Below are 142,269 nucleotides of genomic sequence, written 5' to 3' on the forward strand. Positions count from 1 at the left end.
AATAAAAACAGACACAACCCTGGTTTCTGGCTCCTCTTGAAAAATCAGAACGTCTGGCATCGCTGGGCCCTCATTCTGTGGAACATTGGTTGCAGCCGAGAAGCTGCCAGCAAATCTGGGGGAGTGCTCTGGTCCAACACAGTCCCCACCACTCCCTAAGCTCTCACCTGGTCCTTCCTCTCAACTGCACCATCTGCCCAGCCCGAGGGCATTTCGGGAGGACCCGCAGCGGACGGGTAGAGCCCTGCTGCCACCTGGTGGCCAGAGCTCACCATTTCCTTCAGGGCACAGCAGTGAGGCTCCTGGATGTGCGACCCATGAGCCGTCACACTGTTCCATTTACTACTCCCACCCACCACCCTGTGAGACCAGGAGTTGCGCCCATGTTACAGATGAGAAGACAGAAAAGACAAGTTCAGAAGTTACGATAAGAACACACGAGGGGCTGGGGCGCCTGGGTGGCGCAGTCGGTTAAGCGTCCGACTTCAGCCAGGTCACGATCTCGCGGTCCGTGAGTTCGAGCCCCGCGTCGGGCTCTGGGCTGATGGCTCAGAGTCTGGAGCCTGTTTCCGATTCTGTGTCTCCCTCTCTCTCTGCCCCTCCCCCGTTCATGCTCTGTCTCTCTCTGTCCCAAAAATAAATAAACGTTGAAAAAAAAAAAAAAAAAAAAAAAAAAAAAAGAACACACGAGGGGCGTCTGGCCGGCTCAGTTGGTTGAGCGTCCAACTTCCGCTCAGGTCATGATCTCACGGTTTGTGGGTTCAAGTCCCATGTCAGGCTTTGTGTTGACAGTGTGGAGCCCGCTTCGGATTCTGTCTCCTCTGCGCCTCCCCCACTCTCTCTCTCTCTCTCAAAAATAAATGTTTAAAAACTAAAAAACAAACAAACAAACAAAACAGACAAGCAAGGTGAGATGAATGGACTGTTCGGGTTACCTGCTCTTCCTGATTGATGTTGCCAAAGTGGAATCCAATTTTTTCCGTAACCCCTGTCCAGGGTACTTTAGGCTCTGCCCTGTCGTAACAGGCCCTACAGTGACCTCCATGCTGGAAGCTAGGTCCCGGTGGAGGGAGCCAGGGACTCCTTGGGATAAACCAGGGCTCAACAATGAGTACTTCTGGGGCTGAGTGGAGAGGACAGGGCAGGCTGGGGGGCCTCACCAAATTTCTTCACATGCAGAAACCATGATAAGTGCACTTGCTACTTGCCTGTGGTCAAGGAGACCTTGAACTCAGGAGTCCTGAGGCCGAGCAAAAGGGAAAGAGAGGCCTTCTCAGGCCCAGGAGCTTTTCACACCACCACGCTAGCTCCCCAGGCCTGAGTGGGTCTCTCTTTCCCTTTCGCGTCCCCCAATCCCACTCATCCCACAGAACCCGGCCCCTGCCCTGCATCCTCCAGGAAGCCTCCCTGAGCACCTCAGCCCCCCACTCCCCCAGAACTCCCTCCTATCTGAACACCTGCAAGCCTGGTCCATAGGACCCGTCTGGGGCTGACGGCATCCTGCCCTGTCCTGCTTCTCCAGCTGGCCGGGAGATTGAGTCCCTGGAGGCAGGGCCTCCCAGCCCCTCTGGGATGTTTATGTAAGCAGTACGCATGGAAAATCTATTTCTTGAGCAGTGTGACAGGACCTTGGGGAAATTCCAGAATGCACTAGAGCTTGTATCCTTAAATACAACCCTGGGTATGTCACTCCTCTACTTCAATCCGGTCGGTGGCTCCCCATTGCCTTCAGAACACAACCCAGAGCTCCTTCTCACGCTGCCCTCTCTCAGCCGTCTCCCACGACACCTACCACGCCTCCACACACGCTGTATCCTAGCTCTACAGCCTTTCAGGTCCCTGATGAAACATGCTCATGCTTGCCCCTGGGCCTTGGCATGTGCCCTCCCTCCCACCTTCACCCAAGTTACCCATCAAGCCTCAGCTCGGACAGCGCTTCTTTCAGGAAGCCTTCCTGAGCTGCCAAGTCTCGGGGGTGACCCCTCCGCTGGCACTTGCTACTGCCCCACCCGAACGCTTACACTGCACGGTAACTGACTACTGATTTGTCTGTCTCCTTCCCCAGACCGTGGGCTTTGGGAGGACGGGTCCCCCATCCGTCTGACTTCTCGCCGGATCCCAGCAGCTGAGGCCAACTCCTGGAGGCACCAAGGGGTGGGTGTTAGACACTCATTAAACGAACCCAGGAGCAGATGAGGCGCCATTTTTATGAACAGCAGGTATCCAGTGAGCACAGGTCAAACTGTGGCATCCGACTATCCAATGGGTAGAGTCCCACAAACCCCAGAGACATTTTCATCGGTGAAGTCCTTTATTCTCAGCAGGTCACATCATTGATTATCACCAGGCTAGACCTCCATATCGTACGCGAGAATTCATTCATCTTCCCTTGACCTTGTAATCTTATCCTCATGCTCAAAACTGGGTTTGGGCCCAAAAGGTTAAGGAGGATCCACTCTGTCGCAGGGAGCGAGGGCTACCCTCGTGAATCAGTCTTGTTTGGTTCACAGGCAAGTAACCTTAGCCAGTTTAATAGGTGAGAGCCCACCATGAAATAAGTAAGACACAGTGTAATGGATCTAGGCATTTCGGGGGGAAAAGGCACATTACCCAGAGTCCCCTGGAGAAAGTTCAGGCCGTTCTCTCTCTCTCGACATGCAATTTCTTACCTGTCAGTGACTTTTAATCTCATCCTCTTATCTACAAGACACCACAACCCATGTGCTACTGAACACATTTTCGCGAGATAGATTTGGTTCCAAGTGTATTTCAGGTTTCTCCCTTACGCCTTCAAGAACACCCACTTTTGTTCAGGTCCCTGTTAATGGCACTTAATAAATATACATTCTGGGACCCGACAGAACAGGCTGTCCTATTTCAAGCCACCTCTACAGCCGCCCATTCCAAACATCTGAGCTAGGACAAAGCTCCGATGGGGTACATCCTAGCTTATAGCCTGTGGCCACTTCTGACTGCACACCCCTCTCGTCCACCCCTGAGTGTCTCGTCCAGCCCCGATGGCACACCAGAAGCACCTCGGGAGCTTTCTGAGTTCCTGAGGCCCTGGCCACACCCCAGAAGAATTCCATTAGAATCTCTGGGTGAGATCCTGGCATCAGTCACAGCTGAAAGTTGCCCAGGGACCACAGCAAGTAGCCAAGTTGAGAAGCCCTGAGCTAGGATTCCAGCCCACGGCAGATGCTCGGCAGTGACGAACACACAAATGCATTTTCTATTTTATTATCTGCTCCCCTAGGCTTCCTGTTGGTACTAGAAACCTGAGCAGGAAAGAGAAAGGAAAATGAGCCGAGAGCATCTTACAGAGTGAATTTCGTGCTGGGAAAGGGCCAGCGGGGACTGAGTTTCTCTTGCATTATGCATCTTCTGCTTTCACAAGCCGAGGAGTGAGGTGCAGACTCTCACACAGGCATGCATATTTCTCAAATGCCCTCCCCAAACCAGAGCTAACGGCGTTAGGCCCTACAGTTATAATAACATGGAGATGTTCTTGGAAATAGGCCAAAACTGCCACCAGTTTTTACACACACTCTAACTTGGGTTCGTTCCAAAATTGATCATTTTCATTAAAGATCACGCTGGACCATCCCCTTCTTTGGACCTTGAGATTTATCTTAGCCAAAGTGACAACCCAGAGATGATGATTCAACAGTGGCTGCACCCCAAATTGCCCCAGTGGGCCAGTCTTCCTTGAACAGGAACTGTTTTTCAATTTCCAGGTTCGAGAAAGGGTTGACAATGGGTTTGATCTCACCAAGTTCAAGAGACTGGCTGCCTAGAATGCAGTGTTGAGAAGGATCCTGAAGTAGACCCTAGGTTTATGGGAAAGGCCGCCACATTGATTGACAATGTCTGGCCTGGGGACTGGGGAATGGGGAGCGGAACGCTCCTGGCTGCAGCTGGGTCAGGTGATGCTGGGCACATCCTGCTACCAAAGGCAATTTACATTTATACCACACTTCGCGATTTACAAGCAGATTCCCAACCTTAGCCTCAGCTCATTCTCACCACAACCCTGTGAGTTGGATCTTTGTGGCGGGGAGGGAAAAACAGGTTGTGTCCTGTGTCTAAGGCTCCACGGCCAACTGACTTCACATTCACTGCTGCCTCCAGGCCCTGAAACCACCGGGGATTCCCCCTGGCTCCCAACTTCCAGAAACTGGAAACCAAGCCATGCCTAAGCTCCCCCACCCACCAGGCTTTTGACCACTTGCTGCATAGAGTTGCCTCTGCCATTTGCATAGCCTTTCGCTCCCTAATCCAGCGAACACAACGGCAGTGTGCAACAGCCTCACAGGCCCCACCTAACACGCATTCAAAGTCCCTCCCTTCCCAGAAACAGTCTCTCAATTTGCCTAAACACATTCCAGAACTGTGACGTGGCCATGCCCATTCCCAGGCCGGGCCAACGGTCTCCTGAGAACCTTTCCACGGGCCCCACACGGCCTGGCTTCCCTGCTCAAGAGGGCTCCCAGGGGTTCGATGCCCAGGATAGTTCAGCTCCCAGCGTGGAGAAATAAAAGACGACCAGTCGGCTGTGGTGTCTCCTGATGCCACATGAAGGAAGCGAACCATCAGGGCAGGTAGTCCTGGACCTCTCCAGTGTGTCCCCGTAACCCCATCGCACGCAGGTACCCTTCACCTGGGTGACCCACTCCCATGGGCAGGGCTGGATGAAAGCACAGGTAAGATTGGCCATAAGCTACAGCAAGTCCTTATCAATCTGACCTGCCATCCAGGCTGTTGTGACTTCAGATGGGAACCACCTTCTTTGCAGGCATACCAGTGGTTCTGCCTGGAGCCTTCCAAGCTCACTCAAGCCAAGCCGGGTACTCTGCAAGGTCCACCCACCTCTTCTGGCTGCCCTTCACCCAACCTTGGCCTGATCCCCCCCTTCCAGCCCCGCCTTCTCTTGGCTTCTGTTCCTTCGCAGGATCACGGCATCTAAGCCTCCCCATCCCTTGGCAACATGGGCTCCAAGGAGGGCACCCTAAGAGGGCAGACTCCAGCCCCACGGAGCTGGGCTTGGGGCCCTGGCCAGGAAGCTGGAAGGCACATATCCCCTCTGCCCGTTCACTTCCACGAGGCTCCATTCTGGGTTCCCCTTCTTGTCCTGGGCCTCCAGGACAGTCACCAGCTGGCCTGCCTGCAGACTCACTTCATGGCTGCTTCTGGCCACAAAGGGGTACACTGCCACCACCTGAAACACATGGAAAGTGACACAGAAATGGTCGGGGGGTGGGGGAAGGGGAGGAGACAGACAGACTCCACCCAGAGAGGCTGTCCGTCCTGCTCCCTCCCACCTGCCTCAGTCCCCACTGCTGGGCTGTCACCACCTCCCAAGGACATCCTGTATGCTACAGATGAAGGCTACCTCTGCTACTTCCGCCACCAATACCCACTATGTGGCAGGTTCCGTCCCAGCACTTTACCTCGTGTTGATGCTCACAATTATATAATCCCAGTTGGCCCATTTTTCAGATATGGAAGTTGAGACTCCGAGGGGTCAAACAACTTATTCAGAGATCACATGGCAATGAAGCCAGGCCTGTCTGGCCTCAGCCCACTGCTGCTATCTCACTGACTAGAAGGCATGGCCTTCTCTGCCTCATCACCTCCCCCCCACCCCGCCCTGTCTAAAGGTGTCATCTGCTCAGGCCCATTTCCCAGCTTGGAGTACAGAAAAGAGGTTGGGTGACTTGGTCATGTTTTCGGGAAAAGCACTGAGCTGGAGGAAAAATTGGAGGGAAGGGCATTTATCAGGCTCATATTTCACCTCCCTGGCCTCAGTTTCATCATCTGCAAAATGGACGTGATATTATCCTCCCCCCCAGGTGACTGTGGGAATTTAATGAATGATGAAGGCCTGTGCCTGGTACACAGTAAGGGCTCAGTAAATGCAGGCTGCTCTGATTATTTTTACCGTTCCTACTGTTATTGTGGCCAAGCCTCAGGAACAATCAGGAGCAAGGGAAGACTGGGAGGACCCCACATGTGTGGACCCAGGAACAGGGGAGGCAGCTGATGTGTCTGGGAAGATGGACCTAGAGACACTGCCCACCCTGGGTGGAGCAGGGGCTCAACTGGGGGGCCAGGCCCTCTCGTGAGATCCTCGTGGGTCCTTTGCTGATAGGTGGGAACGTCCTGCAGGAGGCAGGCTTGATGCACTAATTGTGGCTGGTACTCCAGGCACTGGCCCTTGGAGCCTTCCCAGGGACGCGCCACAAGCCACAAACGTCAGATTCCACAGGCTTCCATGCAGCCCCCACGCGGCCGACTTCAGGCTCGTCTCTGGCCTGAGACACCGCCTGGCTATTCACTGCAAGCCTCTGGGTTCCCACCCCTTGTCCCCCCGGGCCCTTTCTGCTGCTCAACTGTCACCTGTGAAGCTCCTCCTTTCTAACTGGGAGCGTGGCCTCCCTTTACTGAGGTTCACATATGCCCGCCCGGCTTTCCTATCCCATCCAGCCCTCACGGCGACCCCACTGAGCTGCTCTCCCTCCAGAACTCTGTCCCAGCAAAGTCAAACCCTTCCGTGGCTTCCCATCACTGCCTTGTGTTTTGAGATATAAGTCAAATACCGTGACAGTCATCTTTCTAAAGCGTACAATGCAATCGTTTTTAATACGTTCAGAGGCTGAGCAACCCTCACTACTGATTCCAGAACATTTTCATCACCTCAAAAACAAACCCCATGCCAGACAGCAGCACGTCCCATCCCCCAACCGCAGCCCCTGCCAGCCACTGATCCACTTTGTGTCTCTGCATTTGCCGGTTCTGGACTCTGGACTTTTCATATAAGCGGAATCACACAGCACGTGGCCTCTCGTATCACACTGAATGTGGAGGCAGGTATTGGCACCTCCTTTTTTATGGCTGAGTAATAATTAACTGGACGGATACGCCATATTGTGTTTACCCATTCATCTACTGGTGGACATTTCACTTGTTTCTAATTTTGGGCAGTTATGGATAGTGCTGCAGTGAACGTGCATGTACGTTTCCCATTGCTTTTAAGTAAGGGCTGACACCCTCACCGAGACCACCAGGCCCTGCTGGCCTGGCCCTGCCCACCTCGCTAGCAGCGCCTCACCCCTGCCCTCCTCTTCCCGGACCACACCTGCTTTAGTCAGTTCCTCACGAGCCCCTGTCTGGGCCTCTGCATTCCCAGAGCACGCTTTCTGGGGAGCTCTTCCCCTCCACATCCCAGCACACCCCCTTCAGCCAATCAGTCTCTGCTCACCCTTCAAATCTGAGAAAAAGCCATCATTTTTCTGAGAAAAGCCTTTCCTGAACCTCTCCCACACCTGGGGCCCTGGCATGTATCACTGCTCTAACTTTACAATTATCCACATGATTATTTTATTACTTGCTCAGATTATAAATCTGAGGAAGGCGAGGACCAGGATTTACTTGTGCTCATCATTAGGTCTGTCCTCTAGCACACTGCCTGGCAAATATTGAATGAATGAACGAACGAACGAATGAATGAATCCCACTTGTCCTGCTGATAGGGAGCAAGGGGTTGCTGATGTGGCAGGGATGGGGGTTTCCTTCTTCCAGGTCCACTCCTGACCAGGACACCGGTGTGGCCACTGACCAAGGCCCTGGCCTCATGGGACGGTAGCCTCTTGGAACAGGAGGAAAATGAAAGCCCCACTCCAGGTGGCCATGCAGAGACAGATCCCACCCCTCTCCCAGACTCACCTGGGTCACTGTTGGGACGGAGGGGACTGGGGCTGGGCTGGGCTCTGGTGTTAGATGATGGGAGTCCTTGGGAGGCTGCACCTGCTCTTTGACCTCCTCCTGACCGGGGATGACACGGTACAGCTCCAGCTTCCCAGCTGGCACGTAGCCTCGATGCCCTACAGGACATACAGAACGTTATCGGGCTGCGGACCGCCCTCCCCACCCTTCAGGGGTAGAGGAAGTTACCACCATTTCACGGAAGTGAATACCTCCGACACAGCTCTCCAGCCCAAAAGAGGACCTGAAAAGGTCATGGCAGGAACCTCACAAAGCCACCCCCAACCCACTCCCACTCACTGTTTCTAGCCTCTACTTGCACACCCTCACTGACAGGGAGCTCATTCCCTACTGAGGCAGCCTACTCTGTTTTGAACAGCTTTGACAGAGATTAAAAAGTTCTTCCTGGGGCTGGTATGAAAACTGCTTTTCTGGTGCTGGGCCCACGGGTCCCCTCCCCCTCTAGCAGAGGCCCAGAGCAGGGCTGCTTCCTCACCCCACGACGGCCTTTTCCAGGAGGCAGAAACTGCCTTTCCCTTCTCCAAGTGCCCCCAGTTCCTGCTCAGGAACAACTACTCCAGTGCCGTTCCGGCTGCTATGGCTGTGCACGGTCAGCACTTCCCAAGGGCCCACGGGGTGCCAGAACTGGCATTCGATTGTCTAGCTTTCACATCCACCCTCCGGGTCAGGACTCTTGTCTCCATCTGATGGCTGAGCCAACACAGCTTAAGAGGCTCCGTAACTTCTCTGGGGTCACGCAGTTAGTAGGGTGGCAGGCTGGGGATCCCGGCTCCGTCCTCTTGACCCCAGGGGCCAGCTTGAACACCCAGGCAGCTGGGTCACGAAGAGTGCCCTTTCACGATTTCCGCTCGATTGTATCGTTTTCTTAAGTTTTTGATAGACTCACTTTTTAAACCTTAGACCTGTTCTATCAATAATTTGAAGAAAATATCGGCTTCTGTACTGGTTCTAGTTTTTCTCAAACGCAGAAAAACATTTCAGTAACAATTACAATAAACAATCTGAAGGGGAAAAGCTGTCTGTGGATCCCCACCGGGTCCTGTGTCACCCTCACCTCGTGGGTCACGTGCCCCTTTTTGGAAGACATTGCAGGCCATCCTGTCCTGGGTTCCAAGTGCCCCTCGCCTCCTGCCCAGTTACACTGGGGCGCCCAGACCTGAGCAGCACACCCGAGGGTGGGACCAGTGCGCAGGAGACAGGACAACATCTCCCTCATTCTGGATGTCAGATGTCTCCCATGTGGCTGGGATCCAAGCGCCCCCTCTCTGCGAATCTACATCTTTCAGAGCGAGGCTGGAGTTCTCTCCATACATCTCTGTCTACCCCGGTGGTCTGTGAAGTCCCCAGGCAGGGTCCTTGTCTTCTCTGCACAGCGCTCAGCACACAGTAGGTGCTTGATAATGCACGCAGCAACATGAGACTGCCTGCCTCTTGTTGGCATACCATACCAGCTGGCTGTGCCCCAAGCCCTGCATTTTCCCCTGTGCCAATCCCCATCCTGGGTTTGCACAGCCAGGCTCTGGCCCACACTAGTGCCCGGATCTCCCCGCTGGTTCCTGTTGGGTGGTTTTCCCAGAGGAAGGGGAAGAGCCCACGAAGTCCCACGTACCCCCAGTGTCCACCAGCCAGCGGCTGCTGTTGCCTTTGGTGTCCTTGTTTTGAAGGAGAGCCACAATCTGGCCCCGCAGCAGCGTCAGGTCCAGAGTCCCAACCCCACTGATGTTGCTTGTCACCTGGTACAGCTTCTCCGGGCCATATCTGCTTAGCAGCGCCTGCACCTGGCGTTCAGCCCCTGGAAGGAGCGGCTGGGGGGCGGGAGGGAGGGACAGACAGAGACACGGGGGCCTGAGTTGGCGTGTCAAAGCCAGTGCAGTGTTTACCCACGTGCCGACGGCCAGGGGACCTGGGCTGATCCAACCTCTGCTGCCGACAGGCATCCCAGCCGGGCAACAGTCTCCTCGCCAACAGATGGCTGGACCACAGGAAGAACACACACTCTTAGCAGCCGAAGGGATCTCAGAAAAAACAACAACAACAACAAAAAAAACCCTCTAATTTAACCCCTAAAACCCCTCTAGGTCTACACTTCTGGGATTTTCTAAAATCCTAATTTGGGTCCTGAAATTTCTCAGTTCCAGCACTCTAGGACTGGGCCCTAAACTCTGGCCCCAGCCTCAAGCTGAATCATCCCACAGGAAAAAGCCCGGCAGGGCTCTTAGCGGGGCTGTGAGCTTCCCACGGCCACCTGGCCTTCCTCGTGTGGCTGCTGTGACAGCCAGCACAGGGTGACACGCACAGACCCTCCCTCACGTGCGAAGGAAGGGAGTGCTATCTTTTATTCCACAACTGTTCATTGAGCACCTACTGTTTCCAAGGCCCGGGAAGCCTTGTGAATGGGGTAGTGGAAACACAGAAGACAGCTTTGCCCTGATGCGAACTGCCACCCAGCTGGGAAGAATGACTCAGTGGCACTGTCCACCCATCCAACGACCTCCTGGCATTGCCTTTGTTTTCTTGCTCATGGTTTCCAGAAGTATCACCAAGAAGGGACTCGGGGACGACTGTCCCCTTTTTGTAAAACAAAGGAGAAATTTAAGATGTTCAATATAGATCTACCATACACTCTCTGACTATGCATCATATTCTATATGGTTATTTCTGGGAGAAGAGGTGTTGGTGTAGGGAAAACAGGCAGAGGTGCCGTTCAGGGGCATTTGGGCACAGACTCTGCCATTAGCCCTACTCCAGAGGGTTCGCTAGTCAGGATCGAGAACCAGGAGGACCTGGTGTTTCTAAATAGGCCCTTAAATGGAAGTGGAGACAGGGTGGCTTTCCCCGCCGTGCCCTCCCCCCCACCCCCCCGCCCCAGAATGCTGGTGTTAACCCGAGTATAAAAGCCAGTGGTGTAGAAACATTTGCCTCCTTTCTCAAGTCTGAGAGAGGCCCTAGGAAGAGAACAGCAGTATTCCCTGGAGGAGCCGAGGGGAGCCAGGGAAAAATATCACCAGGAGTGATGGGACGGAAGCACTCCTGGGTGACCACCTCGCTTCTGTGGGTTCTGCACCCTCAGGCAGAGAAGTCTGGAATGGATAGGGGGAGTGTGGGCGGTGGGGCAGAAACAAAGGTGGAAAAGAAGGTGCTTCCCTTCTCTTCTACTGACTTGCAACACATACTGGGGTTATGATGTTCCCATTTGTTTTCTCTTTTTTGTTTCTCTGTGTCTCCTTTCTACAATCAGCTTGGGATGCTTTTCCGATAAGAACGTTATTGTGTCTTAAGTAGAAAGAGAGAGGAGGCTCCCACGCCCCGGGACCCATACGAGTGCCTGCTCTGTGATTTTCTGCACCTTCCTCTCCCCGCATAGCAGGGCCCCTGCCACACCCCCCATGAGACCTCTGCTGGGGCAGTGTCAGCGTAGGGGAGGAGGTGGGGATGGCTGTGGCCCAAGCAGGAGTCAGCACCCCTCGGAACGGCCATGCATCTCTGATGGTCTTTGACCTTCTCTGCACTCCAGCCACGTGCCCAGGCCACTTGTATGGGCGCGCTCTGCTGGGCTCCTTTACTTGTCCCTCTGTGTCCCCTTCCCCCTTCTGGGGAATCCTGGTACTGTCTCCTGACCCTTAATTTCGCAATTCCACGTACGACTGAACACCCAGTTTCAATTTCCTCAAATCCAGGCCCGTCCTCCTCTGGGGACTCTTTCTCCTTTAGCTACTTCAGCTCTGTTTACAAAACAGACTACCTAGGGGCACCTGGATGGCTTAGTCGGTTAAGCATCTGACTTCGGCTCAGGTCATGATCTCATGGTTTGTGAGTTCGAGCCCCTTGTTGGGCTCTGTGCTGACAGCTCAGAGCCTGGAGCCTGCTTCCGATTCCGTCTCTGTCTCTCTGCCCCTCCCCTACTCGCTCTCTGTCTCTCTCTCTCTCAACTATAAAACATAAACAAAAAAAATTTTTTTTAAACAAAACAGATTATCTGTGTATCTCCTTCAAGTGGACTGGAAGGTACCCTTTCCTTATATTTTAGAGAAAAATATTTTACAAAAAAAAAAAAAAAGCTGCACCCCATTGGCAGGTGAAGGACCGAACGGTCTACGGGACAAGGAGGGACACTTACCTGTACGGTGGGAGGTGGCAGCACTTTCTCAAAGTTCTCTTGAAAGGAGCGAAGCTGGTGACCAGTCTGGCCCAGCACATCTTCCACCAGCTTCCTGAAGGCTGGCTCGGAGAGGTGGTGGTGAGGCAGCTGGGTGGGGCAGACACTGTCATCAGAACACGCTCTGGAGAAAGGGGACAGAAGGACTCTGGCAGCCTACGCTCCAGCCCCGATGTGTTACGATGGGTCTTTCTGTCTTTGTCGGCTGCCATTTTTGCCTGCCGACTGCCCCACTCTCTGTCCTTCAAGAAAGCATCCCTCTGGGAGGGTCTCGCGGGATTGCCCACTGTGGTGCTGTAGCCACACGGCTGGCAGGCACGGCCACCCTTCTCCCATCCACCGTGATCAGCCCACGGACTGGACAAGCAGCCCGCGCAAGGCTCAGAGTCGTCCTCCCGCAGATTTAGTATGTGAAGGCTGAGAACGACAGAATAACGTTTCCCCTAGCTTCTGAGATGTGAAGCTGTCTCTCCCACCGTGCAGAAAAAGGGTCTGCCTGAGAATGAAGCCAACCCGGAGAGGGACACAGAGCCAGGAGGGGGAGCGAGAGTCAGAGCCCCGACAACACTATCTGTACTGAATGCAGCCTGCCCGGGGCTCATCCCCTCCGGAGCCTCCCAGTTATGCAAGTCACGACGCTATTCTTTATGCCTAAACTGGGTTGGAGCCCAAGGAGTTCTGAGTAATGCTCCACGCTGAGCCCCTGGCCCTGCTAGCCATCTCCAGCATTCTTACCACACGACCTAGGAATGAGTTAGACCCCACAGCTAACAGAGACATGTCCTCTCTCTGCTTGTCACCAAACTCACTGCTCTTGGCTCTGACTCAGAGCCCTTCCCCCGCCCTCCAGGATGCGGACAGACTGAGGCTCCACCGTGCAGGCCTTTCTTGGGCTCCACAGGACCGGTCCAGGGGGAGGGGCCATGGGCCACAGACAGGAAGCGGGCACCAATCACTGACAGGCCCAACCAGGAAATGTCCCCTTTCAGCTTTTATAAAGCTGACCTTCCCGCTATTGGCACCCTGTAACACTCCCCAGCCCCGCACATCCCGGTCTGAACACCAGGGGCCTGGCAGCCTTGGAGGGAAAACTAGAGGGCGGGAAGAGAGTGACAAGATCATCTAATCAGATTTACCCTCTGCCTTCAGGAAAGAGAAATGCTCCTTTTTGCAGACGGTTCAGGCTTAATTGAATTCAAAAAGAGTGTCTGAGATAGAACTCTGTATTAAATGCTTGGAAGGCCAAAAAGAATAAAGCCTACAGTCCCAGCCCTCCTCAATAAGGGGAAACAGCTTCATCCAGCAGCCCAACAGAAGGCAGTCTCTGCTAAGTGCTTCACAGAGCACATCCGAAGGGCTGGTGGAGGACAGAGGGCGGTGAGATGGGCTCTCCCAGCCGGGAGAGGGGATCCGGAGGGCTTCATGGAGAGACTTGTTCATCTTTCACATGTTTGGGGAGTTCCCGCCATACGCCAGGCACTGTGGAAGGCATGGGGGACAATGGGGTAGGGGTGTTCCGGGCCAAGGAAGGAGTCGGTGCAAAGGGCCATGGTCACACTCAGAAGAGGTGTGCTGGAAGGGGCTGCGGGGGTGCAGTGAGGCACAGAGCCTCCACGGAGGTGGAGCATGTGTGATTTAGAGGAAATCTCATGCAACAAACTGCATGGGGGCAGCTGAGCTGGAGACCATGAGGCAGAGGAGACAGCATGTGGTATGGGGAGTGCTGGAAATGTCCGGGGGGCCAGACCCACAAGCCCCTCAGCTCGGATGCTGACATCAGAGAGAGACTGGAAAGCAGCAGAGTCTGCCTTCCTGTGTCAACCCCAGTTTTCAAGAATCAAAGTTTGCCCTTGGAAGTTTGTCCAAACCTCTTTGCAAGCTCTTTATGCTTTCAGCAGACAGCTCTTCTAACAGGCTGTCAAGCATTGTTCAGAGCCTGGGCTCCAGGGTTGAACTGCAAGGGTTCAAATCCTGCTATCAGCAGGGGGGTGGCCTTGGGCAAGCCGTTTAACCCCTCTGTGCCCGGGGCTTCCTTTTGGAATGATGACAATAACACCACCTACTCTACAGGGTCACTGTGAAGATTAGGTGAGACAATTCACGGAAGGTACTCACTAAGTGCTCACAAGGAGGCGGCTGCTAGAAGAATAGTAGCAGCAGAACGAGGCTTGGGACATTCACTCCTGATTGTGTAGAAGGGTCCTGGCCTCTGTCACCAATGTCCAATACACCCCAAGGCCTGGCCCCAAGGTCTGCTATTTTCCCAGCAGAGCCTCTTCCGCTTCTGAATCCCAGAGCCCAGGAATGGCCTGAAGTCCCAGTTCTACCCTTGCTTACATGATCTGATTCCATTAATGGAAGGAGAACCGGCATCAGAGAGATCCAGAAGGTCCCCGTGGGCTCCTCCCAAGCACCTGATGGCCTGTTTGGAAGGCCCCCCATCCCAGCCCCCGCAAACAGCTGACTGAAGGGGCCAAGAGGCCTTGCCTGGCTATCCTACAGAGGCCTTACCTGGGCCAAGCTGCCCTCTGCCCTCTGCAGCACTTGCTTTGCAAGGTCCCTCTGGAGGTCCACGAACGTGTGCAAGATCTGGCCCAGCCACCGCATGGCCAGCTGGTTAAGCTGGGGGAGTTCAGCCACCAACAGGGAGTTGAGGGCCTGGTACGTGTGCCGGGCCTCCTGCTCCTCGTACGTCACGCTGCCCACCTCCAACAGCTTCTCTTCCACCCTCTCGAAGTCCAGTAGTTTGTCCAGACGCTTCTTGACCAGGTTCTGAGGGCCGCTCAGGGCTTTAGCGAGGCTGCACAATGGCTGCCATACCAGGCCTTCCAGCCGCTGCTTCTGTGGGGAGAGGTGAGCTGGGGGCTGGGCAAGGAAGTGGCAGAGGACAGGCACCTGGGAGAAGGGGTTTTGGAGGCAGGTAGGACTGGGCTCTAGTCCCGCCCCCACAGACTAGCCGTGGCCTCTTGCGTGTTATGGAACCTTTCTGGGCCTCCACATGCCCATCTGAAAAACGGGGACGGTGCACATACGAGCTTAGCAGAGTGCCTGGCGCTTCCCAGCATCTGTGCACAGGTCTGAAAAGATCTTGTATAGAGTGGTGATCGCAAACACAATCTTTGGGGGCTCAGATCCCAACTTGCCATTGACCATCTGAGTCACTGGGGAAGTCACCCTCTCTGAGCCTCCAACTCTCATCTGCAGAATGGGGCTCTTGATAGCATCGACCCCGTGAGCCACGTTGTGAAGATTAAATGAGATGAAGACTGTAAAGGGTTCAGCAGCTTATGTGCCTGGCAGACAGCAAGGCACAACAAACATTAGTGGGGGCTATTTTTATCAGTAAAATGCATTAATAATAATCCCTGCCCTGCTGACAACTCTGGGCGGTTGCGGATGTGACAATCGTGTAAAGGTCCTGACTTCTAAATATTCTTCTTTTTCTCCTTCTTTTTTTTTTTTTTTTTTTTAAGTAATCTCTACACCCAATGTGGAGCTCGAACTCCCAACCGCGAGATCAAGAGCTGCATGTTCTACCGACGGAGCCTGCGAGGTGTCCCCTAAATATCGTTCCTAATAGGCTCTGCCGCCTGCCTGAAAAGCAAGGGGAAAGGAGAGGCTGCACTTACAAAGTCTGGGAAGGCCTGGAGCTGGAGGTCTCCCATCAGGCTGCAGTACTGCACCACCGGCCCCCCAGGGATGTCCAGCTCGGATTCCTGCGGCCTGAAGCGGAGGAAAGCCTGGACCCCGAGCAAAGGAGAGACAGTCAGTCATGGCCCATCACAGCCATCTCACGCCTGTATCCCCACCCCCCAACTCTACCCTCAAAGAGACTGTCCAGGCTCTCTGCACACCCACCGTGACAGGGAAGCACACAGCCTAGTCAATCCTTGCACAACTTGGGTGATTAGAAAGTTCTTCCTTGGACTGAACCAACATCTCTCTCCCTATTCCAGCGCTTTCCAAACTTCATGCCTTTGCCGATCACCTTTGTGGTTTTACTGCCACGTCCATGTTCCACACATTCTATTAACACTTGAAATCAACTAACCATGCCTATTTGTATCAAAGAATTAAAAAAAAAAAAAACAACAACAACCCACTGATGACACTACCATAAGAGGAAAACCAGCAATCACTGTCATAAATAGGCATGTAAGAGTAATTGCAATAAAAACGTCGTTAAGTTCTGTCTGGACATCATTGCCTACTGAAGGCTCCCAGCCCGAGACTCGCCCTGCCCGTCTTTGTTTGTTTTTTTTAATGTTTATTTTTGAGAGAGACAGAGACAGAGCTTGAGCGGGGAATGGGCAGAGAGAGAGGGAGACACAGAATCGGAAGCAGGCTCCAGGCTCCGAGCTTTCAGCACAGAGCCCGACGCAGGGCTCAAACTCACAGACTATAAGATCATGACCCGAGCCGAAGTCGGACGCCCAACCGACTGAGCCACCCAGGCGCCCCTCGCTCTGCCTGTGTTAAAGACACACAGGCAAAAGAAGGTTCTCCTGGACTGGGGATTACAAGAGGGAGTTGCGTGCTTGTTATGGGATTGCATGTCAATGCTGTGTCTGTCACATAAGCCTGAGTCTGGGGAAATGCGGCCAAATGCTTCCAAATATCTGTCCTACCTGCAGAGCCACATGTGTCTCTCATATGCCTCTGGTTTCTCTCTCATGGCCTCTCCATCCTTTTTCTTGAGAGCCTTCCCCGCCCAGCTCGTTGTCCTGTGACAGGATCCTGCTGCCGGATCCTTCCGCCGGGGGGCCCGGGATGGAGCAGGAATGAGCAGGGGGATCTGCCCCACACAGAGGGAACTGTGGCCTCCCTCATTTTACACGCTTCCCGTAAGGCCACCCCACACCCCACTGTACGAAGAGCCTGTGATCATCTGACCAGACTGCTTTGCACCAATGGACACGACTGAGAGCGAAACCACAGGAAAGGGACACAGTGGATGGAATGAGTCAGCATCCATCACAAAAGTGAAGGACGCTTTGGGCACGAGGCAAATGACGTGTCGGAAGGCATGCAAACTGGGGTTCCTGCAGGCTGAATTCAGCCTCTAGAAATATTTTTTCTTGGGCCTGTACAGCATTTAAATTTTCATTTGTCGTTCACATGGACACATCAGGGGATTTTGTCTAAAAGTCTGAATTTTCAGTTGTTGTCTTTTTTTCCCCCCTAAAATCAGAACTGGCTACTCTGGGTCCACACTCCCAAACAGCAACAGCTTCCCCGAGCCAAGTAACAGCTGCCCCTTTAGCTTGGAACCATCCGCCCATCCAGTCAGTCAAATTCTAAATATTGTTATGTATTTAACGCTCCTGGAAAGTCTTGTAAATAGCCTGTTAGATATTAAGCCTTGAACACCTGCACATTTCACTCGGTAATATTACCTGCCTGACTCCTTCAGGCACCTGAGTCTGTCACCTGCTCTAGGTGCCAGAATGGCAGGGTCCCTCTAGAGGGCTCGGACGCCAGTGAATTTTAACCAAGCTCATTCCCTACCAGCTCAATGGGCTTGGAAGCTAAGGGTTGGGGAGTGCTTGCCCAGGGCCTTCTTCTGACCTACAGCCAGTGACTAGGTGACCTCTTCCGTTTGGTTCCCGCAGCTGCTGCCTCTGCCAGCTTGTCAGATTAGCCCAGCGTGCCTCCTGCCTGGGGGGCCCAGCCCAGCCCACCCATCATTAACTGCAAGATCCTCACCTCCAGATTAGCCAGGTAAACAGCCACGTTGTTCTTCGTCTCGGTCACACACAGCGACACCCAGTGCAACCTCTCTTCTAAGTAATCGAATTCCTTGTCTTCTGTCTGAGAGGAGAGTTTGTGAGAGCTGAGAATATCCCTGGGGGAGGCAGTGAGGCAGTGTAGACCCACACCCGCATCCCAAATCCTCACGGGGGACCACCTCGCCCAGCCCTGCCCCTCAGAGCCACTTCCTACGGCCCCAAAGCGGAGTGGGACGGTTAGAGGCAGTGAGTGCGGCCTAATGGATTTGTACTCAGACCATGAACTCCGATACACGAGCGAGCGTATGAGTCCTGGTTCACTTGCTTCCTAGCTGTGGGACCTTGGGCAAGTGTTTTACCCTCTTTGAGCCTGTTCTGTCAACTGCAAATGGGGTAATCAAAACACCTACTTCACTGGGTGGATCAAACCATGCCTGGTTCAGAGGAGGTATTCGATCAGCCTGAGCTGCTGATAGTTATTCAGAGCTGGTTCCTTACCCAAACCCAGAGATCAGCTCTCCTGTCTGCATACAAAAAAATACTCAGAGAAAGAGAAGCACAGGAGGCAGAGGAGAAAGCCCTACCCTGGCTCTTCAGAATCACGTGAGGGGACCACCTCTGCCACCTCCTGGCTATGCCGTGTTGGGCACTCCCTTCACCCGCTTAGCCTCAGCTTCCTCATCTCCGAAAGGGGTCTAAGCCTGCCCCACCCACTGCATAGTCCTGCTCCTTGGGATGGCTGGGATGCAACCCTTCCTCCGTCGCCCCCGCCCTGGGAGCTCACCCTGGGCACAAGCCCAGCTTCCTGCTTCAGCAGCTGGCTCAGCCGGGTGGTCTTCTTGGAGAGGGTGTGCGTGTTGATCCGGGCCAGCCTCTCCCGGAGCGTCAGCTGCCCCACTTTGGTATACTTGGAGGCTGCACCAACAGAGGACAGAGAAGGCATGGGAACCAAAGCGGACCCAGGAAAGCAGGCATCCCTGACACACCTGGTCCGGCACCCACCCAGAGCCCTCTTCTCAGACATCAGCGTCACGTCCATTAGGATGGCAGGCTGCCAAGGAAGAGCACAGGGCTCGGCACCCCTCGCTCCAAGGTGTGAGCCCCGGCTCAGGAGCTGTGGGACTTTGGCAAGTCGCCACTTCTTGGGCCCATTTCTTCATTTGCACACGAGACCAGCCCCCTCGTGTGATTGCTGGGAGGGTCACATAAGATAGTGGGTCTGAAGGCACTTTCTAAAGAAGAGGGAGGTGATTTGCCTGGGGCCCCGTGGCCAGTGCTAGCCAGGCCAGGCTGGGGCGCACACATCCCCGGTCCTGGTGTAGGACCGGTCTGCCACCCAGCCCCGGGGCCTGAGTTTGACACCCAGCTCTGCCTCTTCCCAGCTCTGTCAGCTCTCATTTTACCTGGAGTGTAGATTGTAAGGCTCAGCCCAGATAAGGAATGAAAGACGTGTCACGGTCAGCCCCGGGAAACGTGAGCTGGCTAAACTAGCACCTCTGTACCATCTAGGTCGTGCGGTTGCGTTTTCTCCCTGCTTGGGACACGGCTTCCTTTTCCAAGTCCTTCCGTTCCAACAACCTGAGAGATAGAGTTCCCCACCCACTAGCTGCTCTTCCCAAGGTATATATACACGGCTCCTGGCCTCCCCCTATTCATGTCCCCTCCGCAGTAGAGCAGCCTCCTGGTTCGGATGGGACTGATCTCACTTTAGTTCAAGGGGTGGGGGCTCACGGGCATAAGCCAGTTCGTGTAATCCCAAACCCCTGGCCACAGTGATTGGTCTCAAGAATGAAACCTAAACCAGGCCCAAGCCAATCAGCTCATGGCATTCTCCAAAGCGTGGCGATTGGTTCAGGGGGAGCACATGACCCAAGTGGATCCTATCAGCATGAAGCTCCAATTTAATTTTATGACTAAGGGGAGAAAGGCCCCGTCTTCTCCTAGAGGCTTTGCTGTGCAGATGTGAGTCTTGGAACTACTATCATGAGGGAGGCCAGCCTGAAGATGACGCTGACACACAGTAAAGACCAGAGATAAGAGAATTATGGGAAATGGAGCCAGCCCCCTGATTAAATCCTACCGAAAGCCCATATTATCTCTGGACTTGTGGTTACATGAGCTGCTACATTCCCTTTATTAATGAAGACAGTCTGAGATTGAGTTTTGGATCCGGAAGCATTCTCACTGATAACAGCCCCTAAATCCCCCCAGTCCTTACCCACTTCCTTGCGCCTCTTGTACTCATTGATGTTGGCGTTCACGTCTTGGAGGGCAGAGGCAGCCCTCTGAAGTACAGGGTAGGCACTGGCATCAGGATCTGTGTTCTCCAGGATTTTCTGCAGCAGCAACGGGTACTTGGTAATCCTCTGCAGAGGGATTACCAGTAAGAAACTGAGGCCTGAGGGCCCAGCTTGTGGCCTGGGGGAGAAGGCTGGCGTTAGGTAGGTAAAGCCCACCCTTTCGGGCACCAGGAGGAGTGGGCTCTGGTCCCAGAGCTGCCGTTGAACTCGCCGTGGGCTCTCAGGTAAGTCACCCTCCTTCCATGGCCCTCGGTTTCCTCATCTGTAACGCGTGAGGTCTAGATGTTAGATAGGCAGTGCTACTTCTCACTGTACCTCTTTCTGGGCCCTGAGTCCCCATCTGTACTAAATGCTACGGTTAGTTCTTTGTCCTCGGCTTCCTTGGCCTCTCAGCAGCAGACACAGCTGACTGCTCCCTGCTCTTATTTTTTTTTTTTTTAATGTTTATTAATTTTTGAAGGAGAGAGAGACAGAGCGTGAGCGGGGGAGAGGCAGAGAGAGAGAGGGAGACACAGAATCAGAAATGGGCTCCAGGCTCCGAGCTGTCAGCACAGAGCCCGACGAGCGGCTCTAACTCACGAACCGTGAGATCATGACCTGAGCCGAAGTCGGTCGCTTAACCGACTGAGCCACCCAGGCGCCCCTGCTCCCTGCTCTTAAAACAGTTTCTTCTTTTGGCCCCATAGATGCCCATTGTCCTGCTTCTCCTTCTCCATGGGCCATTTTCTTGGCCTGTGGCTTTAAGCACATCCCAAACCCAGATCTCCATTTCCAGCTTCTGTCCAGAGCTCCAGACTCACACAGTCAACTGCCTGCTTGACACGTCCACTTGGCAATATCTCAAGCACAACTCCGTATGCGGGACATCCATTTTATATTTCATTCATTAAAATGGTTCTGTTGCTTTAAAAATCAAAAGTTTTAGGGGCGCCTGGGTGGCGCAGTCGGTTGAGCGTCCGACTTCAGCCAGGTCACGATCTCGCGGTCCGTGAGTTCGAGCCCCGCGTCGGGCTCTGGGCTGATGGCTCAGAGCCTGGAGCCTGTTTCCGATTCTGTGTCTCCCTCTCTCTCTGCCCCTCACCCGTTCATGCTCTGTCTCTCTCTGTCCCAAAAATAAATAAACGTTGAAAAAAAAAATTAAAAAAAAAAATCAAAAGTTTTCTGTGTCTCCCTCTCTTTCTGCCCCCCCCCACCAGTACTCTGTCTCTCTCTCTTTCTCTCTCAAAAATAAATAAAACATTTAAAACAATTTTTAAATCAAAAGTTTTAGGGGCGCCTGGGGGGCTCATTCGGTTAGGCATCTGACTCTTGATTTCGGCTCAACTCATGATCTCACAGTTTATGAATCTGAGCCCTCGTCGAGCTCCACGCTGACAGTGGGGAGCCTGCTTGGGACTCTCTCTCTTTCTGCCCCAACCCTGCTTGTGCACATGCACACACTCTCTCTCAAAATAAATAAATGAAAACTAAAAAAAAATAAAACTCGGGGGAAAATGGGTGATGGGCATTGAGGAGGGCAGTTCTTGGGATGAGCACCGGGTGTTGTATGTAAGCTATGAATCACGGGAATCGATCTCTGAAGTCAAGAGCACACTGTATACACCGTATGTTACCTAACTTGGCAATAAACTATATTTTAAAAAAATCAAATCAAATCAATCAATCAAGAAATAAATATTTTTTAAAAATGAACTGCTAAAAAGACTCGCTTGCCCAAACTCTAGACCTCAGCCTCAAGATCTCTTCCAAGGACAAATACAAATCTCAAAAACCCTCTTCACAAATACTAATAACAAGAAAATCTCCGGATCTGTCTGTATATTTATATACGTTGCATCTATTTTGAATATATGGCACTTTCTACCTCTAAGGTATTGCTAAAATTACTTAGCAAAACAATTCTCTTTAACCAGCTTAAAGAAAATGAAGCACTTACATAATCCTAGTATTCTTAAAAATTCTCAAAAATGGGGGTGCCTGGCTGGCTCAGTTGGTAAGCATGCAACTGTTGATCTTAGGGTTATGAGTTCCAGCTCCATGTTGGGTGTAGAGATTACTTAAGTAAAACTTCTTTAAAATTTCTCAAAAACAGAATAAAAACAACCAAAGTGAATTTCAGGTTTATGTGATCTGGGACAAGATTTGGTAATAAAGCTAGTTTATCAGTTTAGTTAAAACAGGCTTGTCTTGGGGCACCTGGGTGGCTCATTCAGTTAAGCATCCGACTTCAGCTCAGGTCATGATCTCACAGTTTGTGAGTTCAAGCCCCACATCGGGCTCTGTGCAGACACTTCAGAGCCTGGAGCCTGCTCTAGATTCTGTGTCTCCCTCTCTGTCTGCCCCTCCCTCCCTCTCTCTCTCAAAAATAAATAAACATTTTTTAAAAAGGCCTATCTCTACAGTCATCAACATTAAATATGAAATACTTATTCTACCCAGGTTTACTAAAATAAGCTCATGTTATCGCTGTTACAAAATTTGTCAATAAAAACTTGGTAGATAAAACTTAAAAAAATAAAAAATCAAAGTCAAAAGATTTTTAAAAAATCACAGGCACTTTATGTTTAGGATGCATTTAAAGTATTTAAGGGTAAAAAGTCATAATGTCTACATTTGTCTTTAAATAGTTTAGTATAAAGACAGATGAAACAAAATGTTAACACTGGTTAATTTTAGGAAGTGGCATACGTTTATTACATTCTTCCATTTTTCTACAGGTGTGAAAATTTTCACTAAAAAGCTAAAAAATAAAACAAAACACATGAACAACTAGCGTCAAGACCTCTTCCAGATGCACTATTTGATGAATGGATGACCATTTCTAGTCCCTTTCTTGATGATGTCTGGCATTTGCAGAAAGAATGCTCAAGTCAATGGCATCTGGGAAGAGGTTCCAACAGTCTTCCCTTGATCGTGACCAGCAGCCTTTAGACCTGCCTTTCAAGAAGCTCGCGAGGATTTCAAGCCTCAGTGTCTACACATGCCTCCTCCAAGAAGACTCACAGACGCTGCTCACAGCCATTCTCTGCCCCCCTCTCCATGGTACCCGTGCCTCTTGCTCTTCCTCCAAAGGAAATATTTCCAGACCAAATGTCCAGCAAAGATCAGTCATGAGGCTAAGAATAGGCAGAGCAGGTGGGTGCCCCTTCATTAGCTGCAGGGGGTTGGGGGGGTGGGTAGGGGTAGAATTACCTGTCAGGACATGCCTACGCTAACCATCTGCTCTCGCCACGGGTTTCCTAGCACTTGGCTGACCACGAGCAAGGGAGATGGAGAAAGTCACCAGATATTTGCAATACTCTATCCTCTGAGCTTACTTTCTATGGGAAAGGGCCAACTGCCTCCTGGGGACAGTTGTCACTCCACAAATAAGGGGATGGGGGGGGTCTTCAAAGAAATGATCACAGCTCTTCTCCAGAATTATCAAGCACTCATGACCGAATCACAGCAGCCTTTTATGTTTATGGCTTTTCTAAGGTAATCTGGAGAAAATGTTTAAGTAGCCTTTCAGACAGGCAACAAAAACTGAAAGATAATCCAAAGGGAGGGAGGGAGGGAAGGAGGGAGGGAGGGAGGGAGGGAGGGAGGGAGGGAGGAAGGAAGGAAGAAAAAGAAAGGAAGAAAAAGGGTGTGGGAAGGGGAAACAGGCCCGCTTACATTCTCTTGGTGGTAGCAGCAATTGGTAACATCATTTTGAAGAACAGTTTGGCAATTTGTGAAATGTACAAACCTTGTTCCATCGATCCTACTCCAGATATCTGCCCACAGAAATGTCAACTCAAGCGAGCAAAGATAAAGGTGGGAGCTACCAACAACTCTATTTATCGCAGTAAAAAATTGGAAACAAGCCAGATATCCATCAGTAGGGGCTTGGTTAAATAAACCACAGTCTGAGCTGCCCTGGAAAGGAACTCTGTGGGGCCATTAACAAGAACATGCTAGAAGTATTCCTAGTGTTGTGAAAAGATATTCATGACCGTGGTTAAGTGAAAAAGTAAGTTCTAGAAAAGCAGGTAAGTCAGAGCCCCTTTAAATTTCTCCTTCCTTCATTACTTTTCTTTCCATCCATCCATCCATCCATCCATCCATCCATCCAACACTTAGACTTCTGCGTGTAAAGTCTGTCTGCCTGTCTTTAAATGAACAGAAGAAAACCTGGATAGAAAAGGTTAACTATGAGGTGGAGAGATGGGGAAATGTGAGACCAATGGGGAATGGACTTTTACCTTTTACTTTATATATCTGTGTATTGTTTAAATATTCCTTTTTTTTTTTTAGTAAGCATACATTACTTTTATATTTATTTATTTGTTAAAGTTTATTTATTTACAGGGAGAAAGAGAGAGCATAAGTGCATGCACCTGTGCCTACAAGCAAGGGAGGGGCACAGAGAGAGGGAGAGAGAGAGAATGAGTAGGGGAGGGGCAGAGAGAGAGAGAGAGAAAATGAGTAGGGGAGGGACAGAGAGAGAAGGGGACAGAGAATCTGAAGTGGGCTCCCTGCTGTCAGCAGTGAGCCTGGGGCTTGAACTCACAAACTGTGGGATCATGACCTGAGTCGAAGTTGGGCACTTCACTGACTGAGCCATCTGTCAGCTCAGGTCATGATTTCACAGTCATGGGATTGAGCCCTGCATCAGGCTCTGCCCTGAGCGTGGAGCCTGCTTAAGATTCTCTCTTTCCCTCTGCCCCTCCCCAGCTCACGTGCTCTCTCTCTGTCTAAAATAAAAATTAAAATAGACAAATAAATAAAAATAAAACAAACCAAGATTGCCAATAAAGGAAAACAAAGAAGGTTTATCTGCCTTCTGCAAACTGCCTCCGCCATCATTCTGAGTGCTTCATGCCTCTGCAAGGCAGCCTCCCCGGCTGACAGCTGTACAATCAGAGGCAGAACTTCCTGCATACGGCAAGGGCGAGCCTTTGATCCCCTTGGCCCTCAAGGTGGGAGCTTCATTAAGAGACAGGATAGGGGCGCCTGGGTGGCGCAGTCGGTTAAGCGTCCGACTTCAGCCAGGTCACGATCTCGCGGTCCGTGAGTTCGAGCCCCGCGTCAGGCTCTGGGCTGATGGCTCAGAGCCTGGAGCCTGTTTCCGATTCTGTGTCTCCCTCTCTCTCTGCCCCTCCCCCGTTCATGCTCTGTCTCTCTCTGTCCCAAAAATAAATAAAAAAATGTTGAAAAAAAAATTAAAAAAAAAAAAAAAGAGACAGGATAAACTGAACACCTCACCCACTCACCCACCCAAATAAAGGGCGGGAGGCAGCATGCATTTTGGGATCACAAAGAATCTGATCAGATGGTCCATCCTATCCGGACAAGAAAGAACCACTTACGGTCGGTGTGGGGATTCTGGTTGGCTAAGCTCTGGAAAGAGTCCCATGATCATAAGCACAAGAAAGCCAAGAGCAGGTATAGCTCATTGGTAGAGCATTTGACTGCAGAAGCACAAGAAAGCCAGGATTATTGTTTCAAGAGAGAGGAGACAGCAATGCTGACAGGAAGAACGGCATCCCTGGTGCAACACTGGACCAGAGGCTCTCCCCGAGGGGCACTGTGGAAACCTTCGGGCACCAGGCAGGCAGCTACAGGCACTTAGTGGGCAGGGACCAGGAAAGCGGGACATCTGCAACGACAGTCCCACACTGTGCAGAATAGTGCTATGTCTCCTACGTCCCTCTGAACACTCAGAGACTGAATGAATGCCTCAAAATGTGCTGTGATTTCAAGAACTGAGATCTGAACTCCACGTAGTCACTTACCAGAACACTGGAAATTATTATGATGCTTCCCTTCATAAACAAGACCCAGATCATCTGCAAGAACATCATTACTTCCTCACTTCCACTGCCCCCCTACCCCCGCCCAGATGTGATGTTATCCCTACATCACCTATGTCGTTTCCTTCTTTTTCATATCATACACAGGGAAGTCCGATTTGCTATCATTGCTACTTGTCATTCTAGGGGACGCACATTCTCTGCTCTCTCCTTTTTCCCTACTTCTTTCTCATGCAGAATGGCTTCTGACTTTCCTTTCCTTGAATCCAAACTTATTTTATTGTAAGTAGGTGCCAGCATCTGATTGCTTCATTAGATTTTCTAGGGTAGTGGTGCCCAAGTATTTGCACACCGAAATACATATAACTTGATTAGACATTATTTTCCTTTTACTTCTCCTTTTTATTTTGAGCCATTATATTGATTTTTTTTTAAGTTCTGTATATAGGTAGTATATGTAGATTTCAAGAATATATTTCAGGATATTAATGGGGGGGAGGGGCAGAGGGAGAGGGAGAATCTTAAGCAGGCTCCACGCTCAGTGTGGAACCCAACATGGGGCTCGATCCCATGACCCTGGGATCATGACCTGACCTGACATCAAGAGTCAGATGCTCAACGGACTGAGCCACCCGGGCACCCCTCAGGATAATAATTTAATGTCTGTTATAAAAAAGGAGCATTGGAACCATTAGATCTGAGAGCCATGCTGTGGTTTCAAGGGACAAGGATAGCCAAGACAAGGATGAGAGCTGGGGTTCATAGAGTGTCACTTGGGTACAATGAGTCCGTGTCCCCATGAGGTGTAGTTATTACTCCCCCATTAAGTAAGGAAACTAGGTTCTGATTCATGAAATGGCTTCACCAAGGTGAGTTAGGGGCAGAGCCAGGTCCGCTACTGGGCAGTGTGGCACTGGAGCCCATGAGAAAAGTCTGGACTGGCCTGGCTGGGAAAGACCAGAGTGTGCAAGGCACGACAAACAGCAGCCTCTGTACCAACCACGGCCCCCCAACAGCGCTTCTAACATGTCAGAGCTAGATGCCAGCATTTGGCGCCTGGGAGACGTTATATCAAAGTTTCTGACTTCTCTGGAAAAATCAGAGGATCTCATTCCTACATGGCATTTGAGGCAGATGGTTTGTAAAATAGGGCTGTAATCATTCTACTCTCTGTGTTCGCACCCTTTGTTGTGGTGGTGGTGGTTGTATCCACACCCTCTGAATATGACCTTGAAGCTCCTCTATTCTATTTTTCCACCCCTTGGGTCTGTCGCAGCATGCCAATTCCCAGCCAAGACCTCTAAAGGCCTGCCCTGCCCTCTCACCGTCCTTCTCCCTCCCCCCTGCTCTCTCCCTCTCTCTATCCTGTGACCACCGTGTGAACGAGCCTGGGCCACCTGCCAGATGATGAGAGGCTGTACCGCCAGAGCTGAGTCAGCTCACGTGTCTCAGATGCACGACAGAGCCCCGCCAAGATCAGCAAAGCTGACCTTCGGTCGATCACAGGCACGTGAAGGCGCTCGGCCAGGGCTGGCAGAACGGTTTACTGAGCCCGGCCACATTGCTAACAGGCAACAACGTGAGCCAAACAAATGTTTGTCTTAAGCCATTCCATTCTGGGGTGGTCTGCTACATAGCAAAAGCTACTTGATAGAGCAACAATCAGTGGAAGGTGGGCTGCAACCACTCTCTCCACAGGGTCTGTTGGCTCCGGTTGGCCTCAGTCTCCACTGCTCCCTTTCGCCTCGCACCGGGCACCTTGCTTCCCTCATTTCTGTTATCTGCCTCTCTCCTACTGAAATGTATTTAGTGACTGTTGCAAAAGCCTAAATTTGTTAAGACCCGTGGAAGGATGAATCAAAGGAGGAAGTGAATGTAGGTTTTGAGGGGCAGGGAGGGGCTAGGACATGGGTACTTGAAAAGAAGGCTTCAGGGGGGTTGAGGGCATAAGGTAAGAGAGAGGAGGAGGGGAGGTAGCAGGAGGTTCCACATGAGATACCGTCATCTTCAAAGACCTAAATCGAGGCGCCTGGGTGGCTCAGTCGGATAAGCATCCGACTCCAGACTCTGGCTCGGGTCATGATCTCATAGTCCGTGAGTTCGAGGGCTGCGTTGGGCTCTGCGCTGACCAGGTGGAGACTGCTTGGGATTCTCTCTCTCCCTCTCTCTCTACCCATCCCTATTGCTTGCTCTCTATCTCTCAAAAAAAAAAAAAGAGAGAGAGAGAAAGATCTAAATCTATATACTGTGTTTCTCTTGGGTGTAAAGGGAATGTCTAAGTAAGATGAAATGGTAATAACCTTTGTTCTTCCTGCACTATTCTGATTTCCAGAAAATAACCTTCATCTCTCTCCATTTGGTGAGCTTGTCCTGGGGAAGACATAAGCCTTTATAAAACAGAAAAGAAGCAGGATAATCCCAGGCAAGGAAATATAAACAAGTCTTAAATATACAAAGGGATGACCAACTTTAATCACAAGAAACAAATGCAACATGAAACTACACTGAGACACCATTTGTCACCTGTCTCAGAGGCAAATATTCTAAAGTTTAATAACATAGTCTGGTGAGGCTATGAGGAAACAGACACCCCTACCTTGGTCATGGGAATGCAACTTGGTGTAGCCTCTACAGAAGGAAATTTTGCAATAGTATCAAAATTATCCATACATAATATCTTTGACCTAGCAACCCATGTCTGGAATTTACCTCACAGAAATACCTGTACCTGAGTAAAATGACATATGCTCATAAATAATTACTCAACACTACCTGTAACATCAAAAGAAAAGAAGTGAACCAATGTGCGTTAATAAGAGACCAGTTAGGGGTGCCTGGGTGGCTCAGTCAGTTAAATGTCTGAATCTTTATTTCAGCTCAGGTCATGATCTCACAGTTTGTGAGATCAAGCCCAGTGTCGGGCTCTGTGCTGACGGAGCAAAGCCTGCCTGGGATTCATTCTCTCTCTCTTTCTCTCTCTCTTTCTGCCTTTCCCCCTCTCAGAGCTCTCTCACTCCATCTCTCTCTCTCACTCAACATAGATAAACATAAAAAAAACAAAACAGAGACCAGTTAAATAAACTGGGAAACAGCCATGTGGTGAAGGATATGCCATTCACAGGATCACACGTGTATGTGTTGAAATGGAAAGATATTGGGGCGCCCGGGTGGCCCGGTTGGTTAAGCATCTGACTTTGGCTCAGGTCATGATCTCACAGTTCGTGAGTTCGAGGCCCGCGTCTGGCTCTGTGCTGACAGCTCAGAGCCTGGAGCCTGCTTCGGATTCTGTGTCTCCCTCTCGCTCTCTGCCGCTCTCCCACTTGCACTCTCTCTCTCTCTCTGTCTCTCAAAAATAAATAAACAAAAAGAAAAAAATTTAAACAAATAAATGGAAAGCTATCCAAGACACAGTGTAAGTGAAAAAAAATACAAACGTTCTTTAAAAAGGCAGTAAAATGATAGTATATATTTGTATTTGCTTGTATTCGCACATAAGAACTTTGCCAAGATCCATAAGCAATTTCAAAGTGGCTACCTTAACGCTGGGGCTGGGAGTAGGACTTGGGTAGAGGAAGGGACAGGGTTGGGAAGAATTTTTGGCTGCCTAAATGTGGATGCTTTTAAGTTTCTGAACCATAACTGCTATCCATTCAAAATTTTAATTAAAAAAAAAAAAATTTGTTCTCTACGTATTTCCTTCTAGAGCTTCCACCCGCTGGGGCCAGCTCTGGGCAGTGAAGCCACCCAGGGCAGTTCTGATCCTGTTTCGTGGGACAGTCTTCAGCTATCTGGAGAGAGGCCCTCCCGGGTGATACAAACCAGCTTTGTGCCACTGCCGTCCTGTCCCACAGCCCGTAATTCCAACCGCCTCACTGCCCTTCCTACGGTAGACATGAGTGCTGTTCACCACATGTTTCTGTTCTTCCACCTCTGGACACATGGCAGGGTAGAAGCCCTGGCCTCCTGGTGGTCGGATGAAGCCACGTGATTAGTTCTGGCCCACGGATCACGAGAGCTGATAGAGACCATTTCTGGTCGGGAGCATTTAATTACCAGCATTAGACCCTGCAGAGCTCTTTTCCCTTTGTCACAGTTACTGGCAATAATCCAGAGAGTGGCTCCCAATCCAGAGTCAAGCTTGGGCCCCAGTGTGAGCATGACACAGACAAGGGCCTCAAGTCAACCGCAGTGGCGCATAAGGAAGGCATAAACCTTTGCTGTTTGAAGCCGCCAAGAGCGGGGGGGGGGGGGGGGGGGGGATGTTTGTCTCTGCAGCCTCGCCTGACTGAGACACTCCTGAAGCAGCGTGAGCGGCACCAAGGAGGGGTGAGACCTTAACGGCTCCTGACCTCGGAGTCAAGGGCAGCGGAAACGAGTGCTCACTGGTCATACTACTTACACCACTGCCTCAATGATGCCCTGGATCTCTCGCTGAAGCTCTGGCTCCTTCCGGTAGGTCTCCACCAGCAGCAAGGCCTGGTCGTAGCTGGCACAGTAGACCTTATAGACTCGCTCCAGCTCCTCTTGGAATTCCAGGAATAAGTTGCCTGGTGATGAAAGAGCGACAAGAAACCCTCAGAGGCATGTCTGTCCGTACCCTTGCTTGGGACACGGAGGTGTTGAGAGAGACAGCTAAGCCCTCGGCTCGGGAGTGAGGCTGCCAGGCCTAACCCGCTTTGTCACTTTGGGCACGTTCACGCTTCTTCCTGAGCTTCCGTTTTTTCATCTCACGTTCAAAAGGCTGCTAGAAGGATTAAGTGACAGGGTGATACAGGGCTCAGGCTGGTGCACTGTGAGTCTTAATAAATGGTAGGTATAATTATGGCAACGATATTAATAATTCCCCTACCTGTACAGTGCTTTACAGTTCATAAAACACACTCGTGTTATAGCTTTTTCGTGTATCTTGACAATTACTGTGTGTGGCTGTAAGGGTTAAATTGTACTGTAGGGCTAACGCTTAGCTTGAAAGATAACAACTTTGTTCTGACACTGAAGGTCAAGAGATAACAACCTTGCTTTTACTCTTGTACATCATACTTCATACTCTTGTGAATCAGGCTTTACCAATGAAGGATACAAAAGCTCAAAAAAGAGCATCAGAGACAAGGTCAAGGAGATCCACTGGTTGCAACTTAGCGGCAGAAAGTCTAAAATAATCACCTCATTCGATAACTGTTTCTGACTCATCTGGCAACTGTTTCTAACTCATCTGGGAACCGTTTCTCTGTTCTGTTCCCAGTTAACGATAAAACGATGTGATCGGCTTTAAAAACTCTGTACCCCGGCTGTTCGGGGCCACACTCTTATCAAGAGTGTTGGTCCCGATCGGTCGGCCTTGCCTCTCATTGTAATAAACTTTGTTGCAACTGTCACTGGTGCCCGTAGCATTCTGTTTCAGGAGTCGCGTGGATGCAACATGGCAAGTACAAGTTCAAACCCCCAGTTTACAAAGACACACTATAGCAAGCAGAGCATACGCATGGACTCTGGAGTCAGAGAGAACGAGGGCCAGATCTCCGGTCAATCCTTCCCCAAGGGCATACCCTAGGGCAAGTACTTGACCTCCTGGACCCTCCATTTTTTCACCGATAGATTGGAATAAAAATAGTATTCACTTCCAATTGTCTTTTTATGAGGATTAAATCAAATAACACATGTAAAAACACCTGACACAAACTCCTCACCAAATATTTACCGACTGCTTATTTATGGACTATATGCCAGGCACTCTTCTAAGCTCTGTGAACAAAACAAAGCCCCTGCCTCATGGAGCTTATATTCTAGTGGGGAAGAGAGACAGTAAATAAATGTATTATATTGGTCAAATTGAATATATGACGTTATACTGATTCTTGTTACCAAAAATCAAAACAAAACATTAGAAAGTAGTAGGAGAGCTATTTAAGGAAGGCCTCCATGAAGATGTGCATGCTTATCAGAGACCAGAAGCACATGGCCCTGGGAGTGTGTGGTGGGAACAGCAATCCAGGTTTAGGGGGAAAAAATCCAAAGGGCTTAAGGCAGGAGAGCACTTGGCATAAGGGCAGGAGCAAGAGGGGGAAGAATAGCCAGAGCAGAGTGAACGAGAGCAGAAAGCAGAGAAAATAAACAGAAAACACAAGTCAGATCCCAAAGGGCCTCAAAGTAAGTAGGTAAGGTGGAATAAGGGGTTTGGATTTTATTCTAATTCTAATGGTGGTAAGAAGCAACCAGAGGGGTCTGAACAGGGGCGATCTGCTTTCTGTTTTAAATAGATTACTCTAGTGCTCAATTTCAGCAGCACATATACCAAAGTTGGAATAACATGGAGAAGGTTAATGCACAAAAATAAAAGGCAAGTCTGTGGAGCATTCCAAATTTTTAAATCAGAAATTTATGTGATTGGTTACTGCAGCAGGTGGATGGAATGGGGTGGAAAGAATGAGGGAATAGGATAGGATAGTAGGGATGAGAGGGAGCATGGACTGGATGGACTGGAATTGTAGGTATCAGTACGAACTCATGGTCTTAAATATATAAAGATAGATAGATAGATAGATAGATAGATAGATAAGATAGAGATAGAAAGAAATGTAGATAAGTGCATATGCACACATTAGTATACACACATATATTTCCCAGCTCTATTAGTTGAGAGGGTAATGACACCCCAGGGGCAATGAGCATACCTAGAGCCTAGAACTTGGTGTCTAAATACCATTCTGCCAAAATAGGAACCAGAGCTCCTAGGAGAAATGGCTGATTCCAAGGATGGGACAGGGAAGTACAAGATGAACTTGGAACGTCTTGTGGTGTCTGAAAGTAAGGGTGTGCTCAAAAATTGTGGGAGGCATACAGAAAGGACACAGGAGCCAATGTGAAGGAGCTCTCAATGGCCAGCACTGGCATAATCTGAGCAAGAATATATATATAATATATATAATATATATATATAATATATATAATATAAAACATATAGTCCATATATAAATAAATAAAATATATATAAAAAGCCCAAGAGTCCATACTGATATAAATAACTGAATAAATGAATGGGCAAGAAAGGACAGTTCGTGCTTATAGAAAAATTGCAATTAATAAATGTAGAAGGAATAAGGGAAATAGAAAATTACCACAAGAACACCAGGAATAATTAATGCAGGGCAGAATCACTGATGGATGCTAAAATTAATGCTTACTTAAAATTAAGTTTGAAATGAAATAGAACGTTTGTATAATCTAAAAGTTTTTCTCCATATTTACTAATTGTAAGGGAAAAATAGTAACTTTGTAGAGGAAAAACACAGAAGACACTATCTTCTATCAATCATGTGATCAAAATTAACAATATTTTAAGTAATAACATATAGAAACAACATGTGCCCCTGTTCTGAGCCACTAAAAAGGACAGGACGTTAACCATGATCTTATTGCCAAAAATGTCCAACCTCAATTTAAGAATGAAATATAAAGTGTTTATAAAATATTTATAATTTATAAAATATAAATGATACATATATAAAATTTTACAAAATCTATAAAATCTTTTTAGTTTTAACAACTGAAAACCTCAAACTGAGGGATATACTATAAATCTGGCTTGGACTTTCCGAAGTGTTATGGTCCCAAAAGACAGACAGACTAAAGAAGTCTAAGGGAACATCACAATAAAACGAAATGTGGTACCCTAGGTTAGATCCCAGGCCAGAAAAAGGACGTTTATAGGTATGCTGTCAAAATGTGAGTGAGGTCAGGAGAGTCAATAGTGTTACAATGCTGTTAATTTCCTGGTTTACTGTGACTGTCTGAGATGTTAAAATTAGGGGATGCTGTATCGAGGGTTATTTAGGACCTCTGCATTATTTTTGCCACTTTTCTATAAGTCTAAGCTGATTTTAAGATTCATTTTTTAAGATTTAAAAAGTTTAAAAAGAATTCTGAAGACATTATGCTGAAGGCCAAACACGACAGGACAAATTATTGTAGGATCCCCCTTTTGTGAGTTACCTAGAGTAGTCAAATTCACAGAGACAGAAAGTAAACTAGAAGTGACCAGGGGCTGGTTATTATTTGATGGGGACAGAGTTTCAGTTCAGGGTGAGGAAGTAGTTCCAGAGAAGGGCAGTACTTATGGTTGCACAACAATGTGAAGGTAGTTAACGCCATTGGACTCATACTTAAATATGCGTAAAATGGTACATTTCATGCTATGTGTATTTTACCACTATAGAAAAAAGTTTAAAAGTGAGTTTTAAAAAGGGGCACCTGGGTGGCTCAGTCGGTTCAGCGTCCGACTTCAGCTCAGGTCATGATCTCGCGGTCTGTGAGTTCGAGCCCCGCGTCGGGCTCTGTGCTGACAGCTCAGAGCCTGGAGCCTGTTTCAGATTCTGTGTCTCCCTCTCTCTCTGCCCCTTCCCTGTTTATGCTCTGTCTCTCTCTGTGTCTCTCAAAAATGAATAAACGTTAAAAAAACATTTTTTTAATACAAAATAAAAAAGTGATTTTTAAAAAACCCTGCACACAAAGGCTTATAACGGTTTTATTTATAACTGCCTAGACTTGGAAGTTACTAAAAATGTACTTCGGGAAGTAAATGCATAAACTGTGCTATGTCCATACAATGGAATATCATTCAGTGATTAAAAAAAGAAAAAGGAAAGAAATGAGCTATCTAAGCAGGAAAAGGAGAAAGCTTAAATGCACATTGCTAAGTGAAAAGAGCCACTCTGTGAAGGCTGTGTACTGCACGACTCCAGCCATAGGACACTCTGGAAAAGGCAAAACTATGGAGACAGCAAAAAGATCAGTGTTTTCCCCAGGGGGGAGGGGAGGGAGAGGGATGAATAGGAAGATTTTTAGAGCAGGGAAACTACAAAATTCTGGGGTTGGGGGAACGGGACTATATGAGAATTCTCTGTACGTTCCACTTAATTTTTCTGCAAACCTGAAGGTACTCCAAAAAGTAAAGTCTAGTCATTAAAAAAAAGATCTATACTAGCTGTAGTATGTTGAGACTAAACTAGGAGTTAAAAGCGGTAATAGGAGTGGCTGTGAGAACGCTAGCTACCTCAAGTACCCAGAAGAGTCTTTGGTTGTCCATCTAGGGGGAAGTGGCGAGGATGAAGACAAATATATTAGCCACGAAAGTGAGTGGGGAGCCGTGGACCACAGGAAGCCCAGCTGACCCCACTGTCTGCTGAAGGTACAGGTTGGGCCCCTGACCTCGACCAAGCCCCCCACGGGGTCACATGGGGACACACGGGCTGGTGCCCAGCCCAGCGTGGTCCAGCCCTCGGCAAAGACGCCCACGGTGAGACTGCCACCCAGGACCGGTCCTCCTCTCCAATGCTGGTCCAGCCAATCTCCAGAGAGAACTCCCTCAGGAGAACCCCCAGAAGGGGGGGGGAACAGGGAAAAGAGTACACAAAGCTGCAGCCAGGGAGAATCTGCATGCCGGGAGGTCAGCCAACTGCAGAGATCATCCCTGCTAAGAGACAGCCTGGGCGTAGCCTTAAAATCCAGGGCGGTTCCCACATTCTCCTGAACCTGGGTGCGTCGGCAGGCATGTGACTGAGAGCAAAGAAACTGTATCAGAGCCAGTGTGACCAGGACAGGGGCATTCCAGTAACTGAATGGCAGAGGAAGGCAAACTCCCAGAAAGCAGAGCTAGCCAAAGGAGCAGGAATGCCAGGAATAGGACAGTAAAGACTTAACTTCTTTCCCTCTTGTCCTGTGGTCACAGATTGCAAAGAAGTCACAGTAGTGAAAAAGTTCCTCCCAGTATCAAAAGACTACTCTGCCGAGACCTAGGATCAGTCAGAAAGGAAAAAAAAAAAAAAAAGGGAGGCAGGATGGTCAAGAGTTAGGACTCTTGTTCAGCCTTGACAAGCCCTGCCACTCGGGTCTCAGGTTCTTTAGTAAGATGGGGACAGTAAAAATAGTCATCAGCAAGTAACAGCATCGTGAAATGAAAGAGCTCGTATATGTTAGGTACTCAGAGTCGCGGCTGGCACATTTCAAAGAGGCAAAAACTGAGGCTCAGAGACATGAAGGGACTTGTGGGTGACACAGCCTTGCCAGTCAAGACTCCAAACTGTTAGACCTGCACTGCCCAGATACAGCAGTCACCATCCACATGTGGCTTTTGGGCACTTGAAATTTCAGGATCCCAATTGAGATGTGCTGTCATTGTAAAAGACACCGATTTCAAAGGCTTAGTACCAAAAAAAAAAAAAAAAAAAAAAAAAAAAAAGTAAAATATGTCATGAATAATTTTTATATTGATTGTATGTTGAAATGTTAGTCTACAGACATACTGGGATAAAATCAAATATATCGTTAAAAGTAACTGCACCTGCTTCTTCAAGTTTTTTCAAATGTAGCTTCTCAAAAGTTTTCAAATAAATGTGTGGCTGGAATGACATTTCTATGGGACTGCACTGAGCTACAGCATGGTGCCCTGTCGTGAGACCACCCTGGGAGGGCCCCCTGGGAACGTCGGAGTTGCGTTGGAATCGTTCGTAATGACAGGGGACCTAAGTCATCTGGGAGGAAAAAAGCCTGTTAAAGACAGTCATGCTTGAGGCCCAAACTCTCTTAAAATGCCGTGGCCCCAGGATTGCGAGAAAGGCGATCCTAGCATAGCAAGGCGTGGGGGCTGGACTGGGAATAAAGAGCTGGCAGGAGCCAGGGCAGTCTTGACCCAGCACAGAATGCACCAAAGAGAAGAAAAGCCACATGGATTCTTTGTGCCTCTTTTTTTGCTAACCACAATGGGCAGCGGACGAGGAGGCTATTCTGTGTAGACTCTACAGTCAGGAAATAGGACTGCCAAATTAGACGGGGAAAAATATAGGATTACATTTCAGTGGAATTTAAATTTCAGGTAAACAATGAATAAATTTTTGGTATAAGTATATCCCGAAGGTTGCATGGGACATCCTGATACTAAAAAAAATTACTCACTGGTTACCTGAAGTTCAAATGTAATTGGGCACCTGTAGGGGTGCCGGGTGAGTGCCCAACTCTTGATTTCGGCTCGGGTTGTCGTCTCACGGTTCATGGGTCCGAGCCCTGCGTCAGGCTCTGCACTGGCAGCATGGAGCCTGCGTGGGATTCTCTCTCTCTCTCCCTCTCTGCCCTTCCCCTTGCTTGAGTGTGCTCTCTTTCTCTCTCTCTTTCTCAAATATATAAATATGTAAGTATAAAAAAAAAGATATGTTAATTGGGCACATGTATTTCATCTGGCAACTCTACTAGGAAGGCAGGGAATGGAGTTGTCACCAGGTGTGGTCGGGAAACAAAGTGACATCCTGACTCTGACTCTTTGCTGCCAGTCAAGCAGGAAGGCAGAGACTGGCAGGCAAGGACCCTTAAACAAGGCACCACATGAAACCTCAAGCCCATAGCAATAGAAGAACCTAACCTCAGTGTCTGCAGCCCCTTAAGAGTGTCTTTGGCCTGAGGCTATACTGATTCCCACTCAAGCAGGTGGTGATTAGTAACAGAAACAAGGACAAAATGATAAAAGTTGAGAATAGCTTCCCAGGTACTTAAAAAAAAAAATCTTGTTCTTTAATTTTGTATTCATCCGTCTTTTTGAGGAAATAGTAACTCATTCACATTGCTGTTTTAATAAGGAACTCTATTTTTTTTAATTTTCTTTTTTTTTTAATTTTTTTTTTAATGTTTATTTATTTTTGAGACAGAGAGAGACAGAGCATGAATGGGGGAAGGTCAGAGAGAGAGAGAAACACAGAATCCAAAGCAGGCTCCAGGCTCCGAGCTGTCAGCACAGAGCCCGACGCGGGGCTCGAACTCACGGACCGTGAGATCATAACCTGAGCCGAAGTCGGACGCTTAACCGACTGAGCCACCCAGGCGCCCCAGGAACTCTATTTTCAAGGGAAGAATAAACACGCGACACACAGGCTTTAATCCCATATCTGCTACATTGAAGCTATTAAGGGCAGTAGTTGAGAGCACTGGCTCTGGAGACCAACTGCCCGAATTCAAATCGTGGCTCCATCATTAGCCAAATGACCTTGAGCAGGTTAGTTCCTCTCTCTGTGCCTCTGTTTCCTCAACTGCACAATGAGATAACAGCAGCTACCTTTCGGGTGGTTGTGAAGATTAAATGAGTTAATACATGTACATCAGGACAATGCTAAGCATTTAGTAAACACTCAGAAACTAGGATTTCTACAAAATTTGTATATTTGTGGGGTGCCTGGGTGGCTCAGTCAGTTAAGCATCTGACTCTTGGTTTCGGCTCAGGTCATGATCTCGCGGTTTGTGAGTTCGGGCCCCGTACTGGGCTCTCCGTGCTTCGGATCCTGAGTCCCCACCACCCTCTCTCTGCCCCTTCCCCCTCATACTCTCTCTCTAAAATAAACATTTACAAAAATAATTATAAACACATTTTTAAAAAATTGGATGTTTGTTATTTATTTTTTTTTTTTATTTTTTTTTTCAACGTTTATTTATTTTTGGGACAGAGAGAGACAGAGCATGAACGGGGGAGGGGCAGAGAGAGAGGGAGACACAGAATCGGAAACAGGCTCCAGGCTCTGAGCCATCAGCCCAGAGCCCGACGCGGGGCTCGAACCCACGAACTGCGAGATCGTGACCTGGCCGAAGTCGGACGCTTAACCGACTGCGCCACCCAGGCGCCCCTGGATGTTTGTTATTTTTAAGCCCCATCATGTCTAGGAAAGGGCAGAAGATTGGGGATGTAAAAGGCCACTAGGGTGGTCACGGTGCTGGGTGTCCCCCCCTCCTCCTCTCCTCTGCCTTCCCCCACCTCCACTCAAAAACCCCTGACCTACAAGTTTTGTCAAGTGACCCCAGGGCAGCAGATGAGAAGAGAATGAGGGACACGGGTGTGAGGTTTATACCCCCTTGTCCCTCCTTCTTCATGCCCTACAGTCATCCTAACCATTCCAGAATGAGTACACTCCCACCATCTCTCAGCTGGGCGACAGGAAGGCTCCCGCTGGTCTCATGGTTCTACTGTCACCACCCCCTCACAACCCACTGTCCACAAGGGCCAAAGAGGTCTTTGAAAAGCGTGAATCGGACCATATCACTTTCCCGCTCAAAACTGGCCAATGGTTTCTCATCACACTCGGAGTAAAATCCAAACTCCTTACCATGGCCTAGAAGGCCCTACGTGATTTGGTCCTTCTCTGCCTCTTCCACCTTATCCCCTAACACACTCTCCTCACTAATTCCCCTGGAGCCACGCCAGCCTTCCTTCCGTCCGTCCTCCCAACATTCTAGGCTCATCCCTGTCTCAGGGCCTTTGCACAGCCACTCTCTCTGCTCTCCCTCCAGATCTCAGAGCTGTCTCCTTCCCAATAGTCAGGTCTCAGCTCAAATGTCCCCTTCTCAGGAGGACTGCTCTCATGCCCCAAAGTTACTACAACTGTTTCTTTTCTTCAAATTACAAATTGTTACCTAAAATTCTCTTATTTATCTGTTTATCTTCCGTCACTCTAACTTGCCAGACCTTTCAGAGTGGGAACGTGGACTCGCTTGTTGATACTGTGATGCCAGCACACAGCACAGGGATCGGCAGGTGCTCAGTAAATAACTGCGTCTAGTAAATAATGAAAAGCTCAGCCAGGCCACTGACCCATTAGTTCCTCCCTGTCTCTGGGCCCCGGTCTTCTCTTCTGTAAAGTGATGGGACTGGGCTGGATATTATCTGAGAGTCCTACCAGCTCTGACATGCTGTGTTTCAGGAATCCCCAAAAGAAGCTCCCATTGATTTGCATTTCCCTGGAATTCTGGAGGCGGTTCAGCAATGCCCACATGCTGAGGACAATTCCGTGGGAATCTGAGGCTGACAGCTGCCTCGTCTTTTGCTTACCAATTGAGTGCACTTGTTCATCTTCCCTGGATGCTGTCTCTTGGAGATCGTGAAGAAATTTGCTGTTCACTTCAATGACATCATCGATGTTTGAGAACAGGACATCCAGGTCTCCCTGGGGCAGCTAGAAGAAACAAAGGAGCCATAGGAGTATCTGGGATTTGGGTTGAGTGGCTCTATTCACGGGCTTTGGAGAGCCATCCAGAACATTCACACCATCAGGGGCCTATGACTCTTGGGGAGACCGCCCCAGTGGAATGTCTGCAAGGCTTAGAAAAATTTTATAAATTAGGTATAAATTAGGTACTCTTATCACTCTGGGGAAACAGGAAGGGATGGAGTGCTCAGCATGGAATGAAAGCTGCACTGGGTTTTTTTTCCCCTAGATTTGCTGGAAGCTATCATTTTTCTCCTCTCAGTTTCCCCATCTGTCATATAAGGGTGGGAAGCTGGACTTCCTTCGAGCTCTGATATACTTGGCCCCCACCACCATTACCTTGAAATGTATTCTGAACTCCAGCCACTATTAACTGGTGGTACCACCGTGAGACAGAATGCAGGACATCTATATATGTGCACAGGCACATACAGGACATTGTGTGTGTGTGTGCGTGTGTGTGTCTATCCTGAAGGCAAAATCAAGTAGGAAAAGCTAACTGTAGAAAAATATCTAGAGTAGGTTCTTATTTTTTTTAGAGTAAGTAACAATCTATGTTTTTTGTTTAATGCCTACAGAGAAAAATCCTCATTTCTGGAGGGTAAAATACGAGAGGCCTTTCACCTTCCACATTTCCTACTTGAGTATTTCATTCATTCAAGAAAAAATGAACCGAAGCCTATTATTTATGTGTCCAGAACTGGGGGATATATTGAACTAAACAGGCATTGCCCTAACTGAGCTTACATGCTAAGGGATTCTTAAAATCTTATAAAGAGAGCCTGTATTATTTCTGAAATCAGGAGAAAAAAAGATGTAAAAACCCATCATAGTGAAAACTTCTCCAGGTTACCATCTCCTAAATGAGACAATTAGAATATAGGTCAGTTTTGGGAGCGCCTGGTGGGGCACGGTCAGATAACCATCCAACTCTCGATTTCAGCTCAGGTCATGATCTCACAGTTCATGAGTTCGAGCCCGTTGTCAGGCTCTGCACTGACAGCAAGGAGCCTGTTTGGGATTCTCTCTGCCACTCCACCTTCCCCCCCCACCCCCACCCCACCCCCTCTCTCTGCCCTCTCCCCTCTGCTCACATGCACACACACTCTCTCTCAAAAATAAACACATAAACATTTTTTTAAAAATAGTATAGGTCACTTTAAGCAATCTGTTCTAAATCTGATAAAGGGCTATTTTATCCATTAGCTCATTTAATTCTCTGAGGCGATTACTCCTCTCCATTCAGCAGATGAATACACGGAGGCTTCAATGTGTTAAAGGCTTTGCTGGAGGTGGCATGGCCAATAAAGGGAAGTACCCGGGCTTACATCCAGGTGACTTCACGCCCGCCACGCCTTCCCCTCCATCAAGCCTGCCCCGGGAACAGACGTGCGGTCTCAGAAGCCAGGACCCACGTTTGCCCCTGTAAAGGGAGGCTGTGCGCAGCCCCACCCAGGTACCTGCTGCAGGCGGCTCCTGATGTCTGAGGCACAGAGCTGGAGCATGTGCAGGTAGGAGGCCTCCGTGTCAATGAGCTCTCTGACAGCCAGCCTCTGATGCAGCAACAATCTGTCCCCAGAGTCCCGACCTTCTCCGTCGGGACTCCCTGTACTGGAGGACGGCTCATCAGTCCCATGTTCAGCCATGTCAGCAGGTTCTAGGAAAGGCAAACATATCCCAACTCACTTCCGGGAGCTCTGCTGGAACATGCTGTCTCTCATCCAAAGACGACTATTCATCAAGTGGCCTAAAAACATCTCTAGCTTACATACTGCAAGATGAACTATGTGTTAGCATTTGTGGGCAGTATCTGAATAATCTTAAAAGGCAGAACGCAGCTCAGATCATTGTTGACATTTTGCAGGATCCAGATAATGTGCTTGCCTAGCTTTTCTTCTATTCCACCCCCCACCACCCCCAGCTCTTGACCTAGATTTATTTATCTGGTTCAGCCAAGTCTATCGCACCCTCTATCCCAGGGATTGCCTCCTTTCTACCCCCACTACCTCATTCAGGCCTCACAACCCATCCCCTGGGCTATCTCCACAGCCTCCAGGAGTACCTTTCCAAGTCCAAACCCCTCTCCCTCCTGCTGCTCCCCACACCCATTCATCCTGGATGTGCTTCCAGTTTAAACTTCCTGAATCGAAGCTTGTGATCACGGCGTTCCATGCTGTGAGGCTTTAACAGCTCCCTGCTGCTCTGGGGTCCGGCTCCAACCTCATTTTTCCCTTCCACGGACATTCTCAGCAAAAGAGAGCTACGTGCTTTCCTCCATGCATGCACACTCACTTCCTGCCTCTGTGCTTTTGCACCTGCCGTGCCCCCCTCCCAGGACACTATCCTTGGACATTCATCTTCCCTAGATCCTCCCAGCCAGATGGAATTTCCCTCACTGAAACTCCCATGACCCCTTTATCTCTAGGTTTAAAAGTACAAATGGCAATACTATGGACCAACACGGCCTACTACAAAACACCCAGAAATGCTGGATCAGGTATAACCAACTTCCTTTTCACAGCCTGGTGGGGCTTGCAAGAGAATAAAGGGAATAGCAGGGCCCCCAAATAGAGGGAACTAGAAACCAGAGCAGGAGAAGCTGGGGCCCAAAGTGGAGAGGTGGGCAGGGAAGAGGACATAGCCAAACTCAGCGAACCAGGGACTTAGGTGCTGGTGTTCAGGCCAGAGCAGGAGACGAGCTTCTTCACAGAACTGGGACACCAAAAGACTCCAATGAAATGGTGCATCAAAAAAAAAAAAAAAAAAAAAAGTCTCCCACTCACACAGAAGATAAGGTCATCTTGGTCTGGGTCCAACAGAGGACCAAAAAAATCCCCTCTGAAAATTCATAAAAGTAGCCCTGCCTTCACTGGGCTTTAGGTTCAAAGTGATATTACACATGTGGTCCAAGTAACCCAAAGCTGTGAAATTAACAGAAACAGTTGTAGACCAATGCTATTCTGAGTGCCCATGGAAAGATAATGTCTCCATGGGAATGCAAACTGGTGCAGCCACTCTGGAAAACAGTATGGAGGTTCCTCAAAAAATTAAAAATAGAACTATCCTAGGACCTAGCAATTGCACTACTAGGTATTTATCCAAGGGATACAGGTGTGCTGTTTCAAAGGGGCACATGCACCCCCATGTTTATAGCAGCACTATCAACAATAGCCAAAGTATGGAAAGAGCCCAAATGTCCATCGATGGATGAATGGATAAAGAAGATATGGTATATCTACACAATGGAGTATTACTCGGCAATCAAAAAGAATGAAATCTTGCCATTTGCAACTACGTGGATGGGAACTAGAGGGTATTATGCTAGGCGAAATTAGTTGGTCCAAGAAAGACAAATATCATATGACTTCACTCATATGAGGACTTTAAGACACAGAACAGATGAACATAAGGAAAGGGAAACAAAAATAATATAAAAACAGGGAAGGGAACAAAACATAAGAGACTCTTAAATAGACAGAACAAACTGAGGGTTACTGGAGGGGTTGTGGGAGGGGGGATGGGCTAAATGGGTGAGGGGCATTAAGGAATCTATTCCTGAAATCAGTGTTGCACTATATGCTAACTAACTTGGATATAAATTTTTTTAATTAAAAAATTTAAATTTAATTAAAAAAAAAAAAGAAATATAATGTTTCCAGAAGAATATATCCTTAGCCTAGCCCATGTGGTACGCCAGTAGATAACCCTGTCCTGAAGATGAGTTGAGAATCCAAAATTATAAGAACTCCATGAAAATGAGCAGAATTAGACCCCAAGAACATCAGAGAGTCAAACTATCACATACAAAGTATAAAATAAGCAGGAAAAAAACCCCATATTATAAAAAAAAACAAAAGACCTGTATGATTTTTTAATTAATTTTTTTAAGTTTATTTATTATTCTTGAGAGATAGAGACAGAGCATGAGCAGGAGAGGGGCAGAGAGAGAGAGGAGGAGACACAGAATCTGAAGCAGGGTCCAGGCTCTGAGCTGTCAGCACAGAGCCCCCGACGCGGGGCTTGAACTCACGAACTGCGAGATCATGACCTGAGCTGAAGTCAGCCGCCTAACCGACTGAGCCACCCCGGCGCCCCGACCTGTATGATTTTTTAAAGCACCAAATAAAACTTACAGTAGTTAAAATTTTAGCCTTTGAAATTAAAAACTGAATGGGCAGATTTTTTTTTTAATTTTTTAATGTTTATTCATTTTTGAGAGAGACAGAGTGCAAGCAGGGGAGGGGCAGAGACAGAAAGAGAGAGGGAGACACAGAATCCAAAGCAGACTCTGGAAGCTAGCACAGAGCCAGATGCAGGGCTTGAACTTGTGAACCCTGAGATCATGACCTGAGCCACTTAACTGACTGAGCCACCCCGGCACCCCCTGAATGGGCAGATTTAACAGACATCTAGAAAAGAGAAATCGCAAAAGGGCATATAGATCTGAAGAAATTATCTAGACTGCTAAAGAGAGAGAAAAACATGGAAAATATAAAAGAATTTAAGGGATGTGGATATTGAAATAAGAAGGTTCATGCATCAAATCTGAGTTCCAGAAGGCAAGAATAAAGAGAATGAGAGCAGGCAATATTCAAAGAGATGAGAGTAAGAATTGTCCAGAATTTATTTAAAAAAATATAAATTCTTGGGGCGCCTGAGTGGCTCAGTCAGTTAAGCGTCTGACTTCAGCTCAGGTAATGATCTCTCAGTTCATGAGTTTGAGCTCCTCATCAGGTTCTCTGCTGTTAGCACAGAGCCCGGTTCAGATCCTCTGTCTCCCTCTCTCACCGCCCCTCCCCAGCTTGCACTCTTTCTCCCTCTCTCAAAAATAAATAAACATTTTTTTAAAAAATGAATTATTAGATCCAGGAAGTACAAGTCCCTCTCAGGAGAAGTTTTTTTTAAAATTCACATCCATGGGCGCCTGGGTGGCTCAGTTGGTTAAGTGACCGACTTCAGCTCAAGTCATGATCTCGCAGTTTGTAAGTTGGAGCCCTGCGCCGGGTTCTGTGCTGACAGCTCAGAGCCTGGACCCTGCTTCAGATTCTGTGTCTCCCCATCTCTCGGCCCCTCCCTTGCTCACGCTCTGTGTCTCTCTGTCTCTCAATAATAAATAAATGTTAAAAAAAAAAAACTTAAAATTCACATCTAAACACATTGAAGAGAAACTGCAGAAGCTCGAAGGCCTAGAGAATTTATCTTTTTATGTTCCTGTTCTCAGGAAACTATGGGAGAATGTGCTCCACCAAAATAAATAGAAAAAAAAAGACATGGGGTACAGGGGACTGGTGATCAAACGTTGAGAGCAGCCAAGGAAATCCCCAGACAGGTGAAGGAAAATCCTAAGATGGACCGTTGGCTACAGGCAGATGGCAAACAGTTCAAATTAGAGTATTTCAGAAAGTAATAGAGTATCTTGAGAATAGATGTATTGAATTGGTAGAGAGTATGGTGTTTCTTTAGGGGATAATCACATAGATCATACATACAAAACTAAGAGGCAAACCAAAGAACAAATACAACACAGTTGTTAAAGAAAAAAACTGTGCAGAAAAAATGAAAGTAATTGTATGTTACCGCCTGGTTCAGTTATAAATACAATTTACACACATTATAATACAAGTGATGTAATTAATATCATGTATAACTGTACTGGGAGAATACGATAATGGGAGGGGTATACATGCATAGTGGCAGGGGAGTAAAAACAAAACCCAAAAACCTAAATCCTCATCTTCCATAGCAGAAAGTCAAAGAACAATACCTAAATCAAAAGCTCAAGAATTAACAGTACATACATGCTATTTAAAAACAAGGAAGTACAAAGACAAAACAAAACAAAACAAAAAAACAAGGAAATAAAGTTTTAAATAATCAGTGAAAAATGATAGAAGGAATTGCCTGGTCAGGCCTGGGTCAGGAAGGAAATAGAATAAGCTGTTTTTCATAATAAACATTGGAGAATCATCTGTTTCTGTTTCTCATAACAAATATACAACCACCCATCTCTTTAGATTATATGCTTTCATCGCTTTAATATGAACTAAAAAGTAAATGTAAAAAAACGTGAGAGTTCCTCAATTTTGCTGGATATTAATATTCAAAAATAAAGCATATTACTGTATATACCAACAATATATTTTAAATGCAATTTAAAGATAAAAAGGTTTGATCATATAATAAAGACAAATATTATTTATTCCTTCTGAAATATCTTAATTTAACAAAAGATATATAAGATCTTTATAAAAAATTATAAAACTTTATTGAACTTACTGAATTGAAGAAACAATTACAGGTAGGGATACACTATGTTCATAGATAGGAAGACTCAATATCATAAAGAAAAAAAAAATTTTCCCCAACCAGATTCAATTCCAGTTCCAGTGAAACTCCCAACAGAGTTTTACTTTTTGCTTTTTTTTTTTGCTAAAACACAACAAGATAATTCTAAAACATATACAGAAGAGTAAAAGGCTAAGACTGGCTAAGGCAATCCTGAAGAACAAGGTGGCGGGACCTGTCCTATGATATATCTAGAACTACTTGAAAGCCAATAGTAATTAAAAAGGATGGTGTTGATACAGGGCAAACACATTAGTAGGACAGATTAGACAGCCCAGAAATAGACCACAATAAAAATGGAAACGTTTTATATGACATAAGTATAAGCCACCGAGAAAAGGATGGTCATAGGATAAGTGGCCTCCCATATAGAAAAATAAACAAATGTAATCCCATATCACACTCAAATAAACTCCAGATGGTTAAAGACCTAAAGGTCAAATATGAAACTCTAAAATTCTTAGAAGAAAACATAGAAAAAATATTTTTATATTTTTGTTTATTTATTTTGAGAGAGGGAGAGAGTACATGTGTGCCCGGTGAGGAGGGACACAGAGAAAGGGAGAGAGAGAATCCCAAGCAGGCTCCACCTCAGCTTAGAGCCCAGTGCGGGGCTGGATCCCACAACTCTGGGACCATGACCTGAGCTGAAATCAAGAGTCAGACACTTAACAGACTGAGCCACCTAGGCGCTCCCATAGGAAAATATTTTTATGCTCTCTGAGGATTTCTTTGACAAGACATAAAAGAAACCCCAAAAGAAAAGATTGGACAAGACTGATAAATCTGATGACAGTAATATTGAAATGTTCTGTTCATCAAACAATTCTACAATCAAAAGGAAAAGAGACGCCTCCAACCAGAAGATATTTGTGATGAATGTAACCTGCAAAAAGTTTAATTATCTACACTACATAAAGAACCTTCTATGAATCACTAAAGCCAGGCAATTTAAAAGAAAAACAAAGCATACTGTTGCACATACAATATATTGGTTCATTCAATGTCAATGTTAACCTCCTCCTATTAAGTCATCCCGTAATACTGAAATTGGACAGCTAAACCCCAGCTTCCTTGCAGCTAACATTCCAACACGCGTTTTCAGCCCCACCAATCAGATGGTCTCACGTGAGCACTGAGTTTAGAACTGAGCTAAGTAGGAAGAGAGGTGATGCTTGAGATATCCATTTAATGGGGCAGGTACTGCACGGTTTAAAGTCATCAATTCTGCAAAAGATTGTGACTAAAGTCATGGAATTCTGAAGCCAGCAGTAGGGCCAGCAGCATCCCAATTCTCTAATTTCCTGATTGTTGCAGAGGGTAGCAATGCCTCCGGAGGGGCGTTCCTGTAGCATGGCCTTGGGATTCGTTCCTAGTGGCCTATTCTGTGGTCTGCTTGTCCAGCCGCTCTGCTGCTATGGTAAGCACCTAATACACTCTTAAATACCCGACTGGTTAAAACAGAATGACTTGTGTTCTCTCCAACTAAACTGCAGATGATAGAGGTGTGAATAGGTATTGACAAAAGAAGAAATTAAAATGCCTAATACACGGGGCAACTGGGTGACTCAGTCGTTTAGCATCCGACTGTGGCTCAGGTCACGATCTCACAGTTCATGAGTTTGAGCCCCACATCAGGCTCTGTATTGACAGCTCAGAGCCCGAAGCCTGCTTCGGATTCTGTGTCTCCCTCTCTCTCTGCCCCTCCCAACTCATGCTCTGTCTGTCTCTCTCCCTTTCTCTCTCTCTCTCTCTCTCTCAAGAATAAACATTAAAAAAACATTTTTTTAATGCCTAGTACACGAATGAAAAGACTCACTTGTGGGGCGCCTGAGTGGCTCAGTCAGTTAAGCATCCAACTCTTGATTTCAGCTCAGGTCAGGGTCTCACAGTCCTGAGATCCATCCCCAAGTCGGGCTCTGTGCTGAGAGTGGAGCCTGCTTGGGAATCTCTTTCTCTCTCTCTCTCAAAATAAATAAATAAACATTTTAAAAAGAAGAAAAGATTCCCTAGTAACTAGGCAAATATGAATAATTAAAACTGCCATGAGATACCATTTCATGCTCATCAGATTGGCAAAATATAAAAATGGTGAGACTATAGGTGAATGGGGAAGTCTCATGTACTGATACGGTAATGTAAATTATTACAACCACTGCACAGAGCAATTTGGCAATGACTAGAAAAGTTAAAAATGCTCACAGCGTCAGGCCAATCAGTTCTACTCCTAGATATATCCTGTCTTCAAGAAACTTCTTCACATATACACAAGAAATGGACACAAGAATGTTCACTCCAGCACTGCTGATAATGACTGGAAATTAGAAACAATCTCAATGTCCATCAACAGGAAAGTGGGTAAATAACTTGTAATATATACATATCATGGAATTCTGAACAACAGTGAAAATGAACAAACTATAAATTCATGTATCAACATGGATAGCCTCACAAACACTGTAAAGAAAGGGAAAAAAAAGAAAGTTCTAGAAGGGGGGGGTTGAAAGAAAGTTCCAGAAGGGCACATAGATTATAATACTATTTTCTAAAATTTAAAATACGTAAAACAATGCTAGATAGTGTTTAGAGATATATACATATGGAACACCAGTATTAAAAATTTTGTGGAAGTGGGGCACCGGCGTGGCTCAGTCGGTTAAACATCTGACTTCCGATCAGGTCATGATCTCACAGTTCGTGGGTTCCCAGTGGGCTCTCTGTGAACAGAGCCCACTTCAGCTCCTCTGTCTCCCTCTCTCACTGCCCCTCCTCGGCTCACATTCTCTCTCATTTCTCAAAAATAAATAAACATTTAAAAAAATTTTTTAAATGTTTGTGGAAGTGATTAGCAATAAATTCAAATGGTAGTAACCTCTGGAAAGGGAAGCAGAGAAACAGAATTTAAGACAGTATCAAAAATGACTTAATGGCATCTGAGGGGTTGGGGTTTTTTAAGTTAAACTTTTAATTTGGAGATAGAGATTCACATGCAGTTGTAGTAATACATTGGTTCCATGTACCCTTTACCCAGTTTCCTCAATGGTAACATTTTGCAACACAATCTCACAGCCAGGATACTGGCATTGATACAAGGGTCCCTTTTCACCCAACCCCATCCCATTCTTAAACCCTCGCCCCCAAGAAATCAGTTCTCTTGGGGCGCCTGGGTGGCTCAGTCGACTGGGTTAAGCGTCCAACTTCGGCTCAGGTCATGATCTTACGGTTCTTGAGTTCGAGCCCCACGTCGGGCACTGTGCTGACAGCTCAGAGCCTGCAGCCTGCTTCCGATTCTGTGTCTCCCTCTCTCTCTGCCCCTCCCCCGCTCATGCTCTGCCTCTCTCTCTCTCTCTGTCAAAAATAAACATCAAAAAAAAAAAAAAAGATTAAAAGAAATCACTTCTCCATTTCTATAATCCTGTCATTTTAAGAATGTATGTAAACAAAATCATTACAGCGTGTAAGCTTTTTAGGACTGACTTTATTCAATCAGCACAATTCCCTGGAGATTCCTGTAAACCGTTGAATGTATCAACAGTTCCTTCCTTTTTATTGCTGAGGACCTGAGAGGTTCTAGTTGCTTAAAAATAATGAAACACATATGGGAAAAACGTTAAAATTAAACATAGATGGTAAGAACATGGTATTTGTTGCACTGTTCTTTGTTTTTTTTTTTTTTTTCTGGATGGTTAAAATATTTCCTAATATTTAAAATGGCACACATCCCATTCAAACTTGCACTTGGTTATTTAGGGTCATTTAGGACCAGGCCTCATCTTCCTGGCCAGACACTAAGCACTTAGAGACAACATAAACACCCATTCACCTCGTGTCCCGCCCCCGTGCCTCACAATACTGAAGACACTTGCGGATGTCAGTGGTCCTTTGGGAGGCATGAGTAGCAGCAGAAATTTCTGTCCTGGGCCATCAGATATTATGCAAACTGGCTGCGGAGAGCAATGGGTCTAGAAAGCTCTCGGAATGCATCTGTCTGATGCACAGTTCTGTTCCAGCTTCTGAACACTGCCTGTGGCCTGCTGACCTGTCCCCGGCCTGATCCGCTGACACTCACTACCCAGAGCATAGGTTCTCTAGAAAGATCCCAATAGGATTTCAGGAGAACTACTCAGGTTCCACTACTCAGAACTCTTGCTAAATAAACAAAAAGCACAAATAATACTTTATAGAGAACTGCTAACTATTTAAAATGGCATTAATTTGCACTTAGGTTAATTGAAATCTAGACCTCCAAGCAGGCCTGGCAAAACCTCTCTGTAACAGCATTTTGTTATCTCTTATAGTCTGTGTAATGGAAAGGAACACACTTTTATTTCTTTAAAAATATATTACTTGGCAATGAAAAGGAAGGAAGTACTCCTGATACGTGCTCCAACATGGATGAATCTTGAAAACATTATGCTAGAAGTCAGGCAAAGAAATCAGTCATAAAGGACCACCATTTTATGATTTGGTTTATGTGAAATGTCCAGAACAGGCGAATCTGTAGAAACAGAAAGCAGATGATTGATTTCCTAGGCTGAAGGGATAGGGGTATTGGTGGCTATGGGGTACAGGGTTTCTTTTAGGGATGATGAAAATGTTCTAAATTTATCGTGGTGATGGTTGCACAACTCAGTGAATATACTAAAAACCATTGATTTGTGCATCCTCGATGGGCGAATTATATGATACATATTATATCTCAATAAAGCTGTCACCAAAATAACATTAACTATTGGCAAGGATGTGGGCAAACTGGGTCTCTCATATATTACTGACAGGAATATAAAGGGGTACAGCCACTCTGGAAAATAGTTTGTCAGTTTCTTTAAACATGAAACATACACAGGGGCACCTGGATGGCTCAGCTGAGCGTCCAACTTCAGCTCAGGTCATGATCTCATGGTTCACGGGTTCAAGCCCCGAATCAGGCTCTGTGCTGACAGCTCAGAGCCTGGAGCCTGCTTCGGATTCTGTGTCTCCTTCTCTCTCTTCCCCTCCCCCACTTGTGCTCTGTCTCTCTCTGTCTCTCAAAAATAAATAAATGTAAAAAAAAGAAAGAAAGAAAGAAAAAGAAACACTTAGCAGCAATCATACCTCAGGACATCTATTCCAGAGAAAGAAAACTTAAGTCCATACAAAAACCTGTCCACAAATGCTCGTACAAGTTTGATTTGTAATAGTCAAACTGGAAACAATCAAAATGTTGTTTTAATAGGTGAATGCTTTAAAACAACAACAACTGTGGTAGATCCAATATCACTGATCACCCAGAAGGAACCGGGAATAAAATACTGATACATTGCAATAACTTGGATGGCTCTTGAAGGTATTATACTGTGTCTCAAAATGTCACACACTGTGTGATTCCACTTATGTAACAAATGAAATTATAAAGACAGAGGCCATACAGGGGTCACCTGGTTAGGGACAAGGGGGAAGGGCATGGGGGTGTTACTGTAAAGAAAGAACATGAGGAAGAACTGTGTGTCTTAATCGAAGTGATAGTTACACAAATTTGCCATGTGATATAATAACACAAAACAAGCATTCACAAATAGTGTGCCGATGCCAATTTCCTGGTTTTGATAGTGTGCTGTATTTCAATAAGAGAGAACCGGTGGAGGAACTTGGTCAAGGGCACACAGAAACCCTGGTACTGTCCTTGCAACTTGCCGTTAAACAAGCCTGTACGCCTTATTCCTGCCTGTACGTATTTCAAAATAAAAAGTTAAAAACAAACAAAATATTACATAGCTTACGTTTTCCACTATCATTGCAACTCTCTCTGGACAAGTGGAACTCAAAAGCCTGGGAGAGCAGGCTGGGTGTCCCTGTTCCATTTCCTGGTCTGGCCTGATAAGAACTCTGGTCTCAGAGAACATGCTCAGAAAACATGGCTTTTCTTACAGTCCAGTCATGCTCACTCCTGAGATCTCTTTCATGCCCTGTAATAGCCAATTAAGAACTAACATCAGTTTAGCATACAGGCGGCGCTAAAGAAAAAAAAAAAGTCTGTTCATGGGGCACTTGGGTGGCTCAGTTGGTTAAGCGTCCAACCCTCGATTTTGGCTCAGGTCATGATCTCACGGTCTGTGAGATCGAGCCCCACATTGGGCTCTGTGCTGACAGCGTGGAGCCCGCTTGGGATTCTCTCTCTCCCTCTCTCTGTGCCCCTCCCCCGCTCAGGCTCACTTTCTCTCTCTCTCTCTCAAAATAAATAAATAAACTAAAAAAACAAATTTTTTTTAAATGCCTGTTGAATGTTCTGTAGCCACAGCTTCAGACTCCAGGATGGTGTAAAACAGCTCTTTCTGTAGCACACGTTCATTCAATAAACATTTGGAGCAGCTACTTTATGCCAAGCACTTTCCTAGAGTCTGAGGATATAAAGATCAAGAAAAGAAACAGATCTACAATAAGGACAGGGTATTTAAAACATCTGGTTATTGGGGCGCCGGGGTGGCTCAGGCAGTTGAGCTTCCGACTTCGGCTCAGGTCATGATCTCACGGTCTGTGAGTTCGAGCCCCGCGTCGGGCTCTGTGCTGACGGCTCAGAGCCTGGAGCCTGTTTCAGATTCTGTGTCTCCCTCTCTCTGACCCTCCCCCATTCACGCTCTGTCTCTCTCTGTCTCAAAAATAAATAAACATTAAAAAAAAATTTTAAATGTTCAGACTCAAAGAAAATTGATTTAAAAAAAATAATTAAAAAAATAAAACATCTGGTTATTTGCCCCAAGTTTCTTTCCACTAAAAGCAGAAGGACTAACTCGGTAAATGTTATGGACATCCTGATTATTTCATCCCTTTCAAGACAGAAGAAGTGACAAGGGGAAATGATGCATCAAATCTAATTCTAACCAGGGACCCCCGGCTGGCTCGGTCGGTGGACCATATGACTCTTGATACCAGAGCTGTGAGTTCGAGCTCCACGTTTAGAGATTATTTAAAAAATAATTTAAAGAATATATAAGTCAGACCGGTCCAAAGAATTGAACAGAAGAAGTAGATCCCTGGGGAAAGGGAAACTGTCACCTTAAAGTTTTTTCAGAAGGTAAAATGTCACAGAAGAGAAAGTCCAACATCCCTGAGCCTCCCACCCCAGGTTTTAGACAGAGATCAATTTCAATACTTAAGATTAAAAAAAAAAGTAAGATGTGTGCATCTGGTCTGAGACTGTAAAAATGAGGGTTCATGGAAGATTGTCAAAGGTGCAGTTCAAGCATCATGATAGCAAAAGACTTTGTTGAAAAACAAAGGAAGGGGGCGCCTGGGTGGCGCAGTCGGTTAAGCGTCCGACTTCAGCCAGGTCACGATCTCGTGGTCCGTGAGTTTGAGCCCTGCGTCAGGCTCTGGGCTGATGGCTCGGAGCCTGGAGCCTGTTTCCGATTCTGTGTCTCCCTCTCTCTCTGCCCCTCCCCTGTTCATGCTCTGTCTCTCTCTGTCCCAAAAATAAATAAACGTTGAAAAAAAAATTAAAAAAAAAAAAAAAAGAAAAACAAAGGAAGGAAACACCTATAGAAACAAGAGTAGCCACGCTAGGATCCTGCCTAACCTGGTGCCTGGTTTATAAAAACATACACACACACACACAAAGTAAAAATTAAAGAAGGGGGGGAGGCGCCTGGGTGGCTCAGTCGGTTAAGCGTCCAACTTTGGCTCAGGTCATGATCTCACAGTTTGTGAGTTCGAGCCCTGCGTCGGGCTCTGTGCTGATAAGCCTGGAGCCTGCTTTAGATTCTATGTCTCCCTCTCTCTCTGTCCCCCCACTCACTCTCTCTCTCTCTAAAATAAATAAACATTAAAAAAAAACTTAAAAAAAAATTACAAAGACATACACGACAGTCAGAGAGGAAGGTCCTCTACAAAGAGCTTCCAAAACTCTAAACACCCAGAAGGAGCTGGGATTGATAAAATTATAAGAATAACGGGCGCTTGGGTGGCTCAGTCGGTTAAGCGGCTGACTTCGGCTCAGGTCACGATCTCACAGTCCCTGAGTTCAAGCCCCGCGTCGGGCTCTGTGCTGACCGCTCAGAGCCTGGAGCCTGTTTCAGATTCTGTGTCTCCCTCTCTCTCTGACCCTCCCCTGTTCATGCTCTGTCTCTCTCTGTCTCAAAAATAAATAAACATTAAAAAAATTTTTTTTTTAATTATAAGAATAACTTCCAAAGCTCTGCCCCTACTATGACTGCCACGTATATTTTAAGATGCATGTTCAGAAAAAGTAAGAAATAGGCACACTATTTGATGGCTTTGCTTTCCTCTTCTCAGCCCTAAAGAGGGACTTAGGAGGCAGTCAGTGTGAAAGCTTGGTGCCCAGACCCTGGAGCAGGGAAACCTGATTTCAAATTCTGATTCTGCAATCAACTGGCTGGCTTTTCTGGGATAATGATATAACTTTCTTTGTAGGGTGATTACAAGGTTTCATAAGATAACCCATGTAAAGTGTCTCAACAGAGTGCCTGGTATAAGGTAAGTTATCAGTAATTGTAGCAGTTGCTTTTGTTACTATTAATGTCAAACTGTAAAGGATAGCATCACCATGGATCCAGTGGATCAAGAAATGTCTAAGGACACTTGGATGGTCACATTCAAGCAGACGGCAAGAACAGTTGATTATGATGACAATACTAAGTAATAGGAACGATACACCAGAGCCTGACTCAGGATGTCGCTAACACCAAAGAAATGGAGCTGAGAATGGAGGGATCATGAGACTGAGCCTTGATGACATTACTCAGTCCAGCCGTGATGGACACCGATTGACTTTGGATTTTTTTATGAGCTAGTACATTTTCTTTCCCCATGCCTCTTCAGACTTGGCCACTCTGAGCTGGGTTTCTGCCACCTGAGTAAAACAGATGGCCTGCCAGCCATTAGAAAGGGAAACCGAGATCACTGGGAGCCAGCATAGGTGAAGAAAAAACAAAAACAGAGTAACAGGTCATGCCAGACTATCCTCATTCTCTTACTGCAAGGCAACTAGGCCAGTGGATCAAAGGAATGCTGTAAGCTAGGGTAACTGGCCCCACAAGGTGATGACGTCTTTCTAGAGAGTGTCTGTCTATCTCTCTCTCTTTTTTAAAGATTTATACATTTTTTAAGCTTATTTATTTATTTTGAGAGAGACAGAGAGAGAGACAGCACGAGCAGGGGAGAGGCAGTGAGAAAATCCCAAGCAGGCTCCTCACTGTCAGCAACTCAGGGCTTGAACTCACGAACTGTGCAATCGTGACCTGAGCTGAAACCAAGAGTCAGATGCTTCACTAACTGAGCTGCCCAAGTGCCCCTTTGAAGGAGTCTCTCTAGGGAGTAAGACAAGGGTGATGGAGGTTGGGACTGAAGGTGGGGGGAATCATAGGACAATAATATGAACTAAAAACTGATAAAACTACACAATTCAAAAATGTTGATCAGTGTCAACCTCTGGGATCTGCTCAGTTTGCTTAAGGCCATCTGTCAGTCCTTCCAGTGCTTTCCATCTCCAAGACCACCTGAATCTAAACCTCCACCACCTTTCTCCTGGAAGACTGCTAAGTCTCCTGACTGGATGCACAGCACCAGAGTGGAGCGTCTTTCAAAAACATGCAACTGACTGCTTGGAACCCAGACAAGCTTTCCCTTGATTCCCATCCTCCTTCCAAAAAACTCCTCCTTCCCCCCCCCTCCCCCCAGTAATTATTTTTCTTATTCTATTTGTTTTACAGGTTCATTCAATAAAGCGTAAGCCCCGCCAGGGGGGGGGAATCACATCTGTTTTCCAACACATCACCTAGTGCCAACTCCAGATCTAGCATATGGTAAGTGCTCAATTAACTGAATGAATGAATGATGCGGATGAACCAGCGGAATAATGATCAAATTGCCAATGGCACTGTAACAAATGGAGTCAGACTAGTATAATCATATACAACTCTCAGGGGCCACCAAAAAGCTCAAGGTCAGGTGAGAGATAGCAAACTCCCCTCGAATTTTATATCAGTGGAATTATAGAGTATGGGCTCTTTTTGGTCTGGCCTTTTTCTTCTCTTTTCAGCAAAATTCTTTTGAGATCTATCCATGTTGTGGCACGTATCAAGAGTTCATTACTTTTTAAATGCTGAGTGGTATTCGACTGCATGGATATAGCACAATGGTTGTTTTCTATTTATCACACTGGATAAACAATTGGTTGTTTTCCATTTATTACAACAGAGCTAGACGGAGAGATGTACTGTCTGGCTTACATGACTTACATTTCAATGTTTTAATGTTTATTATTTATTTTTGAGAGAGAGAGAGAGAGAGAGTATGTGCGCGCATGAGTGCGGGGGGCGGGGCGGGGGGGGTTGTGGAGCAGAGAGAGAGGGAGACACAGAATTGAGGCAGGCTCCAGGCTCTGAGCTGTCAGCACAGAGTCTGATGCGGGGCTCGAACTCGTGAACTGTGAGATCATGACCTGAGCGAAGCTGGATGCTTCACTGACTGAGCCACCCAGGCGCCCCTTTAACTTTTTAAGAAAATGTCAAACATTTTAAGAAAATGTCAAACTTTTCAAAAGTGGTGGTACCCCTTTACATTTCCACCAACAGTGTATGTGGCTTCTAGTTCCTCCACATCCTCATCACTTATCCTCTAGTCAGTCTTTTTAATTTTAGCCATCCTAATAGGTAGCAAGTGATATCTCATTATGGTTTTGACATGCATTTCCCTAATGATGAATTATCTGCAGCATCTTTTCGAGTGCTTACTTGCCACCCATATGTCCTCCTTGGACATTATGGTTTGTTCAAATTACAAAAGAGGCTCTCACTCCTTACATAATTTAGACAAACGATACGGAATGTTATAAAGAATATGTAGTCCCCTATTACCAATCCCCACCTCCAACACACACACTGATAACCTAAGGTGCATAAGAACCATCAGGAGCACTGGTCAGGCAGGCAAATTCTTGCCCCCATTCTTGAAGATTTTTTTTTAAAGTTTATTGTATATGTACGTATTTAATGTTCATTCGAGAAAGAGCAGGAGCAGGGGTGGGGGTGGGGGTGAGGCAGAGAGAGAGGAGAGAGACAAAGAATGCCAAGCAGGCTCTGTGCCATGAGATCATGACCTGCGCCGAAACCAAGAGCCCAACTAGACTGAGCCACCCTGGTGCCCTGTCCCCACTCTTGAAGATTCTGATTCAGGAGGTCAGGGATGGCTCGTTTTCAGCAAGTCCCTAAGTGATTCTGATGCAAGTAGTCTGTAGATTCTTTCTTGAGAAATTCTGCTTTTCCTACTAAAGAACTGTTTAAAGAATGAAGACAGCCAGTCTGGAAAGGCCTGCATGGGCTGTGTTCAAATAAGGAAGAACCTTGGCCTGAGGGAGTGAGCACATTTGCCTGATGTCGTCCTATGGGGCACCAAATGTTCGGAACCTCAAGGTCAAATTAGAAAAAACTTTCTAGGGGCACCTGGGTGGTTCAGTCGGTTGAGCATCCGACTTTGGCTCAAGTCATGATCTCAAGGTCCGTGAGTTCCAGCCCCGCATCGGGCTCTGTGCTGACAGCTCAGAGCCTGGAGCCTGTTTCAGATTCTGTGTCTCCCTCTCTCTGCCCTGCCCCTGCTCACAGTCTCTCTCTCTCTTGAAAAATAAACAAACGTTAAAAAAATATTTTTTAGAGAAAAAACTTTGTAAGAACGCCTGGCTGGTTCAGTTGGTAGAACAGGTGACTCTTGATCTTGGGGTTTTGAGTTCAAGCCTCGCCATGGGTGTACCACTTACTTTAAGAGAAAAAATAACTTTGTAACAGAGTTACTGTGAAACAAAATCAGGCCACAGAGCCGGGAAGGGAAGGAACTTGCTAAAGTCCCTGAGCTTGCAAAAAAAAAGGTTGAGAAATGACTGGCTGAAGGTGAGACAGAGAGGAGGCAAGAGGCATCCCAGATGCACACATACACATCCTCTGTTTCCAAGGAAAAACTCTCCTTTATAAATACCCAGAGAGGAATGTAAGCCACCAGACAGGTAGTGTGTGTCTTAATCCAAATTAAATAGCAGCTATTTGCCCTAAGCCATATTTCCCTGACTCTATTTGCAAGGCCTAAAATGGTAGAGAAAGGAGACCACACAGCCTTTTGTAAGAGCAGTTCTTTTTATAGGTAAGTAGGCCTGCCAGGCCCTGTCCTCACAATTTTGGATCCACAGACTTTAAAACTCCTAATGAACAACCAATAGGCTTTGGACAATCAAGCTCAACAAACGCCATTTTGCTTTGGTTACAGCGCTCAAACACCCGCCTCAGGAGTTAAATAAAAAGCCATTTATTTGATCTAGAATAGACTCAACGGAAGCACTGTTTACCATGGCAAGCTGCTGATTGAAGAGGGATGAGAGCCAGCTGCCGGCAACTCCTGTCCCCTGGCAGGGACTCAGCTGAGCCCCCATCACCTGGTAAGACTGTGTGTTGCCCAGGCCCCCATGTATGCTCTCCTCTATCCTCTCATGGAAAACCAAGCTATGCAGGTATTGGCTCCATCCGAAAAAGGCAAGCAAGGCCCATAAACCGTCCTTGTTAGAATGTCTGGTAGCTTCAGGGCACCCCAGGGGCTCAGTGGGTTGAGAGTCGAACTCTTGATTTAGCCTCAGGTCATCATCCTTGAGGGTTGATGGGATCAAGCCCTGAGTTGGGCTCCACACTGCGTGTGGAGCCTGCTTGGGGCTCTCTCTCTCTCTCAGAGGCACCTGGGTGGCTCAGTTGGTTGAGCATTGGACTTCGGCTCCGGTCATGATCTCGCGGTCTGTGAGTTCGAGCCCCGCGTCGGGCTCTGTGCTGACAGCTCAGAGCCTGGAGCCTGCTTTGGATTCTGTGTCTCCCTCTCTCTCTGCCCCTCCCCGACTCATGCTCTCTCTCTCTCCCTCTCTCCCTCTCTCTCTCTCTCTCTCAAAAATAAATAAACATTAAAAAATTAAAAAAAAAAAAAAAAAAGAATGTCTGGTAGCTTCTACCTTGGGCCAGCATTTCACCTTGGGCCAAATACTGATGCTAGGCATTGCTGTGGTTTTATTTAGGCTATCGTCATCACAACATGCGCTGCTGCTTCTAAGCCATAACAGGGTTCACTTTAGAGTTTCATGTTTATAGTTTTTTTAAATTATTTCAGACACAGCCCGATTTCTCCCAGGGCATCACCTTTCCTAACTGGCACAGCAGCGGGCCACTGGATTCTGTGCACCAGCACAGAAGGGCTCAGCCTTCATTCTTAAGTCTGAATATAACTTGAAGGATGAAGCAGACAATCTTATCCCTATTTCACAGGTAAAACTGGGCCCTGGAGAGGTTAAACTACTGGTCCAAGGTCGCACAGCTAGCAGGGTCAGGACACTGGACTGACTGTCCAATTGGACTCACTTCTTTCCCAGCTGCCTCCCTTTAAAGGAGCAAAAGAATGCTCCGAACAGCACAGCCTGAATGCCAGCCTTCAGTCACTTCTTACAGCAGAATTCTTCATTCAAACCTGAAACCGTGTGCAAGGTTATGCGTGAACCTTGGGGCGGGGAGAGACTCAGATTTCTAAGGGGTCGGGGATCCCCAGAAGGTTAAGCATGTGGGCAGGCTGCTGTCAAGTTTCTCTACTCCCCTCCAAGTTTTGAGCGCTCACTGTGCACGGAGCACTGTAGGGGGAGCGGGACAGCCCCGGCTCTGGGCTCTCGGTCCCAGCTTTGGCACAACCTTTCTGGGGATCCTTGGCCAAGGCAGCTCACCGCAGGGAGGCAAATTTCCTCTCCCTTTTCCCCTGGCCTGGACTGACTAGTCACAATTATATTTTCCTTCTCAAAGATTCTTTAATATTGTTTGCATTTTCCATTGTTTTAACCTATGGGTTCTTATTAAAAGTCACCCCAAATCCTACACTGAAGCAGGCAGGGGTTAAGTTTTTTTTTTGTTTGTTTGTTTGTTTTTTAGGCCACCTTACCTCTCTGGGCCTTAGTTTTCCACCTGTAAAAGGTCACATGGATCAGGTTGCCAGCATGCCCGTAAGACCCGTGACGCAAACAAAGCTCACCGCGCCACCTGGGACCGGGCGTCGCGGCTTCCGCGCTCCCCACCTCCCCACTTGAATCCGAGCGCCCCTCCTCTCCGCGCCCATCCCGCCCCAATAGCCGGCAGCCCTCACCTCGCGGATCTCTGCCTCCGGCGACGCAGCCGCGGGGGCGCCAGGGGCGCCCGGCTCCCCTGCCCCGCGCCGCGTCTGGGCGTCTGCGCCGCGGGTCCCACGGAGGGCGCGGGCGGGCGCGGCTCTGCCCACGCTGCGCGCGTGCGTGCGCCGCGGAAGGGCGGCCCGCTCTCGCGCCTTTGTCAATTGTCTGCGGCCAGGTTGTTTTCCACTCGCTGCGCCCGGGACCCGGCCGGGCCGGGCCGGGGTGGCCCTGGCCTTGGCCCGCCGCCAGCGCGGAGAGCTGCTGAGCGCCTAGCGCGCCCCGGGGCCCGCCCACCCTGCCTTCTAGTTCAGCCGTCTTCTCGCCGGGGGCGCGGCACCCCCAACACCCGGGCCAGCGCTTAGGCCACCCGGTGGGAATGTTGACCCCTGGATCACTGAATATCTGTATTATCTGTGCCCTGGCCCGAAGCACTGGACATTAGGGCTGGACCTCGATTTCATTCCGAGAGTTCGCTGCCTAGGACCTCTGGGTTCTTACCCAGGCCTCCCGTGAAGTCAGTCTTAGACAAATCTGCCAGTCTCCCTGCCCCCCTCCCCCGAGTCTCCTTTTCTGTAATGTGAAGGTGTTCTCCATTCTCTCCCTGCCGTGAAACGGGACGCTGTTCTAGGCACTAAGTATTCAGCAGTCCACGGGGCAGAAAAGGTCCCCGTCCTCTTAGGGGGGTGGTGGGTGAAGGTGGTCAGTGAACATTGAAATGATAATTGCAAGAAAAAAAAAATGTGATAATTGCTTTGAAAAAGGTTCCCATCAGGACAACCAAACCTTGTTTGTGGGGTTAGGAATCAACTAGATTAACTTTCTTCAATCTTCTCGGTCCTGATCCTTATTCTTATTCTCGTTATTAGGGCTTATTATTTTTTATTATTATTAATGACAGCAGTAGTAGCATTGCTTACTAAGTGCCAAGCACTATACTAAACATTTTACTTGTATTTTTTCATTAACCTCATTCACAACTTCTCTATGCAATAGGCATACTTCTCATTATTGTTAATATTACCCTCCTTTGAGAGAAACTGAGGCCAGAAATGAAAAGTAACTTGTCCACTATGGCATAGCTACAAAGCAGCAGAACCAGTATTCAAATTCAGACTGTCTGAGGCCTCAGGGTGCTTCGTCTCTACTCTACACCCATAAAAATATGAAGACCAAAATGAGGTTGTCTTCAATGTGATGGATGAGAAAAACGGAAGGGGAGAGGGTGGTTTATTCTGTAGACAAGAAAAACAGGGGACGGTGAGAGCTTTCTGAAAGAGCTGTCCATGGATTAGACTTGGCACGTATGACCTGAGAGGTCACTAGCATGGGGAAATCTATGAAGGACAGACACATTGCAACACATAAGGCAGAATTTCTCCAACAGAACATTTCACAAGTGGTATCAGCGCCTGGAGAAAGTGCCATTAAGGGTCAGCATTCAAAATATAACATTGTAGGGCACCTGGCTGGCTCAGTTGGAAGAGCATGTGACTCTTATCTCGGGGTTGTGAGTTTGAGCCCCACTTTGGGTGTAGAGATTATTAAAAATAAATACGTGAACTTTAAAACAACAACAAAAAATATAAAATTGCATGTCAACTATATTTCAATAATAAAAAGAATGTTTTAAAATAGTCAACATTCAAGCAGAGAGGCTTATCAGGAATGCTTCAAAGAAGAGTCCTGTAAAAGTTAAAGACTGGGTTAGGAATCTCTAAGTTTTCTTCCCATTCTGAAGGAATTCTGGAGGGAAATGGAATCCTAGAGTGCTTAAGTGACATACCCAAAGCCCCCCAGGAGTGAAGACCTGACCCCAAAGCAAGGCTGACTTCTAAATCAGACTTTCTGGGGCGCCTGGGTGGCTCAGTCGGTTGACCGTCCGACTTCAGCTCAGGTCATGATCTTGCAGCCTGTGAGTTCGAGCCCCATGTCGGGCTCTGTGCTGACAGCTCAGAGCCTGGAGCCTGCTTCCGATTCTGTGTCTCCCTCTCTCTCTGCCCCTCCCCCGCTCATGCTCTGTCTCTCTCTGTCTCAAAAATAAATTTAAAAAAAAATTTTTTAAAATAAAAAATAAATCAGACTTTCTGTTTGTGGGGAAAGTCTTGCATGCTCAACACCTCAGTTCTGCTTCTGTAAAGTGTGTGTATGTGTGTGTGTGTGTGTGTGTGTGTGTGCGTGTGACCAGTCTTTTCTTGGGAGTATGGAATCAGCTGCTCTCTCTGTTCCGCTTTATATTATTAATGCGCACCTTTCCTCCTTGCTTGTGTTGAATATTCTGTGATTTCAGACACAAGTGTCAACACTCCCCGGGCAACTGCTGTATCACTGGGGTCTCAGGGGTAGCGGGGTCCCAATTCCGCAAGAAGGACTTATTTGGTAATTTAAGGAAAAAGGAGACAAGCTGGATAGTATTTTCACTTGAAACTGATGTTTCTTAGATTCTGTTTGAGGACTCTGGATTTATCTTGAGTTAAATTCCTAAGGTACTAACACTAATATCCCATTTCTTACCCTAGGTCACAAATACTTTGAGGCGCAGCAATCTAGAACTGCCAACTTCGGAGGAGGCATTCTTTTCTCGGTGCTCTAGACAGCTACTTGTTTGTTTTCAAACTGGAAACCTCGAACGGAGGATTGGGACTGGTTTCTAGAAAATACACAAATGAATGGACATCACCTTGCCCCCAGTGACACTACTTCAAAGATTAAAAGTTCCTCTTCTCTTCTATCCTCAACAGTGATCAATTTTCAAATTTCTTCTTTGAAAGGAAAATGTATTTACCTAGCTCAAAATTCAAAAGTATACCGTTAGGGCTACAGCTTATTGATCTTTGGGTGCCTCTCAGTGCCCGCCGTGTTGCCTTGTATACAGTAGGTGCTGAATAAGTGTTGATCGACTGGGTGGATGAGTGTGATGAAGAAGTTGTGGGAGACAGAGGAAGAAGTGGTTTAGTTAGGATGGGGCAGCAAACATTTTGCCTGAGATGCGTGGGCTTCAAAGGAGCCAGTTGCAACAACTCCCAGACCAGTTGCAAATTTGACCATGACTTTATCTGGAGACCTGTATTAAAAGCGGTGGCCTCAGGGGCGCCTGGCTGGCTTAGTTAGATGAGCATGCGACTCTTGGTCTTGGGGTGATAAATTGAACCCCCACATTGAGTGCAGAGATTACTTAAATAAATAATCTTAAAAAAAAAATCTTTAGGGGTGCCTGGGTGGCTCAGTCGGTTGGGCATCCGACTTCGGCTCAGGTCACTATCTCATGGTCCATGAGTTTGAGCCCCCACGTCGGGCCCGGTGCTGACAGCTCAGAGCCTGGAGCCTGCTTCAGATTCTGTGTCTCCCTCTCTCTCTGACCCTCCCCTGTTCATGCTCTGTCTCTCTCTGTCTCAAAAATAAATAAACATTAGGGGCGCCTGGGTGGCGCAGTCGGTTAAGCGTCCGACTTCAGCCAGGTCACGATCTCTCGGTCCATGAGTTCAAGCCCCGCGTCAGGCTCTGGGCTGATGGCTCAGAGCCTGGAGCCTGTTTCCGATTCTGTGTCTCCCTCTCTCTCTGCCCCTCCCCCGTTCATGCTCTGTCTCTCTCTGTCCCCAAAATAAATAAACGTTGAAAAAAAATTAAAAATAAATAAATAAATAAACATTAAAAAAATTTTTTTTAATCTTTAAATAATCTTGAAAAAATATTATTTACTACTAAAATGAATAATCTTAAAAAAAAAAAAAAGCAGTGGCATTAGACCCTTTTGGATGGTGCACGATCTAAAGATTACGTACCAGCCAGAGTCTTTTTGCTGCAAGCGATACTCACTGCTTCTGGTTAACTGAAGCATCAAAGGAATTTGTTGAATAGTACTGAGCTCAGAGAATCAATGGACAGGCTGGAGAACCAGATAGGCGTGAAGGGAGGCTGGGGGGCCAGACCCGCAGAGGAAACCACACAACAGGAAAAACGCTGCTTCTGGACATCGGCAATGCACTGAGGATGGGCGCTACAACTGACCCAGCTGTCATTGCTGCCACCAGATATCGCGTGCCACCACTACCAGAATAAGTTTTGTACATTGTCTGCTTCTCTTGGCTCCTACCTCTAGAATCGTGATCCAGGTGAGATTGGCTGATTGGTCATGCCTGAGTCCCAAACAGTCAGCGATCAGGGAACACTTCTGGCTTCCTTGAGTGAGATGCAGGGCCCTGCTCTCCAAACTTACAAAGGCAGTTTGGAGGCTGGGCAATCAGGAAAATGATAAATGTCCACCATGTTATGCTCTAGTAATTTGTAGGCCCCAAAGGGAAAGAATTAAAGAGTATAATCTGTAATAAGTGCTGCATAATACAGCATCTGAGCTGAACTCGCAAAACCAGACGAGGTGGCTATTACAGTTATTACCGAACCTTCAATCTTTTTTAAATTTTATAAAAGTAAGCTCTACGCCCAATGTGTAGTTTAAACTCATGACCCCGTGATCGAGTCACATGCTCTACCGACTGAGCCAGCCAGGTGCCCATTTCCCAACCTTTTAAAATTTCATCCATCTAAGAACTTCTTTATAGCACTAGTATTTTCTTCCCAAGCCTTTCCAATTATGGAAAGGCTTATGAGTGGAATCACTCATAATTGCACGGCTGAGCAAAGAAAGGTTGAGAAGAGGTAAATTATGCCAAATGTGTACTTAGCAGCACAACACAGGCAGTGCCATGAGCCTATGAATCGGATTTGTTTTTCTGATAAGTTTGTGTTTTTGTTCAAACTGCTTCCCTCTTTTTAGAGCCTGGGTCTTGAGACCATATCGATTTTTTCATTCATCTTTTTTAAATCCACACTCTAATTTCTACACTGATACGACAAATAGGTGCAGGACACCTGGGTGGCTCAGTCAGTTAAGCATCCACTTTCGGCTCAGGTCGTGATCTCGTGGTTCGCGGGTTTGAGCCCCGAGTCAGGCTCTGTGCTGACAGCTCAGAGGCTGGAGCCTGCTTTGGATTCTGTGTGTGTGTGTCTCTCTCTCTGCCCCTCCCCCGCTAGCACTCTGTCTCTCTGTCTCTCTCTCTCAAAGATAAATAAACATTTAAAAAAATAATTTAAAAAATAGGTGCTATTTACTGAATGCCTGATACATGTCAGAAATTTCTCATGGATGATCTTTAATCCTGACAACCACCCTATATGATTTGCATTTTATAATTGTGGAAATGGAGGCTCAGGAAGATTAACCCATCCAAGGTTACATGGCTCATAGGTGACATCTGTAGCCAGGTCTATCCAGTACACAATTCTGTGTCTCAGATGGCTGCTTTCTCCAAAGATTCTCATTGCCATTTAGAAAAAAAAAAAAAATCATACTAAAGGAGCACCTGGGTGGCTCAGTCGGTTAAGCGTCTGACTTCACCTCAGGTCATGATCTTACAGTTCATAGGTTCGAGCCCTGCGTCAGGCTCTGTGCTGACAGTTCAGAGCCTGGATCCTGCTTCAGATTCTGTGTCTCCCTCTCTCTCTGCCCCTCCTTCACTCATGTTCTCTCTCTCAAAAATAAATAAATGTTAAAAAAAAATTTTTTTTTAATTCTACTAAGTCTGAATGTAATGATTTCCTCTATCTTCGGAGATCTTAAATCGTCGGAAAGACAAGCCAAGAAATTATCGGTTGCGTGTCCTTAGCAGAATTAAGCTTTTATCACATTAACAGGCTAGTTTAATAACCTCATTACTAATGTATAAAAATTTTTATAACAAGAGTGTCTGCTTTATTCAGCCCAAATTACAAGCCAGTTACTATGCTAGTTAGCCCTGAAAGATGAGTTGAACCATGTTCTTTTTTTATTAATGAGAAACCTGAGATTTTCAGCAACAGAAACTCGCCAGGGGCCTCACTGCTCCAAAGAGGCAAACCTAGGACCGCAGCCGCAGCAGCCGGGACTCTGAAGCCTCCTTTGGTCTGCGATGTCACACTCTTTCTGGGCCACTTCTATAATTCGTACTGAGAAACACCACTTAGCATCTCTTCTGTTTCTTTCTCCTCCTGGTTTCCAGTGGCTTCCATCTGTGTTCCCAACTTGTGGTGGGTATAATCACCATATAAAGACAGAGCTCTTCCTTGTTCCCTTCCAAGTTTCCCAGCTCCCTCTTCCCATAGTCAAGGGCACAACCTTCTCCTTCTCTTTCTCCTTCTCCTTCTCCTTCTCCTTCTTCTTGTTTATTTCTTTATTTTTGAGAGAGAGAGAGTGAGAGCATGTGGGGGAGGGGCAGAGGAAGGGGGGTGAGGGAAAGGGAGAGAGAATCTCAAGCAGGATCCATGCTCGGCACAGGAGCCCAGTGGGATGGGGGTGGGGTGGTGCTTCATCCTATAACCGTGAAATCATGACCTGAGCAGAAATCAAGAGTCCAACACTTAACCCACTGAGCCACCCAGGCGCCCCAAGGGCACAACCTTCTCACACAGACTCAGCCCTGAACTCTGTCATAGTCCTGTTCTTAATGTGCAGAAAGATGTGAAAACTTAGTTTTGAAGTTTAGGAGATACCCTCTAAATCTACTTTGCTGGAATCCCATCCCTGAATAAGTGCCTCAGTTCTAGAAACTGACTTTAACACATTACAATCATGATTTTTTAGCCCAGGTTTGGGAAACTTGCGTTTACCTTACCTTACTCCTCAGATTAGTCAGTACTCCTTTGGTCCCAGTGCCAGAAATCCAACCCATCTAGAAATCATAATGTCCATTAGAGACATCTCTAGAGAAAAGACCATCTCTGCCTATGTGTCTCTTCAAGAGAACAAGCTCTCCTGGGGCACCTGGGTGGCTCAGTCAGGTAAGTGCCCGACTCGTGATTTTGGCTCAGGTCATGATCTCACAGTTGCTGAGATGGAAAGCCCCGTGTTGGGTTCCTTACTGGCACTGGGCTCTGTGCTGACAGGGCGGAGACTGCTTGGGATTCTCTACCCCGCTCACTCCATCTCTCTCTCTCTCTCTCTCTCTCTCGCTATCAAAATAAATAATTAAATGTTAAAAAGAGAGAGAAAGAGAGAGAACAAGCCCCCCTAAAAGTTCTCCAGCAGACTTTTCCTCCCATCTCATTGAGTACAATAACATGTCCATACCAAACCATACCTAAACCAATCGCTGACTGGCTTAGATGGGTGAAGACCCAACACCGGGCCAGCCGCCTCTAACCCATTAGTTATGTAGCCTTAACACAACTGGAGTCTTTTGGGGAGGAGGAAGGACAAGGGGGAATGCCCTTGGGTAGGCATCCAACAGTGTCTGCTGCAGGAGGGAGTGGGCAATTCTACAAGGAAGATGAGAGCCAAAGATAAGGTGACCCTTCCTGCTGAGTCCTTAAAGAGAGAGTTCTTACCAACTAGATAGGCATGGAAAGTTATGCCAGGTAGAAAAAGCTGTATACATATCACTATGCAACTTCCTAGGGGTGCCTGGGTGGCTCAGTCGGTTAAGGGTCCGACTTCAGCTCAGGTCATGATCTCGCAGTTGTGGGTTTGAGCCCCATGCCCGCATAGGGCTCTGTGCTGACAACTCAGAGCCTAGAGCCTGCTTTGGATTCTGTGTCTCCCTCTCTCTCTGCCCTTCCCCCACTCACGCTCTGTCTCTCTCCCTCTCACAAAAATAAATGAACATTAAAAAAATATGCAACTGCCTTGTGTTTTCGGGAAATGCAATCACTTCATTATAGCTAGATTGAATGTTATACGTCGGAGTGTGCAGTGACAGCTGTAGGCAGGCACCGTGTTCTGGAAAGCACATATGTCCTGCTAAGGAATTTAAACCATGTCTGTAGGCAATGGGGGAGTCATCGGAGAATGGAGACAGCATCATATTATTTGAATTTTACAAACATCAGCTAGTGAAAAATGGATCCCGGAAAAATATAAAGCTGAAGGTGGGGAGACTAGTTTGAAAGTTGTGGTGTTCAGCCTGGGGTGAGATAATAAGGCCTCAGGTTAAGGCTGCAGTAATAGTGAAGTAGAGAATGAAAGGATAAGAGGAAAATGTTGAGGGAATATCTGATGACCTACAGGATGTGAGGGGATGGAGGGCCTAGGCCTACTCTGAGATTTTTGTCTTGGGCAGCTAGGTGTATGGTGGGAAACTTCGCTAAAGAAAGGGCATCCTAGGGGCGCCTGGGTGGCGCAGTCGGTTAAGCGTCCGACTTCAGCCAGGTCACGATCTCGCGGTCCGTGAGTTCGAGCCCCGCGTCGGGCTCTGGGCTGATGGCTCAGAGCCTGGAGCCTGTTTCTGATTCTGTGTCTCCCTCTCTCTCTGCCTCTCCCCCGTTCATGCTCTGTCTCTCTCTGTCCCAAAAATGAATAATAAAAACGTTGAAAAAAAAAATTTTTTTTAAAAAAAAGAAAGGGCATCCTAGAGAAGGAACAGGTTTGGGGCAAAGGTTGGGGGTGGGGGAAGTAGTGAGATCACTTTCAAACCAGCTGACACCCTGAGCATGTCCAAGTGAAGACGTCCAGTGGGAGGATGGAGGTAAGGTTCCGGAAGAGGGAAATCGAGATTGATAATCCAGCTTTGGAAGTCACTGGCAAACCGTTGTACATGAACCTATAAGAGTGAATGAGATCAGCCTGCGAAAACGGGAAGGACATGAAGAAAATAAGACCAAGGATAAAGACCTGTGAGCACAAGCAAGGGACAGACGGAGAAGCTGGCTAAAAAGCTAGGCTAGAGGAAGTCAGACAGAGTGGGGAGGTGAGCCAGCCTTTTATAAAACTTCCTTAGGGACAATTTCTTTCAACTGTTGTGCTTCAGTCTGGTCCCACACCACCAAGACAAACTATGGTTAAAATTCTTGGCCAGTATTGTTTGAATTATTTTAGTATCTGATTTTTATTTATTGGTTTCTAGTTGAAAGTCCGCTTGATCAATGCAATGCTTTGCTGCAGGAGAAAAAAAAGGTCTGGTGAGGAAGGGAAACTTCCTCAATGCAATATGCATTCCCTGTCCTGGAATACAGCCGCAAGGTCTTGTTGCTACACATTTAAGGATCTGCAATAATGTGGCCAAGGGTGTAAATAATTTGTAAGACTGGAAGTTGATACAACCTTTGTGACTCAGCAATTTCACCTGTTTCCTATAGAAATCCACACAGTGCACAAAGACACATGGGTAAGGTCGTTTATTGTGACTTAAGAAAAAAAAAATCAAAGTAGGGGCACCTGGGTGGCTTAGTCAGTTGAGCATCCACCTCTTGGTTTCTGCTCAGGTCATGATCCCCGGGTTGTGGGATCAAGCCCCGTAGGGCTCCAAGCTGAATGTGGAGCCTGCTTAAGATTCTCTCTCTCTCTCTCTCTCTCTCTCTCTCCCTTTGCCCTTCCCTTGCTTGCACTCTTTCTCCCTCTAAAAAATAAAAAAAAAAATTTGTTTTAAGTTAAAAAAAAAAATCAAAATAAAGAGCTAGAAATAGCCCAAATAACTGACAGCAGGAGATAGTTAAATAAATTCCAGAGCGTCTACACCAGGTACTGCTATGCAGCCAATACAAAAAGAATAAAGTTTTATTTATAGGCATGGACCTGTAAAGATGTCCGTGTTATAAATATTGTTATAGATGTTGTTATATTAACTGAGAAAAAAACAGGTTTCAGAGCCATATGCTTAACATGTCCACAGGTAAATCTATATAATGCATATATATAATCCATTAGTCATTCAATAAATGCTATTGAGTGAGGCACTGTTCTGGGGATACATTAGTGAACAAGACAGAAAAAAATCCTGTCTCAATGAGCAAACGTTCTAGGGAAGGAGGTTAAGTCAAAAAGAATAAAAGCATAAATATATAAATTTAGATACTAATAAGTGCTATGAAAGAAAATAAAGTAGAATAAAAACCTGAAGAGTAGCTAGGTATGGTGAGGGGATGTGGGTAAATGGTTATTTTAAATAATTTGGTCAGGAAACGTGTTGCTCAGGAGAGAACCTCTCAGCCGTGATCTGAACGAAGTATGTGTGTAAAGAGATTTATTTTAAGGAATTGATTTATGTGATTGTGGAAACTCAGTAAATCCAAACTCTGCAGTGGAGGTGGCAGGCTGGGGACCCAGGGATGAGTTGCAGTTTGAGACCAAAGGCTGTCTGCTGGCAGAATTCCTTCTTGCTTGGGGGAGGTCGGTCTTTGTTCCACGAAGGCCTTCAGTTCATTGGATGAAGCCCACCCGCATTGTGGAGGATATTCTGCGTTAGGCAAAGTTCACCTATTTAAATGCTAATCTTATGCAAAAAACATCTTCACAGAAACGTTCAGAATGATGTTTGACCAAATATCTGGGCACCAAGGCCCAGCCAGCTGAGTTGACACACACAACGAACCATCTCTGGGGCGCCTGGTTGGCTCAGTCAGTTAAGTGTTGGACTATTGACTTAGGCTCAGGTCATGATCTCACAGTTTGGGAGTTCCAGCCCCGAAGTCAGGCTCTGTGCGGCTCGTGCAGAGCCTGCTTGGGATTCTCTCTCCCTCTCTCTCTCTGTCCCTCCCCCTGCCCCAAAATAAATAAATGAACTTTAAAAAATTAAGCATCACAAGTCCATCCCTTGTCAACATGGCACCCAAATGCATCTCCTTAAGTCACACTTAGTCTCTGAATAGATAGTCACAAGGTCACACTTCCATCTCACATGCTACAACTATCTCGTGTACACCTGAAAACGAAAACACACTCTTTTCTCCAGAAGACGATACAAAATCCTTGGGTAATGTTGACACGTCTCCTTAATTACTGCTGTCTGCCATGTGACAATACAAGAAGGCTGCAACCCAGAAGAAGGTTCTCACCAGAACTTGACCATGTTGACACCCTCATCTCAGACTCTCAGTTCCCAGAACGGTGAGAAAATCAATTTCTGTTGTTTAAGCCGCCCAGTCTATAGGTCTTTTTGTTATTTATTATTTGGTATTTGTTACTATGGTATATTTGTTTCCTTCCCTTTCTTATCCCTTTATCATGTAACATAAGATGCATTGACTTAGGGGCGCCTGGGTGGCCCAGTTGGTTCAGCGGCTGCCTTCAGCTCAGGTCATGATCTCACAGTTCGTGGGTTCAAGCCCCAGATTGGGCTCTGTGCTCACAGCTCAGCTCAGAGCTTGGAGCCTGCTTCGGATTCTGTGTCTGCCTCTCCCCGGCTCATGCTCTGTCTCTCTCTCAAAAATAAATAAAAACATTAAAGAAAAGATACATTGACTTTATATTGTCATATTCAAGTATTGTTAATCAAAATGCAGTGTTTGATCTTGTTTAGAAAGCACCATAGGTTTGCTCAAACTCCTGGCAATTACTTAGCTCCTCAAGTGTTCTTCTAAGTTCCCTGACTCCAGCTCTTTTCTGGGCATTTAACATTTGACTGTTCAGATCCTGCTAGGTAATTCTGGTCAGGCATTATGCTAGGCTACAGAAGTCGGCTAAAGTAACAGAAAATAGCTAAATCCACAAGGTGGCAGTATTGTATAACTATTGAAAACCATGATGCAGTGTGGGCTCTTGAACATACCCTTCTGTGGCATGTTCTGTGATCTATTAAATGAATGTCTGTTTTTGTAACTTCACTTATTCTTGAAATAAATGAGCAGGGTCTTTTAAACCTTCCTAGGGTGTTTTATAGTTCTTAGATGTTTAGACTGGAGAAAAAAAAAAGCAGGATTCTTGGAATCAGAAAAGTCTGAGTTCAAGTACAAGATATACCCCTGGCTTACTTCGTGCACTTAGGCAAGTTAACTGAGATCTCTGTGCTTCAGCTGCCCTATCTAAAAATTTAAAATGGGGTGTGTGGGTGGTTCCGTTGGTTAACCTTCCAATTCTCGATTTCAGCTTAGGTCATGATCTCATGGGTTTGTGAGTTCAAGCCCCATGGCAGGCTACACACCATGCATAGACTGCTTGGGATCCTCTCTCTCTCCCCTTCTGTCTGCCTCTCAGCTGCTTGTGCTCTTTCTCTCTCAAAATAAACAAATAAACCTAAAAAAATACATAAAAATAAAAATTTAAAACATGGGGACACCTGGCTGGCTCAGTTGGTAAAGCATGTGACTCTTCATCTCAGGGTCCTTAGTTCAGGCCCCGTGTTGGGCATAGAGCTTATTTTTAAAAAATTAAAATTTAGGGGCACCTGCTCAGTCGGTTGAGCATCTGACTCTTGGTTTCAGCTCAGGGCATGATCTCATGGTTCGTGAGTTTGAGCCCCTTGTCAGGCTGTGTGCTGCCAGTGGGGAGCCTAATTGGGATTCTCTCTCTCTCTCTCTCTCTCTCTCTGCCCCTCCCCCTTTCTCACATGTGCACACAAGCACTCTCTCTCTCTCAAAAGAAATAAGCCTTTATTTTATTTATTTATTTTTTAATGTTTATTTTTGAGACAGAGAGAGAGAGAGGGAGAGAGACAGAGACAGAGCGTGAGTGGGGGAAGGGCAGAGAGCAAGGGAGACAGAATCTGAAGCAGGTTCCAGGCTCTGAGCTGTCAGCACAGAGCACAATGCCGGGCTCAAACCCACGAACCGTGAGATCATGGCCTGGGCTAAAGTCGGACGCTTAACCGACTGAGCCACCCAGGCGCCCCTAAATAAACCTTTAAAAAAAAAAACCCTCGTGCAAAATGTTTAAAATTAAAAAATAAAAATTTAATACAATGAAATTACTTTCCCCGTGAAATCTTTTTTACGACGTGAGATAATACAGGTAAGAATACTACTGTATAAAATTTATTATAAATGTTAAAAATAATTATTACCTTAGCATTGGAAAATCAATCAGGGTAGATGTCATCTGAAAGCTCAGTATCTTCAAGTTGATTAGAAGAAAGGTTCTGAGGCTTTCAGAATAGCCTAGAGTATCTGATTTCTGTTTCCTGTGACACATCTTAGCTTATGGTGACCTTGTCAGAAGGAATCATCTACATAAAGAGATCATTTGTGGTACTGTCACAGTTATTATAGTTTTCTTATTTTTGGCTTTGGACTATAACTGTGAAGTCCCTATTTCAGCTGACAGCCTATCTCCTTCCACCAGCAAGGTTAGAAAAAGTCACCTCTGGCTTGAATTACCTAATAATAACAGCAGCAGGGTATATTTGTATGAGGTTTATGGCTTAAACAAAGTGCTTTTACGTATCCTATTTCAACTAGGGCAGAAGCTATGGCAATCAATGATACAGTGTGAGACAAGAAAATATAAGCTAGGAAGGTCAATAGGATTTGAAATTCTTTTTTTTTTAAGTTTATTTAATTATTTTGAGAGGGGGTGGGGGAGGGGCAGAAAGAGAGGGAGAGAAAGAGAGAGAGAGAGAGAGAGAGAGAGAGAGAGAATCCCAAGTAGGCTCCGTGCTCAGCAAGAAGACAATCTCAAGACTGTGAGATCACGACCGGAGCTGAAATAGAGAGTCAGACGCTTAACCAACTGACCCACCCAGGCGCCCCAGGATTTGAAATTCTAAGCAGTGAAAGAAAATATAAAATATTTGAGTCTGAGTTGGAAGAGCATATAGAGATTGATCTCGGGGGTGTGAATTGGAGCCCCATGTCAGATGTAGAAATTATTTAAACAAATATATATATATATATATATATATGCATATATATATACACACACACATATGTATATATACGTATATATGTGTGTATATATATGTATATACGTGTATGTGTATATGTATAAATATGTACGTATACATATATATACATATATTGTATGTATGTCGTACATATATTGTATGTATGTCGTACATATATACACATATATCGTATGTATGTGTGCACATATACATATATACATATGCATGCATATATACATGCATGTACACGTACGTACATATATATACATATATACACATACATATATACATATACATATATATACATACATACGTATATATAAGTCTCATGTGGGTTATAAGGAGGCGGAAGGTGAGTAGAAAGGGTCTTATATCTATCACTATCCCAGCATAGAGAACACTGAAAAGAAACAGTCATAGGAGTTCAGATCAGGTTCAGGGTCCAACAGGAAGTAAGGAGGGGCTGGAAAGTCTGGTAGATAGCTAAGATTTAAATAGGTTTGTTGGCTTGAGAATCTGAAAGGGAAAGAGGCAGAAGAAATTAACACTGGCTAGGCAGGAATAAACAGTGTTGTCTAAGAGGAATCGCTGGTGGGGACGGGAAGATAGAGGTAAATAACTGAGGTCAGGTAGCTAGGACCAAGGAATCAGCTAGAGAGCCAGGGACTACTAAGCATGGAGGAGATGAGTGCAGTCCTCAAAAGTGTGGGAGTTCGGGCTCAGCTGGAAGTCAGAACCCAGACCCAAGCTACAGAACTTCAGCGCTGCGAGATCAGTTGAGCTGCAGATGGCCAGGGGCCGGCTAGCTGCAGGGGGATGATTTAAGTCAAACTTAGATCTACTGAGGTAGTGACTGCTAACTGCTCCCCATTTAGATGTAGAGCAGGCTCCAAGGTCTGGACAGGACATGCTAACTGTAAGAGTGAACAGTTACATCCCAGAACGGTGGTATTGATTGTGAGGAGTTTTCAAAGGCTGGTGGTGTTGGATAAGTCGCCATACCTCTCCAGATGAATATAACAATAGATGCCCTAATACAGGTCATGAAAAGCACGAGTTGATGCATCACCAAATACTTGATGAACTGTAAAGGGCTATATAAAGATATTTTGACTTGTTTTGCTTTGTGGATTAGGGCCCTACAATCCAGAGTTCTTTTTTTCACCTATCAGGCCCCTGACTCTGCTCACTGCAAGAAGACTTTTCCTGGCAGCATTGAGCTTGGCCAAGATCAAAGGGCACAGCTACCCATTTTGTGTGATCGGTATCAGTACATCCTGGCATTAGCGTGGGGAGTTGAGAGTTAACAGGATGTGCTTCAAGACCCGCTCTCCTCAGGAATGGCAACTCAAGCATCTTCCAAATTTAGTCTCACAAAGAAGAGTAGATTACTATAGTGAGTAATAATGAGTCACTGGGAGCACAGTTTCATGCCCTTGCCGATGAACAACGTGGAGGAAGAGAAGAGGGGCTGAGAAAGGGAAGGGACCTACAAATGGCAGAAACTGCAAAACACAAAATTCTTTCAAATAAAAATGGCCAACACGAATATCCCCAAATGTGGTGTATAACAGCACATTTCCAGGAGTTAATGGTTCGTGTGATTAAAAAAAGAAAATGTAAGATATAATTTGATTATCAAAATATCGACAGGTCAGACCAACTGACCCAAACAATATAACCTGGGTATAAGGGGGAACCCAGGAGAAATTCAGACATTTCATCTTTTCAAGTTCTGCTGTTAGCATGGTTTTCAATGAGTATCAGGGAACATCACTGATTTGAATTCCCTCCCTGTCAGGACATATCTCTAACATTTAAATATGACACTGCAGAATGTTCATTGCAGACAAATGAGTTAAAGCCTCAGGCATTATTTCAAAGCAACTCTGAGAGGAAGGGGAGGGGCTAGTGGAAACAGTATTTTAAGAAGACAGGAAGCAAGCTTTGCTTGATTTTCACTGGTGAATCTCATTCCTTGCCAAGAATAAGACTATGTTGAAGAGTCAAATCATTTCATGATTTCCTTCTATGAGAATCTAAGCAAGGATTTTTTTCAGACGAGAAAAAGAAAAACTGCCAGAGGTCATTTCACTGAGGCCCCGCCCCCACCTCTAGGAAGAGCCATACCTAAAACTAAGATTCAATTATTGCCTTTCTTAAAATACTTTTTTTTTTTAATTTTTTTTCAACGTTTATTTATTTTTGGGACAGAGAGAGACAGAACATGAACAGGGGAGGGGCAGAGAGAGAGGGAGACACAGAATCGGAAACAGGCTCCAGGCTCTGAGCCATCAGCCCAGAGCCCGATGTGGGGCTCGAACTCACCGGACCGCGAGATCGTGACCTGGCTGAAGTCGGACGCTTAACCGACTGCGCCACCCAGGCTCCCCTTAAAATACTTAAAAAAAAAAAAAAGATATTTCCCAGTCCGTGATTTGGGAGTCTCCTCTAATTTCTGGCTACTGTATATATTGATTGCTGTGTTTCACTGTTAAAAGAGTCTGCTTTTCCTGACAAGTGTTAAGGGGCACGGGTAAGGACCTTCCCGTGAGAATTTGATCTATTATCTGAATTTTAAGAAGCTGTAAAAGAGAAACAGCATGTTTATTTCCTTTTTCTACTTCAAAATATAGAAGGCATTTTCAGTATATAGCACAATGCTCAAAGCTAGAAAAACCCTTAGAATCTGACTTCTCTTTTAAAAGATTACAACCTTGAAGCCTAGAAAATATTTAAGGTAGAGTTACAACAAAAATTCAGATTTTAATGACTACTGAGGTCCGGATACATTTCCCTGCATCATTTAACCTAGTCCTCAAATACCCAAGTAAAAGGGCACTTTGTTTCTCCACTCCCACCCCAAGGTTTTTGACAACATATTTTGTTTGTTATCTATTTCTTAAAATTCTTTAAAACTTTTTTTTTATTATTATTTAGAGAGAGAGAGAGAGAGAACGAGCAAGCCAGCAAGTGTGAATGGGGGAGAGGGAGGGACAGGATCTCTGGGCTGAGCTCAGAGCCTGACGCGGGGCTCAATCCCACGACATGGGTATCACGGCCTGAAGGGAAATCCGGAGTGGGATGCTCAACCAACTGAGCCACCCAGGAGCCTCAACTACTTCTTAAGAATAAAATTAGTTTCCATTACTCTAGTATTGTTTCCATGGGTTTTTGCTTAAAGTTAGGAAAACTTCCAGGTCCTCGGCTACTCTAAACGTAGGTGGCAGCAATTTACCGACATAGGTGAAAAAGGACATGTTCTCATTTAACAAAATACCCTGAGATGCCTAATTCAAGCATTCAAAAATGTCTGTAGTAAACTCTGGGTCAATCTAAGTTTTAGAACACTGATAAGTTCAATTCTCCCCCATCCCTAACACTTTGCACACTTAGTTTTGTGGGAATACTTGAGCTCGTGCAAAATATGAGAGATTTGAACACATAAGAGATTATCCTGTTTTTCCTCTTTTGTTTACTGCAGGCAGTCTTGGTTTTGAGAGGTCTTTGACCTCATTCTTTCTTACCGGAAATTAATTGTCCCCTCCTCTCCTTCAACTAAATCTAAATATCTGTAGAACGCAATTGCTTCACTAATGGCCAACAGAAGTGTCTTGCTAGCTGCGTCCATAATAGGGTCATTTTCAATTGCATGAGTACATCCTTGTAAACCACAGACTTGCAACATTCTTGAGATTTTGAAAGGGGTGGGGAAGTGAATAGGACAGCTGCAAAGAAATCTTCTAATTAAGTTTATTAGGCTTTACAACAACAGGTCGTCAGGGAAAAAAAAAAAAAACCCTAACAAACTTTTTTAAGGTAGACAGAAAAAAATTAAGATTTAATTGTAGATAAATTTAAGAAATGAGAGGATAGCCCATGAAGATGGGTTTAATCATCACAGACTGTACTGAAACAATTAGAAGTGGTTATTCATGACACGGTTTTTTTTTTTCAAGTTTATTTATTTTGAGAGAAAGAGAGAGAGAGAGAGAGAGCAGGAGACGGGCAGAGAGAGAGGGAGAGAGAGAAAGAATTCCCAAGCAGGCTCTGCCCTAACAGCACAGGGCCCGACACAGGACTTGATCCCACGAATCACGAGATCATGACCTGAGCTGAAATCGAGAGTCAGACACTCAACCGACTGAGCCACCCAGGTGCCCTCATTCAAGAGGTTTTAAAACTCGTAGCATTTCTGGAAATATACTCTAACCAATTAATTTTGGATGTGAGCAAAGATATAGCTGTACAAATGCTCATTAAAACATTGTTTATACTAGAAAAAATTTGGAAATAACCAAAATACTCAGTTGGGTCTGGTCAAGTGCTGTTCCATCAACACAACACATATTTATAGGTAGACAATGAAAATGATTCTTTGGGGGCACCTGGGTGGCTCAGTTGGTTAAGCGTCCAACTTCAGCTCAGGTCATGATCTCGCAGTCTGTGAGTTCGAGCCCCGCGTCGGGCTCTGTGCTGACAGCTCAGAGCCTGGAGCCTGCTTCGGATTCTGTGTCTCCCTCTCTCTCTGCCCCTCCCCTGCTCATGCTCTGTCTCTCTGTGTCTCAAAAATAAATAAAAACATTAAAAAAAATTTTTTAATGATTCTTTGGAAGATTACTTAGCTATGTGTTAAAAAAAAAATTCCCAGTAAATTTGAAGATCTAATTGGCTTTATTAAATGATTCATAAATTGGGCAGCATCTCATGTAGCAAGTAGAGGGCAGCTCTGAGGAGTTGTACAAAACGGAAGTTTTTTATAGGAAGGAGGGTGGGGCAAGAAAATTACAAGCAAAAGCAAGGAAAGGACTGTCTCCACGAACATCACCTTCCCCGAGGGAGAAGGGCAAGGGGTCTTATTATACAGATTACCTCATCTTCCTTTGGGAGGTAGAGGAGGTCCAAGAGACAGATGATCTCATTGGCACTTATCAGAAAATTCCTGACTGACGGGTTAAGACTTACATTTCTGAGGGAGGTTGAAACTACAATTAGATTAGGTATTAAGCCCTGGTCTACTGACTTGGGGCCTTAAGTGAGGCTACTTTGGGCCTGTGGTTTTCTTTTTAACCTCAGGAAACATGTCTCCAATAAATTATGAAGTGAAAAAAAATAGGTGTCAAAACTGAATGTGTCCTATGGTTACTTGTTGTAAATATTAAGAGATAAAATTTACAAAAAAATAAAATTAAATATACGTATATATGCACATATTTGATAGCTATACATACACCTAACACACACACACACAAACACACAATATGCAGAGAAAAAGACTGGACATTTATACACAGCAACATGTTAACATTTGGTGATTGTCTCTTAAGAGATTTTTGTTTTCTTTTTTTTCTGATTTATCTAAATTTTCTAAAATTTTCAAATAAAATTGACATAAGAAGAAGAACAGTGAACATTTATAGGTGTATATAATTAGGGGCGCCTGGGTGACTCAGTCGGCTGAGTGTCCGACTTCGGCTCAGGGCATGATCTCGAAGTTCGTGAGTTCGAGTCCCGCGTCGGGCTCTGTGCTGACAGCTCAGAGCCTGGAGCCTGCTTCGGATTCCATGTCTCCCCTTCTCTCTGCCCCTCCCCTGCTCATGCTCTGTCTCTCCCTCTCTCTCAAAAATAAACAAACAAAAATACTTATATAGGTGTATATGATTATTAAAAAGTCATTGGGTCGCATACATAAGAACTTATCAATCTTCAGAATCTTGAAGCCATATGGGTCAAAAGCGTAAATGGGCTCAAAGAATGAAATTAATTGAAATTATGGCTAATGACTCCATAGAAAGTAAGAAATGTTCACGATAAGAATGTGTCAAATGTGTTTGAAGTAGCTACCATAGAAGCAGCAATCCATTTTTACAAAGCCTCCTGAACAATGCAGAGGGGGGGAAAAGGGACCTGAGATAAAAAGGGACACAGAAATTGCTGTCACTGTCAAAGAGTGGAAAAGAGACTAAATGGATTATCACTCTGACCTAACAGGACGTTTCTGATGGTCTCTTTTTCTTTTTCTTTTTTTAATTTTTCTTTTAATGTTTTATTTATTTTTGAGACAGACAGAGACAGAGCATGAACGGGGGAGGGGCAGAGAGAGAGGGAGACACAGAATCGGAAGCAGGCTCCAGGCTCTGAGCCATCGGCCCAGAGCCCGATGCGGGGCTCGAACTCACGGACCGCGAGAGATCGTGACCTGAGCTGACATCAGACGCTTAACTGACTGAGCCACCCAGGCACCCCGATGGTCTCTTTTTCAATCACTCCACTAACTCATCTGATACTGATTGTGCACAAGGCAGTTTAACAGTTAAACAACACCTGAGACAGTGTTTGACGTCTTCTAAGACATTTCATTTTTTTTTTTTCCTGTTTATTTGTACCAAACACCCCGGAGATAGGCAGACCACTCTTGTTTTTAATTTCCTCCCTACGGCATCCATCTATAATTGTTGTGCTTGTCTTTAACATTTTACTCAAAATGCTCTCTGGTTACCAGTGCCCTTTCCTTGGGTAAACACTGGGGCTTTACAAAAAAAGGTTTTCAATTCATCTTGACCCATGAACATAAAAGTAATCACTGGGGCACAACTGTTCCAATTCTCATTCTACCCCTCCTTTTTCTCTTTCCTTTGGTTAGACGTCCGGGTTCTAGTGCTTTCTTTGCCATTGAGAGCTGTGTGATCTTGGACAAGCCACTTTTGTCCTAGTGCGACACAAGTGATACGTGTGAAGCTACAGTCCATGGCAAAGCATTTAACAATATGATTACTGAACTAGATGATCTCTAAATTTCTCTGAAGCTCTCAAATTTTTTTTTAGTCTATATTTTTCGTTATATTTTTAGTGAATTCATGTGATCCAGGAATTGCATTTTGGCACATTTTGGAAGTCTCCCTCCATTATACCAGAGCTGCTGCTGATTCAGTAAGTACAGAATGATTTGTAACTCTAATAGTAGCACTAAAAACAGGTAATTCTTCAGTTGCTCAGGTTGAAAATTACCACAAATGATGCATGATTTTAAGGAAAAGGCTGAGTCATAGCCAACACCTAAAAACTTTTATTTTCTACATTAACCCCCCCCCCCAGCTTTTGCCTTCTTAAATCTGACACATTTAAAGCTTTAGATGGAATCAACTGAAATCACATTTGAAAAGGCTACAGCTACTCCTACGGCATTTTAGAGCATTTTGCTGGAAATTGTCAGTGCTGGAATAGTGACTACGACAGGCAGGAGACAAATCAGGAGGCTCACCAAATATATACATAAAATCATCATCACATCTCAGAGTGGGAAGGTCGTCTAAAAGTCATTTAGACTAGTGAGTACTGGAGTGTTTGATTTTGAAAGCCTATAAAAATTCAAAATAAATAGCAACAACAAAAAAGGAGGGCAAGCATAAACAGGTCGACTTTTAACTTTGATAAGTAAGGGTATGATCAAAAGAACAAAACAACCATCCCCTATTAGGGCCATTTTATAAAAGGTCACTTTGTTTTTTAAAAACTGTTAGCTTTTTTTTTCTTAATGTTTTATTCATTTTATCTATTCACACCCCATGTGGGGCTCAAACTCACCACCTCAAGATCAAGAGTTGCATGCTCTTATGACTGAGCCAGCCAGGTGCTCCTATAAAAGGGCACTTCACTTTTTTAAAATTTATTTTTAATGTTTATTTATTTTTGAGGAAGAGAGAGACAGAGCGCAAGCTGAGGAGGGGCAGAGAAGGAGACACAGAATCTGAAGCAGGTTCCAGGCTCTGAGCTGTCAGCACAGAGCCTGATGTGGGGCTCAAACCCATGAATGGTGAGATCATGAGAGCCGAAGCCGGATGCTTAACCAACGGAGCCATCCAGGCACCTAACAGGGCACTTTAATGACATGTGTAGGAAGACAAATATCTAAGAATAAAGTACAACTTGAAATTAAATAAAATCAAAGAAAAATGCGTTATACTGCTCTTATGTTCCTAATATCTTTATGGAAAACTGTTAGTCTTGCCCTTGTCCCTACACCGACCTTTGGAAATCCCTAATCTAGTCCATTCCATGCACACCTCTGCCTCCATCCCATCCCATCTCCCATTCCACAATGGAGTTGTATCCTCACCAGACCCCCTCCCCCCTCCAAAAAAAAAAAAATCCTTCTAAATGTATGCCCCATCTGCCCTGTGGGGATCTCCTCAAGGTGTGGAATCCATTAAATTTTGGATGTCTGTGGTAGAAAATCAGCAGAATAGTAGCTATCTCTGGGAACTTCAAGATGCTTACACCTGACTTTTCTTTTTTTTTAAAGACCAGAATCTAATAGCAAGGAATTTTAAGTAGGCCAACCGTGCTTTAGAGTCACTAAAGGAAAACGTCTAGTAGTGCTGATTTGGGAGACAGGCAGCAGGAGTTTAGGTAGCGCATCAAAACTTCATTCTAAACCTTAGGGGATCTGTTTTCACATTCAACATATTTGGACTAGAGCTTTATGAATACAAGTATTTAAGTAGGAATCAGAATCACATGGAGGAATTTTAGTTATCTTTCAGGATGAACCCCATTACTAATTACTTAATCAGCTTTCAAGGTTGCAGTCGGGTCTACATTTTTTTTCCATTTCCATTTTAATGAAACTATTTTGAGAGATTTCGCTTAAACTTCTACAAGTGGGGTTTGATTCATATTACAGTTGATAGCATCAGCTTGCGGAGCTTTCTTTTGTGATCATTACTACTAAGCCGTTTTCTCGGGTCAAATTTTATAAACCAAAATGTGGTCAACATTTTTTAAAATCAACTTATAGTAAAAAGTTTTCCTCTATACACGTTAACAGTAACATTACAGTTTGCTGTTTTAAACGTTATCAATTTTATTTTTGTGATAGTTATTTCCACCCTATGTTTTTTGGATCAGTACTACAGTTTTGAATATGACCAGTCACTACAGAGTTGTTTTGGAGGCGGGTGGGGGCGGTGGAATAATAACTTCTATATGCAGTTTTCCCACAGTTGTAAATTTTATTCTGTTGACTGATCTGCCACTAAAATTGAGTCGGGTATTGGTTTTTTCCCTGGGGACCAACTGTATCAGTGGAGAAACAACACAAAGACATAGGGCGGCAGGATAACTCCTGCTTCCTTCTTTTCCCTTCCTGTAATATGAGTTTCTCCAACACTCCATAAAGCGCAGAACTCTAATTCTTAAGACTAAAGAGCTAGATAGACTCAGCCAAAACCGGGAACCCTGAACAATCGCAGCCCAGCTACGTCTGCTTTGCTCTTCTTCTCCACCAGAGGTGACAGCCTCTCGCAAAACAGAACTGGGCTGGAATAAGCCGGTCTGAGGGAGTGGCCGGAGGAAAGATCGAAGGTTAAAAAAGGGCCTCAGATAAGGAGCAAAGGTCAGCACCCAACTCCCAAGGAGGCCAGAAGTTCCCATCTTCCACGAAAAACGAAGGTGACTCCTCCCTAACAAGCTCTCGAGGCCGCGGGCCACGGGACCTTTCAGACACCAGGCAGGTTCGACGTGACTGTTTAACAGGTAGCAAGGTTGGAAGAGCCAACAACCGGAAGTGGAAGTGAGCCCCGGGCGGGGGTGAGGAGAGCCCGTTGCACGCCTGCGCAAGCAGCAGGATTGCATTACGCAGGCGCAGTTGGGCGGTGACGGGGTGACGCTCGAAGCGTGGGCCGCGACTCTCACGGATCCGGTTCCGCCCTCCCTCTGGTTGCCGACCCTCCGGGGCTAGCGCCTGAGATCCCTTTCCCAGAGTGCTCTGCGCTGTGAAGAAGCGGCTCCCGGGGACTGGGGGCATTTTGTGTTGGCTGGAGCCGGAGTAACAAGATGGCGGCGTCGGCGGAGTGACAGGAGTCCCTCCGGGCGGGAGCCGGCGGCAGTGGTGGCAGCGGTATCGCCGCCCTAAACCACCGCGCCCCTTTTCCAGCCCGCGACGTCGCCGTGAAAGCGAGGCAGCGGCGGCCGCCCAGGAACAAGTGGCCCAGCCTGGTAACCGCGAGAACCCCCTCATAAACTGCGGCCTGGCAAAAAGAAGCCGGACTGAGCGGCGGTGATCAGGTTCCCCTTGACCGAGTCTGGGCCCTGTAACGCCTGGAAAGAGCCAGCGCTTGCCGTTTCCTGCCGCCCTCCTCCGCAGCCTGCTCAGTGGACGAGCCCCAGAGGCCTCTGTTCTCCCCTCAGAGGTGTCGGGGCTTGGCCCCAGCCTCCATCTTCGTCTCTCAGGATGGCGAGCAGCAGCGGCTCCAAGGCCGAATTCATTGTCGGAGGGAAATATAAACTGGTACGGAAGATCGGGTCTGGCTCCTTCGGGGACATTTATCTGGCGATCAACATTACCAACGGCGAGGTAATCACCTGGGGTGGGGTTCACGACCACGCTGCGCCAGCCCTCACTCCCCACCCCAACCCCCAAAGTGCTCAGGCCTTTCCCCACCGCACGCACGTACTGGGGAGGGGAGTCCAGAGGGAGCCAGTTTTCCCGGCTTAGGAACCTCCCCCGCTCTCTTTCCCTAAAAGGCAAAGAACCCGATAGAAAGGTTGGGAGAACTATGAAGTTTCCCAGCTTGTTGAAAATGCACCTTAATCGAACTTTTTTAAGCCGTCGTTTAAGGTGAGAACGGCAAAACCGTATTTCTGGGATCCCCGTGTTTTTCTCTCTATATGGAATTATTTTGTTGGGGTTCTTGCTTGCGATCGTCAGTTTCCTTCTAAACCTTTCATTACGTTTTCTGGGTGAATCATTTTCCTGCACCTTCGAGGACGTGCCGATTTCGTCACTATCCCCCGAAGAGGCCTTTGAGGCCGGTTGCCTCGTTTTATAATTTGAAAGAGAGCTTTCTCTCTGGGCCTCGTACTTCCCCTTGTAGTCTCGAGTCGGAGCTTTCCTAATGTCTCCCCTCCTTTCCCAAGTGACATTGAATCCTTAGGGATGTTGATGCCATCGTCCCCTCTCTCCCCTGCAGGAAGTGGCAGTGAAGCTAGAATCTCAGAAGGCCAGGCATCCCCAGTTGCTGTACGAGAGCAAACTCTATAAGATCCTTCAAGGTGGGGTGGGCATCCCCCACATACGGTAAGAACCCCTAAGCAAACAGGCGGCGCACGGAGGGAAGTACGGAAATGGGGGAAATGGGTAGAGGCAGGTAGGAGCACCGGCTGGATCCGGGCCTTGGTGTTTGAGTTTCCTGGGTTTACTGTAGCCGGTGGTTTCCTGTGAACCGTGAGACGCCACAATCACTGAGTAAATTTTCAGTTTGCCAACTTCGCGTAGGATTTCACTTTGTTACACTGTGCTCCATTTAGCTTCCGTCATTCTTCCCGAGGCTTTCATTTGCAGTTAAGTGTGCGGGTCGTCTTTGATCCCTACGCGGAAGGGTTGTCTGCTGCTTTCTTTGCGCCGGCACCTCTGATGTTCTTAGGTTTATCCAGGGAAGTGGATTTGAAGCTGCCAAGTGACCGGGTTCGGCCAGTTCGGGTTGCTATTGGAGCTGGCTTGGGAAATGGCTGCTCTTTTGTTGTGTTTTTGTTCCAACATGTCTTCCTCCTCCGCTTAGAAAATGGCGGAACGACGTGACTCAACCACATATTCCTGCCCTTTTCTATGCTGGGGTTCACAAGTGACCCTTCCTTGATTCCCCCTTTAGCAGCCCTGAGTGGATTAAACCTTTGAAAAGCCAAGAATAAAGCTGCAGGCGGCGGTGGGGTCCAAGGAAGCGGATGGCATAATGACAGTCTGTTTGTGATCTCTGCAGCAGATGCGACGTGAAATTGTTCAATTATACTATGCGGAATCCCTCATAGTCCCTTTAAAAGTGTTAATTATTCTTTCACGAAGGATAATGTTAGCCGCGTTTCAGTTTGTGCACTAAATTTTTATGAGTAATGGCAAAGGCAGTTTGAGCACTACTGTATTGAAATTGACTCAGATCAGTTGTATTAAAAGGAAGATTAATCACATAACCACAGTGCGGTAAGTAGCTTTAACCTGTTGAGTTACTTGGTCGGTAACTCCTCACATCGAGGAAATTGTAGTCTTTTGGGGGATAGGATACTGGCGAAGGCAAATGGTAATAGTGATCATGATACGAGATGACTAGGCATTGGGTTTTTTTTTTAAATGGTTAACTTTAAAGGTTGTTAATTTGACTTTGAGATTAAAGAGTATCTACCTAGAACAGAGGCCAGATTGTTTAAAGCCAAGCCATTTTTCAGCAATTACTCAAAAATAACATTTGCAAAAAGAACCAGAGAGAGCTAAAAACTGAGTGGAATCATAGTCACTGTAACCTCTTTTTCTATTCCACTTTATATTTCTTATGAATTAAGGACTGGATTGCATACATTAATTCAGATGTGGAAACAATCAGAGTAATGAGGATAGTATTATATCCTTAAAAATCTCCAATGCTGGTAGATATTTTTGGTTGTAAGTGATAAATCATTTATTTTATAAGGTAGATAATGTGAAATCCAACATGATGGAAGATTTTAAGTGATTCCTATTCCCCACCCTCCCTCCCTTTTTTTAAAGAATTTTATTACATTGTCTAGTTTTTTTCTCCCTCAAAATAAAAAGTCAATTGCATTAGCCCCAAAGTTTTAAACTCCTTTCCTTTTGCCTTTAAACACACCTCTCCACTCCTGGCCCCCACTGATTTGCTTTCCATCCCTGTAGTTTAACCTAGAATTTCACATACACGTAGTCATACAGTAGTATGAGGTCGTTTGTGTCTGACATCTCTCATTTAGCATAATGCTCTTTAGATTCATCCATGTTGGGAGGTTTTATAAATTTCACAAATCAGGTTGGATTTAACATCTTCAAAATAATTTTCAAAAAGCATTAAGCATCTGGCATTTTCAGTACTAAACCCTTTTATCTGGTAGCCTTTATTTAAGAACAGTGCTGGGGCACCTGGGTGGCTCAGTCGGCTGAGCGTCCGACTTCGGCTCAGGTCATGATCTCAGGGTTCATGGGTTCGAGCCCTGCTTTGGGCCCTGTGCTGACAGCTGAGCCTGGAGCCTGCTTTGGATTCTGTGTCTCCCTCTCTCTGCCCCTCCCCCACGTGTGCTCTGTCTCTGTCTCTCTTTCTCTCTCAAAAATAAATAAAATGTAAAAAAAATTTTTTTAAGAACAGTACTGATCTAGACCAACAAGAGCAATGCTTAATATACTGAATAAGCACATGAATAAATGAAATTGTGAGCAAAATAATAGGCATCTATTATAAGATGTTGAGTGCAGAGAGAGTTGTAGTTATAAACTGGGTGGAGCTAAAGAGAGATTAACCTGGCTTTCAAATTAACGCTTCCTGGGAGAGGTGATGGTATTTCAGGATCTGGCTTTAAGGAAGAAAGCTTGGTTGAACTGGTTGGGGAGGGCATCCAAGAATACCGGGTGGCTTGTGGGAGTAGTCTCTAATGCAGAAAGTAGTAATTGGATGAGGGTGGGGAAAGAGTAAATTTGTTTTAGGAGTGGTAGACTCTGGTACATAGGAACAGTAGTGGTTCATTAGCTATAAAGTGTGAGAGAACTGTTTTTCTGCTGAAGTGAAAAGGGTAAGAAAGACTTACATAAATTCTTTTTTTGGGTGGTTATAACTTCCCACCCCTTCATTTTGTTCCCCACTGTTTCCATGTTACCTATATATAGCATATATACAATAAATATTTACTTGGTAAATATTAAAGTAAATTGACATTAGTTTATTGAGATGAAATAAAGTAGTCTGTGTGTTATCCTGTTAGGATAGGATATATGTTAGGTTAGGTAAATATAAAACATTTAGATTTTGGGTGCCTGGCTGGCTCAGTCAGTAGAGCATGTGACTCTTGATCTCGAGGTCATGAGTTCAAGTCCCATGTTGCACATAGAGCTTACTTTTAAAAAATTTGGAATTTGCTGCAATTACATGTAACTCATTTTCTTCCCAGCCTCCCCACCAATTTATTTTAAGATACTTCGGGATATCCTAAAACAAGGGCTCAAAATTACCTGGCCCACATAGCAGACCTAATTAAAAAATAGTAAGGGAACTGTTGTTCTACCGAAGCATAGCATCCAGTGCTGGTGTAAAGACCAGGAATGAGGGTGGTGTTCACTCTCCATATTTTTAAGAAACTAGGGTCATTCTTTAGTTGAGAAACTAAAATCGTTAATTGACTTCTGGAAGCTCGTTAAAAATTACTGTATTTTTCTCTCCCTCCGTCTCTGCCCCTCCCTCTCTCAAAATAAACAAACATCTAAAACATTATTTAACAATTACTGCATTTCTTTTACAACCTTCTGTTTGTGCCCCTCAATTTGAATTGAATTAACATGATCTTTAAAGAAGGATTTATGCTATCAAGCTCTAGATTTGTCATGGGATATTGACAGAGTGGTCTGGGGTCAGTCAATCCTTTAACCTCTTTGGGCCTACCAGTTAGTTTCCTCATCTAGGACATGCAAAGAGGATTTTACCAAGTTAGTAATTTTCTAATTCTGTTGGAATAGGAAAGGAAAATAGTGGACAGAAAGGTTTAGGGTTTCCTACTCTTCTAGAAAAACAATTTTGCAAATTGAGCTTTTGGGTAGGATTTTATTTGAACAAGGTACCCAACCTAAATAGAAGTTGTTGACCTAGTTGATCTCAGAACTTCCAGCTCTGAAATTTTAGGATGACTTTTCAGTCATGTAGGTTTTACCTTTGAATCTTAATTTAGTATAGAAACCCCACTCAAGACTATTAAAAATGCCATCTGCATCAGATAAACTATCAGTACCATTTAGAAGGAAGTAAATTAATGGAATATATATTTTTTTTTATTGGAAAATAAAGAAGATGGGAAGGGGCATGGGAGAATTGTTACCTTATTTTTTTTAACCATTTTGTTTTTTTGCTCTCTCTGAATCTTAAGAATTATAGAAGATATTTATAAAGTACTAGTTAATCCTTACTCTTCAGTGTTAAAAGCAGCTTAAATTTTAATCTTAGCTTTTTTGGCACTTAGCTTTTTGGCTCTATATGCAAGAGCATATATCTTGCAAATAAGTTCTAATGCTGTTATCCGAGAACAAAGATGCCATCTGTACTGGATAGGTCTTTATTTGTTACAGATCACTGGATGCATGAAAAATGTGATTTTTAACTCAGGATAACTGAATCCACAATATACTAAACATGCTTTATGGTGGCTTATAATGGGTTTCTAGTTATGGAATAATGTAATGATGCTTAAGTAGCATTAAGTAGCAGCATTTGTGAGCTGCATGAAACCTGAGAGATATAGCCTGATACCTCAATGCAAATTAGACTACTGATTCTCAGAAAGGTTACTAGAGTGTCCTAACTCCTAATTTTTCTGAGCCATTTTTACCTTTATGTCAAGGTCAAATCATGCCTGTTCACATACTTCATTCACACCTTTTCATGTGATGCTACAGAGCCATGCTCTGCCTCCTTCTGTTTATGGCATTTGGTCTCAGAGAAGCTGAAAATCTTTTCTGTAAATACAAGTTACTTATTGTTTGTATTATTTAACTAGATGCTAATAATTTTTATTGCCTTCTTTGGCTCCATGGATTGCAGGATGAGAACTTTTGTTGGACAGTATTGATTTGTAGCTTAAATAGAAGTAAATACTTGTGAGCCCATGTATAGAATATGTACTTTGCCTTGGCTTTAATCATTTTTAGAGCTAGATCATTTTGTTTCAGAGTACCTAAAGTATCAGTTAATGAGGTTTTTCTCCTGATTTGTCAGTGTTCAGTAAGGAACTTTAAATTTTTTTTTTAATGTTTATTCATTTTTGAGAGAGAGAGAGAGAGCGCGAGCAAGCAGGGGAGGGGCAGAGAGAGAGGGAGTCACAGAATCGGAAGCAGGCTCCAGGCTCTGAGTTGTCAGCATAGAGCCCAATGCAGGCTCGAACTCATGAACCTCAAGATCATGACCTGAGCTGAAGTCGGACGCTTAGCCGACTGAGCCACTCAGGCGCCCCGCCCCATAAGAAGCTTTAATGTCCAGAAGTCTATAAATGTTATAAATTGAATTTGAAACAAATGTTACGAATGGAATAGTTTAAGCTTATTTTGGTATGTTATTATCCGTCCTTAACTTTAACAGTTTTTCTGAGGTTAGGTGAGTAGCTTTCAAACTAAAAATGACTACTTAGTTAAAATGATGGGTTTTGTCACTGTTTTTGTTTCCAAAACAATGTCAGGTGGCTTGAAATTTAAATGATCAGTAATCACATAACATGGACTAATGAATGTTTTAATGATTTTTTTAAAAACTGAGATGTAACTTAAAATGAAATGTAACTTATATACAGTAAAATGCATAGCTTTTAATGTGCCATCAAATGAGTTTTGACAAATGTATACACTGGTATAACCCACACTCTCTATTGAGATAAAGCATATTTGATTTTTTTAAAACATTTGTTTAATGTTTATTTATTTTGAGAGAGGGAGAGTGGGGGGAAGGGCAGAGAGAGGAGAGAGAGAATCCCAAGCAGGCTCTGTACTGACAGCACGGAGCCTGAGCCAGGGCTTGATCTCACAAACCATGAGATCATGACTTGAGCCAACAAAACCAAGAGTTGGACACGTAACCCACTGAGCCACCCAGACACCCCTGATTTATTTTTATTTTTATTTTTTTTAAATACTGCTAATCCTTGGTAAACTACATTTTGTGACAGGGTAGGTTTGTTGTTTTTTTTTTTTAAGTTGGTCTTTTGGATTATTTCTACATAGTTTTTTTCTGAATATGATGTTGATTTGTCCACATGCAAGACTACAGGTTAGTAATCTTTAGCACCACAAAGTATGCTGTACAACTTGTCTAATGAAATAATCAGGTGGGAGTGATGAACACTGAGTGGCAATTGAGATCTTAGCCTTATTCTCCTTAGACGAACCAGAATACTGCCTCTTCCTTTTCTGAAAGTCCTCGGTGGGATATGTTTTAATGGGGACCTTGGAAGTATTGTACAAAAAGATTTGGCTGTAGAGTACATTCTGACCCTCAATGTAAAGGGAAATGGAAAGAGCACTATATGAGAGTCAAGAGTTAGAGATCTGTCTGTGATGTCATCTAGGTTTAAACCTAGAATGAATTCTAAAATTTGTAATGTCAGCTTTCATTTATAAAAGGGATTTTGTAGGATTAACTAGGTCTTAAGTTTTCTAATGCATTGTATAAATTGATGGGATTAGTAGGCTAAAATACGGCTCTTCTATTCTCTGATGCAATAATTTTCTCTAACTTTAATATGTAGTTGTCTTAATTTATGATGTTGATACATACTACTGAAACAACTGGGTAGTTTGTTGAATTCAGTTTGGCTAAACATTCCTTTTCCATCTGTGTGCAAGAAAGAAAAGTAGAATCGACTGTTTGGACATTGTACATGGTCTATGTCATTACAACAGTCCTGTAATGGGGGTTTCGTACAAAGTGTGAGAGTGAGGGGTTAATTTGCCTAAAGTCACACAGCTAATGTGTTGTTTAAATAGATCTTAACTGCCTCTTCAGACTGTGCCATTGGTTCCCAAACTTTGCTGCACGTTGGAGTTACATGGAGAGCTTTAAAAAAAAAATTGACACTTGGCTCCTAACCTTACATATTTTGTTTAAATAGATCTTAACTGCCTCTTCAGACTATGCCATTGGTTCCCAAACTTTGCTGCACGTTGGAGTTACATGGAGAGCTTTAAAAAAAAATTGACACTTGGCTCCTAACCTTACATATTTTGTTTTATTTCTTTATTTTTAAAATTTTTTAAGTTTATTTATTTTGAGAGAGAGAGAATCCCAAGCGGGCTGTATACTACCAGTGCAGAGCCTAATGCGGCGCTCACACTCTTGAACTGTGAAATCATGACCTGAGCTGAAATCTTAAAAGTCCGATGCTTAGTGGACTGAGCCACCCAGGCACCACTTACATGTTTTGATTTATTGGGTTTGGGGGTATGCCTTAAGCATCAAGAGTTATAAAAGCTCCCCAGGTGATTCTAATGTGCAACAGAGTTTTTGGAACCATTTTACTGCACCATATTTCAAGGTTATAGTGCTTCCCTGCTCACAACCCACCAAGTCCCATCTTTCTAGAACTACAATTTGATAAGACTTATTTACCTCCTCCTGTGAATTGGGTTAATTCAGGAAATCCTATACTAAGAAACATGGCACTGGAAAATACACTATAATCCCATACAATCAAACGCTCTGATTTCTGAAAAGTACCTAACACCAGTATTTGAAATCATTTTTGTACTCACATGTCTCAGATACATTCCACAAGAAAGCATTCTAGAAATTTCTGGAGGGAAAGAACCATGTCTCGCTGAGGTATCTTTTACGTTTCTTAGAATAGTGTTGGGTAAAAAAGGCACTAATGATTCATAATAATGAAATTCTGCTTTTATTTATGTGCATTTCCTTTTTTAATGGAACCCTGTAGAAAGTTTGCTTCTACACATTTATAAAACTTCAGGAATACCTGATGCATGCATAGCTCCTAGTGGGAGTATTTATCATCTCTGTAGTACTTAGTATTTCTTAAGTATTCAGCTGAACTCCGTAGCTGGCTGCCAATTTACAAATGGAAATGTGATTGTACTAGTTCCTTCAGCTTTGAATGGTGTGTAAAACTACTACCATGTTATTAAATGCTAATGTCCGTGAATTTCACAGTGAAGTCTTGCTGTTGTGGACATTTATCAAGTTAAGTATCTATTAACATCTCTTAGTATTTCTTAGTGGTGTTGGCCTTTTGCAATTTCTTTTGGTTCTAGATCAACATAAGGACCTTGCAACTTTTGTACTGGAGGATTTTTAAGGGGGACAAGATGGTGACAGTGGCTAAGCACACATCGTATAGGTCATCCATACGTTTCATTTGTTCATTTGTGCCTTCATTAAGTGTATAGTGGAGAGATGTGCAAATTAACCTGAAATTGAGGTTTACTATATTTCACCTCACCTGGAAGCTACTCTAAGTATTTAATCTGTTGTATTTGCCTAGACTGCCAGACTATTCTGTCCTTAATGTGACTTTCACAGAAAGGAGAGTGTAAGATCTGATTATAAGCTGCTTGTTGGAAGGTAATAGCATGAAATTATTGTAAGTTTTAAGTGTCAATTTCCAGGTCTTTTAGTTGTATTAGAAGTGTCTAATACATTGTTCTTGGTAACAACTAAATTAATGAAATTCTCCTAAGCAGACTGGAGTTTATACCTTTACATAAATACCCTTCTTTTCCTTTCCTTTACTCTGCTGTTCGTTATGTATTGACGTCAGATTGTTTCCTTTTTGGCTGTTTGCACTTGATTACAATTATTCTTTTTTGTTGTTGTTTGTTTAAGAGCAAGTGGGCGGGGGGACAGAGGGAGAGAGAGAGAGAGAATCTTTGTAGTTTATTTATTTTGAGAGAGCGAGTGGGGGAGAGGGGGGGTGGGGGGGGAGGGGGGAGAGAATCCCAAGCAAGCTCCACATCGGTAAGTGCAGAGCCCGATGGTGGGGCTCGAACCCACGAACCATGAGATCATGACCTGAGCCCGAATCAGGAGTCCAGCTCTTAACTGACTCAGTCACCCAGGCACCCAGTTATAATTATTCTTACCAGAGAGTTCCACTTACTGAAATCCTGGTGTTCCCATTTGGAACCTCCATGATACTAATACTTTGTATCCCTCTTAAAGAACAGAGTAACGTTGTATCCCTCTTAAAGAACAGAGTAAGGTTAGCTTCTACTCTTCTAATGAAAGCTCAAATGTTCAAAAGTGTCTTGGTGAACTGAATAAATTTCACAACACCTCCTACAGTATTTTGTAGAGGATAAGCAAGAATTTCTTTCAGTCAAGAAACATATGAGTACCTACTATGTGCCAGGCATAGTTTAAAATACTGGGCACATTTCAGTTAGAGACAAATTTTGTGAGACTTCCATTCTTTTTGAGCATATGCCATGCATTTGGCATATTGTTGTGAATTTGTCTCTCTTGCTGAAAATTAAGAGGAAATGTATAAATCTCAGTGTGGATATGTTTCCTTAACATCAAAGGGATGGTATCTTGAGTATTAGCCCACAATAGTACCCTGAACCATACATAATTATTACTTACAGAGCTTGTTAAAGATGCCTGCAGTTTCAGATACATAGTAGGTGCTTAATAAGTATTGAATCAGACATTGGAGGAACAGATTTGGGGGAAAAACTTTTTTTTAAAAGATTTTAAGTAATTTCTACACCCAGTGTGGGGACCTGAACCCACAGCCTGGAGATCAAGAGTCTCATTCTCTACTGACTGAGCCAGCCGGATACCCCTGGAGAAAGAACCTTTAAGGAGGTAATTTACATACATAAACCACCTATTTCAAGTGTACAGTCGATTGGTTTTTAGTGTATGTACAGAGTTGTGCAACCATCACCATAACCTGATTTTAGAATATTTTCATCATCCCCAAAAGAAACTTGAACCCATTAACTAACAATCACTGTTCATATCCTGTCAGCCCTAGACAACCACTGATCCACTTTGTTTCTACTTAGAATGCTCTTTTAAAAATTTGATAAAGCCTTTATAATTGGTATTGTGAAAGCTGTAGGTATATTTATTGTCCACTTCTCCACATGCTGTCTTCCAGTAATACTACTACCGATATTAGAGTAGTGACAGTAAGGACTGACAGAAATCAGATCATTTGTGATCTTTTTTTTCTTTAAGTTCATTTATTTATTTAGAGTGAGAGAGAGAGTGAGCAAGTATGAGTAGGAGAGGGGCAGAGAGAGAGGGAGAGAAAGAATCCCAAGCAGGCTCTGCCAGCCTAGAACCCAGCGTGGGGCTTCAACCCATGAACCCATGAGATCATGACCTGAGCCAAAACCAAGAGTCAGATATCCAACCAACTGAGCCACCCAGGCCACCCCCATTTGTGATCTTTGAAATATAATTCTGGGTAGTATGGTGAGAATGATAACTATTTTGCTGGGAATCGAGAAAAAAAATGAGAGTGAGATGGCAGATGGAAACTAGGTTTTCAACAAGTTAAGTGGTAAGCAAGAAAAAAGGTGACCTTGTTTCACTGTGTCCCAACCATGCTGGCTACTTCCAGTTTGTTGTGAATACCAAACTTCAGGCACCCTCCTAACTCCCATCCATCTCTTTACCTGGCCATCAGCCATTTTACACTTCAGGGATCAACCATGCTTGTCGGAAAATGCTTGTCAGAAAAGATAGATTGGGTTGCCATAATTGGAGCCCTCTCGGCACTGGGCTCTCCATCAGATGTGTTACTTATTTGCATACACACACTGCTGTAAGCTATGAAAGCAGGAATTATTTGGTTTTGTCTTGTTAGATACCATAAATACTGCTTGTATCAGTAAATGGTGCCTTTAGTACTGGGTAATGAATAATATGTACCAAAGCACATTTTTTGGTTTTGTGTTTTTATAATTTTTTGGGTTAAGGAACATTTATGCATCTTTGAAGGCAAAGGGCAGGGAACAAGGAGACTGAGAAATACGAAAATTTTATAGCATTAATTCAAGGATCTTGGGGACGATATTGTCTGCAAGGGATTAGTAGTAGCAATTAGAAGGGTTAGGATGGAGAACAAAAGCGTCTTAGTTGACAGTAGTATTGCTGAGCACAACATACATTTCATGCCCAACTTTTCAGATCTTACTCTGCGGTGTCTTTACCTTAAAAATTGGGTTTTGAGGGGCGCCTGGGTGGCGCAGTCGGTTAAGCGTCCGACTTCAGCCAGGTCACGATCTCGCGGTCCGTGAGTTCGAGCCCCGCGTCGCGCTCTGGGCTGATGGCTCAGAGCCTGGAGCCTGTTTCTGATTCTGTGTCTCCCTCTCTCTCTGCCCCTCCCCCGTTCATGCTCTGTCTCTCTCTGTCCCAAAAATAAATAAACATTGAAAAATTGGGTTTTGAGGAAGAGGGGAACAGGTGGAACAAGTGATGGGAATTAAAGAGTACACTTACGATGAGCATTGACAGTGTATAGAATTGTTGAATCACTGTATTGTACACCTGAACCAACTAAAACACTGCATGTTAACTATACTAGAATTAAAATAAAAAACCTAATAAAATTTAAAAGAACCCAAAATGGTTTTGAAACAGGGATTCTTGATCTGGTACAGATATTCCTCATTCTACCCTCTCAAGTGGTAGCTAGGGGAAACAATGACATCTTTATTCTCATGAACTTCTAACCGAATCTAGTAAGATGGTCCCAGACTTCAGATCGTTTGACTGACTTACGATTTTTGGACTTTATGGTAGTGTGAGAGTGATACTCATTCAATAGAAACCATACTTTGAATTTTTGAGTTTTGATCTTTCCCCAAGCTCGCAGTATGTGGTATGACTCTCTCGGGAGGTTGCTGGGCAGCAGCAATGAGGTAGCTCCAAGTCAGCTAGGTGCTCATGAGGATAAACACCTGGTACATTTACAACTGTTTATACTCCTGCAACCGTTCTGTTTCCCCTTTCCATACGGTACTTAACAAATTACGTGAGCTGTTGAATACTTTATTGTAAAATAGGTTTTGTGTTAGAGGATTTTGCCCAGCTCTAGGCTAAACTTAAGCATTCTAAGTACGTTTAAGGTAGGCTAGGCTAAGTTATGGTATTCGGTATATTATGTGTATTAGGTGTATTTTTGACGTAGGATGTTTTCTTTTTCTTTTTTTTCAACGTTTATTTTTATTTTGGGGACAGAGAGAGAGACAGAGCATGAACGGGGGAGGGGCAGAGAGAGAGGGAGATACAGAATCAGAAACAGGCTCCAGGCTCCGAGCCATCAGCCCAGAGCCTGACGCGGGGCTCGAACTCCCGGACCGCGAGATCGTGACCTGGCTGAAGTCGGACGCTTAACCGACTGCGCCACCCAGGCGCCCCTGACGTAGGATATTTTCAACTTGTGATGGGTTTATCAGGACATAACCCCATGGTAAATTGGGGAAGATCTATTTCTATTATAAATGTAGGCAAGAAATCTCCACTATCTTTAGCAGTGCCTTACGGCTTTATCACCATATTTCCATAACACGTTATTGTTGCAGAAATCTCAGAATATTGTTTACAGTCATTGCTGCTTCAGAATTACAGTATTAATTAGATTTGCCTGTGTATCATTATTTAATGCATTAATAAAGATACATTACGGTATCAAATTTAAGTACTTTCATTGTAGTGAGATTTCCCCGTAATTTTCCTTTTTAATGCTGTGTATTTTCTGCATTTAAAGTATTCTGAGGGGGCGCCTGGGTGGCGCAGTCGGTTAAGCGTCCGACTTCAGCCAGGTCACAATCTCGCGGTCCGTGAGTTCGAGCCCCGAGTCGGGCTCTGGGCTGATGGCTCGGAGCCTGGAGCCTGTTTCCGATTCTGTGTCTCCCTCTCTCTCTGCCCCTCCCCCGTTCATGCTCTCTCTCTGTCCCAAAAAAATAAATAAAAATGTTGAGAAAAATAAATAAATAAATAAATAAAATATTCTGAGGAGTCCATAGACTGTCAGACGAGCAAAGGTGGGAGCTCCGCAGCACCAAAAAGTTTTAAAAATTTTGGTATAGAACGAGTTGTTCCACCTCCATTCTCCAACTTGTTTGGACAAGTTCTTTGTCATTGTGGCTGAATAACATTTAATGCAAGGTTGGTCATTCATTTGGTAGATTTCCAGTATTTCCTTTTTTTCCCCCCAATATTTATTTTCTTTTCTCTTTTTAGCCTTGTGTAATTCCCAGTTAGTTCCATGTTTATTAATGCCCTCCCCAGGCTTGTGAGACTGTAAAGGTGGGAAAATCAGCCAGTTAAAAAAGGTTGAACAGTTCTAAGAAAGAATTGAAAGATTGAATTAATATCTAAAATTTCTTGGGATCATCATATTATCAGTTACTACTTTGATTGCCATCCCTATAGCTAAAACTTCAGTTACTTCATGTCTAAGTAAGTTGCCAGTATGGAGAAATCCATCTAATCTGTGTGTGTGTTTGTAGTTCTGTGTATTTCGAGTGTTTTCTTTCTTAAACCTGATTCTTCAGTTTCCTACAGTAGCCAAATGGTATTGAGTGTCTTTTCTCTAGTGAAAATGCCCTGGATCTCAAACCATTTTAGAGGTATTTCTGCAAGTTATAAATCCAAAGGATTATGGATAAAAATTACATGTTGCTAGCCTTTTAAAATCTGGATTGCATTTTAAATGTGAAATTTCAAGAGAAGGAATAGATGGATGCTCTTACATTTTTGGTGGCAGGTCATTAAATTCTAGGTGTCTTGTATTAAAAATAAAATAAAGGCTACAAATCTACAGAGCATTTATGGCCAGGGAAGCTTAAGGAGAATGAGAATTATACAGCAATCTTGTTTATTGCGAATTAATAGAAAACCAAGAGGTAACCAGTATTTAGTTCTGTGTCTAGTTCTGTTTCAGAAAGGGCTGAAGAGTTACCATGAATGAGAATGTAGTCGAACCTGTCTTGCATTATTGGTTCTGTTTTCGTGATGAATGCCATTAGTAAGATGGAGCTTAATAAGTACTGACAGTTTTAGGTTAGAAGTTACAGCATCTGACTCAAGTTCACAGATGCCTGCAGCTTCCAGAAGTAATCAAATGAACACACTACCAGAAGGATTTGAGACTCTTGTATTTAAATGGAGAATAGCGGGGTTGTGTTGTGGTTGAGAGTGCCCCTCTGTTAGAGTCTGGTAATTTAGGGTTGTGGGGAGGAGAATCAGAAAGATTGTACTAGACCAGATCCATCCATCCATCCTTCCCTCCTTCCCTCCTTCCTTCCTTCCTTCCTTCCTCTCTCTCTCTCTCTCTCTCTCTTTCTTAACTTTTTTAATGTTTGTTTATTTTCGAGAGAGAGAGTATGAGCAGGGAAGGGGCAGAGAGAGAGGGAAACACAGAATCTGATGCAGGCACCGGGCTCTGAGCTGTCAGCACAGAACCCGATGCGGGGCTGGAACCCATGAACCGTGAAATATGACCTGAGCCAAAGTCGGATGCTTAACCAACTGAGCAAGCACCCAGGTATACCATCCGTAGATTAGATCTTACTTTCTACCCTCACAAAAAGGAACATAAAGATTGGATGATGGTAAGTTGGCAAGAAAATAAGTTTGATAGACCATATCTTGAGACTGGAGATGCTATCTTACAGCACTGATTCGACACTCATACTTTTTAGTGTTCAGTAAAGACTTTGAGACCTTGAGATTATTGACCTGAAGATGGGAAGGTAAAAGGCACAGGAACAGACTTGTACCAGTTAAGAACATCACCTTTAAATATCTATTTATGTATATATATATTTTTTATTTTAATTTTTATTTTTTAAGTTTATTTATTTTGAGAGAGGGATAGAGAGTGAGAGCTGGAGAGAAGGGGAGAGAGATGCAGGTTTCAACATTCTTAGTGTGGAGCCCGATGTGGGGCTTGAACTCCTGAACCATGAGATCATGACCTGGGTCGAAACCAAGAGTCGGAAACTTAACTGAGCCACACCAGGGCCCCTATTTATTTTGGGGGTGGGGGGGGAGAGAGAACGTGTGCACAAGAGACCCGCCTCCAAGTGGGGAAAGAAGAGGGGCGAAGAAAGCCTGAGAGCGAGAATTCCAAGCAGGCTCCACGCTCAGCTGAAATGGGGCTAGAACTCCCAAACTGAGTTCATGACCTGAGCTGGAATCAAGAGTTGGACGCTTAACTGACTGAGCCACCCAGGCGCCCTGAATGTAACTTTTAAACTTTTGTAATTACTTGGTTAATTTGAATCAAAGATGAGTAGAGTCTTCCTGATGATTTTATACTTGCAGTACAGAGTGTTTTTGTATTCCTTGTTTTGTTTTCCTCATCTGCCACATCAAGCACTCCTTAGCCTGTTAGAGCCTGTAATATGGCTTTTCATTCTTTAGTTCAGCAAATATTACTGAGCATTCCCTGCGGGGAAGGCATTGTGCTGGATACTGGAAATGTAGAGTTCTGAACAGAACACATACAGTGGCTGCCCATGTTGTATTAGTCTGGATTCTCCAGAAAAGAGAACCACTGGATTATATATAGATATACAGAAATATTTATTATGAGGCATTGGCTCACACCTGTGGAAGCAAAGAAGTACCATAGTTTGCGGTGTGCAAGCTGGGAGGCCCAGGAAAACCAGCGGTGTAGTTTGGTCCCAAGCCTAAAGGCCCAAGAACCAGAGGCATGGACATCCAAGGACGTCCAAGGCATGGACATAGAAGTCCCAGCTCTGACAGAGTGAATTTTCCCTTCCTCTGCCTTAGTTTTATTCCCTTTTTTATTCAAGCCTTCCACTTTAGGAAAGGTGATCTCTACTTATTCTATTATTCAAATGCTAATCTTGATTCAGATGCTAATCTCTGGAGACACCCTCACCGACACCCCAAAATAATGTTTTACCAGCTATTCCAGCATCCCTTAGTCCAGTCAATTTGATGCATAAGATTAACCATCACACCAATCAAACTAATAGTCTAAAGGGGAAGACCTACATGAAACAAGTTTTCTGTTATTAACTATCCTAGGCGTAGAGATAGAACGTATTTGGTTGCTTTAAGCTGAACTGAATACTTATGATAGTTATACTGATTTATAGTTCTTGGAAGTCCTTAGGTATTGTAGCAATACCTATTTCATGGGGCACCTGGGTGGCTCAGTTGGTTAAAGCGTCAGACTCTTGACTTTGGCTCAGGTAATGATCTCATGGTTCGAGTGGGTTTGAGCCCCATGTCAGGTTCCATGCTGACAGTGCAGAGCCTGCTTAGGATTGTCTTTCTCTCTCTCTCTCCCTCTCTCCCTCTCTCCCTCTCTCCCTCTCTTCCTCTCTCTCTCTCTCTCTCTAAATAAACTTAAAAAAAATGTTCGTCATTTTATTTTCTAAGGGTTTTTTTATTTTCATAAAGAGATTTCTCAGAGAAAAGAAAACCCTAGCTTCAACCCTCCAACTATAACACTTCTAACTGGTCGCCATGTCCTTGTCTCTCTTCTTGCCCATGCCTAGGATGCCCTTTTCTACCTTCCCTATCAAAATATTATCCCTTTGTCAGGATCTAACTGGTAACAGACTATTTCACAAGGTTTCTTTGGAAGGATTTAATTCTTATTGATTTTTTGGTTTTCTGAATTATTTAGGCATTTTTTTTTTGTCAGCCTCAGTGACTTGTGCATGTATTTTCTTACATTTCTGCTTTTTATTGTCTTAATTTTTTAACTAGGTTTAGTTTAGATATTGGTTTTGGAGGAAGGGACATGAGAGCAAAGAGGTGGACTTTGCCTTCTCTAAGCATCTTCTTCAGACCTTAAGGTAGATTTTTTTTGTGCTCTAAATGGTTATATACCTTCAGTCTACTTCATTGATTGTTCAGGTAACACTGAGTCTGAAGGCATTGATTTGAAACAAATGGAAAATGAGACTCCTGCACTTTTTTTTTTTTAACTTTTCATCTATTATATTGCTTGGTTTTTTTTTTTCATGTTTTGAAACTTAGTAAGAATAAGGTCCAAATCAAATCAGTTCTTTTTTTTAATCTAATAGGTATTTGAGTACCTACGTTGTTTTGTGTACATCACTTTATCATAGTGTACTGACTGGCAACGTATATTATACTCACATAAAAAAGGCACCAGGAGGTGCGCCTGGGTGGCGCAGTCGGTTAAGCGTCCGACTTCAGCCAGGTCACGATCTCACGGTCCGTGAGTTCGAGCCCCGCGTCGGGCTCTGGGCTGATGGCTCAGAGCCTGGAGCCTGTTTCTGATTCTGTGTCTCCCTCTCTCTCTGCCCCTCCCCCGTTCATGCTCTGTCTCTCTCTGTCCCAAAAATAAATAAACGTTGAAAAAAAAATTTAAAAAAAAAAGGCACCAGGATATTGTATTGTCAAAGGGTTTGATTGTGGATATAAGTAGTATCCCAGTGGCTATGGGAATTCTGTGAAATAGGAGACCAGTGTGGAACAGACTACTTAAGGAAGACTTCTTTGGTATCTGGGTATTAAGATTTTGAAATTGAAAGTAGAGAGTTAGAAGCTAGTTTAGAATAGAAGTGGAGGGGCGCCTGGGTGGCTCAGTTGGTTAAGCGTCCCGACTTCCATTCAGGTCATGATCTCATGGTTCGGTTCTGTTCGTGAGTTTGAGCTCAGCATCAAGCTTTGTGCTGACAGCATGGAGCCTGCTTGGATTCTTTGTCTCCCTCTCTCTGCCCCTCCCCCCCCACCTCTCTTTCTTTCAAAAATAAATAAACATTAAAAAAAGATAGAAGTGGGAAACATGGAGGTGACGGTAGGAACTGAGTAAGTAGCTTTTAGATAAGTAGTAGACTGTTCCGGGCTCCTTATCCGTGTGGTATCAGTTTTTATTGGAGTTAACGAAGAAATTATTCCAGTGTAGTTGTAAAATAACTTGTTCTTAAAAAATTTTCTTTTATACTGGCCAATTTTCTTTTCAAGCAGAATTAATAATCTAGAGAAGTTTAAAATTTAAATGGTAGTGCTTATTTTTAGGAAGGTACCCTTACCAGAAATACAGGAATATAGGAACTTGAAATCATTTATTATAGTGATTCCTAGCCCTTGGAATCTCTAAAATTAAAAGTAGATATTCCTGGAGTTTTTGGAGACAAATTGTATATTTATCCACAGTAATAAAGCATTGGATAATTAAAACAGGGCTCCAATTAAAAGCAAATGTCATCTTTGTTGTAATACTGGTTATTTTCTGTAATTAAGCAAAAATGTGACTACTTTTTTAAAAAAAGAGCAAGTAATTATTGATTAAATACAACATGGTAGCAAATGGGACAGGAGTTCTAAAATAAAAGAGATCTTTGCTTTGTAAGACCAGTATAGTTTCCTTTATTTCTTCAAATAGGAAGTAGTATCAGATGAGATTAAGGAATTTGCTAAAGGTCATAGGAATCAGTGGCAGATAGGTATAGAATTCAAATGGTTAAGGTTACCTGCAAATTCTTTTTTTCCCAAAGTTTTTATTAAATCTCAGTTAACATATAGTATAATACTGGTTTCAGGAGTAGAATTTAATGATTCATCACTTACATGTAATACCCAGTGCTCATTACAAGTGACCTCCATTAATACCCATCATCCGTTTATCCCATCCAACCTCAGTTATCTGTAGTTAAGGGTTTCTTATGGCTTGTCTTCCCCTCTCCCCTCTTTGCCCCCTTCCCCCATGTTCATCTGTTTTATTTCTTAAATTCTGCATATGAATGAAATCATACTTGTCTTTCTCTGAGTCATTTGCTTATTATTAGCACAGTACACTCTAACTCCGTCCACATCATTGCAAGTGGCAAGCTTTCATTCTTTTTGATGGCTGAGTAATATTCCATTGTGTGTGAGAGAGAGTGTGCATGTGTGTATATGTACATAACACACACACACACATCTTCTTTATCAGTCAGTGGACATTTGGGCTCTTTCCATAATTTGGCTATTGTTGATAATGGTGCTATAAACATTGGGGTGCAGGTGTTTCCCCCATGAATCAGTATTTTTGTGTCCTTTGGGTAAATACCTAGTTGTGCAATTGTTGGGTCATAGGGCAGTTCTATTTTTAACTTTTTGAGGAACCTAACTAGAAAAGTAAAGCCATCTTTTTTTTTTTTTTTTAAATGTTTACTTATTTTTGAGAGAGATAGCATGCACATGAAGGGGAGGGGCAGAGAGAGAGAGAAGGAGAGAGAGAAACCCAAGCAGGCTCTGCACTGCAGCCCCAATGTGGGGCTCTAACCATGAACTGCAAGATCATGACCTGAGCCATAATCAGTCACCCGGGCATCCGGAGAAGTAAAAACTATCCTATTATTCGGGCTTAAGAATTTTGAAAATTTAGTGATATTAAATGATAATCAGCTTTTCATAAAGCCCTCTCTTTTCCCCTTTTGTTAGGTGGTATGGTCAGGAAAAAGACTACAATGTGCTAGTCATGGATCTTCTCGGACCCAGCCTTGAAGACCTCTTCAATTTCTGTTCAAGAAGGTTCACAATGAAAACTGTACTTATGTTAGCTGACCAGGTATGTGAAATGTGGATGAAAATAAAAATTGAGAATACTACTATTTAACTGTAATGTAAATTTTCATAAACCAGGGTGTGTATAATCCTGTGTGTCAATCTTATGTTCAGCAAAATATATATATATATATATATAGGTTGTGCGCACTCAAGTGTACTTTTCTCTAACACAACTTAAAGATGTTTTCCTGTGGTCATAGGATAGAAATGGATTATATTCGTTTGTTATTCACCTGTAGAAAAGTACTTTTCAAGCTGTTACATCAGATGCAGTCTGTTTCAGTGTAGAATATAGCAGGTTTCTTTATAAGATTTTTGAAAGGGCTCAGTATATATGGAGGGAAATATAAATATGTAGAAGTTTTGGATAAGTGAATTGGATGTTGTACATTATGTGTGGGGCCCTTAGGAAAGCTACATATATATTTTTTTAATTTTTAATACTTTTTTTTAATGTTTATTTTTGAGAGTGAGTATGAGCAGGGGAGGGACACAGAGAGGGGGGGACAGGATCTGAAACAGGCTCTGCTGACAAGGGCTCGAGTTCACAAACCTGTGAGATCATGACCTAAGCCGAAGTTGGACACTTAACCGACTGAGCCACCCAGGCGCCCCCTGAAAGCTATAGTTTTGAGGAAAACAGTACTGAAATAATTTATGGAAGAATTTTTGACCAAGTAAATGTTTCTTGAAGTAATGAATTCTCAGCCATTGCTAGTATTTAAGCAAAACCGGGGAAATTTTGAAAATGTCATGAATTAAATTCATGCACTGGCTGAAGGTTAAATTGTTTTAAAGCCAGGGTGCCTGGGTAGCTCAGTAGATTAAGCATCCGACTTCAGCTCAGGTCATGAATGATCTCATGGTCTGGGAGTTTGAGCCCCCAAATGGGCTCTCTGCTGTCAGCACAGAGCCTGCTTTGGATCCTTTGTCTCCCACTCTGTTTGCCCCTCCACTCTGGTTCTCTCTTCTCTCAAAATACATAAACTTTGTTAAAAAAAAATATATATATAATATATATATACACATATATAGTATATATATTACATATTGTATATATATGTTATGTATGTGTAATATATATATAATATATATAAAGCCAGAACTTTTATTTTTTTGTCTTAACAAAATAAGAAAAATGATTTTAAAGAGTTTTAAGATGGGGGAATGATATCAGGAACAAGCCTTCAGGTAGTGGATAATATGGTTAAAGATGATAGGTAAATGTCAAGGAATTTGTAATTTTAAGTAGTTTTTTTAAGTTTATCTTTTTGAGAGAGAGCGCGCGTGTACACATGTAAGTAGAGGAGGGGTGGGGGTGGGGCGGGGAGAGGGAGAGAATGGAAAGCAGGCTTCAGGCTGTCAGGGGAAAGCCCAACATGGGGCTCAGTCTCAACGGAACCGTAAGATCATGGTCTGAGCCGAAATCAAGAGTTGGACGCTCAACCGACTGAGCCACCCTGGCGCCCCAAGGAACTTATGATTTTAAATTTTGGTCAAGAAACAAGGGCAGGAAAATGATGGAAATGTTTCAGGTTAAACTCAGTGCTGTGGAAGAGAATATTTTTAAAATTTAGATTGGATGTTGAAGTAAAATGAGATGGTAAGAGTATAAAACCAAAGGATTAGAAAATAGTGTTCAGTCTCTGTAATCAGCATCGACATTTCCAGTAAGGTTAACATAAAAACTGAGGGGCTCAACCAATATTAGCAAATTACATTGTTTTATTTGTGGTATGGTAAGAATTCAAACATTGAAAGGTAAAAATCCTTCTATGTTTTAAGTAACATGAGTGAATCCTAGTAAAAGAGTTTATATGCTGTAGGTTCAGTAACACAGAGGTATTCATACAGAGAACATTTATTCGGGGCTGCTGCTTTACTTAGCACTGGAGGATGCAAAGAAGAATAAGAACTCTAGTCCCTTTCTTCTAGGAGTGTAGAAGTTAGAGAAACAAAAAATACGATGTTCAAGATTTCTGTGATAGAAGTCTATATGGGGTACACTGTTAACAGAAAAAAAGTAGTTCAAGGAAGGGTGTCGTGAGAAAGCAGTGGTTTAAGGAGGTAACTGCTAAGTCTTGCTGTGTATATGATACATTAATAACACTTGAAGGTAAGTAGTTGGTGCCATTTATTATCTTTGCCGAACCTTTTCCCAACAAGTTAATGATCCTGATTTAATGATGGGTATCACTTAGTTAGGACAAATAAGTACATTAAGTGGGCTGAATGTTTTGTTTTAGTTCCGTTAATAAAGTACAAGTTGCTGCTATAACTAAAAGTACTGTTTGGACATTGTATACAGCTACTTCCTTGAGTATAAATAGTTTAAGCTAGAGATTACAAATTTGGCTTCAAGAGACACTTGTCAAGGTTCACAATCTGTATGGTAATAAAAGCTCTAGGAAAAATGGGGACAAATAAAAAATAGAATCCTGACACATACTACTGAGAAGAGCAAGAACATATGGGTAGAAAGGTAATAGTCTTTGGATATTGAAAACATTTTCAGATGCTTCTAAGTATCTTATAGACACTTAGACATATTTGATAATTTGAAAATTAAGACACAGAAGGGATTAAAAGTGATGCCATAAAGTTACAAGACAGTTTTTTTAAAATTAAAATGTATTTACATAACAAACGTAAATAAAAAGATTGTTATGTGCAAAGAATTCTTAAAATTGACAAGACTAGGACAAGCCAAAAAAATAATGGACAGAGTATAGATTGATAGTTCATAAGATAGTAAATGAGAAGACTTTTTTTTTTTTTTTAATTTTTTTTTCAACGTTTATTTATTTTTGGGACAGAGAGAGACAGAGCATGAACGGGGGAGGGGCAGAGAGAGAGGGAGACACAGAATCAGAAACAGGCTCCAGGCTCTGAGCCATCAGCCCAGAGCCCGACGCGGGGCTCGAACTCACGGACCGTGAGATCGTGACCTGGCTGAAGTCGGACGCTTAACCGACTGCGCCACCCAGGCGCCCCAATGAGAAGACTTTTAAACCAAGTGTTAGGGAAGTAGAAGTGAGGTCAATACCTGCCATTGACAGAATTTAGAAAGAATTAAAGTTTGCCAGTGGGAAGAAGAATATTCTTAAGTACTGCTGGGAAATGAATTGTTAGAGCCTGTGTTGAAAGACATTCTGATGCCACCTATCAAAATGATAGCTGCTTCAACCGACTCTCCCTACAATTAATTGTATGGGGTTTATAGTCCATAGGAATAAAAGCACCAGTAGGTAAGAATTGATTGATTGGTTTAAATCAATTGGTTTAATCAATTGGTTTGAGAGAGAGAATGAGCAGAGGAGGGGCAGGGAGAGGCGGGGACAGAGAATCCAAAGCAGGCTCTGCATGCTGACAGCACTGACCCCGACGCAGGCTCCTACTCAAAAACCATGAGATCATGACCTGAGCCGAAGTCGGGTGCTTAACTGACGGAGGCACCCAGATGCCCAGATAAGGATATATTTAAATATATTAATAGCATTATTGTTTACAGTGGGAAGATACTGGGAACAATGGAAATAATTTAAGTTGGGATGATCGGGGAGAACCTAATGCCAAAGACCTATACCGTTCAACTTGGCAGAATGTCCAAGCAATTAAGAAGAGGTTGTTGGAATGACAGGCTTCCTATTCAGTTTTTGAATGTGATTTGAATGTTATTACTGAAGTGTGGAGAAAAAACATGGGAGAGTTCAAAAAGCATCTAAGAAGTAAAACCCAGCATGTATATGTCCCCATGTGTTATGTTTATGTTGTATATGCTACTGACTTCTGGGAATGTTTGGGTTGTTTAGTTAAAAACAAGCCAACAAGAATAAAATGAATAGGATGCTCCCATTCCAATTTAAAACAGTAGCAACTTCTATCTTTCAGTTGGTCAACACCTTCTGTTCCCAATTATATGTGTGTCTTGAGTTCGTGAATGTATGTATGTTTAAGATCACAGAAATGGATAATGCCAGGCTATTCTAACATAGGTTACCTCAGGTGGCATAGAATTGGGGTGGAAAGTTGATGATTTAGCTTTTCCTAACTGAAACAATTCTAAACTTACTATTTTATAATTTAAAAATTGCAAACATCAGTTCTTTCTGTCAGGTTAGATGATTGTCATATTTATAATCGTTAATACTAGAACATGCCAAAGAATGGGGCGGGTTTATGCTTAGATATTCATCAGTCTAGAGATATATGGGGAGCCTGGTTGCCCTTTACATTTAATTTTGTCTAGCACTGTTTTTGTGAATTTAATGCCTGGGATCTTGAAAAATAATTGAGATACTGAAATAATTGAGAAATAATGTGTTGCTTTCTTTTTTCACAATTCAAATCACATGATTATCTCTCCCCCCCTCCTTTTTTCCAGATGATCAGTAGAATTGAATATGTGCATACAAAGAATTTTATACACAGAGACATTAAACCAGATAACTTCCTAATGGGTATTGGGCGTCACTGTAATAAGGTTAGTCAAATGTTCTCTGCATGAAAGAGCAAAGAGTAAAAACTCCAAGAATTGCTTTGGTAAACTTTGAATCTTTAAAAAGTCATAGGAAATTGTATTTGCTGTTGATGATTGCTTTAAAAGATTGTGCTAAAGGATAATCAGCTAACTCTTATTAACTTAGTAACTTGAAATAAATTTTCTTCCAACTTACCCAACCCAGGTTAATTATCTGTATGGAAATATAAAATTCCCAAGGGCTTTCTAATGAAATGTAATCATCTGTTATTTAACTATTCAAAAGTTGTATCTATTTTTCATTCGTTGAAATAGTAAAAAACCCCATATACATTTTTTCCTGAATGCTAAAATCAGATTTTAACCTTTGTCACTGAAGCGTGGGTTTTTGCAATATATGTGCTTGTGCCAGCGTGGGGACCACTGACCCATCTGTCACCATGGCGTTAACATTTGCTGACTGAGCATGATCATAATGAGAATTCTTCAGTCCTTGGATTTGTGTATTCAAAAGGTTAACTTTTGGGCCTGCTTCAAAAGTAGTTGACAGTTTCTTACTTGGGTGCCAAGTTGGGTGGATTCTCTACCCCTTCTCCCCCTTTTAAAGGAAAATATAGTCAAGTGAAATGAATGTTCATACAACAAAATTAGTATTCATTGGGGTCTCAGAATGGTTGAACGTATGGGGTGATTGGGTTTGAGCTAGTGACGCATGATTGCAGTTAGAAACTAATTGTGTTGAAATTTTTCTGCAATGATTAGTTTTATTGAGTGAATTGCTTTATTTATCGATTCAATGTTGAGCTCGGGCAGACAGGCAGCATTGGCAATGCACTAAGCATGTTGTGATCTGATGATCTGATAGAAATTCTCAACTTCAGGACAACATGGGGCTTTTTGGTTTTTGTGGGGGTTTTTGTTTTGTTTTTGGAAGGAAGATTCCCATTTGTTTTATTAAGTCATTAGGAAGTGTTTGGTGTTTTTTAGGTCTGGCTATAAATGTTTACCTTTGTTTGCCTGTATGAATGCCAACTTGTAGCCATTACCATTAGAACTGGTGTTATTTGCTAATGCGTGAGACATTGATGTTGGTCTGACCAAGTTTTAGGAATTTAAATTTTTTTGTAAGCTAACCTTTAAATAATGAAAGGTGTGTATATCTACATATAACTTACCTTGCCATTCCCAAATTGCATCTTTGTTTATTTTTAAATATTATGTAGCTTCTCTCTCTGAAGCATCCAGGTTCTTAATTGTTATTGTAAAACCTGGTGGTTTAATTGAAAAAAATTTTACTGGTCTTAATTTTTGGGGCATGTCTGTTAGTTTGACCCTGATCTTTGGCCATTTCCCAGCCCCCCCCCTTCCCTATTTTCTTCCTGATAAAAGACCCACTATCCTCATGTGATCTTGTGTTCTGCATGTTGACATTGCAGTACATGGTTTTTGTCTTAAAATTAAATGATGACCTAGATAATAACTCTTTGCTCCCTGCCCCCCTTTTAAAAATAGCTTTGTTAATTACATAGTTGTGTTAGGATGTCCAGTTTGCCCCATGATGAAAACCTTTTTAGGCTCTTGTGTCCTCTTTAGAGATACTAAAAAATATTGTGGAGCTGCTTGCTGTTAATAGATTCAGAGAGTCCCTAGGGTAGAAGTGCAGTGTTTCACTTAACTAAGATTCAAATTCTAAATGTTGTTCTTGAACATTTTAGATTAGTGTTTTGTTTCTGTAGTTGGTTTTTAGTGTTTTCTTTCTGTATTGTAGTTTGAAAAACATGCCAGTTTTATGAGACTGGAGTCTTTGGTTAGTTTGTTCTAGTAGTTTTCTATTCGTGGGAACAAATGGGGGGCTTTTGAGGTTGATTTTTTTTTTTTTAAGTCAAATTTCTTACTTGGAAAATTGTTCTGAATTTGATATTTAGGAGTGACCACTCCGATCTTAGTGAATTTATTCATCTCTTCCAGTAATCAGCCCTGCATGCTTATGAAAACCAATTTTGAGGTGACTAAATGCCTTCTACCTCTTCCTTACTGAAGATTTTTTTCCCCTGTACAATCTTTTTTGGGGGAAGGGCAGATTGTGGTACCAAATATTGCAGAGCCAAATTCCCCATTTTTGATGAAACTATTAAAGAGCCAAATGTCACCATTGCTATCCCTGATTCAGGCAGTGACACAATATAGTGGCATTAAAAACTTGAGTATTTTCCAGAATTCAAATGTTCTCGAGCATGTGATTCTTATTTGGAAAACTGAGAAGCTACAGTGCTTGGTGGAAGAAGGATGGCATTTGGCTACCCTGTTCTTTCTCTAATGCCTCGGTGTTGCCTGTCTGCGCCGGCCATTGTTGCAATGTAAGCAATACTGTTTGATGCACTGCCACCCTCTATTGTCTGTTTAGTGTTTAGAATCTCCAGTGGGGAAGAGGAAAAGAAGCATGACTGTTAGTACTTCTCAGGACCCATCTTTCTCAGGATTAAACCAGGTCTGAAACTGTCTCCTATTCCAACCTCAATCCCAAATTCATGTGCTTTTCTTTTTTATTGTTTTCTTTTGATTATTTTTGTTTTGTTTTAATTCTGGAGAATGTAGATCTTGCTCAAGCATCTCTTACGTTGGCATTATTCAGACATACTTGGCAAACATATAACATTACTAAGATGTTTTTTTGTGGCTTTTGCTTAAAGCTTGTAAAGTGTAGAGAAAACCTAAATGAAAACAGGATTATGTTTAGATCTGTAACATCCACATGAGGAAATGATATGTTGGTCTAGTATTGAAATTCTTTATCTAATGGTAAACTTGAGCTAGACTTTAGTTTTTAAGAATGTATTTGGAGTTGCAGAACTTTTAATGCATGAAATATATCTAAATTCAGTTGCATCAGTGCTGTATGATGAATATATTCTGCCTCAATTCTCTTCCCCTTCCCTAGTGAACTTCAGGTAAGTGTAGACCAGATTTCAGATCTAGTGTGTCTAGAATTGATTTTACCTAAATATGTGAATTCTCCGACTTCAGCCAAATGGCATTAAATGCTCAAAGAGCATCATGTGCTCTGGAACTAGGAGACATTGCAGTCTAACAATGTAACAGTAACATAATTGAAGCACTTAGCAAACAATTACCATTAATAACATGCAAGATAAATTAATGCATAACCTGATGATTGAGTGTTTGACAGGCTAAGTAATAAACACCCCAGTACTTTTCTTAAAAAAATTTTTTTATGTAAGTGGAAGTCTCCACTTCTTTTTTTCATAGAAGTTGGCCAACTTTGTTAAGCTCTTGAGCAAAGAAGTGAATGTTAATCAGTCAATTTAGTATACACTGAGAAGGAAGTATTGGCATGAGTAATCAAAAAAGATAAGTTGAATTTGGTATAGTTTCAAAGTATGTTCCATACTTTGTACCACATGCATCATCTGAGTAATCATTTAATCCTTCTCTGTACTGCCCAGCATTATTCCAGGGATCATCTTCTGCTGTTACTGGTTTCTGAAACTCAAACTTATTTTTATTCACGGAGAAATAGTAACTGTTGTGACTAGATCTGAGGTGGGGAGAGAGAGAGGATGGTGGGTAATTAGGCACTTTGTAAAGCATCTAGTTCCCCATTTTTGCTTATCCATTCATTCACACGACTTCTATTTTATAACATAATCATTTAGTAACTTCCATAAAATGACATTGAATCGATTATATTTTCTACATACAGATTAGCTGGGTTGTGAGGAAAAGTGATCCTGTGAATGTTTTGAAAGGGCAAGGAAATGTGACCCTCGTTAGGTGAAAAATTGCCAGATTAAACTAAAAACTAAAATTATCGATAGTGTTTCTAAAAACACCTCTGCTAAAATAAAATGCACCTCTGCTGAATGAAGTTATCCCACTATGCCCAACATTAATTCACTCCCACATGCCTTTGAAGAATAGACTGCATTCTGTAAAACAGGCACAAATTTTACTTAGAACACAAAATAAAAATTCACAGAAAAGCAGCTTGACCCACCAGAGAAATTAGACTTCTTTTGCATATGCAAATGTATAAAAATATATTATCTTATGACTTACTGAACATTGACTTTTCCTTGTTTGGTTCTCCCTTTACATATTTGCGGCTGTTTGGTTGTATCCTTGGAAACATGGTGTCACGTAAACACTTCCATTTTGTGTATATTCATTTTTTAAATTCAAAGCAGAGAACTACTAAAGAAGCTTGATAGGTACCAGAAGATCATGAACTACCAAGAGATTAAAAAATTTTTTTTATGTTAAGTAGCTTTCTTTTTCAGTTATTTGTTCTTACTTTCACCTTTGCTTAGCAGTGAAATTATTTTTCCTGACTTACTTTCAGTTTTTATAAGAGGAGAAAATTTAAGTTGTTTTATTTCCTTTGTAGTTTTTTGTTTTGATATTAAAGATTGAAATATTTGAGAAGACAGTGTTTGTATTTATTTTTTGTTTTCTAAAACTACATTTCATCCTTTAGCATTGTGGAAAGAAAGAACACTAGAGAACATTGAGCTTTCATGGAACAATCTTTTAAAAAGTTGTGAGAAAATGTCTGGTCATTGAGTTGCAAATGGAGCAACTGAATGTAGACTTGGACATGAAGGACACTATCAGATCTAATTTGTCAGAGTTATTCTTATTTTCTCCTCCATTTTGAAGTACTAAAAGAAGCAATCCTAGGAAATGTCCTTTAGAGGAGAGTCTTTGTCTTAATTGCCTTTTGTTTAAAACTCACGTAATTCTTATGGGCATTTAAAAAAATACTGTGAAGCTGGATGTCTTTTTGTGTTTGTTTTTGCCTTGTTTTCTTTTCAGTGTGAATCTGCAGAACTTAAGTCATGCTTTTTGGTTTGCTTAACAGAAATGTATTTTGCTTATTTTAATATTTGTGTACTGAACCCATTCTCATATCAAGAGAAAAGTAGGAGTGTGAGCTTTATTTCTCTTTGTGTGTTCTAAGACTTTCTCTTGGTCGTATAATAATGCGATTGCCGAGGAAGTGAATTTAATCTTACTAGATAGGTCTCATGATCCAGTTAAATTTTACTAAAAATTTGCTCTTCATTCTTTCATAGTAGACCAGGGGAAAATAGGTATGTCCTTGTTACCTTGGTGACAATAAGCTCAAACCTCAATGTCTTTTCCCATCCAGTGTATAAAAAAGGCCTGCCTTTTTTTTTTTTTTAAAGATTTTTCTTAAAGTAATATCTACCCCCAACGTGGGACTCGAACTCAAAACCCCAAGGTTACAAGTTGCATGCTCCACCAACTGAGCCAGCCAGGTGCCCTTCCATAGAAGTGTTTTTTACCCTCCTAAGAGAGGCACTTGATCAGATTTTTTTTTCACCCAAATCAATCACTTTATTTTTTGTTTGTTTTTAATTTTTTTTAATGTTTATTTATTTTTGAGAGAGAGACAGAGCATGAGTGGGAGAGGGGCAAAGAGAGAGGGAGACAGAATCTAATCTGAAGCAGGCTCCAGGCTCTGAGCTGTCAACCCAGAGCCCGACGTGGGGCTCCAACTCACAAACCATGAGATCATGACCTGAGCTGAAGTGAGATGTTTAACCAACTGAGCCACGCAGGCCCCCTCAATTACTTTATTCTTACACACACCCTAAGAGGCTAGGTGATGGGTTTCTTAGGATGTCATAGATTGTAAACTGGACAGAAGGGAGCCAAAGTCTGCCTAATGGAAAGAAAAACTAGAAAACGTAGGCACAACTAGGGAAAAAAAGGTCTAGGGCTAGGTACTAAAAGGGCACCTAGACCTGCCTGTTGGATAATCTTTGTAGACATAACTTTAATAAGAGAATTTATGATAAAGACTAAAATTTGAAATAAAGATTATTTATTTTGCTTTAGAAGGTACGTAAATAAATACTGGATTTTTTTTTCTTTTTTGTCAAAAATAGGGGTTTTTTTTCCTTCAAAAATTAGCTACATTAGAAACATATCTTACTCCCATGTGTCCCATATAAACATGATAGCACTAAACATTATTTTGTTCTAAAATACTAGTCTTGTTTTTAGTTAGCTCCTTTAAACTGCTAATTGTAAGTTATCTTGGTGTAAATAGATACTAAGTGCTTTTTTTAAGATTTTAGATCCATATTTATATTTCCCAGAAGTTTAACCTGATGAATGGATAAATATCAGTGGGAAGCAGTAGAATGTAATGCATGCTTGTTTTAAAAATGCTTATTTTTTTTGTTAATAAAAATATTGGTTTTGTTGTCAATATCAAACTTTTCCAAGTTGTCTTATTTTAGATAATGAACATTCTGTTGCTATACTGAAGGAAGAATAGCCTTTGCAAAATGGAAGAATTCCAGATAGCTTACGTTCAGTTTTTGAAACCTCATGCTTGTTTACCAACAGTAACAGGATGTCAGGTTTCATTATGGCACACAGCACGCTTTTCAACTCTGCTATGAAGCATGTATATATTTCTTCACTACTTTTCTAAAGACAGGCTCCCGAGTATGTAATAAACTGGGCCTGTGAAGTTGGTTCAGCTGACAAGGATCAACCATTTAACTGTATTTGCTTTAACTTGATTTATTGATGAGAACTAGAAAAAACTTACTGGAATGTTAAGTTTGTTCATTATCTGTTTCGCTTACGATACTTTATTTTGATATAATTGAACAAGATAGAATAGATGCTGTTGAATGAGTAAGCAGCAGTTCAACTGAGCAAGGTTGGAAACCTAATATCCCTTTATTTTCTTTTAAAGTTATTCCTTATTGATTTTGGTTTGGCCAAAAAGTACAGAGACAACAGGACAAGGCAACACATACCATACAGAGAAGATAAAAATCTCACTGGCACCGCCCGATATGCTAGCATCAATGCACATCTCGGTATTGAACAGAGGTAAGTTTGAAAAATGAATGTGTTTCTCAGATCCATAGCAAAAGCCACTAATGGGTTTTGGAAATATTTTAACTAGTTTCTTATGATGCCTAAAGATGTCTCTTGGCTGAAGATTTGAAGGACGCTTATTAATTCTTTTACCTGTTGAGCTTTAGTCAGTGCTGTGATGCCAGTTAAACGAGAGACCTTTTGTTTCTTTGTTGAAGGTTGTCTCTTGGGGAGAAAATACTCCGTGATGGAAAATTAGAAGCATAAATGTAATTTTATCTTGATGTTTGTTTGTTTACTTGCAACTGAAGACAGTAGTACTTATTTTCTTCATGCTGATCTTGAATTTTTATATTTTAGTGATGCAAGTTGAGTTTGGAAAATAATGTTTTAGTTATTTAGTTTTACAAGGAAAATGTTACCTGAGTCCTAATGAACTAAGAGGGGGTTGGTGGGCCGTCTCATGTTCTGCTTTTCACTCCTACATAAATTAATAGGATCTGATTTGAAGTAAACATTGTCATGATCTCGGTGCTTTTTCTATTTCTTCTATCTTCTATTTTTTTCTGGTCTTTCATCTTCCCTTCCTCTTTTATCGATCAATTTTTATTCCTTAAAACAAGCATAGAAATGATAAATGATATGCTTCTAGGTTCGGGAACCTCAAGAGAAGGATCTTAAGCTTAGGAAATGTTCAGTGTGTATGTATATATATATATTCACATGCATCATTAATTGGCTTTAAAATGTTAATTGGGGAGCTTGGGTGGCTCAGTCAGTTAAGCATCTGACTCTTGATTTTGGCCCCGGTCATGATCTCATGGTTCATAAGTTTGAGCCCCATCACCACGCTGTTGGTGCGCAAGGAACCTGTTTGGGATTCCCTCTCTCTTTGCCCCTACTCTGCTGTGTTCTCTCTCTGTCTCTCTCTCTCTCTCTCTGTCTCTCTCTCTCTCTGTCTCTCTGTGTGTGTGTGTGTGTGTGTGTGTGTCTCAAAAATAAACTTAAAAAAATGAAATGCTAATTTATTTCAGCATCCCCCAAGTTAGTTTTTAGGAGCTTCTGCAAAACTTAAAAGTGTCCTGCTACTTTGTACTTTGTTCTATCTTCTTCATTAACCTCATTTAGAAAGTTGTCTCGCTAAATCCTTTTTGCTCTTTAGAAATTAAATTGCAGGACTGTGTTGGATTTTATAATTTTGTATTCTGTGAGAAAATTTTGTTTAGAAGTAACTCGTTATGAACTTTCTTATTACTCTAAGTACCTTCTTTCACAAGCCACCAAATTGCTCTTTCTCTTCGCTTGGGAAAACTTCTTGTGTACCTGGCTTTTTTTTTCCAGATGCTTTCCATAATAATTCCAGCTCGTAAATTTACATTTTCTTTTCTAGTCGCCGAGATGACATGGAATCATTAGGATATGTTTTGATGTATTTTAATAGAACCAGCCTGCCCTGGCAAGGACTAAAGGTAAACCAGACTTCCATTACCAGTCTTTTTGTTTTGTTTTAAGAATAAAAATACACATTGGAGATGAACTTTAAGGTCCCTTTGAAACCTAAAGCTTTCTGAGAGTGAATTAACTTTATTTTAACCTTTTATTGGGAGAATAAAATCTGATCGCTTCAGCAAGAATTAATAGAATCCCATTGTCAGGCCTGAAGAACAATTTCCTTTGGGACAGTAAGCAGATACCACTGGTAACCAGTAGCTTTATCCGAATGGAAATTGACGTGGGCTAATTAAAGGTGGAGGCTTTCTGATTTTGATGTGTTGCCAGTGTGTTGAAAAGGAAGACTTTTATGTGTAGTAAAACTGGTTCGTCTAGTAATACTACTAGCTATATTATTTAATTATCCTAACATTTGCTCCTATTAATTAGGAGTTTCACCTTGATTTTTGTGAGTGTCTGTTAATGATAAAATCACTGTGTCCTAGAATTTAATGGCTATTCTGATACTTTATTGTTCCTTTAAAGGAAAATGGTCCCTGTGTTTATTTAGCATCTGTGAATTAGATAAATTGCTCAGTGCTTGTGTGGATAGCTCTATCAAAAATGAGTCAATTTTACACTGGAGAAGTATTTTGACATAACGTAACTTACTAATGTTACTAAATGATGAGCGCTTTTGTTGGTATTGAGCTGCCTTTACTTTTGCCCTTGTGTTGACTATTGATTATGAAAACACATTTCAGATTTGACTTCACCCATTTTTACTTAAATCATGTTCCTATTAGACTTACCCTTTCCTAATAGCTAAAAATGTTCTTGAGGTAGAAACACCGGTAAAGAGCTATGAGTTTGGGTGGGGGTTGGGTATGTTTTATTTACTTTGATTTGGTTTTAATTCTAAGGTATGATTTCTCCTGAATCTCATGTTGACATTTATGTCTAGTGGGTTAAACTAACACGGTTCTTCTCGATAGTATTGACTATGTCTATGTGGTTTGATTCTTATTTTCCACAGGCTGCGACAAAAAAGCAAAAATATGAAAAGATAAGTGAAAAGAAGATGTCCACTCCTGTTGAAGTTTTATGTAAGGCAAGTGTGCTTGAGGCCTTTTTTTTTTTTTTTTTTTTTTTAAAATAATAAATAATCCAAGAAGAGGGAGCATTTTATTTGCCTGTCCTGGAACTTAAACATCCTATGAGGTAGCTAGCTACTACCGTTTTTAATTTACTTTTTGATGATTCTAAGTATCTTTAAGAGTAGCTTGAATATATGAACCATTTTATTTTTTAAAAATGTCTACTTATTTTGAGAGATTGGAAGAGGGAGAATCCCACGCAAGCTCCACACTAAGTACAGAGCCCTATGCGGGACTCCATCCCGCAACCTCAAGATCACAACCCAAGCTGATACCCAAGCTTAACTAGCTAAGCCATCCAGGCATCCCTTTAGGAATCATTTCAAATAAATATTTTATGTTTCTCATTTGTTTGGGTTCTGTAATCTGTTAAAAACTAGAGGGGGAAACAAAGGGCATGTAAAGTTGTCTAGTGGAACCTCACTAGTTCGTGAGAGAATAAATATTCTCATCCCTAAACTGGTGCCAGAAAATAATGGATATCGGCAGTTGGCAGGCATATCAAGCAGTAGGGAGACAAAGGCATATCACAGTATTCCAAAAATAGCCAGTGGTGGACAATATAGGCGACAGTTGGAATCAGGCTCATTTCTCTTAAATCTCAAGCTTTGTAGAGAAGCCTAGGAGTTGAGAATGGAGAGCTGTCGGTTTCATGTTGGATAACCGTGGTCTCTTACATAGAAAGAAAACCACCTGGTCATCTTTGAGACAACAGTGGCGTAACCGACATAATTAGAAGACCGTATATAATTATATAGTTGGGTGTTGGGAAGTCAACATGGAGTTGAAATAGTACTTTGTGGAAGGGGGAAAGTGGTGTTTTTATGTCTCCCTATCCGCAAATTTCCTTTTTCCTTCTCCAGATCTACAGTTAAAGGAGGGATTGGGGTGGGTAAGAGACTATGTTCTTTTCTGAGATTCGGGATTTGTTTTAAATTAATAAATATATTGTAGGTCCATGAATAAAATGTTCTTGTCTTAATGGTGCCCCCAGATAACTTTTTTTTGTTTTAAGTTTGTTTTTGAGAGGGAGACAAAAGAATCCCAAGCAGGCTCCGTGCTGTCAGGGCAGAGCCTGATGCAGGGCTTGATCTCACGGACCATGAGATCATGACCTAAGCCAAGATCAAGAATCAGATGGATGCTTAACCCTGAGTCACCCAGGCGCACTCTCCCCTCCCCCCCCCAACTTTAAAATCTGTATACTTCAGGAAGCAAAACATATTTTCTGTACACTACTATTTCTGTGCAGCAGAATGATTCATTTGGCTTACCGGGAAAGTCAGCCATGTTTCAGGAAGAGAAAGGGAGTGTTAGCACATCGTCTGCTTCTGGGTTACGTATAATTTTGATCTAGAAATTGTGAACTAGGTCTCACTTTCTGGATTAGCCACATATAATTGTCAGGGTGCAGTGAACACAGAGTATTAGTATTATTAAAAAGTAGTGAGATTGTTTTCAGTCTTGTTACAGTGGTAACTACTTCATATCTGTATTAGTTACGGCATTGGTAGTTTTCTTTTGTGAAGGTTTTGCCTGCTGTCATAAGATAGCAGTGCATGAAGAACAACAACTTCTGGTTGTTTAGCTCTATTTGGAATACATAAATGCAGGCTCATCTGGTATGTGCTGTTTAATGTCTTGTTAAGAATTTAAATAAAATGTATAATATACTGATTAGTTTCAGCTGTCCATTCTCGAACAGTGAAATAATATAAGAATGAAAGCTGTTTACATAAATGCAGTCAATAAAGATGAATGTTACAGGTATATCCATTTTATCCTACCTTAGTTTTCTGGATACGAGAAATTTCTCAAAATTGGAAGGTTGTGGGAAGAGACTGTCTCTTTTAACGTAAAGCTCTTCACATACATTTGAGGGGAAGGATGCAGGGATTTTTGTTTTAATATTTTGCATTTCTACATTGGTGATGGCAAAATCTTTTTGGTGATTAATATCTATAGGCTCAGGGACGCCTGGGTGGCTCAATCGGTTAAGCATCAGACTACAGCCCAGGTCACAATCTCATGGTTTGTGGCTTCAAGACCCACACTGGGCTCTGTGCAGATAGCTCACAGCCTGGAGCTGTTTCTGATTGCATCTCCCTCCCTCTCTCTCTCTCTCTCTCTCTCTCTCTCTCTCTCTCTCTCTCTCTCTCTGCCCCTCCCTCCCTCCCTCTCAAAAATCAGTAAACAACAACAACAACAACAAATACAGGCTTAGAGATGTTTATATACATTTTGGAGAATCTTTCCTAAGAAACTGAAAATGGAAAAAGTTTATGCCCACAGGTGTTCTTACTAGTATTGTTTAGAAAAGAGAAAGATTTTAATTGCCTAAATGGCCAGTTACAGGGAACTAGTTAAGTATGATGTATTCACTCGTTTGGATATTGTACAGCCATTCAGAAGCTTATGAAGAGGTTGGAAAATGACACAGAAAGATACTTGGAATATAATGTTGGTGGCAAAACAGTAATATGTAAATTATGTAAATAAAATAACAGTTGTGGAAAAAAGAAAAGGCAATCCCAGTCTTCGTAGGACAAAGCATTGGATTGATCCGTATCACAATAGTGGTTGCTTTGTATGATTGCACTCTCGGTGATTTTACTTTTCTGTTTATGTAAGTATATTCTAGTACAAAAAAGAAAGTAATTTCAGAGTCTGAGAGAAAGTGCCTGTTCACTGTGCCTTTGTGGCAAATAACATTACCGGCCTCGATTTTGTCATTTGTTCATTGTTTTCCATTGAGTTGTTAGACGTTGATAAAGTAATAAATTAACAAGTGGGTTCTCCAAGTTATTTAAGGACATAATACTGTAGGGAAAGGAACCATATTTTCTCTGTACATGATGAAGTGGTCAGAACAATGAAATTTTATTAAATTTATGAGGATACCAAGTCATATTAGTTGCGTTCTCAGATCTTATGGCAAAGTAGTAGTAAAGCACTGTCCTCAAAAACAAGTTTTACTTGCATTTTTAAATGCATTTATTTTTCTGTCTTAAATAAGTTGTTTTTTTACTTTGTGTTTTAACTCTTGAACTTGTAGGGGTTTCCTGCAGAATTTGCCATGTACTTAAACTATTGTCGTGGGCTGCGCTTTGAGGAAGCCCCGGATTACATGTATCTGAGGCAGCTATTCCGCATTCTTTTCAGGTCAGTTTTTAAGGTGTTTTTAAGACTAGTGACTCCAGGGAAGGAAATTAATCAAATCCACCCAAGACATGTGTTCTGACAAGTAGCAAAATAAAGTGACTCTAACCAATATGAATAAAATATTAAGAAATTTGAGTTCATTTGGCATGTTTCCATTGTGATGCAAACGTGCTTGAAATTATTTTAGCTTGGGATGGAGAAACAGTTGACTCAAACTCAAAGAATCTAATCTTTCCATGATAATGGTAACTCATGTTGCAATTCAAGTGACTGTTGGTGGTCCTTGGAACACTAACTTTGCTATGGAACCCTATTTAATATCAAAATTAACAGCAATTTACATACGAGATAGTTAGGGGGTGTGTGATGGTGTGGGACCAGGCCTCATACTCTAGGGTTCCCTGGTGCAACCCAGAAATGGTCTTGAGCGGATGGGGGAGGGAGATAGAGTGCATGTGGCTGGAAATCTTAGTTGGAAGAGAAGAAGAATTGGGGTAATTCTCTAAGTCCAGGAAAGTCTACTTTCCAAGCCACCAGCATACACATCTACACACACACGCGCACACACACACACACACCCACCAAGCTTACATTCTCATACCTACTCTGATTTGTTCTTAGAAGGTGCTTCCTATTTGGATGTTTCCCTAGATAATTGATAGCTTGAGTGCTGTTCATTACCACTCCCCTGCCTCTTTCAAGAAAGTTTAAAAGTCAGCTTCTTTTTGAAAAAGATTTATTCTTATTGAATACATCAGACTGAAGTGTGGTGACATCATTTTCCTTCAGTTGTGACTTGTAAGAAGTGGAACTGAAGAGTTAAAAAGTCATGTATATGGAAAGAATTCTTTTAGGAGCTACCATAATTAGAGAAAATACTACCATTTTTCTAAAAAGTGCCCTCCCTGTTTTGCAGGTTCAGTAGAGTGTTTAGCCAGACTCTATTATTAAAGGATTAACACATCATTTTCTGTTTTCCAGGACTCTGAACCACCAGTATGACTACACATTTGATTGGACAATGTTAAAGCAGAAAGCAGCACAGCAGGCAGCCTCTTCAAGTGGGCAGGGTCAGCAGGCCCAAACCCCCACAGGCAAGCAAACTGACAAAACCAAGAGTAACATGAAAGGTTAGTAGCCAAGAACCAAGTGACGTGACAGGGAACAAATTGAACACAAAATTGGGTAATTCCTTCATTTCTAACAGTGTTAGATCGAGGAAGTGGTTTTGAAAGAAGTAAAAATTTGGCTCTGTGTTTTTACAAAGAGACGTCCTTGGAAAATTTGACTACTAACTTTAAACCCAAATGTCCTTGTTCATATATATATGTATATGTATTTGTATATACATATATGTGTGTATATATTATATCATTTCTCTTGGGATTTTGGGTCATTTTTAACAACTGCATCTTTTTTACTCATTCATTAACCCTTTCCAAAATAAACATTTGGTGTTGGGAATATGGTATACTCAATCAATCCAAAATCCTAGACCTAACACTTGTTGATTTTTAATAATGAATCTGGTTAGCCGTGGTATTTTGACTTTCAGACTAACAGTGTTAAGAATTTTTCTGCATGTTAATGCTGTAGCATTTAAAATGAAAAATGGTGAACATGGTCCGATTTCCAGAGGTGGTGCGTCTGGCATTGACCCCAAAGTGTCTATCTTCTCGGTTGCGGAGCATCTCATTTATGTTCTTAAATGCTCAAATAACTGAAAAGCTCGACACATCTTTCCTACTCAAGAACCAGATCTCTCTTTTGGTTGCTATTTAACTACCTAGGTTCTTAATTTTAAAACGCTTGTTTTGTTTTGGGCTTTCTTTTATGGAACCTTGCAAATACTCAGGGTCTGGGAATTCATTATGGAATTGAACTCTGCAGTTAGGCCTTGCAAATTGGAAAAAACTGGGGCAAATGCCACTGAACTGCTAGTCTCTTTCCTTTCTGTCTCTGGCACTCTTGGTGCTACTAAGGAGTAGAACTGTTGGGGCACATTCTTGTCACTGTTGCCATACAGTTCGACTCCCGAGTTTCATGGTTTTTGTTTGCTTTTCTTTACCCCCGTTGTTCCCTTTCTGGGGCTTACCTCCTGATACCTGCCTACTTTCTGGAAGGGGTGGGCAGGTAAGGTTTGGTTTTTGTGGTTTCTAATTATTTCATTTCTGAATGACTGCTTTAGTCTGAACCTAGCCTTCTTTGGGCTATATTTTTAGTATTGTATCTGAACAATTTGGTAATTTAAAAACAGATTCCGATCTGAGGTTACTTTTCAAGAAGGAGAATTCACTGGTGTCATCCTCATCCCAGCAGCTCATCTGTTAGGAATGAAGTTGAGATTCTTTTCTTCAACATTTCTGTATTGGGGGAGGATTCACAGCTGAAAGCTTAGCGTAACGGGGGTTCTTAGATGATGAAATTTCCGCTCAGGATAACAAACACTGATGCTTGCCTCTGCATCTCAGTTGGGACCTAATTGTCCCTTTTGAGTGTTTTAATCATGATATAGCTAATCAGAGTGCCAAACTCTTGATGCACTAGGTAGCTAGCTGGTATCACTGAGAAATGGTCCTACCAGTGTAACGTCTCTAAACTTAAGACTTGTTATGCCTAACATCTATTAAGGTATTTGCTTTTTTTCATAAAATGAAACCAATTTTTGCCTAAAGCTAGCTGGGATAATAGGATCATCACGAGTTGCAGTTTCTAGAACTAAAATTAGATTGAAATCTCATCTGACCTAGAACATTTCACTTCAGGCATTCAGCAGCCTTCAGAAAGAATTCCCTTATTTTGAGTTAGTTCCATTGTTAGTTTACTGTGTGTCTCTTTCTCAATAAACAAGCAGAATTTTTGTCCTGCCTCATCTAGGTCTTAAAGATGAGAAGTTGGATCCAGTGAGTTAGTATGTTTCCTTGGAAAAAAAATTGTAATTAAACTTAAGTTTAATCCTTAATTTTGTATTGTAACTATTTTTCATAAAAGCAACTTTAAATATCTTACACAGTTTTCGGGGCACTTGGCTGGCTCAGTAGAGCATATGGCTCTTGATCTCAGGGCCTGAGTTTTAGCCCCACTTTGAGGGTAGAGTTCACCTAAAAAAAATAAAAAATCTTACAAAATTTTCACGGCAATCATAGACACAGGGTTTATATAAATTACTACATAAACATTAACTTGTAAAATATTGAAAAATTGGATTTTTCATAAAATGCATCATTTACCATTGACTGCTTTCAGAGAGACATTTTCAGGTGGTATATTTTGATTCCAAGCAAAGTACTGCTTGCTACTAAAATGTGCCAGGCCCCGGAGTACAAACAACAAAATTGTGTTTGATCTTTGGCTTCTCGAAACGTTTGTTTTGTCTTGGATCTAGAACTTAGTGCCCCAGACAGATCTCATGTGAAATCCCCTCAGTATAAAGCCATGAATGTGTACGGCAGGTTTGAAGGTGGCATGAAATAAGTTTGGGGAGCCTACTTCCCTAACCCCAGCCGTATTTATCCAGACCATCTATTGAGAAATCTCCTATGAAGTCTGGACTTTGAAGAGAGTCCCTTTAGGTGACTTACTCCTTATTCAATCTCTATGTAATTAGGGTGTTTAAAAGCATGTTATTCTCTTAGGGTCCACTACAGTCATTTTTTTATTCAAGGAAGAGCTCCCCTGCAGCTCAACTCTTCACTAATTCCGAGAAATCCTTTCAGTGACGATAACATCATATAATACATTTTTCTGGTTAAAACTTTAGAAGGCACTTACCTAATACATCCTATCAGTTTTTGTTCACGGAATTATACGCTGAGGTTTTCCAAAGCAGAGAATTTGGTTTCTTAAATGTATCTTCAGCACATGAAACTGTATACTGCAGGGATATCTATTCCTGGAAAAATCCCCGGAACTGGTTGACATATTAATATATTTTACGTTATTAGTTTTAGTTTTTGAAAATTGTATATGGGATGTTTCTTCCATGGAAAGGTGTGTGTGTGATAAGTTGTTTCAGCAGTTCACTGTGAATGTCCAAAAAGTCTTTTAAAGTCTGACTTACTCAGCTAAGATGGGTTTATTATGTGTAATAGACTTCTATCCTAATTACTTTTCTAAAGAAAAGATCTTTTGAAGTACTCCATTCCAAGGCCCATCAAAAGACTAAGAAATAAGGTGTTTCTTGTTTCTTGTAAAGCCCACTATGATGTGTACTAATTTTCGGTGCTCTTACGCCACAAGATTATAATTAGTTTTTATACATGTTAAAGAGGAAAATAAAAGATTCACATCTGAGACACTTCCAAATTCATTTCGCTTCCTTTTATTCAACTGTATGTGATTATCAGGAAAGTAGTTTTTAAGACATTTAGGAAGTACTAAAGGGAAAAGGAAATCTTTTTAGGACATTCAGAATCCAGTTGAGTTCACCATTTCTTTAGTTGAGGTCAGAGATGGGGAGAATTTCAGAAGGTAGTGAAGCCAAAGGTGGATCCTTACATAATTCTGTTATCATCTTAGTCCCTCTGTTCACTACTCCAAGCCGTTGATATTAAGCATAGTTTTATCATAATCACATACGTGGATGTCAGATTGTTGACAGTCAAAAAATAGAAATTTTTTTCTATCACATTCTCCTACCATGTCCATGGTCTTCCTTGAATTACCTTCCAGTGTTTACTGGAATTCACCTACCATTTATGTCTAGCTTAACTTTTTCTGACTTCACCAATTGCTGCTAGGAACGTGGCTGGTCACTCAGCAACGTAACCCAAATCACAGGGGAAGACCTTGAAATAATCTGGAGACTGATCTTCTCTGAATACACTCAATCTAAAGAAGTGCCAGGGAGCTGCATCTGCTTGCTGAAATTTTTGTCAGCTTTTTTCATTGTGGACACTACCACTGGAGAGAAAAGAGCTCAGTAACCCAACAGGAAATGAAGACGAGTGTGCAAGAATTGATTTGTGGTCATCTGAATGAATCTCACATCTCCAAGGCTGGCTGGACTTACCAAACATGAACTTGTCAGAAAATCTGGACGATACCACAGCAGTCAGAAGACCTAGAGGAGTACAGTGTTGCTGTGACTCAGTGGTGTATAATGCAGACCATCTACCAGTTGGGGAAGGAATCAATTGTAACAGGTATTTCAAGTTCAACAACCTCAGAATTCTGTAATAGGGAAGACAAAAAAAAAAAAGAGATACCCAGTCTGGTTTTTTTTTTTTTTTTTAAAGGCAGTTGAAGGGGTAATGTGTGTACTAAGTCGTCATTTATCTTATTTGTAGTGATAAAAAATCTCTTTCCCAACTTTTATTTTTTTTTTAGTTTAGCATAGGAAAACTTATTGTAGCTGTTTGTGTTTTTATTCTTGAGCTTTTATAGTGCCAATCTGATTCAAAATTCTCCAAGATTGATTATGATTTCTGTGCAGCCAAAAAAAAAAAAAAAAAAAAAAAACCAAAAAAGAAAAAACACAGACATGTTAACTAATAATAAATGGCATTACATCATGAATGTGAATACTGCATTCAGACTACTTTTAAAAAGTTATGTCTTCCACTAGGAAAGGATACTGAAATTTAAAAAGCCCATCACAAACTTCAAGCCTTACTATTATATAAATATCCCTTTGAACTAATTTGTGGTTCTATTTAAAAAAAAAAAAAATCAGGGACATCAGAAATGCATTCATAAATAAGAGCCAATGTATACTTTTCAGATTTTGGATTAAGGGGTAGAATCTCACTAGTTACATAAACATTTTTTTCCTTTTGCAGATTTGAAAAGAAACTTAAATGTAGCTATTAACTCAGTAGTTACAGTGATGGTCCAACTCAATTTTGACTTTGCTTTTTGCTCCCTTTTTTTTGTTTTGTTTTTTTTTGTTTTTAGGAGCAAAGGGATCCCTTCCTTATTTTAACTGTTGTTGCAGTGAAGATGGGTGTTTGGACTTTTAGAAGCCAGGAGACACCACCTAAATTACAAGATAAAAACCAAGGAATCAATGCACACTGGAAAAAGGAATGCACTTGAAGATTGAATGTTGAATACTTGCTGAATGCTCCCATTGAGATTTTTCTTACATAAACTTGAGTAACATCTTAGGACAATTCTCTGGAGAAACATTGATCCCTGGGTGGAGTATCCTACCATTGGCCAATCTGAAGAGTTACATCTGGATCTGACTGCTCTATTCCTTCAGGAATATTTTTAGGCTAGCCTCTGTCTGATTCCTAAGCAATTGTAATCATTAACTGACCCAGTAATTTCTCAAATATCAGATGAACAGATACAATTCTTACCTAGATCTAATTTTTATCCCTATTAAAGACACAAGAGTGTTCTAATATTTTGACATTGTAACTTACGTTTTGTTTTTAGTTAGTGATAGCGGTTTCTATTTTAAAGCTGTTTGGATATTCAACATAGTAATTAGATTATTCAGTATAACGTAATCACATAGCAAGGTGTGTTAAACAGTTTTAGTAGCTGTGTAAACATTTTTCTTTATCATATTTAAGAATAATTGCAGGACTTGAAATCAAATGCTCATCAGGGTAAGGGTCACCTCTAATTAGCTAATTCATAGTTTTAATTTGCTTCACAGTATTCTGTATTTTAACATTGGAATTACGTTACAGAATATGGTCTTAATTTTAAGGGTTTTAATTCAGGTTTGATCTGACAGCCTTTTCTTTTTGTGCTTACCTTGCTAATTCTCTTTAGTAATATATACCAAATAGAATATTCCTTGTGATGAAGTTCATTTTCAGAAATCTTCATAAAATTTTTCATTTTGGCATTTACTTTATGAATTTAGTACTTGGGCAGGCAACAGAGGTTTATTTTATTTATTTTTTTTAACAGAGGTTTATTTTGTGTCTACTCTGTTAGTCGGCGTAGAGAGCGAAAGAATGTGTACAGCACTGTCCTCACAGTGTTAGCACAATATGTTTTTAAACGAATTAAGATGACTTTCAGCCCTCAAATGAACAAATTCCTAATTAACAAGTGAGCCCATATTTCCCCCAAAATGATATATAAATGTTTGGTGTTATCTTTCCGGGGGGCGGGGGTGGGGTGTGTGGGGAGGCATAGATTTTAGAAGCATATTATTTGTCCCACAGAGCCCATTGGAAATGGTCCAGCGAATGTTTGAGAAGCACAAAGAAGGGAGAAGTTTATGATGAATAAAAACATGGTTTCCATGCTGAATTTAGAAGTGAGAGATCAGAGTGGGCTAGAAAGAGCTATAATGAGGCCAGCTATAGGGGTTTGGAAGGGGATGAACCAAGGGGCATGGTCACCTCAAGGGAAGGCTTTTGGTGAGAAGAGGTGGACTGATGGGGTTTTCGTGTTTTGGCTGAGGAATGGGCATACTTCCTTTCTGCCTTAGATAAAGCTTGTAGGTAATAGAGATAAGCACTTGCTCTAGTGGTCTTTTGCCACAGATGGAACATGCAGCTGTTACTACCCGAGGCTGGTTTCTATTCAAACCTGCCTATGTGTGGAAGTCTTAAGAGTCTAATTGTGGCAGAGGGAGGTAGTGTTTACAGGGTGGGAAGGCTTGCAAAGTAAATAAAGCCAAAACAAAAAAGCCTCACTTGTTTAGGTTTTCAAATCCAGGGCAAAACTTTTTAATGTATTATTGGTGGAAGTACAATGTTTTTAAAGGTTTAAGGTTTCTGTGATGAAAATCATACCAGGTTTGTGTTCTATGGAATAACTCAATTATGTCTTGAATACATTTATTATTAAAGCTTATTGCTCCTTGTTTGGATCAGAAATAATGTGCAGAAAAGTTCCTGCATATAGTATGATTAAGACTATAGTTTGTAATTTTTAAGTCAAAACCATCTTATTTTTCATTCGTTTGATAAATATTTGAACACATTCTATGCTCTAGGTGCTAGAAGTCTAGAAATAAATAAAACAGGCTCATTGGAATTCCCAGTAATTCTCGGGCCTGAAAAGTGTATGCTGACTGGGAAGGCTTTGATTCACTGTGTACCGCTCCTACGTAAAGGCACCTAGAACAGAAAAGTTTTTGTATGTAGTTTTAAGATGAGCTGTGATTTTCAAATAGATGAAAATATTCTGAGTCACCATTCTAACAAAGTAATTATTGGCCCAGTTCCACCCAATTTCCCAGTTTTGGGTGTGGTTTTTAAAAATCTTTTGTAACTTGGAATTGTAACATTCTTTTTTTGTTTCGATTTTTTTTTTTTTTTTAAACAGGTTTCTAAGCATGAATCAAGGAACAGAAGAAGCAGAGCAGATGATCGGAGCAGCATTTGTTTCTCCCCAAATCTAGGAATTTTAGTTCATATGTACACTAGACAGTGGTTGTGAACAACCATTTACTTGGTGTAAAGAACTTAATTTCAGTATAAACTGGCTCTGGGCAGCATTGGTGATGCCGTGTCCTGAGTTGTAGCCGCTGTAATTGTGAATATTAACTGAGATAGTGAAACATGGTGTCCAGTTTTCTATTGCATTTTTTCAAGTGGAAAAGTTAACTCTAAATGGTTGACACACAAATTGGTGGAGAAATTGTGCATATGCCAATTTTTGTTAAAATCTTTTATTTTGAACTATACTGCTTTGAGATCTCATTTCAGAAGAACGGCATGAACAGTCTTCAGCCACAGTTGTGATGGTTGTAAATGCTCACAATTGTGCGTTCTTAGGGTTTATCCACCCCTGGGGTTTGCAAGTTGTTCACTTAAAACATTCTTAAAATGGTTGGCTTCTTGTTTGCAAGCCAGCTTGATACGGTAGCAACCAAAGATTCCAGTGTTTGAGCATTCGGAAGACTGCCTGCTTACCTGTGCTAGAAATAACAGCATCTAAAGTGAAGACTTAAGAAAAACTTAGTGACTACTAGATTATCCTTAGGACTCTGCATTAACTCTATAATGTTCTTGGTATTAAAAAAAAAAAGCATATTTGTCACAGAAATTTAGTTAACATCTTACAACTGAACATGTATGTATGTTGCTTAGATAAATGTAATCACTGTAAACATCTATATGATCTGGGATTTTGTTTTTATTTTGAAATGGGAGCTTTTTTGTTTACAAGTTCATTAAAAACTAAAAACTGTTTCTGTAAGGAAATGAGATTTTTTTTAAACAACAAAAATGCCTTGCTGACTCACTATGAAATCAAAATCTCCCCAATTTTTTAATAGACTACTTCAAGCCATTTGTTACATACAGTTCCTTTGCGAATCATTTTAGATTTAGTGTTACAACTTTTCCTCAGATTTTTTTATTTAAAAAAAAATTTTTTTTTTTTTTTTGGTCTGAAGGGGAAAGGCATTCTTTATTTTTCCTTTTATAATGACTTACAGGCACAGTACCTAGTGCCGCAGCAGCCGGGACTCCGAGTTCTAACTCCTGCGGCCTCGCACTAACCGCTGGACTGATTGTGCATAAGAATGAAAGCGTTAAAGGGTTTAACTACCATTTTGTAGCTTTTCTTTAAATTCCTGGTTAATTTGGCTTTGAGCAGATTGATTCTTAACTTTGAAGAGCATCCCGCCAGGTGGCCAGGTGAGGTTCCTATGATTCCTGACCCTCCCTAAGCCCCCATTCTTTCCCCTAAGTTCTCTGTGCGCTTCCTCTTAATCTTAAATGCGCTCTTCTCTTTCCTCTTTCTGACCCAATAGAAAGAAAAATTTATTGACAGTAATTCTTTAAATAGCGTAATTTATTCATTTATAGCATGTCAGGATTAATTAAAAGAACCTTTGTCTGAATGCTGCCAGGAGCCTGTTGTAAATGTAGGTATTTTGTAAAATAACCTTGAAACTGTAAATTGACAGGTTTGTTCAGATTGTGTCAGGTTTAATTTGTTTTATTTTTTTTCTCTTTCTTTTTTAAATCTACTTTAGCAATAATTAATTCCATGATCACCACATTCTGCTATTACAGAATATATTAGCACCCTCCCACTGCAGAAATCTTAATGAGTGCGAACTTTTGGGGTAGGCAGCTTACTTGTTTCTTTTCTATCCACCCATGTGAGTTAAGGTATTTGTTTCTTGACTAATAAACCCTTTGATACTTTTAGCCAGAAATCAGTCTCATAAAGCTATTTTTGAGTATAGTTTGTGTAAAATAAAAATGTTTAGCTTTGGTAATAACTTTTCCGAGCTGAACTCCCTCTAGCAAGATATTTTTCAGTGCTTTTATTTACTATGCACTTAGACTATGCACTTTTTCTGAAATATTTTTGTAACACTTAACTTTTTTGTATTTTTGCCATTTGAAAAGGTTGTGGTGTAGTTGGTCTGTAATTAAGTTGCAGATTTCAAACTGCTGTTAGCTTTGTAAATCAAAATATAGGTGTTTCTGTCCTGGTATATCTTCATTCCATCTGCAGCTGGAGCTGGAATCCCATTGATCTTCTAGCTACCATTCATTTTCTTCACAGTTCACAAAAGAAGAATGTGAAATTCAGTGAATGCTGTTCCTAATCCTGTCGGGAGATGAATCTCATTTCACCAAAATTAAATTATGTTTTTCCACTAAAATGATGATACAAGTTGAAGACACATCACTCTGAAATTGGAAGACCTCACCACTTAAGGCTCCGCAGTGGCTTACTCAGCTGAACTCTAGGTTACTACTCTACTTTGTTCACCCATTGGGGGGTGCAGTTTTTTTTAAATGTCGGGAGATGGCCATTCTAACTACTGTTGAATGTCTCTGTTTTGGGAAGGTATAACAAGAAAATAAAAAAGAATATATATGAAGGGAGAGACTGGTTATCTCCTCCCATACGGTTGTGCTCATGCTCCTATGGCCTACAAATGGAATTTGGGAGGTTTGCGTTTTCTATTATTTTCCATCAAGAAATAGCAAGAGATTTTCCTATTAGTGCTTGCAGTGCTATTAAAATGTTTCAAGCGGAGAATACTGTAATGGCTATAAACTGAATTCCATTATAATAAACATAGCAGTCAAGATTTTAGAAACCAAGCCAGTAAGCTAGTTCTCCCTACCATTTGCTGAAATACAGAGAATGGGTTCTTCTGACTTGAGTAGAATGAACTGTAGGACTTCTAAGAAGGGTGCCCCTGGACTTCATCTCCGCTTCCGAAAATTCAGTGGTCTGACAAGGGCTCTTCCTGAGCCAGATGGATATGTAGCCATGTTTTACGTTTTCTTGTTAGTTTTTCAACGGATAAGCATGTGATCAAAATGTGAGTGGGTCTCTACGAGGTATATAGCAAAGCGTCATGAACAAAAATTTATCTCAGATCTGCCGTCCCCTTTAAAGTGAGACCTTGTGAGACTGTACCTTGACAGGGTTGTTTTCGTGCTCTTCTCATCTTTTAAAATGGCCAAAGATGGTGATGAATCAAGAGTAAGTTGATCTCATCGGTCTTTGAATCATCAAACAGTACCTTGTTGAAGTAAGATGACTTGATTTCTGAAATGACTGTTAGACCCGTTATGAGGACATAATGCAAAAGTAGTGAAAATGTTGAACAGTAGGAGAGCTGTCAGACTAGCCGTCCATGGCCACGGTCACGTTGTTGGTCAGATGGCATTGTGTCTGTTGCTTGAGGCTGTGGACCCACGGTGACTAGAAGTCCACAATGAGAAGGAAGATTCTCCTCCTTGTGAGTTGGGAGAGCCCTCCTGGGACTTCACACTTCATTCTGTTGTTTGGTCTCTGCTATTTGTCAGCCTGGCATGGTGACTTGGTTCATTCTGCCTCTGCCTGTACCAGATCAGATCCCTTAAAGAAGTGTTTCGGGGAACTGCTACCATTGGCTACTGTGTACACCCGTCGGGATCAAAATCGCAAAGAAATGTTTGTAATGGCGATTTGAGTGCTGGGGCAGTGTTGAGTTCATTGGTGTCCGTACCACCGTAGACCTGAGCCACAGCACCTGACTCCCTAAAGAACTTCTGACTCCCTAAATAACTCCCTAAATGGGAGGAACAGTAAAGTGGAGGTGGAGAGAGTGTTGAAGTGGCCAGTAGATTAGATCAGTGTCATTCATAGTGAGGAGGCCAAGCAGGACATGTAGGGGTTGTAGTGACTCATCTTGTGTTTAAATTCAGGATTTCTTATTCTACTTGGCCATTTGTCACTCCAGCCATGTATGTTTTTATAGGTGAATATTTGGATACAGAAGGGTTTGAAAAAATGAACTGTTTTGGCATTGTAGCGCACATTCCAAGTCGATTTTAGACTGTCCGGGACTATGCCAAGCTACAGGGAATTCAGAAGTGACCCAAGACCATCCCCGCCCCCCCCCCCCCAAGCCTTGTTTTAAATGTTTATTTATTTTAGGGAGAGAGAGACTGGGCAAGCAGGGGAGGGGCAGAGAGAGGGAGACACAGAATCTGAAACACGCTCCAGGCTCCAGTTGTCCGTGTGGAGCCTGATGTGGGGCTCAAACTCTGAACAGTGAGAACATGACCTGAGCCGAAATCAGACGCTTAACCGACTGAGCTACCCCGGTGCCCCAAGACCATCCCTTTTTAACAGCTCAGTATAAGAGAAGAAATAGTAATTTTGTATCACTGTAACCATTGCTAAAGAGTAAGCATTTGGGTGTTATGAGAGCACCTAAAATAGAGACGTCGAACTGTCTTAGGGTTTTAAGGCGTTTAGCAAAGAAATGTAGACAAATGGAGCAGCACATGAAAAATCTGAAATAAAGATGGGACTAATTATGAAAGGTAGTAAGTAGCTGCAGGACCATTAAAGGTACGGATAAAATTCAGGTGCCCTTTGGAAGGATCACAAAGTATGGAAGCTGTTGTAGGGAGACCATTGAAGCTGTTGTAGGGAGACCAGGGCCATTCCAAGAAAGCAAAAAAGTGTGGAAAACTTGTGACTGAGGCTCCCGACTGAAGAGACCTTTACAGTTCTACATTTTAGCATAGACCCAAAAGCTGTGGAAAGGATTAGATCATCCAGTGGCAGTGGGAAAAGGACTGTGGAATCTGCAGAGTATGCCCTATTTGTCAAAATCCTGAAAAATACTGAAGCATCTTATTTACTGAAGGAGACATTTTAGAGGAATTTATGGTTCAGGTCCAAATCTCAGTCTTCCAGCATGGTATCTTATTTGGAAGAAGTGGGGAGAGATTCCATATTAGGATGAAATTTAACAGCTGTATGAAACTACTTTCGTTTATTAACCCTCAAAAATCCCTTGGCCTATAGCAAAATTTAGGTGTTTATATATACGTTTCTTTGATGCCATGAAGCTCTTGATCTTGGGGTTGTGAAGTTAAGTCCCATGCTGGACATAAAACTTGTTTTTGTTTTTTGATGTTTATTTTTGAGAAAGAGCACCAGCAGGGCAAGTGCAGAGAGGGGGACAGGATCTGAAGCGGCCTGTCTGCTGACAACAGAGGGCCTGAAGCGGGTTCGAACTCACAAACTGTGAGTTAATTGACTTGAAGTCAGATGCTCAACCTACTGAGCCACCCACGTGCCCCCCGCCCCCGCGTAGTTTACTTCTTTAAAAAATCTGTTACATAGACTGTTTTAGCTTATTCTTAAGATAAAAAATTTATCCCCCTTTTCATCGATGACACAGTGACTTGTGCACGTTTATCTACTAAATCTCCTAGTTCAAACTTTTTTTTTTTTTAATTTTTTTTTCAATGTTTGTTTATTTTTGGGACAGAGAGAGACAGAGCATGAACGGGGGAGGGGCAGAGAGAGAGGGAGACACAGAACCGGAAACAGGCTCCAGGCTCCGAGCCATCAGCCCAGAGCCCGACGCGGGGCTCGAACTCCCGGACCGCGAGATCGTGACCTGGCTGAAGTCGGACGCTTAACCGACTGCGCCACCCAGGCGCCCCAGCCTAGTTCAAACTTTAACAAGGCCAGAGCTAGGTCATCTCTGAACTGAGCCGATACCTGTGGAAATAACGTCCTTCAGTCTGCGAGGTGCTTCTTACGCTTTGTCCTTTTGATACTTAAGGAGTGTCTGGCGGGCTGAGTCAGTGGAACATGTCAGTCTTGATCTCAGGGTCATGAGTTGGAGTCCCACATCAGGCATAGAGTTAGTTCACCTTAAATTACAAGAATGGTACAATGATTCTTCCTTATGCTCAGGAGATTCAACAGTTTACATTTTGCCCAATCTGTTTGCACATCTATTTTTCTTTTCATTTTTGAGAGAGAGTGAGCATGAGCGGGGTAGGGGCAGAGAACCCAATGCAGGACTCAAATCCACAAACTGCAAGATCATGACCTGAGTTGAAGTTGGACGCTCAACTGACTGAGCCACCCAGGTTCCCCTGCATATCGCTCTTTAAACATACACTTTTTAACCATTTGAGAGTAGGTTACGGAAGTATTTTAATTTTTCTGAGAACAAAGATAAACTATTAATCATGGTACAATTAATCAAGATCAGAACATTTTAAGATTGACCCAGTTTTCTAGTCCAATTCCGTCTGTAGTCCCAGTGTCTTTCATAACCCTTCTTTCAAATTGTCCAGGACAATTTGTGTTGTCCAACAAAAGAGCCATTTACCGTACTTACTTATGTTTTTAAGTTTGGAACAGTTCCTCACCCTTCCTCTTTCATGACCTTAATGTTGTGTGTGTGTTTGTGTGTGCGCATGTGCATGTGTATGGTTTCATTTTCCAGCTGTGTTCGCTGAGGGTCTGGAACTCATGCTACTAAAGTAGCAGTGAGCACACCGGGCGCCCAGGTCTTGATTTCTAAATACTAAGGAACCACGGCTTCTTGAAGTGTCTGACTTCAGGTCTGGGGTAGAGAAAATAAATACAAGGTGAACCTGGAATATTCTTGTGCCAGAAAGAAAGGAAATCACAAAAAAAGGATGAGTATGTGTCAGGACGCTGGAGCCACTTGAAAGGTTCTTATTGGCCAAAAGTGTATCAGTTATATGAAAATGCTGATGACAATGTAACTTAAATACCCATGGTTTCCATATTTGTATATAAGGAGGAGAAAGGAAAGCTCTTAAAAGAATGCTGATAAGAGTAATGTTGCATTTGAAAAGTCAATATTTTACTAAAGGGAGCAAGTGCAAGTTTGATAAGCACGAACATTTACGTTGTCAAAAGTATTACCAAGTAGAAATACGCATTACTTGCCAAGGAGCATTCTAAAAAATACCTGGCCCGGATCCTCCATTGGAAAGGTGGTGCGATCATCTCCATTTTAAAGACAAATTCTAGGTTTCATAGCGTATCTTGCAGAATTAGAATTTGAATCCATCTAGAACTTAACAGCTGTCCAACAGACATCATGTCAGTCCTTAGTCATGACAGTTACTGTTGTTCCCGATAGAAAAGAGTTTAGAAAGGTGGGACTACCCAAGATGTGACAGCTGTTAGGTTTTATAAAGCCAAGACCTAAACCTGGTTTCCTTTAGTTTTTATATGGTTAGACCTGGTGCCCTTTTAAAATTTCATCGCCATTTGAAACCCAGAGGTTAGTAATATTAACCATTTATTGAATGCTGTATGCCAGGCGCCTTTCTAATATAATTTGCCTGATTGTCACAGCTTCCCATGAGGTAAGTCCTGTCTCCTGTTTACTTTTGGAGATCCTGAGGCACAGGGCTGTAGGAGGTACTTTATGTTCTCGTAGTTTCTCAGGAACTTCGCTTTCCTCCTTTAATTTACATAGTCAATGTATCTTTTTTTTTTTAATGTTTGTTTATTTTTGAGAGAAAAAGACCGTGCAAGTGGAGGAGGGGCAGGGGGGGGGGGGGGAGACACAGAATCCGAAGCAGGCTCCAGGCTCCGAGCCATCAGCACAGAGTGCGACACGGAGCACGAAGTCATGAGCCACAAGATCGTGACCTGAGCCAAAGTTGGACACTTAACCAACTGAGCCACCCAGGTGCCCCTAGTCTATGTATCTTTAAATGCATATCGAATAGGATGGCAGTCTAAGAGTTTCAAAGTGCAAAACAGTGCCATAAAAGGTTCCTCATAAACCTAGCTCAATTTTGGCTGTTCATATACTTGAGTCCCGCATTTAGGACCAAATTCTACATCTTGGTGTTTTGTTTTTGTTTTTAGTCTCTTGGAAGTTGATTGAAATGAAGCCCCAAAAGGGCCTCCTGGGTGGCTCAACACGGGTGGCTCAGTCGGTTGAGCCTCCGACTCGGCTCAGGTCATGATCTCATGGCTCGTGATTGGAGCCCCACGTCGGGCTCTGTGCTGACAGCTCAGATCCTGGAGCCCGCTTCAGATTCTGTGTCTCCTTCTCTCTCTGCCCCTCCCCACTCATGCTCTGTCTCTCTGCCAAAAATAAATAAAACATTGAAAAAATTTAAAAAATAATAAATTAAAAAAAAGAAAGAAAGAAATGAAGCCCAAAAAGACGTACAGATGTATTGAAATTACCACAACCAAGACTAGAACTCACACCAAGACATTCTTTTCCTAGTGTTAACTTGCTGTTAAGCCAGAGGAATTCTTCTATATAATGCATTTATCAGCCAACTTTTACCTAGTTAACCACCAAGTACCCATCTGTGTGCTAATAAAAGAAAATGTCAGCCAATTTTGCTATTAACCAGTCTTACTAGAAATTGAAATCCGTTTTTTGAAATCAGAATGATGAAGTACTAGTGTTGTAAGATAAGTTATTCATACCTAATCCAAGAATGGGATGCATTGATAAAATCGCATTCTGTTCGATGGTTGGTCAAGGTATTTTTCCTTGGGGGGAATGTTTCATTTACGGTTTTGGAGCATATTCATGTGGCCAGGTTTGTGTAGGTTATTCTAATATGCTAGTACATTCACTGAAGGGGTTTTCTTCCCCCCGCCCTGTACTGTACCAAGCCCGAGAGTGACATTTATATAAGGAGTATAATGTGTTAGGTAGAAAAAAATGTAGTCCATTCTCAACATGACCATATTAAGGCTGCAATGTTACTGATTCAGGGAAGTAAATAGTTTGAATAACCATTGGAAACAATTTCTGGGGGGTGTCAGGCAGCACACTTTGGTTTTCTGCCAGTGGACAGTTAACACAAATCATGGTGGTGATAAAGTGTTGCATTAGATATTTAGGTTTGGAAAAGGGGAGGTGGGTATTTTTAGAAGCTGCTCTCAACAGTTGCTAAGTAAATATTTTTTATTAATTGCAAAGCTGGTTTGCACTGTGGTAACATTGCAACTCCATTAAGAGTATAACGTTTTAGTCTAGATTTAGAAACACAGTAAAACTAATTAGCCTCTAGAGTGTGTGTGTGTGAGAAAAAGGGCGAATAAAGACACCAAAATTACGAAAATGTTCTTGACTGCCCTAACCCCTGCAAAATGAAGAATGTGTAACTTACTGCTTCTCTGTCTTGAATTTCATATGACAAGCATGCATGATTTTTTTTAAGCCTGTGTACAAAAAGTGCAAGTTCAGTAGTTAGAATAGATTATAGTTAAGTAGATTAGTAGCTAAAGAGCATTTACTGAGTCTCTTAAGTGCTAGGCCCTGTGCTACTCCCTGGGAATTCAGGAGTGACCGTACGAGACTATGCAATGTGGGATGTTACCAGAATGGGTGCAATATAGATGGAGGTCAGAGGAGATAATCTCTGAATTGCCTATTGAAGGAAGAGTAAGATTTCACCAAGCAGAGGAGACTCCTCACCTTGATGCTAATCCCGGAGGAATGGTAGCAGATCACACCCATGCGAAGAATTTAATCGGGCAGAATACCCACTCCTTCAGTTTAGAGCCAGATGAGTGCTTCAGGCAGTGAATGCTGGAGGTTCACACCTCTTATAATGAGATTATGTGAGTAATATGTAAGCCATACGGAAGTTTTTACAAAAAGCTGAAGTAATTTGGAAGTAAAGACAGTTTAGTTGGAATACAAGCCCTGGGATTTCAGTCTAGGAAGAGATCTGAGAACGGTCATGAGGTAAAATGACAAGTGGTGGGGGCGGGGGGGGGGAGGGGGGGAATGGGAAGGTGTGACAAAATCCAAGCAGCAAGCCTAAACTAATGAAACGTATTGGACCTTTGGTGGGGCCGGGTGGTGGCAGAGAGGTGCTTTTCAGAGCAGACAGCAGAATATCCTCATCTCGCACCAATTCCAACCCTTTCTAGCATGTCCACAGATTGCTAACAGTTGCATCAATAACCTCATAAATTAGGTACGGTAGTTAGGAGTCCTTGGATTCTATTACATATATCAAGGCAAGTCTTTTGTTGGGTTTTAAGGCTGATGATGTGCCCCTATGGGATAAATGTGTTCAATGTCTTTTTAAATGGCTCTTGTCAATCTTCAATTTCTATCTTTAGATAAAAATATCCTAATAATTGAACATCAGGAAGGACAATATCATACATTAATTTTACTCCGGGTGTGTATTGTCACCCAGGAGAATATTAAGCCTCATTGGGGGTTTTTGCTGCTTGCAGAATCTGGAGGTGCCCAATGCTCTGCTTTTTTGTCTTTGAATTCTATATATGGCACGTTAGCAGGCTAAGATGGATAAGCACAAGAACAGCATTACGTGAAAGTAAACAATAAGATCATTGAAACTTGAAGCTGTGGTCTCCCTTTGGAATAATAGCCTGCTCAAGGTCACAGAGCTGATGAGCAGCAGATCTAGGAAAGAATCCAGCTGGAGCCCTTTGCCACTAAACTGCTACTCTAGGCACAGGGCAATGATTCTAAGTACAGTTCAGCACCAATAGCCTGGGAACTTGTTAGAGATACAAACTCACGCCCTGCTCCAGACCTACTGAATTGAACTCAGGATGGGGCCCAGCGATCTGTGTGTTAGCACCCCTCAAATACTGCTCATGCTCGCTAAAGTTTGAGCAACACTGGCAAAAGAGAATGAGGCCAAAAGTAGTTGGTAAGTAGAAATTAGCTATAGTGGGAAATGGGGAAAACCTTGCATCTGGGGCTTTCCTCCCACACCCACACCATTCCCATCACCACCACCCCCATTGGTTTTTTAGCATATAAGGGTTCCAGATTGCAAAACTCATGTTTCTTTGTCCTAGTTTGTAATCCTCGGAACTTGAGTTAAAATTAAATGATTGACATACAGTCCCTTTAAGTTGCGAACTTTTGTTTTTTATTTTTTTAAAGCTTATTTATTTAGTTTGACAGAGAAAGAGGGTGAGTAGGGGAGGGGAATAGAGAATCCCAAGGACACCGTCAGCACAGATGCCCATGCGGGGCTCAAACTCATGAAATAGATCGTGACCTGAGCCAAAACCAAGAGTCTGACGCTTAACCGACTGAAGCCACCCAGGCACCCCTAAGTTGCTAGCTCTAAAAAAAAATGTAAACTTAGGGGGGGGAAACCCGATTTGTACATCTTAACAGGGCTCCGTTTTCAATCAAAACCACTTTTCTAGGAGCCCTGTGAAACCCCACATTTTGAATAACTAATGCTTAGGGTCAGACATGCCCCCAAGCCAGAGATGTAGATTTGGAAGCTGTCACCATAGGAGTGATAGTTGAAATCCCAGGACGAGGGGAGTTTTTCCAGACTGCATTTCCAGCTGGATGTGAAGAAGGTTGAACACAGAACCCCGGGACATACAAGGGCAAAGCAAAATGAACCAGCGAAGAAGATTGGGAATTGTCACAAAGGACGTCCGGGAACTCAGCTGTGCCATATGGAGAGGTCGAGAAGGAAGCTGAGTGGTTGATGAGTCAAGACGCTTCATGCTAGTTGCTGCAATGGCCAAACTCGAGACTAATGGCTTTATGCAACATGTATTTCTCCCTAGTGTGAGGGATTAGCCTTCCACCTCGGCCTTCCAGGCTGATGCTGCAGGGAAATGTGTCAGCAATGAACTGCCTGAGCGGGACAAACATGTATCACTTTTTTTTTTTTTTAAATAAACCGTCGGCCAGAACCAGTCAGGCCCATTCTATCTGCAAAGGAGGCTCACCGACGTGGGGGAGAGGATAGCTATTTAGGTACCTAGTTTTCTTGGTCACGGCTTGTTGGCAAGTGCTGCTGTACAGGAAGCTGGATGTCAGAAAACTGCCCCTGGCTGTTTGTACCCTCACGTATCCAGGCTAGGTTTTCCAGGAAGGCAAAGCCTGGAGCCAGTAAACTCCCATGGCCCTCTGGCACAGTCTCCTGGCCTCTCTTCCAGGGCTTGTCACATAGGAAAACAAGCCACGCAGTCGCTGTTGCTAGGAAACCCGTAAACACGGCAAGAAATAATCTGCCTATCTGCCCGAGGCCTTAGCGTTGCCACTCGCCCGTCGATGCCCCACAGCTGCTTGACCTTCGTGGGGGGCTGTATCTGTGTGTTGGCATAGTAATAAGGAAGAGAAGAGTGTGTGTCTCTCCTGCTGGGAGCAGAGTTTCTTTACAAGCAGAAGGCATCATTATTTTTGTCCTTTGTACACGGGAGCCTAACACAGGAAGGTGACCGGTTAAACTGCCATTAGAATCCGAATCCAGGATAGCGTTCGCTTTCTTTCAGCAGTGGTTCGCGTGCTGTTGATTCATCGGATGTCTGTTGCCAGGGCCACGTCTATCTTGAACCTATGCAAATAAATAAATAAAATAATAAATACGTTTTGGGGTCTATGTGCTGATTTTATGCGTATTTTTTAAGTAAGCTTTACGCCCAGCCTGGGGCTTGAGCCCCACACCTAGAGATCAAGAGTCACATGCTCCACCACAGGAGCCAGCCGGGTGCCCTGTCTACCTGCTGATTTTGGATTCAAAATGTGTGTGTGTTTGTTTGTTTGTTTGTTTACAGGGGGCGGGGGGCAGAGGGAGAGGGAGAAAGCGAGTCTTAAGCAGGCTGCACGCCCAGTGTGGACTCGATCCCATGAGAACATGAGTCAGACACTCAACAGACTGAGCCACCCAGGCGCCCCTAGATTCAGAGCTTTTAAATGGCTCCTCCATCAAATGTTACTGCCCCCTAAAGAGATCAGCAAAAGCTCCCCAGTTTCAGCTTTTTGAAAACAGAATTGTAGTTCTCTCCTTACTGCTTCAGATCCTCTGTCCCCCCCCTCCCCGCCCCTCTCCTGCTCACACTCTCTCTCTCAAACATAAAAATAAACATTAAAAAAAACAACGTGCTTTCAAAAGGTCAGTGTTGCAGGTCTACCTAAATCTGACCATTTTTTTTTATTTTTTTATTTTTTTCAACGTTTATTTTTGGGACAGAGAGAGACAGAGCATGAACGGGGGAGGGGCAGAGAGAGAGGGAGACACAGAATCAGAAACAGGCTTCCGGCTCTGAGCCATCAGCCCAGAGCCTGATGCTGGGCTCGAACTCACGGACC

The 142,269-nt window shown here is 43.2% G+C and overlaps 2 protein-coding genes and 1 long non-coding RNA gene across 11 annotated transcripts; 1 reads left to right on the forward strand and 2 right to left on the reverse strand.

Annotated features, from left to right (window-relative positions):
• Nucleotides 1-2,292: 2,292 nt before the first annotated feature.
• Nucleotides 2,293-60,511, reverse strand: ARHGEF37 (Rho guanine nucleotide exchange factor 37). Its single transcript, XM_043598184.1, has 13 exons — nt 60,244-60,511; nt 41,220-41,416; nt 39,603-39,726; nt 30,147-30,294; nt 19,889-20,088; nt 18,455-18,585; nt 17,648-17,752; nt 15,571-15,681; nt 14,453-14,782; nt 11,903-12,031; nt 9,395-9,590; nt 7,726-7,883; nt 2,293-5,218 (listed from the first exon to the last, which is right to left on the reverse strand). Exons 2-13 carry the CDS (start codon nt 41,403-41,405, stop codon nt 5,009-5,011), a joined length of 2,028 nt encoding a protein of 675 aa, XP_043454119.1. The 5' UTR covers nt 41,406-41,416; nt 60,244-60,511; the 3' UTR covers nt 2,293-5,008.
• Nucleotides 60,512-83,165: 22,654 nt separating this feature from the next.
• On the forward strand, nt 83,166-131,766 carry CSNK1A1 (casein kinase 1 alpha 1). Of its 9 annotated transcripts, XR_006299968.1 has the most exons (12): nt 83,479-84,181; nt 84,798-84,904; nt 103,761-103,887; nt 108,271-108,369; nt 110,771-110,854; nt 115,124-115,263; nt 116,642-116,720; nt 117,719-117,793; nt 120,895-121,001; nt 121,983-122,095; nt 123,879-126,145; nt 126,897-127,356. XR_006299968.1 is itself a non-coding variant. In XM_043598185.1 (11 exons), exons 1-11 carry the CDS (start codon nt 84,059-84,061, stop codon nt 129,248-129,250), a joined length of 1,098 nt encoding a protein of 365 aa, XP_043454120.1. In that variant the 5' UTR covers nt 83,166-84,058; the 3' UTR covers nt 129,251-131,766. The 9 variants fall into 9 exon arrangements, 5 of the variants coding, with proteins under 5 accessions (XP_043454120.1, XP_043454124.1, XP_043454125.1 ...); XM_043598185.1 differs by lacking the exons at nt 123,879-126,145; nt 126,897-127,356 and adding an exon at nt 129,243-131,766 and having other exon boundaries at nt 83,166-84,181; nt 121,983-122,131; XR_006300002.1 differs by lacking the exon at nt 110,771-110,854 and having other exon boundaries at nt 83,370-84,181.
• LOC122493666 lies at nt 102,848-130,499 on the reverse strand. The gene is made up of 4 exons (XR_006300007.1): nt 130,391-130,499; nt 116,154-116,168; nt 110,163-110,168; nt 102,848-102,935 (listed from the first exon to the last, which is right to left on the reverse strand). It is a non-coding gene; the product is annotated as an uncharacterized LOC122493666 (long non-coding RNA).
• Nucleotides 131,767-142,269: the final 10,503 nt, after the last annotated feature.

Source organism: Prionailurus bengalensis, chromosome A1 (genome assembly GCF_016509475.1).
Source record: "Prionailurus bengalensis isolate Pbe53 chromosome A1, Fcat_Pben_1.1_paternal_pri, whole genome shotgun sequence".
Taxonomy (NCBI): Eukaryota; Metazoa; Chordata; class Mammalia; order Carnivora; family Felidae; genus Prionailurus; species Prionailurus bengalensis.

Coding starts and splice junctions, on each gene's coding strand:
- ARHGEF37 (XM_043598184.1), bottom strand. CDS start 41,405: ATGGCTGAACATGGGACTGATGAGCCGTCCTCCAGTACAGGGAGTCCC. Junction 7,884..9,394: donor CTGGCTGGTGGACACTGGGG/GTACGTGGGACT, acceptor TATGTCCTGTAG/GGCATCGAGGCTACGTGCCA. Junction 5,219..7,725: donor CCGTCCCAACAGTGACCCAG/GTGAGTCTGGGA, acceptor CATGTGTTTCAG/GTGGTGGCAGTGTACCCCTT.
- CSNK1A1 (XM_043598185.1), top strand. CDS start 84,059: ATGGCGAGCAGCAGCGGCTCCAAGGCCGAATTCATTGTCGGAGGGAAA. Junction 84,182..84,797: donor TCAACATTACCAACGGCGAG/GTAATCACCTGG, acceptor TCTCCCCTGCAG/GAAGTGGCAGTGAAGCTAGA. Junction 110,855..115,123: donor CTTTCTCAGGATTAAACCAG/GTCTGAAACTGT, acceptor TTTCTTTTAAAG/TTATTCCTTATTGATTTTGG.